Source organism: Tauraco erythrolophus, chromosome 1, assembly GCF_009769465.1.
Source record: "Tauraco erythrolophus isolate bTauEry1 chromosome 1, bTauEry1.pri, whole genome shotgun sequence".
NCBI classification, from domain to species: Eukaryota; Metazoa; Chordata; class Aves; order Musophagiformes; family Musophagidae; genus Tauraco; species Tauraco erythrolophus.
In genome coordinates this window covers 133,796,137-133,933,027 of record NC_141465.1, presented here as the reverse complement: position 1 = coordinate 133,933,027, position 136,891 = coordinate 133,796,137, and the positions used below count along the sequence as shown (strand labels likewise).

The 136,891-nt window shown below is 46.8% G+C and overlaps 2 protein-coding genes across 4 annotated transcripts; one reads left to right on the top strand and one right to left on the bottom strand.

Annotated features, from left to right (window-relative positions):
• The first annotated feature begins 30,372 nt into the window (after positions 1-30,372).
• Positions 30,373-97,527, top strand: MYO7A (myosin VIIA). Of its 3 annotated transcripts, XM_086614971.1 has the most exons (50): positions 30,373-30,504; positions 33,448-33,561; positions 34,482-34,634; positions 38,270-38,287; positions 41,564-41,748; positions 42,719-42,840; positions 45,001-45,143; positions 45,242-45,355; positions 46,211-46,364; positions 46,992-47,068; positions 48,092-48,211; positions 49,461-49,603; positions 50,019-50,229; positions 50,722-50,857; positions 51,262-51,368; positions 54,167-54,223; positions 59,287-59,424; positions 63,096-63,254; positions 63,580-63,672; positions 65,039-65,133; positions 66,277-66,361; positions 67,255-67,473; positions 67,649-67,756; positions 68,323-68,532; positions 68,869-69,072; positions 69,973-70,149; positions 71,891-71,980; positions 73,256-73,383; positions 75,361-75,487; positions 79,862-79,981; positions 80,672-80,845; positions 82,057-82,284; positions 83,634-83,804; positions 84,747-84,864; positions 85,147-85,273; positions 85,388-85,557; positions 85,664-85,854; positions 86,389-86,513; positions 87,337-87,494; positions 88,713-88,866; positions 88,982-89,137; positions 89,521-89,626; positions 91,544-91,657; positions 92,244-92,331; positions 92,944-93,050; positions 93,932-94,117; positions 94,825-94,941; positions 96,065-96,148; positions 96,582-96,701; positions 97,438-97,527. In XM_086614971.1, the coding sequence occupies exons 1-50, from the start codon at positions 30,373-30,375 to the stop codon at positions 97,525-97,527; spliced, it is 6,723 nt and encodes a 2,240-aa protein (XP_086471097.1). The 3 variants fall into 3 exon arrangements, with proteins under 3 accessions (XP_086471097.1, XP_086471112.1, XP_086471105.1); XM_086614986.1 differs by lacking the exons at positions 30,373-30,504; positions 38,270-38,287; positions 54,167-54,223 and having other exon boundaries at positions 33,451-33,561; positions 94,825-94,935; XM_086614979.1 differs by lacking the exons at positions 30,373-30,504; positions 38,270-38,287; positions 54,167-54,223 and having other exon boundaries at positions 33,451-33,561.
• Positions 97,528-102,023: 4,496 nt separating this feature from the next.
• On the bottom strand, positions 102,024-126,181 carry GDPD4 (glycerophosphodiester phosphodiesterase domain containing 4). The gene is made up of 15 exons (XM_086614965.1): positions 125,999-126,181; positions 125,283-125,386; positions 124,017-124,110; positions 117,730-117,789; positions 115,785-115,883; positions 113,377-113,470; positions 110,238-110,383; positions 109,777-109,859; positions 108,782-108,932; positions 107,864-108,088; positions 106,907-107,064; positions 105,299-105,446; positions 104,694-104,776; positions 102,903-102,985; positions 102,024-102,055 (listed from the first exon to the last, which is right to left on the bottom strand). The coding sequence occupies exons 1-15, from the start codon at positions 126,179-126,181 to the stop codon at positions 102,024-102,026; spliced, it is 1,743 nt and encodes a 580-aa protein (XP_086471091.1).
• Positions 126,182-136,891: the final 10,710 nt, after the last annotated feature.

Genomic DNA, 136,891 nt, shown 5'->3' with positions numbered 1-136,891 from the left:
AGAGACATGTAATAGTGAACTCCCATTGTAGGAGGCTTCTGTCTTACTCCATGATCCCCAGGCTTGTGAATAAACACCCATGACACTGACACTAACTCACAGCTCTCTTCTGATCTGCGCACATGGCCAGGAGGAGGCAAGGAAATGCTCAGGCGTTGCTTTGGACCATCCTAGGTAGTAAGCGCATCACATAATGGGCTCTTGACTTTGTGGAAGTTTTAGCTTGAGTCTTAACTCTGTTTAAAATCACATCCTGATGTCTGCGGTGTTTCAGGGTTATTTTTGTTTCCTTTAGTACTGTGAGCCATGTCCTGTGAAGACATGGTGTCAACTCAGCATGTTGCACTCTTGCACCCTCAGTATAGCTAAACACACATGTGGTGTCAGACTCACTGGAGAATTGCCTATTTTATCCTAATCTGAAATACAAAGGAGTTTGGGTAACACTGTTAGGAGATTGGTGCTGGCATGCAGAGGACTAAACAAGCTCTGAGATCCTGCAGCTGGAGCTGAGTCTCCACGGTCCTTTCACCCACCGACGTGGTGCTTAGCAAAGGCGAACAGGATGACACAGCCCAGAGCTGTCGTTGCCTGCTGTGATTAATGCTGGCAGTTCCTGGCGGAGGGAGGCACAGGCAATCACATTCCTTCCACTTGCTGTCTTTCAAAACCCTTTGCACCCATTCTGCGGAGACATCACCGCCTCGGTATTTCGTGGCTTGTGGAAACCAGCACCGTTGCACTAAAGTCAGTTGTATCCCAATCATTTCATGCTGCTGGGGGTCTGGCCAGTGAGTTGTTTTAGCTGGGTCAAAAGGAGCAACAGTGTTCACAGTTTTAGCTGGTCCATAGTCAATCTGACCAATGAGAGGAGCTCAGGACATGATTTAAGTGCTTGATTTTTAGAGAGAAGACAGATTTTCCAGAAGCTTTCAGTTCTACTTGAGGTCTGCTGAAAATCAGGCTCTGATTTTGGGTACTGAATTTTTTGGCTGGAAACTCTACCTGCTGCACAACCTGTGACACCTCTCTGTCACTCATGTTGAGTAGATTACACCCTATTTGTTGGTGATTTCAGTTACGAGCATCATTATCCTGGGTTTCGGTTGCACTTGCAGAATGATGGACTGCAGCGTGCATTAACACTGCATTGTCTTCCTTGAGCTACTTGAATTAAAAAAAAAAAATAATGTACAGAAATGTAAATTATCTGTGTACCTAATGCATCAAGACTACTCCCATCCTGGGCTGTTCTACTGCAGTAAGCCACCTTGGTGCCTGCAGTCTTTTCTCTCTGTAGCTATTTGTCTAATTGATTAGCATGTTGACTGTGTTGTTCTGTGTAGGAAAGGTGGTTTTATTTTGAGTAGCTGGAATTTTCCGGGTTTGGACATCCCAGATCTGCAGGATGACTGGAACTTCCCTTCTTGTGAAAAACAAACAAACAAACAACACAAACAACAACAACAATCTACCAGGTCTTGCCTGGGAACAACATCCGCCCACCAGAAGGAGAAGCCCGACAGGAGTACCCTCAAATCTAATTAGCACCTAATCCTGTGGCTCCATCACCGTAAGGCTGAACGCTGCAGGAATAGCTAGAGAAAAATCTCCATGTTCCCCAAAACAGCCCTTGCAGGCTGTTGTTTCGCTGCACGGAGTTGCACCCATGACTAGACACCAAGGAGCCTTTCTGAGGACCCAGGGCTTCACGATGTGTCTCTACCCACCACTGTCACCTCTACCTTTATGTGTCAGCTTGCAGCTCCGCTTGAATCTCTTTTTCCCTCAGTTGTCCAGGCAGCTGACGGGGAGGTCGTTCTTTACACCAAAACGCACCTCTTACTCACAGCAGCTATTCCTCTGCCTCCTGATTCCACCATTCGCTGGAAATCTGATGGTCCCTCAAGGTCTGATCTGAAGGATGTAGGAAAGGCTTTTCTTGACTTTCAGTGAACTTGGATCAGAGTTTCTTCAGGAAAACCTGCTCTGTGCTGGTCACCTCCCAGGGCACGCAGAGCCTGCAGGCAGGCTGCGTCACGGATGCCCTGGTCACGAGAGAAATGGTAATTCTCATGTTTTCTGCAGCTTAATGCTGCTGTGACCGGCCTTGCTGAGGTGAGAGCTTCCTCACATTCCTCACGTCACCTGTCAGCATGACCTCAAGTTGATCTGGCCGTGCGGAGGTGGCAATTAAGACCTAAAGAAGGGAACTTTCTCAGCACGGTGGCAGGCAATGTGCTGGCCGGGTGCTGCTCGCCGTGTCCCCATGTCTCCATCACGAGAGTCTCATACTTGTAAAAACTCTGGGAGTGCCGTCGCGTGTGTGGAAAAACCAGCAAAAATTCTGGGTAGAATTCCTGTTGCCGTTGCATTCAGGGCCATACTGTTGCTTTTAATGGGAATTCGTCTTTTCCTGGTATTAAAAGAGATGATGGGTAGAAAAATCAGGAGACTGGATTTTACTCTCCATGTAATCTGCACTGGAGGAGTTAGAAATGATTATTTCTTCTTGCAAGGATGAAGATATTTGTGCCACGGGAAGGGAAGGTGAAAGTGAATGGCCATTGCCATGCACGATTCAGTCCAAAGCTCAGACGGGAAAAACGGGGGAGATGCTCATGTTTTAAGCAACACCCCAGTAGCTAAAGCATGCACCTCAACATCTGGGCTCTCCTCCACCAGGGTGAGAGTTTACCTTCAGTTACCTGCCACTCAGCAAGTCCTGGACAACCAGCCTTCACATAGGCTTTGAGCAGATAGGAGAACTCACCTTTTGTGCAGAAAAGAAAGCAAAATAGGAGGCTACACCCCAAGGATGTCCTAGGCAGCACTGGATGGCAGGAGATCAGAAGTATCTAAGATTTATGCAAGATGGGCTCAGAAACCATGGCAGGTGTTCTGAAATTCTTACTGTAAGAGCCTGAGTGTTCAGTTCATTGGAAAGAAGAGTGAGAACTGATGGGAGCAGGCTGTAAGTGCCTCCACAGGGAGCAGACATGAAGCCCTGAAGCTCTGACAAACCAATAGACTCAGGTCATACCACAGGGAGGGCCCAGCATGATTTCAAAACAAGGGTACATACCTCTTGGGAAGAGTTTCATAGACACGGTGTATTGTCCTGGCCTCCCTCCGCTCCATGCCCCGGTCACCACTCCAAGCCAAGTAATGCATGAGGGCACAAAGGAAGTGGAGGTGCAGCGGTGGGGCAAATCCCTGCCATGTGGGCCCATCTGTGGGGTCTGCCATGGTTGGTAAGGTATGACTGACGTCAGTCAGGAAGCTGAAGGCAAATACATATGAGAAGAAGATACTTCATTTTAAACACTAAGGATGATTCGACCTTTGGAGTTAATTACCTAGAGTAGTGGATTGCCTCTGTTCAGAGCTTGCTTGTTGATCAAGCTAGCAGGAAAGACACTTGTTAGCCAAGAAGAAGATGGATGGCTGCCATACTCAGACTAATATCTTCTGACCTCAGAGCCCTGGTTCTGATTCGGGGCTATAGGAAGAAAGCAAAAATACGAACTGTCATAGCTTCCCAAGCATGCCAACTTCCAGCAGGACGAAGAGTAGAAGGAGTGGTATGTAGTGACATCACCTTCTTCCTCTCTGCTCAGTCGTGCACATTCAATGGCTGGAGATCCCAAAGACTGAGGGGATTGTTAGTTTAACCTCATTCAAGAGCCATTGTTTTTCTTGCTGATCTGAATCCTGCTTTTGGTAAGGACAAAGGCAATTGTCTCCAAGGGTATAGGTCTGACCTTTTTATTCACCATTTCTCAGATGAACAGTAAAATACATTGCAAAATCTTTAATCCTTCTCAGATCCCTTGCTGGAGGGCAGGAGCTGAAAGCAGCAGTGTGCAGAGAGCACCGATGTGTTAAATCTCTTTGCTCAGCTAAGGTGATACATGACGTTTCTGCCAGCCAAGTGAAGTAGACATAAGGCAGTGAATGAGCAGCCACCTCTCTTGGTTTTTCACACTGTTCAGTGTCCAGGGTTGTCTCCAAAAGACAGGCTCTACACCAAACTGGGTGCAGAGGGGCACAGGCTGTCATTGAACGTCAATGCACACACCTCGTAAATTAATTATTCATTTTCTTTGCTGCATTTGCAGACAGGAAAATCACGTGGGACGCGGAATTTCAGGAGAAAGGGACAGAATTTGCATTTAGAATGAAATACCTGAATTTCTCCTAACCAATGCTTAATGAGCATGAGCTCTGGAGGATTAGCACTGCGGAGCGATCCCCCAGGCAGTATGGCCAGTCATGTGGTTGGACTCGGGTCCTGAGGTGCCAACAAGGAGCACAGAAATGCCAGTTCAACAGATTAGAGTAGCAACCTCCTTCTTTGCAATTGCAGGATAATGGCTTCATCCAGGTTCCTCAGGCTTTCTCCTTTCAGAGTCAAGCTCTGTCAGGTTCCTCTTCCTCTTGCATTTGGGATCTCTTCAGAACTGACAAGAAAGCCATGACGGAGGTCACCATGGTGGAAACCTTGTACTGAAGCATTTCTTGGCTTCTGTTGACCTCTGCCTGCAAGCAAGGAGCATGCATAGTTCCATGTCACACATCACTCTGCATCCAGAAGTCGTTTAAAGCCCCTTCGAGCCTCACCCCATCGCCTCCCTCAGATGCTTAACTAGTGATGCCCAGAAAGCTGCAAAAGGAACCAAATTTACAAAAAAATAGGCTTTCCAGAGGGGCGTCTTTGCACTCTTTTGTCAGATGCGAGTGATTTGGGAGAGGTGGTGGGTACATTTTGTTTAGCCCAGCTCATTTAGCTCATTTCCCGTAGCACAAGCACCTGTAGAGATTCACAGAGGTGATGAAGGTGGGAATGAAGTCCCCTACGCTCACCTGCCAGCAAAGGCTGGAGGGTCCAGATGGTCATTTCGTTCCACTGGGGCTCCCGTGAATTAGTGGGCAGCTGGTCTCCCTGGTGCTCAGACAAGCCCAATCCTTCTTACTGATCCCTGTGGGAAGAACAGGGAGAGCAATCTGTGGCTCCCCCTGCCCTTCCCTCTTAGGTTTTTCCCTGCTGAGCAAGCCATGGGGAAAACTGGCTGCACGCTGTGTACAAACTCCTTTGCAATGGCATCGCCAGGGGAGTTACAGAGCATTGAACAAGAGCAAGACTGTTGGCTTGGGCTGAAGGACAGACCTTCAGAAAATCAGAAAAAACCCAGACAAACCACAACAGGCTCTGGATACCAAAGTGCTGTTCAAAAGCAGAATGTGTTGGGTATGTAAATACTCTTCCAAACTTGGCACCACACCTATTCAGCATCACCACAGGCTGGGCCAAGCAGGATGCCCACATACAAAGTAGTTTTTATGCTGGGAGTCAGGGCAACCACAGGACAGTGCTTTGTTTCAGCAGAAGGATGAACGGCTAAATCATAGAATCATAGAATCATAGAATCATAGAATGGTTTGGGTTGGAAGGGACCTTAAAGATCATCTAGTTCCAACCCCCCTGCCATGGGCAGAGACACCTTCCACTAGATCAGTTTGCTCAAAGCCTCATCCAACCTGGTGTTGCATATCTCCAGGGATAGGGCAGCCACAACTCCTCTGGGCACAGCAGTTCTGAACTCTGAACCTGTGGCTCTAGCCCAGCCTGTGGGAAGAGTTCCCCCATGCACGGCTTTTGCAACATGGACTTTCAATGGGACAAGCTCACCTAGGCTGTTTGGCTGATGAACATACAAATCAATAATGGCTGGAATACTTAGGAGCTACACTGTTGGGTGGGATCACTGTTTTTCAGAGAGGGAAAATGAGACAAGGAACTGTAAGATGACTTGTCCATAGCAGATAGAATCATAGAATCATAGAATGGTTTGGGTTGGAAGGGACTTCAAAGATCATCTAGTTCCAACCCCCCTGCCATGGGCAGGGAAACCCTCCACTACACCAGGTTGCCCAAAGCCTCATCCAACCTGACCTTGAACACTTCCAGGGATGGGGCAGCCACAACTTCTCTGGGCAACCTGTTCCTTCAACCAAGGAACTCAAACTGTTACCCAAAACAATGTTCAACACTGCCCCTACAATCATCATGTTACAAACCCAGGAAGGATCTCTGGAGAACCTGACTCAGTGCCTGCTCTGAGCCGAGCCAAGCCAAGATTTCACTGACTATTCCCAGTGGAGGAGACTTATCAGCATCCCTAGGCAGTCTGTCTCAGGGCTCACTGCTTGGCAGGGTTAGAAAGTTATTTTCAAGCCATGTGAATTAAGGAGAAGCAGAATAATTTAATGTGCTACAGAGAAGACTCAAACTGGGAATTAGGAAAATTGCCTCACAGCCATTCAGATATTAAAGTGGGTGCACGATTTTCCACCAGTCATCTATCTTCTAGAAAGAGCAAAATCAATTCATTAAATATGGTCTGCAGCCAAAAGTTGTCTAGTGAGTATTTCCTAATGAACAGTGATGCCTTGGCTGCTCTTAGGACATCAGTTCCTTTTCCAGGCAATGCAGGAGGATCGTGTAGATGGTCTCAACAGCTGGATGTTCTCATTAAGGTGGTGAAGGCACTTAGATGGCAAACTCCTACGACTTTCAAGGGGGTAGTTATCTGCCTTCACATAGGTGGTTGATAAAAATGTAGAGGCGGTGCCGGCAGCGTGGTGAGGAAAAGGGGAATAATTGAAAATGTTGTTGAGCCATTCCAGTCCCTGCAGGAGCTAATAGAGATAAATCCTGACTTTCTAGCTAGTATGGGAACATCCATGTTTCCCACTGCAGCTGAGAAGCCACAGAAAATTCAGCCAGCAGGATCAGCACCAAAGACTAAGTCCTATCCTACATTACTGAATGGGATGGGTGCAATTGCTGCTGGTGGGGAAGAGAGATTGCTCTCCTTGCCATGGGGAAAGTGTGTTGGGACACTGGCACAGGGCATTATCACTCTTTTTTTTTTTTTTTTTTTTTTCCAAGACTGAGTCTGTCCCGTATTGTGTCTTTTTGGGACATCTCACCTGGAGATGGTTGGGGTGGTGGTGGAAAGACTTTACTATTCCCTCCTGACCCCCCAAGAAATGTTCTCCTTTTAGTGGGGGAAGCACAGAAATAAAAATTGTGGCTAAAACCTGAAACAAAATATTTAAGTTTATATAACAATTCTGGACCGCTTTGTCACTGTGAAGGGAAGTGTCCTTCAAGATCATCTTTAATGAGCCTTCACATCCCCAGTGTCTCATGGGGGTTATATCTCTCAGAGTCCTTTTCACCTGCTTTTTAAGGCATGAGAGTTTTTACGTTACAGGAAAGTGTTCTACATCATGAATGTAGCAATTACTGACTGCCAAGGATGACTTGGAGATTAAAAGCTGCAGAAATTCAATTCTTTGGAAGTGTTTTTCACTCATACAGACCAAACCCATTGTGATGGTTTGATGTAAAGGGGTTCTGGTGGCAGGAGAGGGGATTTGCTCCCTGTGGCTTCCCTGGTTTTGGAACCAGGTCAGACCCAGTTCTGGCCACCAGATCGGACTCCCATCCCCTTCGGGGTTGAGCCAGTTGGCGCCTCTGCGAATTGCCCTATTTAAGTTGGGACAAAGGAACCGGAAAAGGCACTTTGCCTGGCAGTAAGGAGAGAAGGGAGGAGGGCGCTGCCCCCGCTCCCAGCTCCTGGCCGGGGGCTGCCCATGCCGGGCTGGCGCCACCCGCTAAGGATGACGGTGGAAGAGCCGCTGGGGGAACTTGGGGAGCGCCCCGCTCCTGAGGTGCCCGCTGGGCCAAGTTCACCCAGACAGGACTGAGATCTGAGAGAAACAACCACACAGACACCAGGTCAGTGAAGATGGAGCGGGACGAGGTGCCGGAGCTGAGTTCCCCCTGCAGCTGGTGGCGAGATGGCAGCAGCCCCCCCTGCAGCCAGGATGGACTCGATGGGGCAGAGACCCACTTGCAGCCTGTGGAGAAGCTACATTGGAGAAGAGATGCCTGAGCCTGAGAGATGTCATGGAGCATGGGTGTCGTGGGTTAGTCCGATCCGGCAACTAAACCCTACGCAGCTCTCCCACTCCAGTAAAGTGGAGAGGAGAAAAATATAATAAAAGAGCTGAGGGTCGAGACAGGAACAGAGGAGCACCCACCAACCACGGTCCTGGGCAAAAGAGGCTTAGTTTCCTTAAAGCAAAACTATTTATTAACAGCTACCTAAAAAGACAAAAGCAAACAAAAATGGTTACTTGAGAGGATAACAAGAAAACAAGGCCAGAACTTAAAAACAACACCACTCCCCCCCTTTGCCTTTTCTTCCTGCCTCTACCTCCTCCCCCCAGTGGCGCAGGGTGCAGGGAATGGGGGAGTGCAGGTCAGTTCATTCCATGTTGTTACTGCCACTTCTCTTAAAGAAGAAGGAGTCCTTACACCATTGTCCCTTGATCCAGTGAATCCCCCACTCACGGGGAAAGCGTGAATCCTACCCACAGGATGCAATCCTTACCCCATCGGATTGCTCCAATGCGGGCTTTACCACAGTCTCGGATTCTTAGGGAGTTGTAGCCACTCGCTCTGGCGTGGGTCATCATATCGACCTCAAATGCGTCTCCGTACAGACTTTAAATGCGCAAATGCGCCTCGACCTGTGCCCGTGATTCACAATAGTCTCAGGCTCAGGCATCTCCTTTAATAAAACACCTCCCCATCGGCGGGGGCATCCCACGGACTCTAGATGCACCGTGCTCAGGCTCAGGCATCTCTTCTCGACATGGATCCTCCACGGGCTGCGAGTGGGTCTCTGCTTGCCCCACCGAGGGCTGGCTGCAAAGGGGCTGCTGGCAAGGGGGACTCAGCCGCGGCACACGTTGTTCCGTTCCATCTTCACTGACCTGGTGTCTGCATGGCCGTTTCTCTCAGATCTCAGTCTTTTCTGGGTGAACTCGGCCCGGTGGGCGCCCCGGCAGCGGGGCTCTCCCCGAGTTCCCCAAGTGGCTCCGCCGCCGCCATCCTCGACGGGGCGGGCACCAGCCCAGCCCGGGCCGCCACCTGGCCGGGTGCTGGGGAGCAGGGGCCATGCCCCCCTCCCGTCTCCTTGCTCCTGGGAAAAGGGCACCCCTTTCCGGTTCCTTTGTCCCAACGTAAATATGGCAATTCGTAGAGGCGACGATTGGCTCAAGCCCCGAGGGGGATGGGAGTCCGGTCTGATGGGCAGCTTCTGCCACCAGAACCTCCCCCCCACATCAAACCATGACAATGGGACACACGACAAGGTAGAGATGCATCTAGAGTCCGTGGGACGACCCATGCTGGGGCGAGTGGCAACAACTCCCTAAGAATCCGAGACTGTGGTAAAGCCCACACTGGAGCAATCCGATGGGGAAGGATTGCATCCTGTGGGTAGGACTCACACTGGAGAAGTCTGTGGATTTTTCCTTATGAGTAGGGGATCCACTGGAGCAAGGGAAAAGGGTGTAAGGACTCCTCTTCCTTTAAGAAAAGGAGTGGCAGGAACTACATGGGATGAACTGACCTGCACTCCCCCATTCCCTGTCCCCCTGCACTGCTGGGGGGGAAGTAGAGCCGGGAAGAAAAGGAAAGGGGTGGGGGGAAGGTGTTGTTTTTAAGATCTGGCTTTGTTTCTTTTTATCCTCTCAAGTAACTGGTTTTGTTTCCCTTTGTCCTTTTAAGAAACCATTAATAAATTGCTTCGCTTTAAGAAAGCTGAGTCTGTTTTGCCCGGGACCATGGTTGGTGGGTGCTCCCTCTGTTCTTGTCTCGACCCTCAGTCATTTTATTATATTTTTCTCCTCTCCACTTTACTGGAGAAGGAGTGAGAGAGCGGTTGTGTGGAGTTTAGTTGCCGGATCAGCCTAAACCACAACACCCATGCAATGCTGGGAGCACCACACACCAGCAAGCAGGAACCCAGGAGCAGCACGGGACTTTCCCATGTAAAATACATCTGTAATTCACACAAAGGTACTATTTGCACAACAAGAAGGAGCAGAGTCGGGAGATGCTCAGCCCAGCCCAGGTACTAGTAGCAGCCTATGGTGGAGAGCTTGGTATTTTCTTTCCTCTCCTGAAAGCAGTTTTGATAGAAAGATGATAATCCATCCAGTCTTGTGGCCTGTAAGGACAGGGCTCCCCTTCTCCATGTGCTTTAATTCCTACCACGGGACCTGATGACACATGTAATAAATCAGCATCAGTCTGTTTGCTAGGTTAATCCTTGGATAACTTTCTAGGACTCAGTTTACAACATATTACTTGCATAAGCAACCTCCAGTCCCAGTCTCATTCACCACAGTGCAGGCGTTAATCTGGCTGTATTAGAGGATTGCCTCTCACTGTCTGGAATTAATATTATGAAAGTGTTGGGAGTTTAAGTGCTCCTAGCCCTCTGCCACACCTAAGGGCTGCATCCGTCCCTTTAGGGTTGGGACAGTCCATGAGCTGGGGTCTATGAGTCAGGGTGTCAGGTCTTTAATTGCTGATTTCTTCTGGTTTAGGTCCCTTCCTGGTGATTGCTGATGTGTTTATACAGGAACCATGGTCATTCTACGACAGGTAAGTGAAGCTTCCTCCATTCAGCATTTCAAATTTTACTCCGTCACCCCAAGAACTAATAAAAGTCTTTTTTTTTGGGGGGGGAAGGGTCAAGTCAGGCTATTTTTATCCTATTCTATTTCCCTAAAAGGACTGTTACAAGATGCAGAGATACTCATTAACCTCAATCCTTGATTGGCTTAAAGGAAATCGTTGCTCTGTGTGTGTAGTCCAGATTAACCTCGTGCAATGTTCCACTTGTTTTCTCATCTGGGATGGCCCAGAAGCTTCACGTGAGTCTTGGATGTGCAGAAGAATAAAACAGCTTATTGCCTGCCTTGAAGAATGATCTAGTCAATAACTAGTTTTTGACTTCCTAGAACAGTGCTGCTTTGGTTGTGTAAAAACGGAGTTTCTTTAAAAAGAAATTGAGTCGAAGAACTAAGTAGTATGGCAGGTCTCGTGTAGATTCTGAAGTAATTTAGGTCTTCCAATCATAGTGTTTTCCCTGTGTCTAGGCATAACATGCCTCTCTCAGGTTTCTGGGTTGTCTCATTGCCATGTCTCACCTGGGGAGGACTGACAGTACTGCCACATGTCCCGGGTTGGGGCTGCAGGTTGAGACTCAAATATGTCAACACAGTCAAGCATTGAGGCGATGGAACAAATCCACCCAACAGTTTTGATTCAACTCTGTGTCTATCTTGGCAAATATGCTTTTGGCTGCAGCTGGGCAGAGAGCTCTGGACCTTTGATGCTGCATGCAGGAACTCATGTGGTACCAGGTTATACCAGTGACAAGAAGAGCTGAGGATAGCTTTGGGGGTGGAAAGAATGCCAAAAATCTCATGGAGCAACTGAAATGCTCTTTACAGTGTTGTCCTGACCTATCGGGAGCTGTGGCCCAACAAAACCGGGCTTCAGTTGGGGATAAAGAGATCGGTCCTCCTTCCAAAAGGCTCAGAGACGTTGGCCACAAGCTCTGACTGATGCATTTTGTGATGTCAAGGCAAATAAGTGTGGAAATTTAAAACAAAGTAAGTTCATATGATGATCTGAAAGCTCAGTGCAGCAATTGTCTCTCTAGGAAATACCCTGTAACATCTCTGTCCAGGATGGTATCACTCCAGGCTGCCTGTAATGTCTCTCTGCTGGAGGTTACCCCTCTGTGGTTCAGAGTCTTGTCATAGTCATAGTCATAGTCATAATCATAGTCATAGTCTTCTGTTTTGATCTGAATTCACCCTTTGCAGAGCTTTAGTCATATAGATCATCTTCCTAGTTATCTAAAAACAATTTATCTCATCTAGGCAGGGAAGCAGGGCGTTTCTAAAGTCATTTCCTTCCCACCTCTCTTAGGGTAGGATGGATCTCCTTCCTGGAGATGTCTCTCTCCCTTGTCTACCTAAGCCCCAAGCAAGACTAGCTTAGGCACTTGGCATTTAGATAGACCCAGCTGAGAACGGAGAGCTGTGTTGCAAGGACATCATTCTTTTCTTCTGTCACCTCTGCTATCATGAAAGCAATTTATAGCAAAGGGGACAAACCAGATGGCTCCTTATGCCATCCATCTAGACACTAGCTAGCCAGTTCCAGGATCAAGTCTGGGATTTGGGTCCTTATTAAAACCTCAGGACGTGGCTGGTCTGGTGTGGAAATGGGGCTGAATTCTTGGGCTTTTGCATCTCGTGTCTGCAGTGTTGCAGCAGTAAAGCTGGAGCAGAGCAGGAGTGATGCTGCCCTTCTGTTAGCAGGTGAGGGGTAATTTCTAGGATGTTACAATGGTAGGAAAAATGTAGTGGTATTTCTGTACTGAAAGCTGGATGCTGGGAAATAAACCTGGAGCCACTTGTGATGGATGTGTATCACTTGAGTGTTCAAAGCCCGTCACCTCCAGCCAGATATTACAAGAACTCTTCACAGGAAAGCCTCAATGTTCGGTGTGCGTGTTCAGTCTCCTATAGGATTTTTTAGAAAAGATACTCCATTGTTTTCTATACAAACTTCTTTTGGTTCATAAGGACTGGGTGTCGAAAGTGTATGAGGAATCTCCAAGAACGGCCTCCCAGAACGATGTTTGATACATTACTTTGGGATTAAAGCTTCTATTATTAAACAAGAAAAACCCTAATCCCCTAAAACAACCTGCGGTTTTCAAAAAGCTCTTCCATTTCTTGCTGTTCTTGATAGTTTTAGAACTAACTCTCCCTTTGAGTTCAGATGGTGAGCAGGTGCTGACAAGCACCAGGGAAACAGGTTTGTGTAGAACTTGTTCCTTGCTGCAAACATCTCTCTGCAGCACGGATAGGGTGAGCAAGGACCCCTCCATAACGAAATGAGAGAGGTTGCCCAGGCTCTTCCTGAGGTCACTTTATAACCAGTTTACCCCGTCTAAAGATCCAATCTGAGTCACACTTCAACCACGTTGCTCTCTGTGGTCCAAAGAGTTGCTGGTTATGGTGGTGCTTAATTGCAAGTAGCAGCAATATATGCATTTTACCTGCTTCAGTTTTACTGAAAGATTTTAGAGGTATGTCTGTGCTGTTTCTGATAGGTATGAATTTCCAGAGAGCTTTCCCTCTGTCTTTTCTGTGGTTTTTTTTTTTTTATTATTCTTGAATGTGCACAATATGCTTACAGTCCTCTCCTCCCATCCCTTTTCCCCTGAAAACTTTCTCCAACAAGATCAACCAACAGAGCAAACCACCACTCAGACTAGATCAGCGCAGAGCTTTTGGCCCCTACAGCTTGTTTTTTCTGTCTTTACCCAGCTATAAATCCAGGAATTTTGAAGATGAGCCCGTGGCATTTGCACCTCTTCCAACTCTCCCATCAAAACGGTTCCCACTAGGATCCCCCTTAGACGTTGGCTCTGGGCAGTTGAGCGTGGAGGGCAGTGCATGGCTCCCGGCTCCCGGCAAGGAGGAGAAAACACACAGAGCTTCTTCCCTGTGTCTTCCACCCAGTAATCCAGAAGAAAAGCCAATATTGTTCCCCGACAGGGGCCTGCAGGGAGCCAAGCTTATCAGCTTTAGTCGCTAGCAAATTACTCATGGCAAGTCCATTTCCATGCACAAAGAAAGGGAAGGAGAAAAAGGAGGGCTTCCTAAATTCCTGCCTTGGCAGCCTGACAAGTTCGTTTGGCTCCACAGCACAGCAGCAGCTCGCTTCTGTGTGTTTTGTCTTTTATTTAAAGCGGAGATGTTTTCAGAGATGGAGTGGAGACCAGGACGGTGTGGTGGCCCCAGCCGCAGATGACCACGCAGCCTGACGAGGGGGCACATTGTGGCTCCAGGGAGAGGTTTGCCCAGGCCACCGCTGCCCTGTTGGCAAATAACAAATGTTTGCTGTTTGCCACATGACTGTTTTTGCCAACTGTGTCTTCTCGTTCATGTAGGCAACCCTCATAAAACCTGAACCTAAAGCCAGGGTTTCCCAATGCTGCGAATTTCCTGCTGCTGGGCCAGATCGACAGAATTCAAAACTACTTATCTGCTAGGGAATAAAGCATGCTCACAAAATTTAAGTATTTCATATAGGACCAAGTTCAGCATCGCATGAAGCTCATCCACTAAATAGACTTGGCAGTAGATTGTATCTGTATTGCTGTGGTCTTCTGACCATGTCCAGACCATGCGAGGAGCATTGCTGCTGTTATGGGTTTCTCATAGTCTTAGTGGCCCTCCAGCCTCCTCCTGGGCTTATAGGGAGAGAAGTAGAAATAGGAGTGAAAAGAAACAGTGGAGAACTAAGATAAGCAGATAAAGGAAACCAAAGCTCAGCCAGAAATTGAGGTCCTGAGGGATCAAGCACTCTGGATGTCTCATGCCATAAAACCCTTTGCAGTTCAACACCAAAGCAAGGAAAATGTCTCCAACCAGTCTGAAGCTTTGCAGGAGCCAAGGCTTGGTCAGAGACTTCAGCTCTGCTCTTCTGGCTTGGCAGTGCTTCTGGTGGGGTGACTCTTGGGGGCAGTGCCAAAACCTCACAGTTTCTCTGCAGCCATCCATTCTGCAATGTCTGTGCCAGCTCTGGCACTTCTTTGAGTGTAAACCTCTAATACAGCTTCAGCTTTAAATCCCACCAAAGGAGTCCTACATGAATGAGCCTGTCTTTGATATGTTCACATCTGTGTTTTCTGAGGGCATTTGTGGCTTTCTGTTCTTGTCCCAGGAGTGGCTTTTAGCTAAAATTGTCCTTTCCCCTTCTTGCCTTTTCTCAGGTCTTTGTATAGAAAGCAATCACATTCCTCCCTAGCCTTGGAACTGACTAAAATCCTACAGCCCCTCTTTTTCTTCCCCTTGTAAAACAAGCTCTGCAGCCCTCTCATGATGGTGGAAGCCCTTCCTGCACCTGCTCCAGCTTCATTTCTTCTCGCTAAGACCAGAATTGCACATTGCACTGCAGGTGAAAGGGATTTGTGCCGTTCATTAACGAGCAGAAATAGATTTTGTGACTGCTGGTGTTTACAGAGATTCAATTTGATGCTCCAGGAGATGTTTTTTTTCGGTGGGAGCAAGAATAACAGAGACCAGAAATCTTTCCATCCCTTCACAGCCATCTCCCAGCTGGGCTCCTCCAGCACCAGTTTTCCTGGAGCTGATATACACTGTTTTGAGTGTTATTGAATAATATGCATTCAGCTTTGCTAAGTAATTCATTGTGCTATATATTTTGTTCGCAAGGAGGAAGAGGTGGGGCAGAAAACCAAAATTATTGTAGGTCTTCTCAGGGCTGATCTGTAATCATGTTATTAGAAGAAGCAAAGTGTAAGTCCACAGTTTGGATTCTTTTTCTCATAAACAATGAATAATTTAAGTCTTCTCCCATTTATGCCTTGTATCTGTCTGATCTGTGAGTCTGAGGCTTCCCTGGATAGCTGTAATGCAGCAATGAAAAGTCCAGCACGAGCCAACCAAAGGGCACATTTGCATATAGATTGGAACATGAATCGTTGGGAGCCATTCATTAGTTGCAGTGCTCAAGATATTTGGCATTTTAACAGCTCTCTGCATCAAATCCTTTCCATCAAATTTATGGGACAATTAAAGTGCCGGGGTAGCTGTGTGCAGAAAATGAAGCTGCAGGCTAGGGAGATGTTCTTGCAGTGCTATGGCTGCAGAATATAAATTGCATGATGCCAAGTAAAGGTAGAGAGAGCAATCTCAGCCCTGGTGTGGAGATACCTTCTCTCTTAGAGAGCAGGTCTGAAACGTGCTCATTCCTGCTTTCTGATACCTTAGACAAGCTCTCAGGATCTATCTTCCCCAAAGTATATGCACTGAAACCTTGATCTGTTTGATCTCAAGATAGAAAGGCTTGGAGTGAGAGTTGTTACATGTGTGGGTGAGTTTAGTTTTGCTTTTTTAAGAGGCAGGAGCAAAACACTCAGCCAATGGGTCACTCATTTGAGAGTATGGGAAACTTAAAAGGACTCAATAACGAAGTTTACCTCGAATTAATCTTGGAACCTTAGATTTCCCCAGGGAAAATCTACGTCCTCGGGGACAATTCTTGTGCAGCAGTCCATATATCATCTTGTCTTCTTGATGGTAACTTCTCCATGTCTGTCAGAGCCCTTAAAGATGGGATTTAACTTGCTGAGACCTGAAGTCTGGAGGAAGAAGAGAGAAATTCAGCGGCTCAAACTGCATCTTTCTAATAAGCCCTCCAACTCATTATGGCCTCAAGTGGCACCAAGGGAGGTTTAGATGGAATATTAGGAAAAATTTATTCACCGAAAGGGTTGCCAAGCATTGGAACAGGCTGCCCAGGGAAGTGGTTGAGTCATCATCCCTGGAGGTGTTTAAAAGACGTGTAGATGTGGGGTTTAGGGACACTGTTTAGTGGTGGACTTCGCAGTGTTAGGTTTATGGTTGGACTCAATGATCTTAAGGGTCCTTTCCAACCTAAATGGTTCTATGATTCTATGATTCTACAACCTGACTGATGAAGTCAGAGTTTGTATATGCTTTCTGTAAAGAAAAAACTCGTAACGAATCTTGAACCTTGCATGGCCATTGTGCGCCAGCTGGTGGAGCTGGGGGCTGCTGGCTTTTCTAGCAACCCCTTTGCAAGAGTGAGGTTTGGGGAGGGAACCTCCTTCCCCAAAAGTCCTTCAGAAAATGAAGGAACCTCTCTCCCTAAAATCCTTCATTCCCACCTACCCCCATCCCACTCCACATCTTATCCTGCTGCTACAGATCAACACAAGGGTTGATTTCCCTTGGTCCTCACTCCAGCCATTGAGCCTCTGATTACTGTTCATAATGGGAGGAAGCATCTTCATCCCAGCTGTGCAAACAGAGCAGAGCAAAGGATCTGCTTCCATCCGATCCCATCCCCATCCCCACACACCCACCTCCCTCTATCTGCCCTCTACTCCCTCCCAGATGTGTGACATAGCTGTTGTCTGGACCACGTTGTCCGTAATTTCACCAAAGTCGTATGACTTACAAATGCTTTAAAAACCTTGAACGTAATTTATTATTTCTTACTTAGTGCTGTTATTTTTACTCAGATCAGTTCTTAAATGAGATATAGGGAATGACAACTGGAAGAATTTGGGTAAAAAGTATATATTTAAGCCAACGTGGCTGCTGTAAGAAATGTGTGTGATATGACATCCTTAATGGAGTGTGGGACCACGCTTTTAATCCGCTCCTTGTACGAATGGCTGTGCAGCAGGCAGGTGGCTTTCCCTGTTCAAGGCGACCTCCCTCTTCGTCAAATTTCTCTTGCAGAATTGGAAAACATTCAACAGCAAGGCATGAAAAAGGAAGCCCTCAACATTTCATGGACTTGGGGTCACAGGCACATCTGTGGAATGACCCTGATGTACACTAGTGAAAGATTTGGCCCTTATGGTGTAAAATTAATTCCTTTTTCAAGCCACAGCGTCATTTGTTAACACAGAGTACATTTGACACCTGTTTTCCTAAAAAAAAAAAAAAAAAAAAAATCTTAGTTCTGGCTTTCTGCAATCAGGTTCAAGGAGCTGTGGGCAGCTGCTGGGACCCAGGGGAATTAAAGCAATAACAGACCTTTCCAATAGCACAAATTGAAAAATGGCATTTCTTTCTCAGTAGAAAGTTGAGCTGGGAGTACAGAGAATATCTGCTGAGATGTCATTGCCCGGTCAATAAATATAACAATTTTATTGGAATGAAAAGCTGACTTTGAAGACAGAATTCCAATGAGAACTTCAAAGTGGTACGCTCCATGTCAATCTTTAGCCAAACTCAAGTGTTTTCATGAGAAGCTTTGTTTATATGTTTTTCCTGTTGCTTTTTAGGTTTCGGTGAAATGGCATTGTCCGTTTCACCGAAGGAATATTTTCAGTAATATTCTCTGAGGAATATTCTCCAAGGAATATTTCTAGTAAGAATTTTGGAGGACTAAATTTATTTTTAGTTGTTTCATAAATGTAGCCAAAACAGAAGGAGGATTTGGGTGTTTGCTAGAATGCACATAAGGAGATTGTTCTGGGAAAAAAAAAAAAAACAAAACTCTATTTAAGAGCAGAGAAAATTCAATAGTATGGGTGAAATGGCCCAAGACACGCTGGTAAGACAGTTGGCACTTTAGACACCTCTACTGGGGCTTTCAGCAGTGGGGCAATGAGATGAATAAGTGTGGACTGGAACTTGGGAATTTGTATCCTGATGCTTTTGCATTTGTTTTTTGCCACTCCTGGGTGTATTTACAGATATTGCTCTAGTGGTCAGCAGGACTGAGCGGCTCACGCAGGGGTTGTGCATTAGACTGTTGCAAGGTAAGGGAGTTGTCTTTTCCCTGTTGACCACATCTGTGGGGATCTGAGCTTTGCAAACATGAGAAGGTGATACGGTGGATCAGTCTCTCCTCTCCGTCCCAAATTGTTTATCTGCACAAGGGAGGTGGCATTGGCTCAGGAACGCAGCTGATTTCTTGCACTGAGGAAAGGTCAATCTTAAAAGTTTGCAAGGATTTTGTCCTCTGTTGGGCAATTTTGTGAAAGGAGGAAATTCAACAGCTATAAATTATAGTACGTTATTTTCTGTTCCTGAACAGAAATGGCTACAAAATTCTGAACAGAGTTACAGTGTGCTGAAGTTAGGAAAATACATAAAAGGACCATATTTGTTCAGACTCGAGTCTGTCCCATCTGATGTTCTGTACGCAAACTGACTGTTGGTGAGCACCAAGGGATGAGTGAGCGTGCAGTGCAATTTCTCCACAATTTTTCCTATCCTTCAACTAGTTTCCTGGTGTCCACCTATGAACTTTCAGCTTGGTGACTTCCCAAGCCTGCTGTGTTTTACTTGGTTAGTAGCCCCTAATGCATCTCTCTTCCAAGCACTTGTCCAGCTTCCTTACTTATCCAAGTGTCCTATCCACATCCATTGCTTTTTGCTGAACCCAGTCTCGACTGACTGCTATTGGTGTTCCCTTATTTTTGATCTAGACCTATTTCAGACCTATAATTTAAAGAATTAACTGTACAGTACTGTCCCCTCTGCCCTAGGCATCCACATGGCCCACAGGTGAAGATAGGATGCTACCCTAGATGGTCCTTTGGTGTGCCATAACCTTGCACACCCATTTTCATGTCCTACCTGAGACAGTTCCACTTACATCCTGATGGTACTGCTCCCTCCCAGCTTTTTTACCAAGAAGCAGATGCCCTTCATTCTTTCCCCAGAGTCACTTCAACAGAACCCAGAAGAAAAAGAGGTTGGCTTATTTGGCATGTTGAAGAAGAAAGACCCGAATGCCATTTGTTTGTAAGATTGGGAAAAACTCCTATTTAGGACAGAGCTGTGACAATGATTTCCACACCACAACTCAGAAGCATTTTGTGTAGCCAGTGTGAACACAACGTGAGCAATTTATGTGCATCTCCTACTACCCAGCCAGACATTTTATTGCCAGCACCACTGCTGGCAAATGACTCTTAAGGTCACACATTGCATTTTCATGATCTGCAAATCACTTTGTAAAGGCATTTTACTGCCCCTTAACCCCATAAAATTGCTAGATTTGGTGCAAGGCAGACAGGCAGCCCTTTCCCATTAAGTAGATGCTTGAAGTTAAACAGCATTTGCATCCAGCAAAATGCAATGGAGGCATTAACCACATTTCCATGCTGATGCACTGTCAGCCCATTCCTTTCAGAAACATAGGCATAATTAATATATCTATCCGATAATAATCTTGCAGTCTCCAAATCAAGGCTATATGGCAATTACTGAGTTTCTCAAAACAAGTGTAAAATCGTTGAGTGTTCTTCACATGAATTAATTTCCCTTTACATGATTTAGGTTTTCACCTGAGCACCAACCAGCTACCATTTGCTGGACTAGGATCTCTGCCATACTAGGCACCTTGCAAACCCACAGCAAAACCAAAAGTTTGGTTCCAGGAGTGACATTTATCAAAACCCATTTGTAATGCAACCCTTTTCGTCGTAAAGTGGATAAAATGTGAGACAAAACCCCTTTGGAGGCCACAAATGTCTGAGCAGCGTATGTGGAATGGACTGTCCATGTAGTAAAACACCCACGAGGAAAATAAGAAGAGCCAAGAATACAGGAATTAGTTTCTGTGCCAAAATCATGCAGAGTTTATTTCTTTTATGGTTTTATTTTTCTAGCTGCTAGAGTTCAGAACGTCTATATGAAAGTCTAATCCCACTGACAATCTTACCAGCCACCATTCCGTGATAATTTAGTGTAAGAAATAGGTCCAACTTGCTTTTCAAGCCGTGGCTATTGCTTTGTTTGCAATAGTCAGTGATTATTTGGTGGGACTTGGATTTTGAAGCACGTTTGTAGGTTTGTGTGTGTAAAAAGGACTGATGTTCAGGGTTTGGCTTCTGGTCACTTTCTGAAAGCTATATGCACCCAACAAGCTATAAACCATTAGCTGTAAAGCTGTTCCATGCTCACAGTTTGAAGGGATCCACAGTGCACACCTGTACATGACCTGATCCAATAAAGCAACCGTCTTGGCTGGTTCTGCCAGCTACAACTGTGCTTCGAACAGTGATGGTTGTCCCTATCTCTATCATCTCGTGCCAACCTAAAAACTCTACTCTTTCTCTGTTTGCAACCTCCAGGTTAGGGTTTGTCTAGCTGGACTTGCTGACTGGTTCCTTCAGACCCTCCTTGTCCTCTAGAGTCTCCACCTTCTTCCAGAGCCTTCTGGAATTTTACACCTTTCACAGTCCAGCTGTGATGGTGTGAAATTTGGGATTGAAATGCACACTCTGTCATTCCTCATTCTGCTTAGGGTACTGTTTACATGAAAGTTTAATCAAAGCCCATGGAGAAATCATCAGAAGTGAACCTCCTGATGCACTTGGTAATTCCAGAGAGTTACAGCAGATGGGGCTGGTATTGTGCTGCTGGGAGCCCAGGGTCTGGTCCGCCACCTCCCTCGAAGGGACCCACCACCGGCAATTTGGGAAGTATTCCAAACTGGGTAGGCAAAGGGGCTTGAAGAATCCAGGCAAGTGGCTGCAATTACCAGCCTGCTCTGAGTTTCCATTTTTCAAGGGTGGCCTTGCATGGAGCCAATCCTGGAGTCTCCAAACCCATGACGCAAGCAATGAAATATAGATGATTTTGCCGGGTTTTAGTAAATATTAGTAGGATTCTTTTTGTTATGTGTTTCCTGATGACTAAAAAATCCAGATGCTTTGTGTCCTCAAGATTTTCTTGACATCTGGGAGTACCTTTTCTCCTTTCAGAAGGACTCTACTTGTATCACAGCATCTCTGCATCCTTGTGACTGGCACCTAAGGAACAAAAACCAGTATCAAGATGTTTGGGATTGCATCACAAGCATTGCTGGCATGATTTTTTTGTTTTCCCTTGTGCTTTCTCCTGCCATCCGTTCCTTGCAGGAACTGGCTTTTCAAACACATCCCTGGAGGAGTCCACTGCTCCCTTAAGCAGTCATATCACAAACTCCCTCAAGATGCTGTTGACCGAGTCAAGTCGCAAACTAGCCTTCCTCCATGTCGTGGTTTTAGGCTGATCCAGCAACTAAAACTCACACAGTCTCTCCTTCTCCAATAAAGTAGAGAGGAGAGAAAAAAAAAACAAAAGGACTGAGGGTTGAGGCAAGAACAGAGGGAGCACCCACCAACCATGGTCCTGGGCAAAACAGGCAGCGCTTTTCTCAAAGCAAAACAGTTTATTAATGATTACTTAGAAGGACAAAGGGAAATAAAAACCGATTACTTGAGAGGACAGAAAGAAACAAAACCAGATCTTAAAACCGACACCTTCCCCCCCCCCACCTTCCTTTTCCTCCCGGCTCTACCTCCTCCCCCCAGCAGCACAGGGGGCAGGGACTGGGGGAGTGCAGGTCAGTTCATTCCGTGCTGTTACTGCTGCTTCTTTCTTAAAGGAGAAGGAGTCCTTACACCCTTTTCCCCTGCTCCAATGGATCCCCTACCCACGAGGAAAAATCCACAAATTTCTCCAACGTGAGTCCAGCCCACTGGAAACAATCCTTCCCCACAGATTGCTCCGGTGTGGGCTATACCACAGTCTCGGGTACTTAGGGAGCTGTAGCCACTCGCTCCGGCGTGGGTCGTCACGAAGACTCCAGATGCCTTTCTGCCTTGCCGTGCCCCCAACACGACCATCCTCGGGCTCAGGCATCTTCTCCCCACGGGCTGCGAGTGGGTCGCTGCTCCACCGAGGCCGTCCTGGTTGCAGGGGGGCCGCCTGCTATCTCACCATCAGCCGCAGGGGAAACTCGGCTCCGGCACACCTCCTCCCGCTCCATCCTCACTGACCTGCTGTCAATGCAGCTGTTTCTCTCAGATCTCAGTCCTCTCCAGGTGAACTCAGCCCAGTGGGCACCCCGGGAGTGGGGTGCCCCCGAGTTCCCCAGCTGGCTCCGCCGCCGCCATCCTCCGTGGGCAGCGCCGGCCCGACGCAGGCAGCCGCCCGGCCGGGAGCCAGGGAGCGGGGGCAGTGCCCTCCTCCCTTCTCTGGTCGATCCTGGGCGAAGCACCTTTTCCGGTTCCTTTGTCCCGACTTAAATAGGGCAATTCGCAGAGGCGCCCTATTGGCTCAACCCCGAGGGGGATGGCAGTCTGATCCGGTGGCCAGAACTAAGCCTAACCCGGATCCAAAACCGGGGAGGTCGCAGGGAGCAAAATCCCTCTCCTGCCATCAGAACCACCCCCCCCTCCACATCAAACCATGACACTCCAGAACCCCTCACTCTCCTCGGTAACCAAGACAACCTTCAGTGGATAAGCAAAGGCCATGTGTTTAAAGGGCAGCGCTGCTCGGATCTGGTGTGGCAGTGAAGGAAAAGCAGCATTACTCCCCCTTTCCTTTGGTATTTCCAAAGATGAGACATGATATTTTAACTGATAGGGCTTGTCTAGACATATCAGTGCCACTTTGGCTAACACAGACCCTTAGCACAGACATGTTTCTGCTGGGAAAACTCCATTTGCAAGAGTATATATTACTCCTATGTGGGAAAAGAGTACATTTTTACTAGGATTAAACACTTCTTTGCACTATGTTTATGTTTCTGTTTACACAGGAATAGCTGTACAAATTATGATAGTACCTCGTGTATTTGGCACATGGGAACTGATTGCAGACTACATCTCAGTAAGGTTGTGAAAAGGCAGGGAGGAGGGAAAGAGGACCCTGAAGTAAAGAAATGAAGGAAAAAGGATCTTCTCAGAGCACGAAAGGTGAAGCTGCCTCTATTAGCGGAAACTCTGTAAGGGAATTTGACAGGTTGTGTATGAAAAGTAACAGAGATTTTTTATCACAGATGGTGGAAAAATCTTGGTTTGCTTCCCCAGGAAAAAAATAATCAGATAAAACAATTAAAATCACGTGGTTGCTTTTAGGCTTCTTTGAACATCTTTTTTTGAGCCAGAATGAATAGCATTCCTTCCAATTTACATTTCTATGTATGATCTTTTTTTTTTATTTTTCCCTTTCATCATTACTGTATGTCAGAGTTCAAACAGCATCCTTTCTGTGAATCATTGTGATCTTGAAAAGGCTATATGCCTCAGAGGCAGAAAAATGTTGGGTGGAAATACCTGATTACCTCCATCTGTCGCATAGTTCTGCAGCTCTCATGCTCATCACCTGGGACTCTTCTTTCATGAGTCAAATCAAACAGCTCTCTGCCTTAACACAGGGAATAAAGCTCATCAGTGAGCGAGGCAGAGCCTCCATCAGTGCCACTCAGTGATGCCACAGCAGGTACCTGCACAGGCAGCAGCTCTGTCCCCCTGACTGTGCTGCAGGCTGCACATTCCTGCTGCTATCCCTGCTCCTTCACTGAGCCTTTACTGATTACCTGCTGAGCCAGTTCAGGAGCTAAACCAGCAAAACACTTTTCAAAAACACATGAAAATGTTGATGCTGGGTTAAATCTCTGAGCCAGTTCACTGTGGGATCAAATTACAGGATCATAGAATGGTTTGGACTGGAATGGACCTTCAAGATCATCTGATTCCACCCACCCCCCGGACATGGACAGAGAGACCTGCCACTAGATCAAGTTGCTCAAAGCCTCATCCAATCTGGCCTTGAACACTTTCAGGGATGGGGCAGCCACAACTTCCCTGGGCAACCTGTCCCAGTGCCTCACCACCTTCAGAGGGAAGAATTTCTTCCTTAGGTCCAGTCAAAATCTCCCCTCTTTCAGTTTAAATCCATTGCCTCATGTCCTATCACTACACACCTTTGTCCAAAGCCCCTCTCCAGCTTTCTTGTAGCCCCTTTAGGTACTGGAAGGTGCTGGAAGGTCTCCCCGGAGCCTTCTCTTCTCCAGGCTGAACAGCCCCAACTCTCTCAGCCTGTCTCCATAGCAGAGGTGCTCCAGCCCTCACATCATCTCCATGGCCTCCTCTGGCCCCACTCCAGCAGCTCCGTGTCCTTCTGATGTTGGGGACCCCAGAGCTGAAGGCAGCACTGCAGGGGGGTCTCAGGAGAGCAGAGCAGAGGGGCAGAATCCCCTCCCTCGCCCTGCTGCCCACACTGCTTTGGATGCAGCCCAGGACACGGTTGGCTTTCTGGGCTGCCAGCGCACATTGCCAGCTCATGTTGAGCTTCTCGTCAGCCAGTACTCCCAAGTTGTTCTCCTCAGGACTCTGAGGGAGAAAGATAGGGATGAGAGCACATAGTTTAGCTGTATTGTCCAGCCATAGGGATATGCTGGAACCAGCATCCCTCCCAAATTGTGCTCAGAGTAGGAGATAGCATTCCCTGAATCCCATCTTCCTGAAGCTTGACATACAGAACAACATGCATTTAAAGGAAAATGTCCAAAATCTTTGCTTCTGGGTAGCTAAGGACAAGCAGTTCCCATTGTGCCTCCTATTGCGAACTAGGGAGCTCTTAGCAGTACCCATGGTTTTCTGTGGGACAGGAATGACTGTTGTTGACAGATTTAGAGTGAATCTCAGAGTTCCCAGTGTGGTATCAGTGCAACCTCTCCACTCCTAGGACCTGAAGGAATATGTCTCTGTAAGTTCTGTAAGTTCTAGTTACATGCTCCCATCCTAAAGTGCTCCCCCTCTGATTCCTCCTGGTTTTATTTTTGCCTTCTCCAGTTTTCCAGATTTATACATCTTAAGATTGCCCTGTCGTCTTCCTTTGGATTTCTTCCATGTGCATTTAGGACAGGACCCAGCCATGGGGCTAAAAGGCTCAGTCTTCATTTCCTGTTCCACTTCTGTGTCTTAGCAGATTTTTTCAATCACATCCCAAGCGGTGGCCATCAGCTTTTTGTGTGAGACCTGATAGGCAGTGCTCTGGCACGGCGTTTGGGTGGGTGATGCCCTGGGTCAGCCTAATCTGCTTCTAACGTCAACGGATTGCTGGATTCTCCGCTTCGTCCGCAACACTAATGCCGTAGGACTCACGGATTAAATCTTCTATCTCCGTGTTTGTCTGCACACTTAAAACCCACTCTTGAGCCAAGAGGTCCCAAACCGTCAACAACAAGCTGTTTGCCAAAAGCCAGGGATGAGGTCAGACATCACTGGGAGCTGAGCCTTGTTGCACCACTCTGGATTTTGCCCTGCAAACCTGATTAAATCCATCATTTTTGCTCCCAGAGTCTTTGACTATTTCTCCACACTAAATGGGAGAATGTTGGGATGGCTGTCACGTTTGTGGGTTGTTTTTTCCCTCCTATCAGTATCGAAGTTACAGGATGAGCGAGCGGTGCTTTGCTTATTGAATTATTTAACGATTCCTCTTGCATTTCTGCCTTTGCTTCAGAAAGCCTTTGTGTGTAGCACGTTACCTTGGCTGACAGCTGGTGCTTGATGTGTTATGAGAAATTGGGAAAAGAATCTTATTTATTTACTAAACAAGAAAATTATTAGGATTACTGACCACCGACGTGTGTATTTCTTACACTACAGTTTGTTTTTAAGTAGAAATCCAAACCTTTTCTTCCTTTCCCACCTTTTCTTGATGCCGGTGGCAACTGCACGGCTAAAGATGAGTGCAAGGAATAGAGATGAGCCGTCGTAATTCTCCCCTGGGTTGCACAGCTGTGGATCCAGGAGAAGCTCCATTAAACTGAGCAGGGTACACCCATGTAATCGAGAGCTGAATTGAATCAGGCAGGTGACATCTAGAGCTGATGATCTGTGTTTTTAGTAGAGCACAGACACCATACTGCCCAAAGGATTCAAGCAGCGGTTGGAAGTCTGCACCGGAATAATATGCTGCAACACACCCATACGTTTAGATTTCAGCCTGCTCTCCAAATGACATTGAAATTTGGAGCTGGGGGAATGCGTATGTTTGCACTCATGTCTGGGTGCACTAAGGACTTTCTTCTTCAAAGATGAGCTGTAAAGTAAAGGACTCAGCTGGGATTTTGCTCTCCAAAGACCTGGGTATGTGATTGTGCCTGTTTCTAAAAAAAACCCAAATCAACAAACAAACAAACAAAAAACCAGTCAAAACTGCGTAAACAGGTTATTTTACAGCAATTGTCGGAGATATGGCCCTCAAATCACATTTGGCCCACACGGTGCATTGACAGTCATTCTGCAGGGTATAGTCTTTCCTATTTTAGAAAAGTAAGTGTCAAGATGCAGGAGTGGTGCACTGCTGACCTAAGTCCACAAACAGACTCTGACAACCAGATATTCAGCATTTACCTGAATATCAGCCTTTAGGATCCCCCTCATTGTGGGTAGGAGCCACCTTAGCTTGCTTTGGACACCTGTACTGTAGATTTCTACCTTCAAACTGTCCTCTTCATACGCCCCTTTAGGTGAGTGTGTGACTGAGCTAGTTTAAATACCTGCTTTTCGCAGAAGTGGCCGTAGAAGTGTCTCTTTCTTTCCCTTAAATATAGAATAGAATAGAGTATTTCAGCTGGAAGGTACCTGCAGTGATCACCTAGCAAAGATTTGGATGTCTTGCTCAGAGGTGGACATTTTCTCTGGGTTAGTTGAGTCCCACCTGACCTGTTTCACTAAATAACTCAGCTTTTCAGTGATACCTGCAAAAAAAAAAACAGCTCCAGAACAACTCCCCAGCCCTGGCAGTATCTGGTGTGTTTTCTGTGGATTTGAAAAACTGGCTGGGGCCAAGAAACCCAAGCTTTCATTAAATTAGGTGGTTCACCTGCTGTGACAGTGGTTCCTACAGGCGGTATTTCCCTTTTTTCTCCAGCAGTGAGGTCCGCACCACCATGGTAGCACTTAATTGGAGCTCAGGTCTCATCAGCAGCATAAACCTATTGCCTGGGTCACATCAGTTCCTTAGGATAAGCATTTGCCCCTTACGCATGTACACAAAGTGTGTCACAGCAGGACCTTGACCACAGCTGCGCCTGCTGCTGCAGAAGCGTTGTAAATCATCAGATCAGGGTCCAACATGGCCCTTTGGGCTCATACTTCTATCTCTGCAGTGAAGAGTCTAATGTTACCCCGGGGAGCTGTAATCTAAACCGGATGGTATTGCTGACGGGCTGCCAGCCAGCTGAAGGTTTGTTTTCCTCCATCATGTCCCTCCCCTTATTGTCCTAAGTGTGTTTATTTGTTTCCCACATAAGGCACAGCACGTTCCCTTAGAAAAAGCATGCCGATAGGAGGCTTAATGCTGTTGCTCTGCCCCTTGATGCGTACAGCAGGGAGGTTGATTTCCAAGCCGGGGCATCCCTTCGGAGGGATGGGATTTCCCGTTTCCAGGAGGCAGCATGCTCGGGCCATTCAGGCAGCCAGCCCTGCAAAGGCCAAGTGCCTCTGGCTGTCACACGTGACTCCGTCTAACGAGTCCCCAGAAAATCTCCTGCTAGCAGAGGGGCAGTGCAGAAAATACGCAATGGAAATGTGTGAAATTACAGACCTTCAGCAGCCCCAGTGTCAGGGAAAAAATAAGCACGCTCATGTAATAGGACTGCAGAGACTGGATTCAGCCCTCTGGGCTTCCATCTCTACTTTGCCCCAAGGATAACCCAGGGCAAATCATTCCACTCCTCTGCTCCTCTGTTTACCCTTCGGCAGCACACGGAGGTACCCAGAAATATGGCACGGAGTGTAGCTGAGCAGCGATCGTGATGCCTGCTCCACTGCAAAGTGAGATAAATACGCCGGCTGCTCTTTCTCCGATCTGCTGCTCCCACACTGCTCCAGTTACAGCGGCTCAGCAGTGAGGAAGGGTGTGCTGGTGAGCAAAGAGCACCTGTAGGACCCAGCTCAAACCCAAAGAGCCCATCCTATGTGTCGCTGTATATACATTTATTCAGACCTTCCTCTCGTTGGTTATTAGCTTTGATGGGACATCTATCTTGTACTTTCTAGGCAAGCAAAAATGCAGTCACTTACAGCACTGTGTGCTCAGGTCATGCTCGAGGTAGACATCTCCTATGGGATTGCTCCATTCAGTCTATGTCTATTTCTCCTTGCGTTACTGTTGCATCTCATGTACATTTTTGCTGGCTCCTTTGGTAGACATCCATCTCATTAATCCCTCACCTGGCTTTTTATCCATGAGACTCAACCTCTTCCTTACTTCACCTGCACAGCTACAAGAATTAGACACCTTATTGTTTCAGGGCTTTGTGATATAGCTTAAGCCTACAAAATTATCTGCCCTTTGGGCGAGGGTTGCCCCACTGTTGTCACTGCAGTTCACTGATGAGCAGAAGTGGCTCAGTTTGAGCATGTCCCATCAAGGGGACCTATAAAATCTTTGTTCTTCTAGATAACTTTCCACCAAGAATATGTCCTCTGTATCATAGAGAAATGGATTCAGAACCCTGTGGAATCAAGGCATGAGTAGAGTTTTGCATTGAAATAGAACGCTCTTTTTAGAGGCTTTTAGAGGCTAGATTTAGAAACTTAGAAGGCTTCAGGGAGATCTTATAGCAGTCTTCCACTGCCTAAAGGGGACCTACAAGAAAGCTGGAGAGGCACTTCTTACAAGGGCATGTAGTGATAGGACAAGGGGCAATGGCTTTAGACGGAAAGAGGGGAGATTTCAATTAGATATAAGGAAGAAATTTTTTACAAGGAGAGTGGTGAGGCACTGGAACAGGTTGCCCAGAGAAGTTGTGGCTGCCCCATCCCTGGAAGTGTTCAAGGCCAGGTTGGATGAGGCTTTGAGCAACCTGGTCTAGTAGAAGATGTCCCTGCCCATGGCTGGGGGGTTAGAACGAGATGATCTTTAAGGTCTTTTCCAACCTGAACCATTCTATGATTCTCTGAAAATAGTGATAGATGAGAATGGCATGGAAAGCTTAGCAGCTGCACTGCTATCTAGTCATGCATTGCTCTAGTGTAGAAATGGTACCAAGTGAGATTCAAAATTTCCATGGAAGAGGCTGGGACCCAGCTAGAGTGGCCTTAAATTCTCTAAATGAGCAGAAAATCCTTTCCTAGATGAAAACGAGAAATCTCAACTATATCTAAGATAGGACAAGCAAAAGTAAATCTGGAGTGACTGTAAAATGCCTTGTGCTCTTCTGGTTACCCCAGGAGTCCTGATTAGCCCTTACAAGAACAGTCCTCCCTACATAGAAGAAGAGATTGCAGAATTGGGTCTGTAGAGCAGTCAGTGTGACCTCATTATCTCCACGGTCCTCATGTTCAGCACATTTTCGTCCATAGCCCAGGCGCTCCTCTCATCTATAGGCACAGAGACTGTGCTGCTCAGAACACCTTCCACTCAATTATTTAAAATTCAGTTGCTATGGATCTACTCAAGGCGATCAGTTTAAAGAAAATGCAGATGGCCTCTGGTTTTGAGTTCCCGCCGCGCTTTGGTTAATTTGGTATGTGAAGGTATTAGGTTAATTAAATGCCATGTGTTGCACGGGGACTCGGCTGCATTTGTGGATTAATAAGTACCCGAGTGTGTTCTGTGCTGAAAGTCCTCAAGCTGGCAGATGGTTATTTCACTAAGAAAGGAAGGTAACGGAGAGAAGACACAGAGAAATGAAGAAGTTTCCTGTTAATCCTGCAGTCGTTTTTCCAGAACGGGTGGTTGCAGTGTCCTTCAGGTCTCTGCCCAAGTATCACCCCTTACTGGAGAGACTTGAAGAGTTCAAGTGAAGAGAAGCAAAGTTGTTGAGTTCTCCTTGAGGCTGCTGCAGCACCAGTTCTATGGGGCACACGTGCTAGCTGGCCAGTGGAGGACCATGGCTGGGGCATGGAAATTTTTCTGCTAGGAGAAGATCTTTACCAAGAGTCATATTGTGAATCTGGTCAGAGGGTGTCCTGCAAGGAGTAGGCATGGTCACACTGGAGGTCTGAAGCAAACCGGCCACAGTTTTCTGGCATTCATGGTGGAATACATGTTCAAAGCAGAGAGAGGGGCAAATACCAATACTGCAAGGTTTTGGAGATGTTGAAGAGGAAGAAAGTTGTTTTCATGCAGCCATGCCCTGAGGTGGTGGAAGATCAGGAGAGAGACCAGGGCAAATGGACGCTACTCCGCAACGTCAACCAGGCCCTGAAGCCCACAACCATTCTAGCGGTAAGACAGGGGGTCCCAAGCTCTGAGCATGGCTGGCAGCTTTCAGCCTACTTTGAAATCGGTGTCTCTGTTTGATGGGATCCTCATACTGCTCGTGCCAGCTTCTCCCACCTTCCTTCTGAGTCTTTGTTCCCCCCAAGCACTGCAGCTCCCCGGTGGTGCAGCCTTCTTGCTCTTTGCATTTGAAAGCTCCTACTAAAGACCCTCTACATGAATTGTGTTGATCTGTGTGTGCACCCATCGTGGTGTTTCCTCCTCTTGCACCGCTGTTTAGTTGTCACTGCCCATAGCTTGTGAAGTCCCAAGAATCTGCCCCAGAGAGTTTGGAAGGACACTAGCACCTCTCAGCTGAGTTGAGGAGGAAGAGTTGGACCGTGTTGATGCTGTAAAATGACTGGTGGTATTCTCACTTCTCCAGTACTCTGTCGTGTGTGTTGGAAAATACACTGCATCAGTCCAAGCATGAGGTGGGTTATGCAACTTATAAGCCAGTCTGCCCAAGCTGGTAAATGCATGAATCACCCCGATTTGCCCTGAAATCTCCAATATATCTGCCGTTTTATGGGCTGATCCAAAGGTGATTGCATCAGCGGAAAGAGTGTAACGAACTTCCATGGGGTTTATATCAAATTCATTAAAGTCAGGGAAGGAAATAGGTCAGCACTCTTAGTAAGTGATGTTATTTTTTAACCCCCCAGACCTTTCTGAGCTTACCAGCTTAGCCCATCCCATAAGACTTGCTTTTTTTTTCACCAGTATTAAGAACTGCATTTCTTTAATGTGTTTAGAAAGAGCATTTTGAGGGGACGAGCACTCCGTGCATTAGGCAGGCAAAGTGCAGGAGTTGTCTTAGTGGTGGGAGAGCATCAATTTACCTTGGGAAGAGCAGACTGCCTTTTTATCTCAGCTGTGTGGTAACAGAACATACGAAACAGGCTGCTTTTACAGCCATTCAGAATTAGAGATTTTAAAAATAACAGCGTTTCAATTCTTGTTTTGTTGATTGAGAGCAAGTTTTACGCAGCTGCTGAGGTGTCAGAAGGGCTTTCTGCAGAGCAGGGACTGAGCAACCTGGCTCTTCTCTTGCTGACACCTTGATCAAGTTACCCACCCCGTGCATGAATTTGCTCAGCTCTGCAGGGAGGATAACAGTGTTGAACACCTGAAATGCTTTGAGTGTCTTGGATCAAAGGAACTGAGGAATAAATATTAATATAAGTGGATCTGTAGTGCATCTGTGTATGACTTACTGCATTCATTAGGTTTTTGGGTTGTTCTTTTCTTGCTTTTTAACTGAGTTATGGGATGTGAGAGTAAGACAGTTAATGAGAAAAAGATCTGAATATTATATTTTTTATGAGCTGTGTAAAGATACTTCTAAGAGTGCTGTAGCACAACCCTCTGAGGAAAAAACAAAACAAAACAAAACAAAGGGCTGGATCCTCAGCTCCATGTAAGCAGGATGACTACAAGAAAGCTGGAGAGGGACTTTTTACAAGGGTGGTGAAACACTGGAACAGATTGCCCAGAGGAGTTGTGGATGACCCATCCCTGGAGATGTTCAAGGCCAGGTTGGATGAGGCTTTGAGCAACCTGGTGTAGTCAACCCAAACCTATAAATACTCTGTCCACAGAAATGGTCGATAGTGGATGCTCAGGAAATGGTTATATCAGAGCACATGCAAAATGATCACTCCCATTTTTCACTTTCCCTTCTCCCAGCAGTATTTCAGGACTTCAAAAGGTAGATATTACATTTGCATCATGCTTAATAGGTACCAGTGGAGCTGGCCCCAGGAATGTGGCATTAGGTGGGGTTAAAAGTTCACAATATTAAACTCAAATGCATGAAAAAGTACATGTGCTTGCTTGATGAAAACATGCCTGAAAATACTTTAACTGGGCAGCTCCCACCTATCTCTTCAACTTGAGGTTAAGGGTGGGAAATAAGTCTGACATTTCAAAAAGTGTGGGTCCTGCTTGGAAGTTTGGTTTTGGGTTATTTTGGGGTTTGCTTTTGTATCGGGGAAAATAGCTTCTTTAAAAGCCTTTTTGCCTTTTCGAGTAATTTAATATCCACAGAGCTGATAAGCAGATAGTCCCTGCCCAGCAGGACTGAGAGGTCTGTAGGATCACCAGTGTCATGGAGCGAGTGGATAGGGGTCAACTGCTTGCTGTGTCTTCCAAAACGAAAACAAAGAGGGCTCAAATGAAAGAGGTGACACAGCTGAAGCGTGCAGAAGGACGCAGCTTTCCACACGGTTTGTAGCTAAACTCTTCCTTTGAGATTATGGATGCTGAAACTTTGCACAGCTTCGGGGTGCAACTGAGAAGGCTCACAGTAGATAAAATCGACTGAGAAGTATTAAATGCAAAGAATCCACCTACAGATCATTGTAGCTGGGAGATCTCCAGAAGAAGTATATATATCTACCTCTCTGGTAGGTTCTTAACCCTTCTTTAGTCATCCTCTTTTCACCAATCTCCAAGATAGGAGAATGTATATTTGATAGTGGTTATCTGCAAAGAAAAAATGTACCACAAGCCTCCAGACAAGGCTTTCCAGAGCTTGAAACGATCTCCTAAGTGTGACTTTTTAGGCTTTTACATTGCATAGAGGAAAGATCTACCTCGGTGGATCTTTCTGTGTGTATCTCTGCTCTGTAACCTGCTTGCTGGATGCAGTCTGTGACAAACAACCACTCACAAGCTCATGGAATGGAGAGATAGTGCAGTGGGTGTATCCTGTGTGGAGCATGTCCTACTGCTATTACCTTGCAGGGGATTTCCTGAGCATCGGTGAAAAAGGGGTGGTTTGTGGTTTGCAAAGGAGATCGTTTGACTTGAACCAACGATTTGGGTGCAAAATATCAGCAACTTGTATCCCAAGTGACGATGAACTTTCTGCAGCCCCAAGTGTAAATGCCTTCTCTTTGATTCCAGGGGGATTATGTGTGGATGGACCTCAAAACCGGACGGGAATTCGACGTCCCCATTGGAGCGGTGGTTAAACTGTGTGACTCTGGACAGATCCAGGTTGTGGATGATGAAGGCAATGTACGTACAAAAGGTTGTGATGATCCTTCTTCAGCTCTATGGGCCTGGTTAGGCCAAGGGTCGTAGGATCATGACTGACTTTGTCACAGGCTTCTTATATGTCCTTGGGAATCAACTGTGCCACAGTTTTCTATTTGTAAGGACAAGATAATATTGTGTCCCCACTTTTGTGGCAGTACTGGGAGTGAAAGGGTGAGAAGCTTCTTGAGCACAATGATAACACATCTCCTACCAATACAAAATGTGCCCAAACACTGGTTCTCCTTCAATTTCCCACCTCTACTTCTGTGCAGTGGTGGCTATTTTAGAGGAACATCTATTATCGCAAGCAGAGGGTGGCCAGAGGAGGTTCTCTGTCCTTTTCAAATATTTTTTCCTTCAAGGATTGAAGAAAGAGATTTGGTTCAGCAGGGTCCTTGTATCCAATTTGTAGTGGCTTTTGAAGCCCTTTAGAAGTGATCAGTCTGGATGACACTTTACCAATAAAAGTGTGATTTTGCCACCCCTATGCATCCTTCTCTTCTCTTCTATCTTTTCTGTGATCACCAGTATTTTGTGGCAGAGGATTAACTAGCAATGTGAAAATGTAGTTGTGTGAAGGGAAGAACAAATCTGCTCTCTGTTCAAAACACTCTTGATGTGCTGGATGTCCATGCTGTCATGGATGATGCTTCTGCCAGGATGGCTTGTGTCTCCTGTCTCTTCCTGCTCCAGTAAACCAGATGTTTTCCTTCTTCAGCTAGGAATCTTCCAAATTAGTCACTGCCATGTCCCAGGAATAGAAGCTGTGGTCTGTGTGCTAATGCCCTCTCATGTATGTTCTTCCATCTGGTCCTTCTGTCTGGGGAGGGCTTTTTCTGTCTCTTATCCCAGTGGTATCTCATTTGACTTATCTTTCTCTGTCCTCACTTTCTTTCCAGGAGCACTGGATTTCCCCACAGAATGCCAGCCACATCAAACCCATGCATCCTACCTCCATCCATGGAGTGGAGGACATGATCCGTTTAGGGGACCTGAACGAGGCGGGAATCCTCAGGAACCTGCTGATCCGCTATCGGGAGCACCTCATCTATGTGAGTGTCCTCCCCACCTCCAACTCCACCTCCACTGCACCCCCTGCTCTCCTTAGTTCTAGGGAACCCACATGGGGGAAACTCTGATTGAGCTGAGCATCTGGGTTTCTACCTTCACCTGCAGCCAGGTGGTAGAGGGCTTTTGCACTGTAGAGGACACACCACAGAGTTTATGGATGCCCCAGTGCAAGACTTAATGAGTTAGGTAGTAAGTACAGTTCGTGAGTAGCCCCTATAGAAGTTTTGGGGATGTGCATTAACTTTCTGCACACACAATAACCAGCCCAACCCAGGGCATGTGCATACTGTAGTAATCCTAAAGCAAAAGCCTTTGGCAACTGCGTGCTGGATGTGGCCCTTCTACCTTCTCCATCTGAACCATCAACTCATTCAACCCAGGTGGGTAAAGACAGCAATTGCTGGAGGTGCAAAGGGTGGAAGAAGGATGAGGAGGTGCATGCATGAAATAACCAAGAACAGTGACGTGAGCAACTCCCAGAACAGCTCTAAAGTATCTCTTCCATTTGTGTTTATGACTCATTAGCTCTGGGTTGCCCAAGATCCTGACAGCTGATGTCTGGGGACCGCAGTGTCCTTCCCTAGGTCAGCTCAGTCATGTCAGTGGATTCAGTGCAGCCTTGCCAACCCAACCAGACATTCAGAAATCGAGGGTTTTACAGGGAGCCAGCCAGAACTGCATCTCTTTCCTGCAATAACATCACAAAGGCCACCTCCCCAGCAGGACAAGAGTCAGCATTCAAGTCTCTGTTTTGTTTTTATCAGCATGCTGTATGCTGTGAGTCTGGTGCACGTTGTTGGGGCAGAAGTGTGGCGTGTGTGTGTGTTTGCCACTAGCTAATGCACCCAAACAGCTTATGCAAATGTGGAAAGTTTGGTATTGCTCTCAAATCCTACAGCTTTCAGGTACTCAGGTCAGTGTCTGCTGTGCCTTTGAAGGCCTTTTCAAAGCCACTTGGGAATCTGATTTTTAAAAGGTTCTAGAGACTACTAGATTTTCAGGCCAGAGGGTATTAGAGTACAGCCTGATTTCCCAGATAGCATAAGCTAGCAGACCATGTCCAGGATTGTATCTATCAAGTCTGCTTGTTCTGCTTGATGTCCAGTGCCTTTTGAAAAGGTGGGTTCAGATTAGAGCTGGGTAATGATGGAGAGCACACCACTCTGTTACACAGGCTGTTTATACAGCCCCCTGCCCCCAACTCTGGAAGATATCCATCTCTTCTTTCAGAGGGGGATTTCAATCCTAGACGAAAGGGATATGGCTGCTGAAAAGGCAGCCTCTAATTCCTCAAAGCTTGGAGGAGAACAGAGACCCCTGATTCATCTCTCACTGAGGCACCTTATTTGTGGCGCATAATGCCTAGGTCCCCTGTGTTGTCAGTTTGGAGAAAAATCAATGACCATAAAATGGTTCAGGTGTTGGATGAACCGAGTTGCTCCCTGGAGCTGTCTTTAGGGAACCTCAGCTGTTTATAAACTAGCAAAAATTAGAAAGGCTGAATTCGTACCTGAGGTGGTGTCTCCCTGCGCGCTAAGCACCTATAGCAGTCCCCACAATAGTGCCAACAGAGCCAAAACTGACTTCTAGCTGTGCAAAAATAGGTGCCTGTCAGAGGACATGATTGCTTTAGAGCTGGCTGCAGCTTGACTATTGTAGAAGAGTTTATACTGGAAGGGAAGTTTGTTTGGGAGGTCTACAGCCTCCTCCTCCTCAGAGCATGTCCATCTTCAAAGTAAGATGTAGTGCTCATGTGAGTAACTAAATTCAAGCAACCTGAATGCAACCCAAGAATTACAGGTAGCCAATAATTTGTAGCTGATTGGGTCATTTCAGGAACATTTATCCATTGAGCAACTCCCATTTTTCTTCTGTTTGTGGGCACCCTGCAGTGGTACTGAGTGGGTTCCTGCAGCTCTCCCTTGCTCTCTGAGAAAGTTGGTATCATGTTTTTTCAGTGATGTCCACGTGTCTCTCCCAGGGTTCCTACGTCATGAGGCAAATGCCTGTTGCCTCACTAAGTGAACAAGGGTCCTCAGATAGGATTCCATGTGTGCAACATCAGATTGCCTTTGAATAAAACCAGCCACTTCAGTAAAGCTCTGCCTCTGGGTTCCCTCACCGAGCTATTCACAGGCATCGCTGGGCAGAGAATGGATTGAGAGCAGCCCTGAGGAGAAGGACTTGGGAGTGCTGATCGATGAGCTGGCACCGTGCGCTGGCAGCCAAGAAAGCCAACCGTGTCCTGGGCTGCATCCAAAGCAGCGCGGGCAGCAGGGCGAGGGAGGGGATTCTGCCCCTCTACTCAACTCTTGTGAGACCCCCCTGCAGTGCTGCGTTCAGCTCTGGGGTCCCCAACACAAGAAGGACATGGAGCTGCTGGAGCGGGTCCAGAGGAGGCTACAAAAATGATCCGAGGGCTGAGAGAGTTGGGGCTGTTCAGCCTGGAGAAGAGAAGGCTCCGGAGTGATCTTATAGCAGCTTTCCAGTACCTAAAGGGGGCTACAGGAAAGCTGGAGAGGGACTTTTTACAAGGGTGTGTGGTGACAGGACAAGAGACAGTGGCTTTAAACTGAAAGAGGGGAGATTTAGATGAGATATAAGGAAAAAATTTTTTACATTGAGGGTGGTGAGGCAGTGGAACAGGTTGCCCAGATAAGCTGTGGCTGCCCCATCCCTGGAAGTGTTCAAGGCCAGGTTGGATGAGGCTTTGGGCAACCTGGTGTAGTGGAGGGTGTCCCTGCCCATGGCAGGGGGGTTGGAACTAGGTGATCTTTGAGGTCCCTTCCAACCCAAACCATTCTGTGATTCTATGATCCAGGGAGATTACGAACACACACGAGCAGTGGGCAGAGAGTTGTTTGACAGCATCACACTAATAAGGGCAAATGCAAAAGAGCAGCTGCTAACCTGGAGGTGAGTGTGGCCTAATCCACGACAGGGAGGAAGTGACTCAGTAATGTGTGGTTTCTCGACAAGTTCTGCATGTTTCGTGATGACAGTGTCATGTGTCCTACAGAGCTACTGCATAAGGTATGGCCACATCGCACAAAGGGATTTGTATCTCAGAGCTTCTGGGTTACTGTGCCTTGATTTCTCCACACCACTAATGGCTTTGGAGCACCATCCCACGATCTTAGGCATAACACAGCAATTAGTGCAATCTCAAAATTAGAATGACACTCTCAAAATGACACAACGAGCATAGCTTGATAGAGAGGTATGTAAACCCACCCTGTCTACACGTGTGCTGTTGGAGGCTCAGGAACTCAACTTTCAATCTCATCTTTTAAGAGTGGTGGTACTAGCAGGAGTAGATTTGTGCAAATGTGGTAAATATTTGTGGTAATTTTGCAAAGCCAAAGTACCATATGGATGCCATGTGGGTAGGGGATACCGAGTCCTCTGAGAGCATTGTGTTAAAGATGGTGAAGCTCAGTGTGACTTTACCTTCAATTCTTGAAAGAATTTCTGAGCCTGCTGAGTAAAGGGTGACTTTTCCAATGGGACTTCAGTCCTTCTTGTTTTCTCATCTCCTTGGCTTTGCGGAGGGTGTTATTCTGCTCTAATAAAATATAATTTTCCTTTTTCTCCTCCCTCACATTTTACTCGTAAGACAAACTGCGGCGGGAGGGTAAGTATGACTCTAACACTCTCATTTGCCATCACTGTCACCCCTTCCACCAGATCACTTGTTTCTGTTCACCATTGCGGCGTTCTCATTTACTTTGCACCACCATTGCTGCTGCTTCACAAATGCGTTGAGAGCATCGTCCTCTTTGCTGCAGAGCTTGACCCTCATGGTGAAGTTGCCAGAGCTGGAATGTCCTCAACCTGTGAATATGGTTAAAGCTGTAAGTGCTTCTCAGCAATGACCTCAACTTGAAGGAAAGGAACTTCTGCAGCAAAATGGGAAAAACTTCAACAAGGGCTTGTTGCCCATGATTTGGCTGGCATGCATTAGGAGAAACTATACTGAATAGCAAGAGCGTCTGGTGGGGAGTTTGGACTCCTGAGTAAGGTTAAATCTCTATCTGGAGAAAAGCATTGCCTACTTCTGCTCTCTAAGGGTTGCCAATGTGAAGTAATGTTTGGTAGAGCTTTAACCCTGCAAAAATCCAGATGAAGTCAGCCATGGTGTGCTGAGTAGGGAGGGAAGCAGGCTCGGAAAGGATTTGTTTGGGGCTAATTAAATTTGGGGCTAATTAAAATGTAGGTCATGCAAGCACTAATGAATTTGCACTGAGATGCGGTTCCTGTGGTCAGCTACGACAGAGTCCCTGCCTGTTGGTAAAGCTTTATTTTCCCAAGACAGGAGGGCTTTGCCTTCACCCAGCTCTAGGAACCAGAGAGATATTTCCTTGGAGGTGCTCTTTGGCCCCTCATCAGCAAAGTGGACAAAGTTTTGCATGCCGTCAGCTGTGAGAATTGGGCAAATTGTGAGTATTTATCAACTAGGAATGACCTACAAAACCAAACAATAGTACAAGAGTTCATGCTGACGAAGTATTTTGTGGATCACAAGGGTAGGGTCAGAGAGAGCATCCAGAAAGCATTCCTGCTACTAATGGTTAACTCCTTTAAAAGTCTTGCTGGCTGCATTTGGGGCAGGTCAGACCAGCGTGGCTGAAATGCAGGGATTTGAGACCTCTGCAAAGAGTCGTTCTTTTTGAGAAGAGGCTCAAGGAAGATTAGAAATATCCCTAAAACTAATCTGGTAATAAATTATGAAAAAAGTCTTCCAAGTATCTCACCCAGAACTGGAAGGAGTCTTGGGATTCATTAGGGATCTCGGTGACATAATCCCATTCAGAAACTGAGCTCACTCCTTCTCTGAGCTCTAAGCTTACCTGCCCTGTCCCTGGGGAAGGCTGCTCTGGGACTTTTCTACTCATTTATTTCAGTGCCTTCTTCTTCTAACATCCAGTCTACATGATTTCACAGCCAGTTTCTACCTTTTGGACTTGTGACAACTTTGTTCTTGAGCTTAAAGAGCTTTTTTTCCTTTACTGGCACGTAACCCCCTGTTATAGGGAAGATTATTGTAGCCTTTCTCAGTTACCACTGTAAATTCAAACCTCACCTGGGACTGGGCAGAAAGTTGCTCTCTGGTGTTGGCCATGAGGCTAGAAACTGATAAGCCTCTAAGGGCTTTCAGCATCCCTACTACAGGACACAATTGCCACCTACTGGCTGCCTTTCAGGAAGCCTGAGCTGGTTGGAAGTGTGACGTAGATGTTGGGAAATGAATTATCATCTGACTGCACTCAAGCCCATCATGATTGAGGGATACTGGGCCTGATGGGAGAAACTCAACCTGGGGCTTTTGTCTCCAAGTCTCTGTTTCCACTCCTCTCACCAGCAGTGGAAGGTTTTTTGCTGCCTTCAGAAATAAGGAACAGTTCAGACATTTTTTACTCATTTTTTACTACATTTTAAATCAGCTGGTTTGCAATGTGCACAAAAAGAGGAGCAGAGCACAGAGAGATTTTCTTCTCCGTTTACAGCCATCCTTGCCTGTGCCACTTTGCTGCTTTGTGCCGAAGACTTATTGTTGGTTTTAGGCCACACAGATAAAAACCTGTAAGGATTATTTTGATGTTGAAATTATATTTTTTTTCCCTGGGAAGAATACATGCAGCAGTGGGGCACATTCACAGCTGGTCTCACCAGGTAAGAAAGGTGAGATTAATCTTGTAACCATAATTGCCAAAAGCTAACCTAGAGAAGGCAGAAAACACTGGAACAGGTTGCTCAGAGAACTTGTGGCTGCCCCATCCCTGGAGGTGTTCAAGGCCAGGTTGGATGAGGCTTTGAACAACCTGATCTAGTAGAAGGTGTCCCTGCCCATGGCAGGGGGGTTGGAAGTAGATGAACTTTAAGATGTCCTTCCAACCCAAACCATTCTATGATTCTATGATAAGGCGACTTGGCTCCCTTGAAGTTCTAGAGTGAAACCAGCCTTTGTGTCATGCTCCTTGGTTAGCCTGAGATGGAATCCCGTTGACTCACTTACTCTAGACACTAACTTTTAGGCAGCTGAAGCAAGGGAAGAAGATCCTTATTCTCTGCCTTGAGCTTGGTATGTGGCCAAACCTCCTAACCTCAGAGCTGCACCTGAGCAAGATGACAAAGGTCATGAGTCCGTTGGTGAGAGGCTTGAGAGAAATGGCTCCTGGAAGGGCAGAAATGAAAGAGTAAGACGCTACAAAGTGGTTTGCTGCCCAAGGCCCAGGACAGATTTGCTCGTTCGAGTGCCACGGAGAACATAGGATGGACCAAAGACCATTTCCAAAAAACTGAGAAGGGGTATGTCAGGCCTTTGTGGGCCATACCCATGTGCACAGGATAAGGTTTAAACTGCTGCATGGAGAGCTTTGTTTAGGCAGAGGTGGTAGAGAAGAAGGTATTGCAGAGGGAAGCTTAGCAGCTCTGTTGTGGATTTATAAAAACAGGTTAGACAAACATCTGTCAAGAATGGTTTGGATCCAGCTGGTCCTGCTTTGAGATGTGGTAATAGTCCTCAGGTTTCTTTCATCTCTGGTTTCTTGTAACTTGTGCAATGCAATAGGTATGTTTGGATATGTGCTGGCTGTAGCGATATTTTTTGCGAATACGAGCTTGACTTGAAACTCTGAATCTTAACTGAGGAGCATTCAAAATATGAATTAAGGCTTGAATCCATGCTGTGCATGAGCAGGGCTGAGTATGAATTGATTTAGATAGTTTGGGACTTTTGTTCCAGTTTTGCTCCAGACTCCACCCTGCAAGCATCTTTGTCTTGAACATCATCATTCATTCAGCTTTTGAAAAGCCTTGATTTTTCTGGCCTCCACGCTCCATCTAAGCTGCCAAAGCCTCTCAGCTGCATCTCATTGTCCCCATAAACCTTCCTGTGCTTCTCCTCCAGACATACACCGGTTCAATACTGGTGGCAGTAAACCCCTACCAGCTCCTACCCATCTACTCACCTGAGCAGATACGCCTGTACACCAACAAAAAGATTGGTGAGATGCCACCACACATCTTCGCAATTGCTGACAACTGCTACTTCAACATGCAGCGCAACAACAAGGACCAGTGTTGTATCATAAGGTGAGTCAGTGGATTTCCAAATGGGCCACATCCTGAAAATGGATGCTGAGCACTTGCAGCGTGGTGAATAGGGAGCAGCTTAACAAAAAGAATTAGAAATTTGAACAACCTATTAGATCTTCCATGCATATATTCCCAGTGCAGAGGTCTCTGTTTGCAGTCACTGTTCCTAGTAAAAGTGCTTTATCGATCCTTTGGTACTTACCCTACCACCCAATAGGTCTCATATTCATCTTTAACTCCTCTTTTAAATTTAAACTCAATACTCCTACAGACATCAAAGATGCAGAGATCTATACGTTCTGCATATGTCTCCATATATCAGACAGGCCATAGAATCACACCAAGGGATTTCTGCTCAGCCCTTCCTCTTGTACCATTGCCAGATAACAGAAGTTATCTTTCAGTGAAGAGAAAGTTTTGTGGAGTAACTCTTTCTTCCTGCCCCATGATCTTCTCCTCTCCTACCTGCCCCTTGGCAGGAGATGCATAAGGTACATATGAAAGTGCCTGCCACTAAAAGTGTTTCACAGTCTGCTTTCTAGTGCATTTTGGCAGCTCAATACTGATGATGAAGATGCCCCGTGGGATCAGCCAGCCCCTGGACCACAGGCTCATGGTCTGGTGATCATACCTGGAAAAGGACTGTCTGAAAGTGTTTCCTGACCTTGTTAGTGCTGGTTGAATGATTGTATTTGCTGGAGAAACCCAAAGCCAAGCCAGGATAAGCTTTGGCTGGGTCTCTCTGGTTTGGGCCAAACGGACTGTAAAGCAAATGTGGATTTTGGCTGGAAGCTGTCCAGTACTGTATCTTACCATTTCTCCTACAACCAGTCCATGGGATGCTGGAAACCCATCCTTAGTGGCCTCATCCTACGTGTGCTAACGGAAGAGGCACAAAGGCAGCAGAGGGACATTGGCAGGGATGCAGTAGGGCTTTCGCTGACCTCCATTCCTCTTGTCTTTGCAGCGGTGAATCCGGAGCAGGGAAGACAGAAAGCACAAAACTGATTCTGCAGTTCCTGGCAGCCATCAGCGGTCAGCACTCCTGGATCGAGCAGCAGGTCCTGGAGGCAAATCCCATCTTGGAAGGTGAGGCCTCAGACGAAGGAGGCATTTTTTTTCTGACAAAAAAAAATCAGATTCAGGAACCTCAAAATGTGGCCAAATGTATGTCACTTTGTTGTATTCTGAGTTTCAAAAAGTGACAAAATTAAAAAAAAAAAAAAAAGCAATTATGTAAATGTTTGTTAAACAGCATATTTGGTTTCTTTCCATCTGAATTTATTTTTCACAAGGCAAATATTCTCTGATTTGCGCTCTCAAATTTTCCATTAATATTTTTGACAACTATTGTTGAAAGTGACATATTTCAGCTGACCTGAAATTTTTCTCAATTCTTTTATTCACTTAAAATTGAAAAATGTGTGTTTTTTCCACTTAAATCAGTACTTTTTTCCCCAAAATTTCAAAATGGAAACCTGAATTTTACCTAATTTTCTGTGTGGTCTGGGATTTTGTAGATTCCCTATCCCTGGAAGTGTTCAAGGCCAGGTTGGATGAGGCTTTGGGCAACCTGGTGTAGTGGAGGGTGTCCCTGCCCATGGCAGGGGGGTTGGAACTGGATGATATTTGAGGTCCCTTCCAACCCAAACCATTCTGTGATTCTATGATTCTATTTAAAGAATGCTGATCACCAAATACACAAAGCTCTTCTCAAAAACCTTACCACCTTTTCCATTGCTGGAATTACAACTGTATGCAGAGCACCAATGTCCTGTAAATGCTACATTCAACTAACTTTTTGGTTTATTTGACCGTAGTTGCAGAAATCCAATTCCTGTTCTTTGCTGGTTCAGCAGAACATGAGATTGATTTGCCCAGAGCTTCTCAGACTAAACACCTTGTGCTGGCAATACGCAATAGCACAGCCCACCTTTTCCTTCCAAGACCAGCGAATGGCAGCAGAATGCAGAAAAAGAAAGAAAGGCAGTTCAGGAGAGAACCAGATAATGAGAATCAGCTCGTGGACTTAATAGGTACACTGGCAAGCTGTTCCTGTGATCAGCCTCACTGTTTTAATTGGATGTCTGTAAATTAAATAGATGATCTGACCCTCTGGCCCTAGCGTGATGCCAGATGGACCTTTTACACTTAGGCAGAAAAACAGCATTCTAATGAATATTAAAGAAATTTAAAAATAACATTATTTTTACCTCTCTTGCTACTGACAGAGAGCAGTGTTTTGCTTGGTAAATAGCCCCCTAGGAACCAACGGAAATTTGAATATCCTAACTGCTTCCCATGCATAATGTTAGCAGAGGAGACAAGAAAGTCACTGGCTGAGCTTTCCTTCTCTGTGCTCTGTTGGAGCTTCCTTCAGTTGTGGCATGAAGATAGAATCATAGAATCATAGAATCATAGAATGGTTTGGGTTGCAAGGGACCTTCAAGATCATCTAGTTCCAACTCTCCTGCCATGACCAAGGACATCTTCCACTAGATCAGGAAGATGCAACGAGGCTCTCGGGGCATCACAGGGCTGCCTGACCACTGGCGTTGTAAAGCATCATGGTGCAGTGCACATGCACACGGAGTGTTTTTGAATGTGATTTTCGTCACTGCTAGGATTGAGGGGAAGAGAAGTTCTGTGTTGCAAACAAGTCTCCATCACCTGCCTGCAATCCTGGAGCCAGGGCACGCTGGCCAAGGCACTCAAGGCAGCGGTCCACACCCACACAAAGGGTGGACGTGGGTACCTTTCTCTGCACGCTGTTTGCAGGGCCAAGTCTCTTTCTGGATGTTGGCTTAGTCCTCTGTACTTCCCTAGAGGATGAGCTCTTTCTTTTCCCTCTCAGTCACCAAATCACTTATCAGCAGCTCTAGCGTTTCCCGCACAGCGTCACCGCGCACACCACAGCATCCTCCTGCCAGCCTGGCTCAACCCTCTTGTATTTCACCAGCTGCTGTCAAAATCCTGCCATCCCAGCCCTGCTTCCTGGATGAGGTCATCCTGTTCCCGTGCTTCCTTCTCTGTGCTCCTCTCTTTATTTCCAAGGACAGTCATCTGCAGTGTATCCTGTTTCCCCACACTGGGATGAAATTGAGCCAGCTGAACTTAAGGGAAAGACTTTGGGGCTGATTTTACCCTCTCAGCCTCCCTCTTTTGGTTATTTTTTTTTGCCCATGAGATCAGAGACATGATTGTCCCTGCATCAGGTCCTCTCTAACCCACTGCAATTCTTCCTCACAGCTTTCGGGAATGCAAAGACCATCCGTAACGACAACTCCAGCCGATTTGGGAAGTACATCGACATCCACTTCAACAAAAGGGGAGCCATCGAGGGAGCGAAGATTGAGCAGTACCTGCTGGAGAAGTCTCGGGTCTGCAGGCAGGTAAGGTGATACACCTGCAAGGTGTGGGAGAGGGCACTCGATCTGTTGACCTTTGCAGTGGTGTTCTCACAGAACTAAGACTTGTTCTTCTACTGCAGGCCCAGGACGAGAGGAATTACCACGTGTTTTACTGCATGCTGAGGGGAATGACGATGGAGCAGAAGAAGAAACTGGGTCTTGGGAAAGCCACGGACTACAACTACCTTGCCATGGTGAGAGCACAGCGAAGCAGAGGTTTGGTGGGGTGATGTTGGTGAGAGCTTCTTAGCAAGGGAGAGAGAAGTGAGAGGTGCTTCTTCTCCAGTCAAGAGCTGCTTTGCTGGTTATGACCTTCCTGAGTCTTAGCCACAGGGTTTGTGGGACTTCTTTGTCCCATCACTGCAAGTCACGGTCTTAGTGCAAACCCGTAACGTCTGGGTATAAGACAGGTTATTTCCATTCTTCCTGTGGAGCAGGACACACACGTGGATGGTTTTGGTGTTTGGTGCCCAGACCACTTGTTTGGAAATAACCAGGGTGTTAGATACGACCCGATGCTCTTGCAGCAGTGACGGATGGGGAGGAGTGCGTGGCTGGTTGGTGCATTCTCAGCAGCATACGGTGCTGAGCTGTGCTCCACATGCCTGACAGAGCCAGCAGCCTCCAGCCCCAGTGCCTATGTACCAGTGTAGCAATTTGGAAGAGCTGGTAGAAGCAGATGTAGTTAAGACTGACCCACCACCAGCAAGGCTGGCACACAGTTTTCTAGCTGGATTAGTGGGAGCCTCTGGCACATTTCCTGCTTGCTCTTTGTCCCCATCTCAGGGAGCTTTTTCTTCTCTGCTGATTGCAGCCAGAGACAGTGTAGTTGGGGACAGCAGGGTAAGTGCAGATCACAAGGCTGAGTACCAAATCATAGTATACACCAAAGGGCAGAGCCAGATCCACAGGTTCAACATTGTCTTTTGCTTATACATCCCTTGAACAAAATGGTTACTGATTTAAGAGGAAGCCCTGAATAGCTCAGGGTTACCCTCACATGATCTCTGCTTCACCCTATGCACTGTGCCACCTCTTCGCCTCCCCAGGGCAACTGCACGACCTGCGATGGCAGAGATGACAGCAAGGAGTACGCCAACATTCGCTCCGCAATGAAGGTCCTTATGTTCACCGACACGGAGAACTGGGAGATCTCCAAGCTGCTGGCTGCCATCCTGCACATGGGGAACCTGCAATATGAAGGTAAAAGGACAAAACACAGGGACGTGGTCCAGCGCACTTCTGCTCCTTATTCTGCACGGTGAGAGGGGGCCAAGCTTAGGGATGGAAGGCTGTATCCAGACCACCTGGCATGGTGCCATGCCAGGGACTCAGGTGCTTATTGTTGTCTGTAAGGACAAGAAAGGAGGAATAAGTCCACCTGCCCACTCTGCAGAGCTGCCAGACTCCAGTATGTTCAGTGACATCCACCTTCTCCGAATGCAGAGGCCATTTGGTAGACTCAGGTTTTACAAGGAGAGACTAATGGAGTGTTTGTGTGGTTGGAAGTGCCTTCGTAAAGGTACCAAACCGCCCTGCTGTCAGAAATGACACGGTGATTTACAAAGCCTCTTTGGAAGACATAAAGCCTAAAGCACTTACAGGCTAGAAACATTTTCAGTCAGTAAGTCATTTAGGGTGGCTGGCAGAGCAGAGTACAGGTCCCTCTCAGCCAGCAGCAGGACTCCAGCAGCCATATGAACTTTTCTCTCCTTTCTGATGGCCAGATTTTTCCTGTCCATCACACGGAGGCAGTGGAGAAAGACCCATCTAACTTCTGCAGAGTGGTGTCCCCTGCTGACTTCTTTCCTTCTGCCTTTCTTCCCCCAGCTCGGACCTATGACAACCTGGATGCCTGCGAGGTTGTTCAGTCGGCGTCGCTAATCACTGCGGCATCGTTGCTGGAGGTCAGTGGCTCTGCGGTGCTGCTGTCCCCTTTTTGGCTGGTTCCCATATTCCTAGTGTTGTGGCAAAGCCTCATCTGAGCCAGTGTCTCCTTACACCACCAGCTCTAGGAGACGCTTTTGTGGCACGTCATCCTAAAAAGGATGTCCAAAATAGATCAGTCCCTAAAATAGAGTGTTTCCATCATTGATGTAGAGAGAGTGCATTACAGTAGCTGAGACCGAGATGTCCCTTATGCTGTGTGTATCTGAAATGAGGTAAGAGGATCCTCACCCAAATCATCCATGCAGTGGCTGGAGCATTCTTCAGAGGCCTCTCCAGCAGATAACAGGGCTCCCTGAGGGACACCATCTCATCTCCATAGGCACCACTGGTCCCAGAGTGCCATCCACAGCTGTCTGCAGGCTGTTTTCATCTACTTTAGGGAGTGAACATTTCCCTGGCTTGATTTCAGAAGTATGAAAAGAGGTCAAGGGGATGCAAAGCTACATTTACACTGGTAGAGTACAGCTTCACAGGCTTTGCTTTTTCATCTTCTCTCCCCACACCTCATTAACATCTCACACTAAGTCACAAGAACACTTTCCACAGTAAAACACTGTATAAAAGTATTAATTACTCTTTCTGAAAATGCCTGTGACATCATTTGAGATATCTGACCTGTACAGCTAAGAAAAGTCGTTTATCTCTTTTACCATGAGAGTTGTAGAACACTGGAACAGGTTGCCCAGAGAGGTGGTGGATGCTCCATCCCTGGAGACGTTCAAGGCCAGGTTGGACAAGGCCCTGAGCAACCTGATCTAGTTGGAGATATCCCTGTTCCTTGCAGGGGGGTTGGACTAGATGACCTTTGAAGGTCCCTTCCAGCCCTAACCATTCTGTGATTCTATGATTCTATGATCTCCAGCTATGGGGAGCTGCACTGTTCCTCTCTGGCCATGCACATTCAGGCCAGTGGCCCAGGCCATTGTAAAGACTCCTCGTGTTGTAAAGTCAACAGCTGTATTTGGTGGTATCTTTGCCAGGTTGACTCTCAGGACGTGATGAACTGCCTCACCAGCCGGACTATAATCACAAGGGGTGAGACCGTTTCCACCCCTCTCAGCATGGAACAAGCGCTGGATGTGAGGGATGCTTTTGTAAAGGTAAAGCTGAGGGCATTCCTTGCTGCTTTTGTTGATATACTGAAAAAATCTGCTGGTTTTGAGACCAGAGCATCCACTGCACAGGAAAAGTGTCTTGCTTGGTGCCCATGTGAGCTCAGATCAGCAGATGACCTTGAAACTATGTTCTTACTGGGATACACAAAGAGTTGAGATGGAAAGAATCTAGACATCCTGGTTTTAAGGTGGTTTACAATCTGTGCTTGAGACTGCCTGTGCTCAAGGGTGAGCTGTAGAAGGAGCCAGCATTCTGAAATTATTTCACCTCAATTTCAGGAAAACATCCCAGCTTGAGCCCCCAGGTTAGATCCTCAGCTGCTATAAATTAGAACAGCTCCATCAACACCTGTAACACTCACACCTGAATTTCAGGATTTGGGCATGTCTGCAGCAGTAAATAAAGCTGAATGTCACAGGAGTAGGGATAGGGCAATTCAGCAGCCACCAGAGCACTTAGCATCACCTGAGGCTTTGGGGTGATGAAGGTTGATGAGGTGGGTGTGCATTACTGACATGCTGTTTGCAGCCCTATGTAAAGTTGCAGAGCAAACGTTGGTGGCCTGCTGCAAATGTGGCTCTGATCTTTGGTGGGCACCATGGCCAACTTGGGCTCCTCCATCTATGCGGGACTGGTAGATAAGGCTAGCTGACTTGACACGTAACTGGTCTGCAAATCCAGATGGTGACTTCTGTATTGGTGATGGGCCTTTGGATCAGGTGGTACTCCTGGTGGTACTGCAGTAGGTCATGCAAAAGAAATTAATAACACTTTAAAACATGCAGTTGTGGAATTACTGAAGCAGCAACAGCTGCTTTGTTGAATCAGAAATTGTTCAACTGGTGCTGCAACATTTAAGTCAGCACCTTGTCCAGGCAAGATGTCCTTGGCTTGTTTAACAGTGTAGCATGGCTCTGCTGATGTATGGAGAGAGATGTTTAAAAACAAAGATAAGGACTGTCTGGCTTAAGAGCAAGCTCATAGATCCAAAATTTAGGTGGTTTGCTTTCAGTTGTCTTTCATCTAAGCTTTCAGATCTATTCTCCTTGATCTACATAACAGCTCTTGAAGGTTCAAACCATTCCAAGAGTCTGGCATAAATATAGGTGTCCTCAAGGACTGCCCAGTTGCTGGCCATGCTTTGGGTAAGCCCGTGTCATCTGAATGGTGCTACAGACTAGCAGGGTGAACTGCTAACCTGTCTCAGTGAGCTCCATCTTTGGGACGTTGCAGGGAATCTATGGGCGGCTTTTCGTGTGGATCGTGGAGAAGATCAACGCTGCAATTTACAGACCTCCTTCCCAGGAACTCAAAAGTGTCAGGAGATCCATCGGCCTCCTTGACATCTTTGGCTTTGAGAACTTCACTGTGAACAGGTATGGAGCCTACAAAAGGAGAAGCAGGTTTTGAGCCTCCTTCACCACCCTAAGGTCTTGCAGTCCTTTCATGTCTCCTGAGATGAACAGGACTGGACTGGGCAAAGCTTTTTTCTGTATGAGAGATTATCAGAACTAATCACTCTTCTATTGGAACAAGCAAGACATTTCCTTTAGTTGTTCAAGCATTGGCCACCCAGTAGCCATAGGAGATAACCTCCAACTGATTGATTTAGCCTACATACATATAATGGCTATAACATTGTTTTTGGGGAGATTCTCAGCCAGCAGCAACCTTACTGAATGGTTGATGAGGGTCTGAGAGTACTGCTTCAAGCATGGAGAGAGATGGATGTTCTATCTTTATAGAGCATGGTGGATCTGAAGTGGCCTTTCCTTGCCCTTCCCTCCACAGTTTTGAGCAGCTTTGCATTAACTTTGCGAATGAGAACCTGCAGCAGTTCTTCGTGCGCCACGTCTTCAAACTAGAGCAGGAGGAGTACAACTTGGAGAACATCAACTGGCAGCACATTGAGTTCACTGATAACCAGGATGCCTTGGACATGATTGCCATCAAACCCATGAACATCATCTCCCTCATTGACGAGGAGAGCAAGTTCCCCAAGGTGTGTTTTGGGCTCAGCCCTGCTGCCAATGACTTTCCTGGTTTTAACCCCTTTGCACTTTGTGTGCTGGCACCATATGAGGCGGCTGATCAGCCTCAAGCACACATTCACCAGTGGGTTACATATTCCTTGCTTTTATTGCTTTGTCACATTTTCTTCCATGAGTACCACAACCATGCTTAAAAACAGTTACCATTTCTGGTGAAAGAATAAGTCTGCAAGGGGCTCAAGAATAGCCTTTGACAAAGTTTAAGAGGAAATATTAAATATACTTCCTTTAGAGCACTATCTTGACTATAGCACAACATGCCAGTGATGTTTATTTCATTTCTTCAATTTCTGCATTTGAGATACCCCTTCCAACACATCTCTTCTCAAAATAAATACACATTCTCACCTGAGACAAAAAAAAAAAAAATGCACTACTGATTGGAAAATTATTTTAATGGGACAAACCCGAGTTAAATGTCAGATCTTTTCCTGTGTGCACAGGGTACAGACGCCACCATGTTACACAAGCTGAACTCCCAGCACAAGCTCAACACCAACTATATTCCTCCGAAGAATAACTATGAAACCCAATTTGGCATTAACCACTTTGCTGGAATTGTTTACTATGAAACAAAAGGTAAGGGGCAGCTTCTGGGGCACTGCAGGTGTGAGGGGATGTTCAGGGGAAGGTGAGCTGCTGCCGCAATGGAGCAGAGCAGGATGGTAGCCCCTAGTAGTATCAAGTGTACTCTTTTTCTGGCTGCAATGACTTGGCCCTTCAGTGGTGCCCATGAGCTGCAGAGTTTGGTGCTGCTTCATTCATGTGACAGCATTGCAGTGCTTTACACCACGTGTCTTTGATCCAGTCTCAAGATGGGCCTCTGTTTTCCTTCTCTTGATCTCCCTTTCTCTGCCCACTCATTACCCCCTCCCCGATAACAGCCAGTAGTTCAGCAGCTCAGAGGCTGCTTGCATGGCACATCCTGGCTATGTTGCACTATGTCATCTGTCTGTCTATGTATTGTCCCCTTATTCCTCTAGGTTTCTTGGAGAAAAACAGGGACACACTGCATGGAGACATCATTCAACTGGTGCATTCCTCAAAAAACAAGTTCATCAAGCAGATCTTCCAAGCAGATGTGGCAATGGTAATACAGGCAGGAGAAGGTCTTTATTGACAAGGAGGGGTGTTCCTGGAAGGGGTGGAAGATTTGCAGAGAGTCCTATTGCTCCGATGCTGTTTGGGGTGTTTCAAACCTGTCAGTGTGAGCCAACCATCAGAAAGTGTTAATGCAGTGTCACGGGTACATCCACACTCACACCCCCAGTTCACTGCATTTGGTTCATCAAATATTATTTTGGGCAGTGATTGTTCCTCTCCTAATTGTGCAGGGATGGGAGCAATAAGGCTGTAGAAATCTGAGAGAGAAAGAGCTAGCCCGTCCAGTAGACTAGTCCAAATCTGTGTGTAATAGAGTGAGAAGTGAAAACCAAATACTTGTAGACCAGAATGAAGGGACAATCTGGTTGGCCCTTCAGCACTGCAGCAGGACTGGGAAGGACCAGCCAACAGTTATGTTTCACTGTTACGATAGCAGAGAGAGGACAGACCATTATGAAAGCTGGACTTTGAAGCTCCCCTTTCCATATCCCAGTCCTCCAGGAGGATATGTGCTTACTCCATGCCCAGTGCAGGAGAAGACCATGTGTGCTGAAGTTCTGGAGAAGGGCATAGTTATTGCTTTAACTCTTCCCACCCCATTTGAGCATTTATTACTAGGATACCAGCTTCAATGCTGAGATTAGTGACTATTTCACCATTAATAACACAAATGTATGATGTTTCTTGAGTGAGTCGAACATCTACATCTCCCTACCAAGACATCATCAGCCTTGCTCCCAAAATTAAGGTAGAAACTGTTTTAAAATATCAGTCTTGCAGAACCTGAAAGTCTACACAGACAGGTCACTATGGCCAAATGCCCCAGTCTTTCCCTATGCAAAGCCATGGGACTGCAGAGGGTGTGGGATAAAATATTGCAAAGCAACCAAGTTTTTTAGAAGTTGAGGTCCTGTTTCCAAATGCCAGCTAATGCCACTGATGGTCCAAGGGACTTAGGGGGTTTCAGGAGTGCCAAGCAGATATAAGCACTGAATTCCTTTGCCTGCCTGATAAGGGAAAGAAATGTTTAAATTCCCAAGAAATTTCTTTAAATAGGCTATAGACGTTTCTACAAGTCTTTTTCATTACCTTTAGCCACTCAGTTGAGCTCCTGCTGAAATGAATGATCAACATCTTTTTGACTTCATTAGGAACATGATAACATTTATCAGCCCCAATTAAGCTACCAATTGGCATGACACTCCCTGTGGGTTCAGAGCTATGCCCAGATGTGGATGCTCCTGCTGAACTAGGCGCTAACTCCCTTAACATCAGTGATGCCCTTTACTTTGCTTTTTATTGCTTGTTCCTCACCGCTTTTTTTTTTTTTTTATTTTTGGTGCAAGCTTTGCAGTTCACCTTGGGAATGATTTCTTGCTTCTTTGGGCAGAGCAGAGATGCACTTTGGGGAATCAGTGAGAAGGAGCTCTCAGGTTCACACAGTTGTGCAGACTTCTTCAGAAGAATGCCTACCAAGCATCTTTAAAAGATGCTGGAAGTACATGAGGGCAAAATTGAGATTTTTCACCTAGAACCTGAGAACAGAGAACTTTTAAAGTATCAGAGCACTTTTTTTAAAATAATTCTTTTCTCTTATGGTTCCATTAAACATCTTCAGAATCTCTCCAGAGTGGTGGTCCCTGTGCTTTGATACTTTAATGACCTTTGCTCTTCTTTCTTGAATGAGAGATTTGTAACCTGACTGGCATGGAACTGGAAGAGGAGCAAACATTGTGTATCACCTCCCCTAGTCATGCACAACGTTAATGTCAATTGGGAGAGCACAAATCCTCTAAACACCACACAAACAAAACCGCTCAGACAGGCAGGATCCAAAACAGGGCTGAGATGATTTTGCCATTGCTTCCCATCAAAAGTCAATAATCTTTGCAGCCCCATTCTTGAAAAACATTCCTCAAAAGAAGGAGGAGGTGAGCATGGGTCATGGGTATTGACTGCACGGAGCAAAGAGCTGAGGCAAAAGCTCTTCTTGGAACTGCACGTGCCTTCCCCTAGCATGAGTGAGACAATCCATGGAGAAACCTTTCAGAGACACCCAGGCCAAGTCAATCAAATCTAATATCTTCCCTTAAAAAGGGGTATTTGCTGAATCAGAACTTTGCTTTGAGCAGTGCCAGGTGAAATGATGGACTCAGTGGGAATTGTACAATGTTCCTCTGAGAAATTAGCCAGTACAGTCTGACAGCACTGCGTGCTTGAGGAACAGGTAGAAGGAGCAATGGGCGATAGAAAACAGCGAAGGGAAAAACTAATAGGGGGATTTCCCCTTGGCAAAAATTTCAATTCTGTAGAAACTATCTGATTAGTTGAATAAAATTAGGGAGAAATTTATTTAGAACGTGTGCAAAAATTTGTTTTTCTTGACATCTTCCCAACTGCTGTCTATTGAGAGCACCGGTCACAAGAGAGCTGGGGTGTGTGATGGAGAGGAGTTGGGGTGGCTCAAACTGGATGGGTAACAATTGAGGTTAAAAGATGTAGAAGAGTGGCTTCCAAGAGGCAAGTGCTGGACAGTGGCAGTTCCCTCAGCTCCAGGGATGTCAATGTAGAGACAAAGGGGAAAAGCCAGGAGCGAGATAGACAAAAGTCTAAGAATTAACACATTTTGTTCGTGAGATATTTTAACAGCTGGACCTCCAAGACTAATAATGGCAGGCTCCCATTTCGGTTATTCCTTCTTTTCACTATTTGCTCTTCTCTGTCTCTGTTTGTTGTTTGTTTTTTGTTTTGTTTTGTTTTGTTTTTCACCTGCGCTTCACGTAGTTTCTCTGTGGCTATGCATCCAGCACATTTGGCCAGTCGCCCACACCCACACCAAAGGTAAACTGAATACATGAGTTCCTCTGTTGTATATTCACCTCTCCTCGGCAACGATTGTGCTTTACTTTTGTCAGTTTCTTCCTCTTCCTGCACTACCTATAGAGGGTCCATTTCAAGTGACCGATGTGACGGAGAGCGTTTTTACAGCTTGTTGAATAGATGCAGATGTATGACTGTGTCATTTATTTCCAGGATTCAACTCAGGAGAGCTTTGTGATGATGGGAATCCGGTTTGGATAAAATCAGAACCAGCCCGAGCCAAAGTTTTGGGGATTTTTTTTCTGATGTTTTAATTGTTTTAATTAACTTTGATGGATCATCTGTGGGATTTGGCTGTTTTTTTATCGTGGTGCCTCCATTGGCTTCAGTGGGACATTATTCCTCCATGCAACTGCAAATCTGGCCTTGTTTTTCCCTTTTTGGAACAGGAAGCTGATAGTTCCCGTGCAAAGAGAGACTCCTGGACTGCATTTCTGGGTCACTTGGAAATGCCATCAATCTCGAGGGGGGTTAGGTTGTGTACAGGGGAGAGCTCAAATCCAAGCCTTTAAAGACACAGTTAATTTTGAATTTTGCCATGATCATCAAAACAGGCTCTTGGCACCTTTTTTAGGTCTTTTCTGTTGCATCTCATCTCCTGACTGGTTCTGATGGCTTCCCAAACCTTTCTTGCTAGGTATTTGGCCATAGGGTATCATATTGTGTGCTAAAGGTTTTGTGACATTAGCTTTGTGACTCTGCTTGCACTTCCACGACAATCTTTTGATAGCCAAAGGATTATGCTAGACATGGACCTGACTTCCAACATTCAGATCCTTGCATGGGGCTGAATTTCAACCTTCTTACCTCTGAAGTGTCTCAGGGTGTTCGGACTTGGAATTCCAATGAGTGGGATCTGACCCAAAATGACCCAAAGCTATTCATTCCAGAGCTGAACTCCTTCCCCATCATATCACGATTGAAAATTGTTTGGATAGCATCATCTCATTGGGCCCCGCTCTAGAGTTGTAGCAATGCCACATGGCAAAAAGTGCGTTAGGGTATGGTGAGATTAAGCCCAGGAGATACAGGGAAATGGGAGAAATAGCACTGATGATTTCTATTGGGTTTGTTCTTGTGATAGTTGTTCTTATAATATAACTTCATGTTTGTAGGTTTTCTAATGAATAATAATTGATGATATTTGTTAGGCACTGAGGCAAGGGTCACACCACCAAGCTAAAAAAGGTTTTCCAGATATATTGATATCATATTGACATTCAGGCAGTCTCAACTTTCAGTGGTCACCTGAGGCCACCCCAGTGACACGTCATACAACAAAATTACAAGCAACAAACATCATTTTTCCCAGACTTCAGAAAAAAAAGACTCAGAAACAGCATGTCATGTTGGCGTGGCCCAGTTTAATGACCTTATAATCCTAAAGAGATGGGACGACGGTCCTTTGTCCAGAACTTTTCCCCAAAGTAGTGCTGGTGGTACATGCTTCTCTCTCCTTCCCTAACTCACCTTAAGTAATTGATCTTTCTGCATTTCCACTGAAACAGGTTGCCATCTCCCCGGCAGACCTAGTGCTGAGCATGGAGACCCTGTTGCACCATGTGGCCTTCTCCTTAAAGTGGGAGGAGAAGGTGCAGAGGGATAGCAGGAGTAGCTCTTACCATTTGTGGCTCAGTGACATTTCTTCTTGTACTTGTTTTTCTCTTGGCTTCTGTTTACTTGATTTGACTGTTATAAAGAAAAAAAAAAAATAGTGATTGTCCTAGCTGGAACTCTGGGTCTGTATTAAGACCACCCTACTTAACATGACTTTGTGTCCACCTCATCCCACTGAATCCACAGGGTGCATATAGGCTGAAATGGTTATTGCTTCCTCAGCCCTGGACACGTGACACATACCTAAATGCATCCAAGGCACCAAGGGAAGGAGTCTGAATAAGTTCCTAGAGACTTCACAGCTTCACAGAGATGCTGAGAAGTGTCCTGATGCTCCAGTTGTGCCATTGGGAATCTTGAGCACCCCATGCTGGCGGAACATCCCCTTGCATTCTGATGACGATATTCTGCCTTGACTCTTGTCTTGATGATATTCTTCCCTGACTCTTGGTCAGGCAACCACACGCATCTCTGCACCTCTAAAGCCAGACTGGCTTGAGGTGACAGAAGGAGGTGGCATTGAAGCATGTCTGAATGTCGTGCTGGCCTGTGCATCTTTCTGAACTTATCTTTCGAGATGCTGCTTCTCTGTGAATCGTGTAATTCTTTTCTTTTTCTTATTTTTCTCTTCTGCTTTTTTCCCTTTGACACTGAGCACAGGCTGAGTGACTACTAAGTGCCCCAATCTAGGCTACAGCACCTGTGAATCCTGCTCGTTCTTCCCCATGACACACAGGTCATGTCCTCCTCCTGTGTGGTAGACCCTGTATGGACACCAGTGAAGAGATAGTCTGTGTCCCCAAAGGTGCTACAGAGTTTGAAAGCTAGGGCATGTCTGGCCAGGAGAAAAGCAGAACGTATTCAGCTCTTTCCCCTTCAGACTATGGGGACTGGGTCTGTTTTGAGGTTAAAAAATGTTCTTCATCTGCAGTGAAACCTGTATCCTCAGTGCCTCGCTAGGCTGTGTTGGCCAGCTGCCCCACTCATTTTTTAGGCCGTTTTGGTGGAATAAGGGAAGAGGTTTGGTTCTCCCCATGCTGACATTGAGGTGAGGCATGAGGAACCACAATGACTTCAGTGGTGTCACCCTCTCCCTGCATGAGGAAGCTGATGCAAAACACTCGCCTGAGGTTTCGTTGTGTATCTGAGAGCCCAGTTAGTGCCCGTAGGGCTGGTGCCCACCATCCAGAGGGGTCTGTGCACAAACGTCAGGACCAGGAAGCACAAGAATGGATGGGATTATTGTGCAGTCTTGACAGAAGTGGTCAGACTGCTCTGACAATTTGGATAGGAAGACAAGCTGCTCTCTGGCTGCTTTCCCCTCCCTCCAGCCTCTCCCAGCAAAAAGCTCTCAGGTGTAAGGATGGAGATGGCACCACTGCTTTTTATGAGAGCTGGATGCCTACAAGGAAGAAAGGCAAGGTATCAGCAACCTAGAGAGAGACAGGTCTTGCTGTCTGGGAGTAAACCACTCATGCATTCCCTTGTAGACCCTTCTACAAAGTCTTGCACCCTTCCTACCACCACAGCTGAAAAATGACCTCTCCCAGGCAAGCTCAAATTGGCAAACCTGGCTAACATGCAGTTGCTTCCAACTTCCAGTCCTGCTCCTGCATCTGCTGCTGCTTCTAACCCCTGTGGCTATCCTTCCACATTGCTCAGAGGTGACCCCTTGCACATGATTAGCACAGTGATAAGAATACATGAATCAAAGCTATCCAAAGCAGGATTCTTGCTGAAACAGCCTATTCCTCATCAAATCTGTGACAGAATGTGAGCATCAGACTCAACAGTGCTCTACAGGTGGCAGCTACATCCATTAGTTACTCTAGATTTGTTAACAGTTTGTCCTTTGAGGGAGGATTTTGCTGGGAGAGATCACCGATAGCCCCTCACTGAGCTCTCCTGGACAAGCAGACCAGGTTTTTCTGGTGTGTGCATGTGCTGGGTTTTCTCTTGTTGGAATTCCATGATGATTTTCTGTTTGTGTGGATTGGGTTTTTTCCATCATCTCATCCAACCTGAGCTGTGCAAATTGCCTGCCCACAGCAGGGGGGTCGGACTAGATGATCTTTAACATTCCTTCCAACCCAAACCGTTCTGTGATTCTATGAAATTCCTCAGTTTTCAGGGGTGGGAATGTTCTGACAGGTTTTGAGCGCTATAAGATGAAGGGCATGTAAAGATTTTAGCAAAAGTAGAAATAAAACTCACCACTTTGCAAGATATAACAGCAAGGCCAGTGCCAATGGGGACTTTATGACTCCACGCATGGCATGAACACCCACAAAGAGGATGTTTGGAGGAAACATGCATTAAAATCCTGCTGGAATCCTTCCTTTGGGAAATCCCTGGCCATCAGGTCATGTCACAGTTTGCCTTATTTTTAATTTGGAGGGAGCTGCATCCCGGTGCCCAACTCTTCCTCCAACCCACCATCAGTACTCGCTGCCCCACAAAGGCTCCCTGAACACCAGACCCTACAAGACACATAGCACCACTATGGCTGATGTGTAATGAGCTTAGGTAATAGTGATTGACACATAAAATGAGCTGGGGGCTTCATTTCATTTAGAACTGGTTTAACAAATTTCTCTCAGGACAGAAAGAGGGGTCTATTGAGGGAAACCTCTCCATTCTGCTTTAGGAACGCTTGCTCCAAACTGGAGATTGGATTATTATTTTAACCAAGTGAGCTAAACCAAGCAAAATATTCAAAATCATCCTGATTCACCCTAAATACACACCTTATTTGGTCTAGTTCATATTTTTTTCCAAACATAGCTTCAATCTTCCCTGTAGTACAGGCTGAGGAGTATAGACCAGCAGTTTCCAGAGCTGTTGCAGACTGAAAGTGCCCCTGGCTTATATTTCACCTTATATGACATTACACCTGGTCTTATGCCCTATGGAGCAGGAGAGGCTCAGTCTGACATGAGGAATCACCTCAGCAGGGTTGGCATGACCTGCTGTGATGCGTGGGAACAGGGAAGCCCAAGCCAAGCTGTTCCTGAGGAACATCCCTGGGCAAATGCATCACCCCAAGCTGCAATGCAGAGATTTTTGATGGCCTGGAAGGGGTTGTTTGCTCTCACGGGCAGATCTTCCTCACGGCTCTGCGTAGGGCAGGTGGGATTGCCGGTCACACAGGGAGGCTTGAGCAGGAGAAATGAAATGACGACACTTTTCCTCCCCGGGTAGAGGTGTCTGGAGCAGTTTGCCAAAGTTTGGCCATTGCAAGCCCATCAACTCTGCCCTGCCCCTCTCCTGCTGCAACACTCAACCACCTCTGGCCCAGCTCCCCTCTCCAGCCCCGGCTGTCGCGGGAGGTTCCCGGGGACGTGACTGGAGGGGAAAGGCACTGTTATCCTTTCATTTCCTGAGCCCGCTCCGCTGTGGTTTTGCAGGGAGCGGAGACGAGGAAGCGCTCGCCGACGCTCAGCAGCCAGTTCAAGCGGTCCCTGGAGCTGTTGATGAGGACTCTCAGCGTGTGCCAGCCCTTTTTTGTCCGCTGCATCAAGCCTAATGAATACAAGAAGCCCATGGTAAGTCCTGCTTTTTTGTCCTGGTTGCTTTTTGTATGGGAACGCCTGCAGGACCGCTGTGCCCTGAGGCCAACGGCACAACTTAGGAGTCGATGGAGCTAGGATTGACCCTGGCTGCTCAGAAAACCAACCCACAGCTCTTTCTGCAAGCAACAGTCACCAGAGGGTTGGCAAAATCGGGCACTTTCTTTGCGATCCAACAGCACCCCAAAGCTTTTTGCAGAGGGCAGCTCCTGCCCTGCCTTTCTTCCCAAGGACGACCTCGAGGAATTCACCCTGCAGGCCTTTCTCCTATAGGAAATTCCTCTGAGTTTCTATAGGGAGTAGGCACCTCCCTGCCAGAGACTTAGGCTGAGTTCGGTCCTATTGCAGTGTTCAATGTTTCCTAAAAGTGATTCCTCTTCCCCAAATCTTTGCTTCTGAGGGATCTCACTCAGTGTCACTCCCTTTAGATCCTTTCAACTGCTTTTTTCCATGCCAATTGTGAAAGCACAGTTAAAAAAGCAGAGGGAAAAAAAAAAAAAAAAAAAGAGGCAAAATAGCACAGAGGAAAGATAAGAGGAATTATTTTGCTCTGGTTCCCAGTGAGTCGCTTCAAAAGCAGCGAACGCTCTGGGGACAAACTTTCAGAATCAAATGAAAGGGAAGGAGATGGTTGTAAATCCCCTTGACCACGAACAGAGGGGACTCCAAATTTTGCAGCGAAAGGTAGATGATAAGGAGGGTGCTGAACGCCCCCATCCCACTGTCAGCACCTTGCAGGATTGGAGCCTGGTGCTGTCAGCAACCACTGTTAGCTGCTCACCACTCCTAATAGTGATACTTCTTGGGGAAGAAGAGCTTTATTTAATCATAATTTCGGTTATTTGTTTCTGTGAGTCATTTTGCCCATGCCTTTGCACTTCAGCAGTGGCTAATCTAGCCAGAGCAAAACTGGAGCTTTATCTGAAGTCAGTGTCTGTTAGCAGAGCTCAACTGAGTGCAAAAAGTATAAAATACTGAATTTCAGAGCTGTTACATACAAGCAGTGTTTGAAACTTATTTTTGCTCTTCAGTGAACCTAATATGCAGGGTGAAAGGCTTGGTGGCTCTCTCAGAGCAATTTATTGTGCCTTTATCATGATTTTGGTGAAAGTAAAAAGGTGCCTAATCTCATGTTAATGGAATATTTTGGATTCGATTGCAACAATATGTCTGATCTGAGATTATCACCTGAGCTGAGCTCAAAACAAAAACTTCTTTAAGAATATGGGTGATGTTGAGAAATAGATGCATATCCTGAACTGATGTTAACAAATTATCCCCAGTGCCCTGACTTTGAGCTGCTTTTACACCTGGATGTCTGGGATTCGATCTGGCATTTTATCCCCTGCATAGCAAATCTGTATTTCATCAGCTCTTGCAAGCTCTAAGCTAGAAGTCTCTGTCCACCCCATATATCTACAAAACTAATGGTGGGACATAAAAACAGCTGTAAGTTTGAAAGAATCAGGCAAAGAGAAGTTAATCTCCCTGTTAAAGTAGTGAGTGGATGAGCTAACACTGAATAAGAGACTGTAGAGCTTTAAAAGATGAAATGTGATTTCTTGCTAAATATATTTTTGGCCTTGGTTTAATAATACAAAAGAGGAAAAAAAAAATCTCAGATAATGGGACGCAGAGCTGTGCAGGGTGAATGCAAAAGAGAACGTTTTCTGGGAGTTCATTTTCTGTCCCTGGCTTTAAAGGAAAGTGTACTGATAGTGATAGGAAACGGGATAGTGGGAAGTGAAAGGTCAGTGGAAAGTCCTGACTCTTTGTTACTTTATGTTATTTTAAAGCTTTTGCTTCCTTCTAAAATGTGCTTTGGGGGGGAAAAAATTGTTTGTTTCGGGATGCTGGCTGGAGTTCTCTGGGTCTGTACATCGACCCACGCTGCTGTTTCTGAGCATTACTCTGTTGTTCTGAGTACGAGAGAAATCCATGGGGTGAATTAGGTAACAAACCATGCAAAGAAAGTCAAAACTGTCTTCAGCAGCCTGTGTAACATGGGTGCCTCATCAGGCCCTGACACCAGGAAGCTCACAGTTGCTCCTATGTGCAGTGAACTAGCCCCAGAAACTCTGGAGGGTTATTTGCAAGCTCACAACTGCTCATATACCATTCTGCTTCTTGGCATGGGGAGACAGAGGAACACACACCTCTTTCCTCTGCACCTTTCTTGTCCCCACTCCACACTTTAGATAGAGACAAACTGAGACCAACTCTGGATGATGTGAGTTTTTACCTTTTCCTCACTGATCCACTGTCTTCTCCTGGGATCAGGATCTGTCCCATTTCGCTCCAGACCTTTCATGGCTCAGTGGCTGTTACCAGCTGGTCAAAAAGTTCCCTCCAGGGATGGGGAGATGGGTGCATCCATAAGGCAGATCCTCCTGTTCCAGGAGATACAGGGATATCTGAGATACAGGTACATGCCCATCTCACCTCCCTGACTTCAGGGAGAGCCTAGGTGACTCACATTTTAGATGCTCACATCTGTACGAGCACAGATACTCACATTTTAGGCTGCTGAAGGGAGGGGAGATGCCTAACGCCGTGGCAGTAACTCTTTGGCCCAGGCTGGGATTTACCATCTCAACTTTCTGTGGTGTGCCAGCACCACACCACATCTGCCTTTTGTTTTACACTTGGATTGAACATCATTCAGATGCTCCCAGCAGACATCAGGCTGCAAAAGGATGCTCTTAGGGGCTCCAGGATCCTCCTCAATCCACTAAAGCACCAAGCTGATGGCAGAGATTTTCCTCAACCTTCTTTGGCTGCAGTAGATCTGCCCATCTAGGAACATCACTCATTATCCACCCAGAGGTGCTCAAAGCATGAGTGAGCAGCCAGGTTTATCAGCAGACATCTGCAGGGTTACCTATGCCTGCTCTCTGGCCTTAAAACTGTCCGTTGCTTGTCAGGAGCAGCCATGGATACTGGTCTGAGATTTGTCCTTACCCTAAAACCCTCAGCTGGTCTCAGTTCTGACCTGTTCATTTTAAGCTTCTTAGACGTTCTCCTGGGTACGGAGTGGTTTGATGGTAACAAGCTTATCTCAGAGCCTCGGCATCTGCAAGGCTGCACTTTTCCTTTGTGTCACTTCAGAGTGTCGCTTACCCTAAGATCAACTGGTGTAGGCACACTAAGACCTTTGGGTGTCTGAGCCTCCACTGGTATGGTCCTCCACTTCCTCTGCCTGTAAAACGGTGCTGCCCTGCCCGTACAGGAGTGCTGTGATCATGCCAGTAAAGCTCAGAGCATCAGTTGATGACTGTGAGTGGTCATTGCAAGGATGACCATATGGTTTGACCTTTGTAGATGCGGCTTCACTGCCCATTTTCCCAAGGTAATGCTCACCTTTGCACCATGTTCTCCAGTTCTTGTCTCAGTCATTTGTGCAATGAGTAGGACACATCCAGTCTTGCAAGCAGGAATTAAAGAAATGGAGTGAGTCAAACGCTCTCGGCAATTCCTAGGATCAGGCCCATGACAGCCAACAGTCCTGTGGCCTTGGGTCCACCAAGTGAAGGGCTTGGATGGAGGCCTGACTTGGTTGCCCCACACATCTTCAGAATCACCACTCTCTTATGGCCAATCAAGGCCAAGATGTGCAATCAAACCACCATGTCCTGTAACCTCCCCAGCTGTTTGACCGGGAGCTGTGCGTCCGTCAGCTGAGGTACTCAGGGATGATGGAGACCATCCGGATCCGCCGAGCCGGCTACCCTATCCGCTACACGTTTGTGGAGTTCGTGGACCGGTACCGGGTGCTCATGCCTGGGGTGAAGCCAGCATACAAGCAGGTGAGCATCTTCTTCCACAGGTAATGATTGCTCTCTGCTGGGATCTCCAGAGATATTTATAGGGTGTGCATCCTGTCTAAAAGCAATTATGCAACATTTGATCCCCAGATGTTAGTGATACTCTGGGCTTTCCAAGTGAATGGCAGGGACAGGTAGCCATATCTAGCCTGTCCGTCTCACTGACCTTGAATGTGGTGACAGTAAAGCCCTGGGAACCTCATTAGCAGAACACTGCTGGAAATGGGACCAGAAAAGGTTCCCACTGGGCTTGGGAGGAGTGATGGGTGAGGCTGGTCCTGGTGAATCCTGCTCCCTCTCCTGCCAGGGTGACCTGCGTGGGACGTGCCAGCGCATTGCTGAAGCAGTGCTTGGGAAGGACGATGACTGGCAGATTGGCAAGACAAAGATATTCCTGAAGGTAGGCGGCTCTCTGTGTCCCCCCTGCCATCTGGGACCCTTGCCTGTGACGGGATCTCCTACCATCCCCTTTTCATCTCCAGATATGACCCTTTCCCATGGTCTCTGGGCTGGCGTGGCAGTGGGTAGAACCTGGGCCAAGGCAGGATATTTGGGGCCGGTTTAGGAAGCAGCAGACAGGAAGAAGTCCTGACGCTCTGCCAGCACTGATGCATGCACGTACCCAATACGGACGCAGAAATATTCACATACAGCACACGGCTTTTTCCCTCTGGGGCTGAGCCGCTCAACCTCATCTCCTGCCTTCACCCAAAAGGCACAGCACCTGGAGGGATGTCCACACAGAGACCTGCAGAGAGAGGGACCAAGAGCACAGCGGGCTCGCTTTACTTTCAGCACATCCTTACATCACCCAAAATGTGCCTCCAGCCTCCCTCTCTGCATTGATATGGAGCAGCCCGACGTTGCAGGCTGCCTCCAGCCCCATTTGCACGCATCTCACCTTACAAACCCATTCCTGGGTTGCTCTGGGAAGATGAGGCTGAGCTGGCCAGGAACCAGGCTGGTAGCAAAGACTTCTCTCAAGCAAAAATCTCGGTAGTAAACCCTGACTGCATACCCACCCCCAACCCCATCGCCAGCACGAGCACCCCCATCTCTTCTCTAGAAGCTATTCCCACTAGTTGCTCTTTCCAGAGCCTGTTATCAAGATCTTGCAGCTGTCAGGGCAGGAAATGGAGAAATCGGGAGGCCCCGAGGGGCTGCGTGAGGTCGAGCAGAGCAGGAAGCGTGTGGAGCTGCCTCCACGGCACCCAGCACGGCAGGGCTCGGCGTGCCACCGCCGGGAAAGCACGGCGAGTTACGAACGGCGTGGGAGGAATCAATGGGAAACTTAGACTGATACGTCTGAAAGCCTCAGGGCGAGGAAATCCAGTGTTTTGGGGAGCTGTTTTGTCCTTAGAGTGTCGAGGCATCGCAGCCTTGGCTGGAGGGAGCGATGGGACCCAGGCAGCCCGGGATGTGTTCCCAAACCTCTCCAGTGCTCCCAGAAACTGCTCCCATGGCTGATGGCACTAGCAGAGAGCTTTGTGTGGAAGGAAAACGTAATGTGTTTGTTTTCAGACTATGAAGTACTGCATGTGCAGCTTCTGGATGCTCTGGTTTGTTTGGGAATGAAGGCAGTAGATCACTAGGGTTTATGTTAGGATTTCCCCAGTGAGTAGGTGGGGTGGTACTTGGGATGTAAAATGTCCCAGGAGTTTATTTTGGACAGCTCCTCTGGGGAAGGGCCTTGTACCACCCCTCCTGCCACATGTCAGGCATATGGAGAGCTTCAGACATGGGCGCTGTGTCGTTTCCTCCCACAGGACCACCACGACATGCTGCTGGAGATTGAGAGAGACAAGGCCATCACGGACAAAGTCATCCTCATCCAGAAGGTGGTCCGTGGGTTTAAAGACAGGTAGGTATGAGCCTCACTGCCAAATGGGAGGTGGGCTAATGGGATGCTTCACCTAGCAAGCAGCTCCTGGAAGATGTATCACCTAGTGTTTATATGACCTGTCCTGCCTGCATCTGGGGAGAGGGGAGCCCTGATGTGTTGGCACTCGGGTGCAGCAAGTATCGGAGGAAAACAGTAGAGGAAACAAGAGGAAAACTGTGTTATCTGCCTCAAACACGGACAGAATAGGAGCTTCCATCCCTGTTCAGTGCTGTCTTCAGAGGAGCTGATGTTTGTTATGGCAATGCAGCAGTAGGACTCTGAGCCTGCTGAAGGCAACACTAAACCTCCAGCCTATGAGGAACCCCACAAGACTGCAATAGGACCATTGGGGTGTCTACTCAAAGTTACTGTCCTCAAAATCAAACTCAGGTTCAGGACTCCCTCCTTTGCAACCCAGTTACCAGACTCAGGAGGAGGGTAGGTAGTCCATAGGGAGATTATGGCATAGTTGTGGAAGAAGAGGGGGAGCCACAGGTAAGGACGAGCTTCACCAATGGAGGACAGACAGTTCTTGGGGCTCAGTGCTCTTCAACTGTCCGAGCCATGGCTGTGACTCAGGTTGTGCCTTGGGTTTCGCAGGAAGGGCACTCAGTAACCCTTCCCACAGTAATTCTCGTGAGTCCCTGAAGTCCTTCCAACACAATAGTCCCCAAGGTGTCTACAGGTAGGATCAGGCCAGGCTGAGAGGGATGGGAGGAGCAGTTTGGGGTAACAGGGTGATGTTGCTGAAGTTTCCTCTTGATCATTTGAGTGAGATTGAATCTGTTCTCAGGTGCTGGGATTGAAGCAGGGGGAGCTGGATGGGAAGAGATTTCAGATGAGAGAGAAGGGTGCAGTGGTGGGGAGGAGGGGACTATTCTCAGCATCTCCTGCTCTGCCCGTTCCTATAATCCGGCAGAATCTGCCTGCAGAGATCTATCAGAGAGAAACCCTACAGATCTTTTCATGAAAGCAAGGACAGCTGCGGGGAGATGTTTTCAGGCCAAAAATGCAGTGTGTACTCCACCTGGCTGCTCAGCTTCGAATCTCCAAAGAATGAGGACCAGGACATGATAACTTGTAGCCAAACTGCAGAGGCAAGTGACTGAAATGCCTTTGCAGGTCCAATTTCCTGAAAGTGAGAAATTCAGTCCTGATGATTCAGAGATACTGGCGTGGACATAACTGCAGGAAGAACTACGGTGCTGTAAGTATGAGGGTGCTTCCTCACACCTCTGCCTTCCTACCTCTTTCAGCTGGGACCTATGTAAGAATTTCCTGGCTCAAAATGCCCTTCCTGAGTGTAGGAGGGGTTGGGGTTGACTTTTACCAGCTGGAGTGATAAATGAAGGTTTGCTTTTGTGGCTTTGACTTCTCATTGAGGAGAGCACCTGACCACCTTTTAGCTGTCCTTTTCCCCACCATGAGTTAGATGTCCATTGCATCAACTGGTCACTTGGGGTTTTAAAAGTCTTCCCCTAATTTCCCCATGACTGAAGACTCAAGAGCAGCTTCTTCTGAAAAACAGACTCCATCTCTAGATGGGACCATATCTGAGTTTCTCCTTAACATGGCCCTCTTCTCTACCTGTCCCAGCTGGCTCTGACCTAACAGTGGGTCATCTGGGAAGTGTGCTGAGGTCTAAAGCGTCTTAGTATCATCCTCCTAGACTGCAACTTGATAGAAATAGCCACTTCCAGGCTGGTCAGGATGCCGCCTCCTGCTGCAAAACAGCCACTTGGCTGCCAGGCAGGAGGTGGGAAGGTACTGGAGCTCCATGGGAGCAACCCTCATGACTTGTGGCTACCTTGAGGTGACCAACTGGACTTTCTGAGGCCTCTCAAGGGCAACAACTCTGTAGGACTCAGTGAGGGAAAAACTGCCATTATCCTTCCCGGACTTTGAATCAGTGCAGCAGCCGGAGGGCTACATTTCTCCACCTTCTTGGATAACCTCCCTCCTGAAGGCTTGTTCTGGTGGGGACTGATTTTGGTAGCTCTTAGTTACAGCCGTTCAAGGAGGAGATTAGCGATGGAAAATCTGCTTAGGCTGGGCAAGTCCCTGGGCAGCGAGGTGGTTTCATCCTGCTCCCTCTTGCAGATGCGGATCGGCTTCCTGAGACTGCAGGCCCTCTACCGATCCCGCAAACTCCACAAGCAGTACCACATGGCTCGCCGGCGGATCATCGAGTTTCAGGCACGATGCCGGGGCTACCTGGTCCGTAGGGCTTTCCGCCACCGCCTCTGGGCTGTCCTCACCGTCCAGGCATACGCCCGGGGCATGATCGCCCGAAGGCTGTATAAGCGTCTCCGGGGGGAAGTAAGTACCATGGAGGAGAGGTTGGTCGTGGGAAACAGAGGTGGGAAGAGGGGAAATAAACATGCATCTGCATCATGGGATCGGTTTTTAAAGAGGAAAAGAGTAGATTAAAAAAAAAAGTATTCAAAAATAAGTAGAAGCCTGTTCAAAAGGGCTCTTGTGTTTATTCCACCAGTATCATCGACGCCTGGAAGCAGAGAAACTTCGGCTGGCGGAGGAGGAACGACTCCGAAAGGAGATGAGTGCCAAGAAAGCCAAAGAGGAAGCAGAAAAGAAGCACCAAGTACGCAGGGACTGATCTCTTTCTGGGATTCTGTCTCTGTTTTCCGAGGACTGGTTTGGCTCCTTTGAGGGGGAATGCCAAAAATATCTGAGGGATTTCTGCCTTGCTGGAGCGGTTTGTGTTTGATTCACTAAAGTAGTCTGTGCTCTAACTAGTTTGAAGCTGCTCCAGAATTTCTGATCTGCTGCACAGGAATGCCAGAGATTACGGTTGTTTTTCACTTGCTTTTGCTATTGTATAAAGGCTGGAGAGGAACTGGGACACTCTGTGTGTGTGTGTGCACATACGTGGTTGTTGTACAAAAGAAAAAAATACGGTCTGTGAGAGTCTCTGTGCATGGACCAGACTCCCTAAACAGGCACTAAGGAAGGAGAAAACGCTACTGCTTTGACCTTCTGCAGCTATAGGAAACTGAGGCATGGACAGGTTATTGATGTGCTCCAAGTCACGTTCCTGGGATAGTGCTCCAAGTATGGAGCAGTCTGCCTTTCTAAAGCCAGACCCTGCAGAATTTAGTGCCAGCTCCTTGGAGGGAGGAGTTCAATCATTGTACTTGTCCTCTTCAGGTACGTCTGGCCCAGCTGGCGCGGGAAGACGCAGAGAGAGAAGTAAAGGAGAAGGAAGAAGCACGTCGGAAGAAAGAGCTCTTAGAAAAAATGGAGAAAGCTCGCAACGAGCCAGTGAACGACTCGGAAATGGTGGACAAAATGTTTGGATTCCTGGGGACGACCTCCTCCCTGCCTGGCCAGGAAGGACAGGCACCCAATGGCTTTGAGGTACTGGAGACATAACATAAGCCTGGCTGTCACATGAAAGGCTTGAGTGACATATTAATGAATCAGGGCAGAGTGGGACAATCCAAAAAGGGGTGTCTGAAGGCTTCCTTCAAGACGAGGCTCTTTTGCATGGCCCCAAAGGGTTTCCATGCTGTGGCTGGGGACAGTCAGGCAGTCTTCAGGCTTTGTCTGGGGCTACCACATGGAGGGGAGCAGTGTCACTATAACATCATCGAGGATTTGTGACCTTTGAGATCCTCTCCTTTGTGGTTCAAGGAGAAAGAGGAGTTCAGTATCAAGGCCTTACTGAATGCCTGACGTGTCCTTCTCCACCAGGATCTTGAGCGAGCTCAGAAGGAGCTGGAGGAAGAGGACCTTGATGCAGCATTACCTCTCCCTGAGGAAGAGGAGGAAGACCTGTCAGAGTACAAATTTGCCAAGTTCGCCGCCACGTATTTCCAGGGCACAACAACACACACCTACATTCGCCGGCCTCTCAAGCAGCCTCTCTTGTACCATGAAGACGAAGGAGACCAGTTGGTGAGGCAGGGGATGAAAACCCTCGAGCAGGGCAGGGTGGGTTGGAGCAACCTGGGGGAACCATTCGCCCGAAGGGCACCAGTAGTTTCCCTTTGGGATACACTGATGTGGACGTGCTCGTGGTTCAGTGGAGAGCACAGCCCTCAACTGCTGGATGTGTGTCAGCAGACACTGTCCCATCAGCACTCTTTGAGCACCGGCAAGACAACAAGCATTAGAGGAATGTAGTGGTGAGTCCATCTCTGTACCCTGATATTTGTGTTAAGACAATTAATTAATTAACTAATTGCTTGTCCTACAGCCAGCAGTACAAGAGCGGACTCATACTTAGGCTGCCCAGGGAGGTGGTTGAGTCCCCATCCCTGGATGTGTTTAAGAATAGGGTGGATGATCTACTTAGTGATATCGTTTAATGGGGATTAGGGATGGTTGGACTCTGTGATCTCTAAGGTCTTTTCCAACCTAGAAATCTATGAATCTATGAATCTATGAATCATACTGAACCTGTATGGCTGTGATGAACGTTACATTGGCCATGCACTTGCCTTCACTGTGAATCTCCTTCCCCTCTGCAGTGGGTTAGGAGCTGCCAGTCACTGCCTCTCCATAAGGATGGCATCTCCTAGGCAAGAAACAAACCCCTCGTAGGGTGCGCAGATACGTTCATGATGAAATGAACACAGAGCCTGAGTTTGTGGTCCCAGCCACCAGCCTGCCGGGCTTGCTCAGATGGGATGTACGTTGCAAGCAAAACTGTTATGTGTGACACAGGGAAGTGTTTTATCTCCTGCAGATGCAGAGAAAGACCACAGTGGTGATCCTGATGGATGCAGCATGGCTTGACCACCCCCTCCATTGCCCTGGAGCGAGCTAATGGAGTTTAACTTTCCTTTCAAATAGGCAGCACTTGCTGTATGGATCACTATCCTCCGTTTCATGGGAGACCTCCCTGAGCCGAAATATCACACAGCCATGAGTGATGGCGGCGAGAAGATACCAGTGATGACGAAAATCTATGAAACTCTTGGGAAGAAGACCTATAAGAAAGAACTGCAGGCTCTGCAGGGAGAAGGAGAGGTAACTGCTGCGGCTGTAAAATAGATGCTATTATTAGCATTGGATATTGAAATGTGTTGGAAAGAAACGACTTGTGGGATTTGCTGCAGGCAATCAGTTTGTTAATTTTATTTGCAATTATGCTACCGAGGGAGAATTGCCTGTGTGCCAGGTGTTGATCCTGTCCCTTCTTCTTCACAGGGATAACTGAATGTCCCCCAGCAATACAGTAAGGAAAATGCCCTGATATCTCTCATGGGGCTTTGATCTCTCTCTTCCTTGTAGGGCAGAAATACATGGGGAGAATGCAGTGTCCTGTGTCATCAGTCTCTCATTTGGAGATTTCTTTTTGATCTGCCCTGGGTCAGAAGAGACTAAATTAAAAATGTGCCCTTAATCTTGGAGCAGGAAGTAAAGAGTTACCAGGAGATTAAGCTGTGGAAATCCAAAAAAAAAATCCCTATTGCATCCTCAGTGCATTCTGGGATGTCACTGGAGGACTTGGTCTTAGGATCCTTCCCAGACAAGACATTGCTCTAGATAAATCACTGTCCATAGCACTGATATGGTTTCGTCTTTGGCAACTGCTTTATTCAATAGGACAAGCTATTACCTGGTAGTGATGTTTTCTAATGGCAATGTTGCATTTTCAAGAAGTTTTTTTGTAGTATCATCTGGACAAGCCCCTCCAGAATTTTCAAATGTAAAGTAATAAACCTCTTAGTTTTTAGAGACAGTGATATCGTACAGCACTTTCACGATTACCCAAGAAGGAGAGTAGCCTCATCTGCATTGTAATTCTGTAAAAATATACACCAAAAATCAACTTTCGTTCCTTCTACCCATCATTTCTTGCTTATTATAGAAAGGCATATTTTGGCCATTGAGACACCAGGTAGTACAGAAGAGAAGGAAAATTTAAGCTGTCATTTTTCTCTACAGCTATATCTGCTCTGCAGAGTGCACAACAGGGCAGAGAGATGTCTGAGCTGACCCTGGGCACGATGATAGGAAAATTCAGGTTTACAGTACCAACTTGGCTTTATAATGGATATAAACCATCACAGCTGCAGGATCCAAAGTGTTGAGATGGTGTAAAATCACAGTATTTTCAAAGCTGTTTAAATGGGGAGAGTTTAACTGGGTCAAAAAGTGATTATCCATGCCATTTTAATCTCACAGCTGGCAAAATTTGGTATAAAAGTAGAATGCAAACAGTAACTTGATGATATGTAGTCTATCCTACATCAAATTTATTCTTCTGGGAAACCTGATAGAGCACAGAGCAGGTTCACAGTGATGAAACCACAACAGGTAACCACCTGTCCGTGAATCCCTGGCTAGATGACTTCCAGGTCACAAACCTGCTGTGCAAATGGCTCATCTCAGAGATTGGTCTTGCTCATCTCGTTTGCAATGTAGAAACAAACCTGAATGGCATACAGCAGAACCTGGCAGACCTAGGTTGACTAGGAGTCATCCATGCGTTCAACATAACTTGTATCAGATGTCTCCAATATGTAATTTTGATCTGGGGAGGCTCATTTGTTAGAGAGCATCTGCAAAATTCAGAGCCAGACGTGGGTTATTGAGGTGCCCAGGAATATGAAACCACACTTCTGGTTCCCACCAGCCTCTGAAATATCTCACTCTCTGCCCAGGATTAATGGCCTTTTGCAGAAGCCCGGGGGAGGCAGGGCGAGCACGTACTCGGCAGGGCTCTGCATCTCACTGCGTTGCATCCACGCCTCTTGCTTTGCAGAGTACTCACATTGATGGGCACAAGAAGAACAGTGTGCGGCACAAACTGGTCTCCTTAACGCTCAAGAAGAAATCCAAACTGACGGAGGAGGTGAGAGGAGACGCTTGGCCGCCTGGCAGCACAAGTGCCGTTGGATTGTCTGCAGCCCTCTCTGACTCTCTTCTGCTTTTCCCTAGACAACATAGAACCAGCCCTCCTCTGGGTTTGGCGCTACCTGTCTCTCTGCCTGAAAGATTTAAGGAGTGTTTAAGGGGAAAGGTTGGCTTCCCGTGTCTCCTTGAGTCATTCTGCACCTCGCGCCGGCCTCCCCTCGGCTCCCGATCTCCATCCATCCAGCATCTTCCCTCCCCTCTTTCACAGCCCTCCATCCAGCTGCTGATATCTCCCACCACTCTGTGATGGTCTGAATGTTGTCCCTGCTTTTAGCTTCCTGCCCTCCACCGTGGTGTAGGCAGCAGAGGTGGAGTCCCCAAATGCACACACCCATCCTCTGCTCCTCTCCGGTGCCAGGGCCAAAACTCCCCACCAGAGCAGTTAGCCAAGCTAAGAGCTTTCGAAAATCCCATCTCAAAAGAGTGAGGAGCAATAAATTTTTTGGGTGGGGGGGATAGAAGCAATGCAAAGACATGGATTCAGTCTTATTTTACACTTTGCCATGTCCACTTCCAGAGCAAGCACCATCCCACCTGGCTGTAGCTGCTTGAGAGCATGAAGATTGCTCTCTGAGATGATTACCCTCCTTGCCCTTAGGGTCAGTGGGGAGAAATAGGGCTCAATCCAGCTTACCCTATTGTGGCTCTGAACGCACTCTAGAAATGTCCATCCCTCTCCAGTGGCTCTAAATGGAGACTGGGTTGACCAGTTGAGACAGGGAGGTGGTAGGTAGATGAGTGGCATCCCTGTTTTCACAAACAGCACCATGCTTGTGCATGTTTGGCTGCATCATTAGCATGGGGAGCAGGTCCGTTCTGTCAGTGTTGGAACAATTTGGTTAATATAACTAAGTTAAAGAGACAGGCCTTCCTTGACAATAAGCTGGGATTATTCCAAAAATCCTTGGTGGCCCTTTCCCAGTTGCAGGATTGGCTCAGAGCTGGGATGCAAGGATGACACTGTAGAAACCCTGGGCAAAGACCAAGCAGGTGTGAGTGTGGACAGGACCATTTTCAGCTTCACCCATCTGTGATTCAGGCCAACAAAGTCACACCTTCCCATTGCTGATAAAGTGCTAGACTGAAGAACTTCTGAGACCCCTCCTGGCTGGTGGAGGAGTCCTCCTGGGGGAGCACCACACATTTGGGATGGGGGTGGGGGGTGACATAGTAACTGGCTGTACTGAAAGAGAGCAATGTGTCTGGTTGGCAGGTGACAAAGAGACTTCACGATGGTGAGTCCACACTCCAGGGTAATAGCATGCTTGAAGACCGACCCACCTCCAACCTGGAGAAGCTCCATTTCATTATTGGTAATGGCATCCTCAGGCCAGCCTTAAGGTTAGAAACCAAGACAAAGACATAAACATGCCATTCTTTTCATTCCTTTTTCCTTGTTCAAAATTCCTTCTTCCTGTTCAAATTATTTCACTATTGTGTGCAGCTTTACAAAACTCTCATTACATCATTTTTCTGGTTGTGTTGTATAATATGGGCTGGATCTTATTCCTTACTGTCCATATCAGGCCTGGAGGAAAGACCACGCAGAGGGACTCGAACATTTCTAAATGTTCTTCTAAAAGTGCTAGTGGCTACTGGGTTGTTTTTTGAACACTCTCTCTTGCCCTTTGTTTTCTACTTGACCATTTAGATCTCTTTTGTTTGTGTGAACATTTTTAATGATATTCTAATGAAAAACTCAAACTCATTTCAGCTGCTAAATTAAGCATTCAAAAGTGAGAAAGTGCCAAATTAAGGCAAACTGTACATCTTTGGTTTAGCCCATTTATGTGTGCGTGTGTTATAATAGAGTCCTCGTTTATGTAGTCTCACCGTTTTCACTCACACCTATCTGCTTACTCCAGGAACAAAGTGGGCATCCTCACCTGATGACCAACTTCTCCAATTTCTATTTTATCCTCCCAGCTCACCATGAAGCCCTTAGCCTTATTTTTCTGCACAAAGTCTGCTCTGAAGGCAGACCTGGTAGCATCCCGTGGGCTTTCCCATGGGGATTGTCAGTGTAACAGGTTGACTATTGAGTTTTTCTGCCTCCCACGTAGATAAGGAAGTGCTGTTATCCCTCATTTTGCATGTGAAGAACTAAGGTTAAAGTAGAAGTGGACATTAATTCCCAAATTGAGATACCTGTTAAAGTACATGCCTGTTTGTGTGTAAAAGCTGGACAAACCTTGACCTCTGCTGGAGCTGATAGTTCCCAACACTTCCAGAAAGCAAGTTCAGGTGTCCCAAGAGGAACAGCCAGGAAATGATGTTCCTCCATGAGAATTAGTTTAGGAGATTAGATTCTCTTGGTATTGCTGAGAAATCTTTGTGATAAACCAGGGTAGACTCCATCATCTATGGAGATCTATACATCTCCCATGTATCCTGGGCTGTATCAAAAGGAGCGTGGGCAGCAGGTCGAGGGAAGTGATTCTGCCCCTCTACTCAACTCTTGTGAGACCCCACCTGGAATACTGTGTTCAGCTCTGGGGTCCCCAACACAAGAAGGACATAGAGCTACTGGAAGGAGTCCAGAGGAGGGCCACAAAGATGGTCAGAGGGCTGGAGCACCTCTGCTATGAAGACAGGCTGAGAGAGTTGGGGCTGTTCAGCCTGGAGAAGGCTCCGGGGTGATCTTATAGCAGCCTTCCAGTACCTAAAGGGGGCCTACAGGAAAGCTGGAGAGGGACTTTTTACAAGGGTATGTAGTGACAGGACAAGGGGCAATGGATTTAAACTGAAAGAGGGCAGATTTAGGTTAGATCTAAGGAAGAAATTCTTTACATTGAGGGTGGTGAGGCACTGGAACAGGTTGCCCAGGGAAGTTGTGGCTGCCCCATCCCTGGAAGTGTTCAAGGCCAGGTTGGATGAGGCTTTGGGCAACCTGATATAGTGGAGGGTGTCCCTGCCCATGGCAGGGGGGTTGGAACTAGATGATCTTTGAGGTCCCTTCCAACCCAAACCATTCTATGATTCTATGATTCTATCTAGAGGTGACATTCAGCTGCCTGAACCGTGGGACTCCCTTTTATTTCCCTCTTTCTCTAAGCGGTGTCAGTCAGCTGAGGGAAATCTCAGCTGAAGCATAGGGAAGACTCAGCAGACGTTACAGGGGTGGTGATGGATGGCATTTTAGAGACAGTGCAACCATCAGGGTGACCATCATTAGGGCAGTTAAATTAATACCCTTGCAATTCTAAAATGAACTTTTAACTATCAATCACATCCGGACGCAGTCTGGCTCTATCTCTGTTCATGTTGAAAAACACCACCTCGTTAACTCTTATGGGTTTTTTTTAATCCCCGTTGCAGGGATGAAATCTATTGTCAAATCTGCAAGCAGCTGACTCAGAACCCATCCAAAAGCAGCCACGCCAGGGGCTGGATCCTGATGTCCCTCTGCGTGGGATGTTTTGCTCCTTCTGAGAAGTTTGTGAAGGTAAATTGTAGATGATGTTTGTGTCATGAATTATCTGCCAATACATTTTCTTTCCGTCTATGAGACCAGCTTTTCTCTTGGGTTTTGCAGCAGAGGGAATCCTGGTCTTTATGTTTGCCAGGAATGACAATGATATAAATTCATAATCAGAAAGAAAAGCGTGTGTGATCCCAAGCTCAGTGTCTAAAGTACATCAGATGAGTCTCTCCTAGGAAACATCTCTCTTTCCTGTGACTCTAAAGGGAGTCTAGACAATTAAGTCATATGATGCCTCCTGCACTGTAGACGTGTGAAGAAGTAATTAAGTGATTTCTGGCAGGAAACTTGATTGTGGGGGGCTGGAAGTGGAATTTAGACACCTGGAATGTCCCACATTTCTCCCCTATTTCCCACATGCAAAGGTCTAAGCATTCATTCAAGCACCTCTTGGCTTTGTCAGTATGACCTCATGCATGTACTCTAACAATTTTGGCAAGGAATAGTACTACATAGCTATATAAGTTCATACAAAAAATTGCACATAGAAAGGGAGAGGTTTAGTTTACCTGGAAGTATGTTTGCATAGTTCTCTGCATGCTACAACTTGCTCTACCACGTGTCATACTGAAGACGTCCAACTCTAAATAGCCACACGAGAGATGATATGTAATGTATGTTCAGAAACACTGTGGATCAGTAGGACAGAAGTCAGTGGGAGATGCTAAGTGGCTGACACTCTTGAAAATGAGGTTGCTCTTAAGAGTTTTCTTTTTTTCCTGGGTCAAGTCTACATTTTGTTGTCTAGATTTGAACAGCCTGCTTTCTGAACGAGTTACATACCTGAAGTCTGACTAACAACACTGGGCTTCTCATGTTAATCCCACACCTAAGAGTTTGGCTGGCACAGGGCAGAAGGCTCAGCACTGTGTCTTTGCTTTGCTGCAACACAACAAGATCTCCTTTGTCCCTCTCAGATCTTTGAATGTTGGAGGCTGGACCTGCTCCCAAGCCTGCTGGAGATAAAGATATTCCATTAATTTCCACAGATATCAGATCAAGTACTTGTTCCTCAGCAATGAAGGAGCTTAAGCCAAGAATAGAAATCACTCCTTCATCCCCAGGCCTTGCCAGTATGAAATCTAATAAAGCAGATAGATCACTGGCAAAGTGGCAGAAAATTAAATTATGTCTGGAAATGAGATCTGAGAAGTTATGCCATGGGAGGTTGTGTGGGTTTAAACCTTTAATAGCGGAAGATTATTTTACGTGAGTGAAGCACTTCTCAGAAAAAAATGTGTGAGTCACTCTGGAGACTCAAACATAGAATCATAGAATTGTAGAATAGTTTGGGTTGGAAGGGAGCTTTAAAGGCCATCTAATCCAACCTCCCTGCCATGGGCAGGGACATCTTTAACTACAGCTCAGAGCACCGTCCAACATAACCTTGAATGTTTCCAGCGATGGGGCAGCCACCACTTCTGTGGGCAACCTGTTCTGGTGTTTCACATGTACCTCTGCTCAAAGTTATGGTCCACGCTGAAACAGCGGCGATATTCCCAACAGCTTCAGAGAGAGTTTATACTAATTCTGCCTTTATTCATCACCCTTCTGCACCTTGGGCTGTTAGGGATGATAGGCAGCCTGTGGTGAATGAAGTTGCTTGAGTGCAAGTGCAAACAACACTTGCAGCAGCCCACACTGTGGTTGCCTTTCAAGGCCCCAGTCATGCAAACAGCAAAACACAGGCAGCCACTTGGGATGTCTTGGAGCTCCTCTGAAGCCACTGTAGTTATCCATGGGGACATCACTGACACCTTCCAGCTTAAAATGTTATAGAATCATAGAATCATAGAATGGTTTGGGTTGGAAGGAACCTCAAAGATCATCTAATTCCAACCCCCCTGCCATGGGCAGGGACACCTTCTACTACACCAGGTTGCCCAAAGCCTCTTCCAACCTGGCCTGGAACACTTCCAGGGATGGAGCATCCACAACTTTTCTGGGCAACCTGTTCCAGTGCCTCACCACCCTCAGAGTGAAGAATTTCTTCCTTAGATCTAATCTAAATCTCCCCTCTTTCAGTTTAAATCCATTGCCCCTTGTCCTATCACTACATGCCCTTGTCAAAAGTCCCTCTCCAATGTTTTGAGATACGTTTTGAGATAAAGGATTCTCATAACAAAATGTTAACTCTGCCCTCAAAACACATATGTTCCCATCCAGACTCACTCTCTTGTTTTGTGAAAAGCAGAGGAATAGTCAAAGTTTTTTGGAGTTCAGTGAACGCTTCTGTTTTGAAGTTACATTAAGCCAGACCACCTAGTCCAGTCTGTTTTGGGTTGGGAGACAAACTCGAAGTCGATGCCAGACCTCACTCTCAGACTCTTAATCTGTCAGTACCATGTTTTCAGGAGTTAGTAGTCAGCCAAAATTTGATTTACCACACGTTCACTGACTGCTGCTTTAACCATGCAGCAGCTACCATTGAATGTACGACAGCCACGCGTTGGCTATCAGCCAGTTAGCTAGATGACTAATTTTTAACCTCATGTCTTTTTGAATTGGTGCCCTAGCTCCTCATTTAGCAGTAATTGTCCACCATCTTAACAGAAGGAAAAGCATATAAGGGTAAATATCTCTTAGCATTGATTTCCTATACTCTTCCATGCAGTGAATGTTCTATCAGTCTCCCGGTTATTTTTCTCCTGAAACCTCTAGGCTCTAATTTCAATAGCAGCAATATTATGGAAAAAAAAAAAAAAAAAAAAAAGACAAATTTCAGGAAACTGTTGTGCCTGGAAGTTGTTCCACAACCTTAAAAACTGTCCATTAGGTCTGAACATTTTGGGAAGGATTTAGCTGATAATGAGGCAGTCTTTCATTTGTTTTCCGGCTCCCAAATATGAAGGTCACGCTTTGGATCCCATTAGACACCTTTATGACATCATATGCTAAGCACGGGCCAAGACGCAGTAGTGCCTCTGTTCTTTGTACCTTTCTTTCAACTAATAACGGACTTCAGTGGGAAGGTTAATTAAACTTATTAAACAGCATCATTAAACCTACACTTTTACATGGCATTAACTGCTTGCAATCATGTGCAACATCTCCCATCCATATAACCCAGCTGTATTCCAGAGTATTTCTGTAAGTTACAGTTGACAGAGATGTCTGTCTCTACCCATGTTATTTATGGACTGAAAAATATGATTTATAAAACTGTTAGCCTTAGCTACCTTTTTGACCAAGATATTTATGTAGTATTTTTAAGCGTATTACCTTTCATACTGTGGAAGTCACTGGATTTAATTTTCTCTACAATAATGTGTTGTATTTTTAACACACGGCGAAGTCCTTCAAATTCTGGTTTAGGATCCTCTAAAATGCAATTTAAAATCTGACTAAGGAAACATCTGTTTAATGTAACTGTGAAAGATCTTTTGTACTGGCAGCTAAGTATTCTGAGTGACATTTGCCTACAGTTCCCCTGGATCATTGCTTATAGATCTTTTTCATTCACTCCCATCTTTCTGGCCTGTGCTCAATAACATTTTATAAAATATCTTTAAAATACAGAGATAGAAAACAGTGGCAGCAATAGCAGGAACAGAGAAGCTGCCACACTGACTTTGATGTCTGGGCCCTCAACACAAGAAGGACATGGAGGTGTTGGAGCAAATCCAGAGGAGGGCCACGAAGGTGATCTGAGGGCTGGAGCACCTCTGCTATGGAGATAGGCTGAGAGAGTTGGGGCTGTTCAGCCTGGAGAAGAGAAGGTTCCAGGAAGACCTTCTTACAGCCTTCTGACACTTAAAAGGATCCTACAGGAAAGCTGGAGAGGGACTTTTTACAAGGGCATGTAGTGACAGAACAAGGGGAAATGGCTTTAAACTGAAAGAGGGGAGATTCAGATTAGATCTAAGAAAGAAATTCTTTACGTTGGAGGTGGTGAGGCACTGGCACAGGTTGCCCAGAGAAGCTGTGGCTGCCTCGTCCCTGGAAGTGTTCAAGGCCAGGTTGGATGAGGCTTTGGGCAACCTGGTGTAGTGGAGGGTGTCCCTGCCCATGGCAGGGGGGTTGGAACTGGATGATCTTTGAGGTCCCTTCCAAGCCAAACCATTCTATGATTCTATGATCAAAAGTCTTGTCTAGGTTGTTGTCTTATCTTCACTGAGACCAGAAATGCACAGTGTAAGAATAAGACAGGGGTGCAGACTGTCCTACTCTCTCTCAGCTTCCAGAAATGTGGTGTAGAAACATCCAGAACCTGAGCAGTATCACTGCCACTGACTGTCTCAGAGGGCTTTTCTCTAATAAATCATCTCTTTGTAACCTTTGGAAATACCTGATCTCTAGAGCCAATGGTCTAACCAATGTGTTCCCTGCTGCCAACAGTATTTAAGGAACTTTATCAACGGAGGTCCCCCAGGTTATGCTCCCTATTGTGAAGAGAGGCTGAGGAGGACGTTTGCCAATGGGACAAGGACGCAGCCACCCAGCTGGCTAGAGCTGCAGGTACGAGCCCCTCCATCCCCTCCCCAGGCAGCTGCGGCTCAGCATTTGAGCCTTTCACTATCAGGGGAACCACATCTCTGGCAAGGCAGAAAGCAGCATGACAAAAACGCCTAACCCTCTCAAGAATTTTCAGGTATTTCCAAGATATTGCATTCCTCATGCACCTTGGCTTTGCTCCAGAGTATGTTGAAGAGCAATCCCTTTGGCTGCATCAGTACTTGTAAATTAAATAAGTTCGAGAGTGCTCTCTGGCATTGCAGCCAGCTGGCACAGAGCAAGCCCCCATGTATGCTAGGAAACTGTGTTCCAGATGAAGGTGGCTGCAGGCAAATTGCCTCCTGAGAATGGTCTCTGGGACTTCTTCAGGGATAGAAGAAGGAACAGGACATAGCTGGAACAGGCACAGTTTGTGCAATGGTTGCTCATTTTCTATGCCAGTTTGCTAGCATAGACAGCTGTGCTCCCATCCCCAAGAGCATTTCTGGGCATGCCTGGATATGACTGAATGTATTAAATAAAAAACGTGGGACTTCCAAGTGCTTCCAGTGACTGACCATCCGTTATGCTGTTGAGAAGTATGTTAGGGTGGTATTGAAAATCAGCTGGTCAGGGTGGAAGACTATGTAGGTAAATAGTCTCGATGGGGATGAAATACACACACCTCTATAAAGTTTGACTTTAATCCATTAGGCAACCAAATCCAAGAAACCGATCATGCTGCCTGTCACGTTTATGGATGGAACAACAAAAACCCTATTGACTGACTCCGCAACAACCGCCAAAGAGCTCTGCAATTCTTTGGCCGACAAAATCAGCCTGAAGGACCGATTTGGCTTTTCACTTTACATCGCGCTTTTCGACAAGGTATGTCTGACATGGTGTTCCTGACTAGCCCTGAAAAAGAAGAGGGAGGTTCTCCTTGCTGTCATGTATCTTCCAGAGGGCAGAATGACCCTGTGCTCTCAGCAAACAACCAAAGTCAGGAAGCAACATCTCTACAGTGCAGATGCCAACATGGTTTTCACAGTAAGAGTAGTCAAACATTGGAGTAGGGCTGCAGAGACACTACGAAATCTCTCCCCTTGGAGATATTCAGAATTTAACAGCAGAAGGCACAGGGCAACTTGATCAAAGATGGACCTTCTCTGAGCAGTGGGCTGGACCAGATACCTCCAGAAGTGCCTTTCCACTTACATTATTCTGTGATGCTATGCTCTTACTCTCAGTCAAGCTACTTTGAGTTGAATTCCTAGTAAACAAACAAAAAACAGCCTGGATTTTTAAGCAAGGGAGAAAGTACATTTAATTGGAAAGCTGATAGTTGAAATTAAGTTTCCAAAATAAGCTAAAATCAGAACTGCCATACCTACATTGGCATTTGACCAGATTTATTTAACCTAAAAAACTAGCTTTTTTCAGCAATACCATAAAAATAAAGGTAAGCATAAATAAGAAGGGAAAACAGGCTTAGAGTAAAACTTCACCAGGTGAGACAACAGCTGCAAGCCAATAAAACAATTACTCTCACAGCTGCTGGGTAAGGGGATGAAGTATATCCTCACCTCCACATGTGGCCACCTCCATCTTTGGCTGGAGGAGAAGAAAATGGTTTATGCTCTGTGTTGGTCTGTTTTGAGGAGATGTTCGTTCAGGGATGTTCACTCTGAGGAGATGGAGTGCTTTAGGGCCTTGTGCCAGACCACAGTGAGAAGACAGAAGTGCTACATCTTGTGCTACAGGACAGGTTGTTTATTCTGGGTTTGTCTGTGGTTTAGCACGATTGGATCCAAGTCCATGATGTTTCAAAGTACAGTATGAATAAACAATACTTTATAATGGGACCGTTGGCTTTGCTTCTTGACTTTAACACTCTCTTTCCATTCTGGATGGGGAACTGGGGCTCAAAACAAAACAGCTCACCCAGCTAGACTGTAGACCTATTCACTCTTGGCTGGCTAGTAGAGAGAGATACTTTGATTTATTTTGATTAGAAAGGAAGCCTGGATGAGCGACTCATAGGTAGATGAGGTGATGAGAGACCTAGAGAGGTCACCATTTGCCTCTGCCCTGACTAGGTCTCCTCGCTGGGGAGCGGCAATGACCATGTGATGGACGCTGTGTCCCAGTGCGAGCAGTACGCCAAAGAGCAGGGAGCGCAGGAGCGCAACGCGCCGTGGCGGCTCTTCTTCAGGAAGGAAATCTTCACTCCTTGGCACAACCCGAATGAGGACAATGTGGCCACCAATCTCATTTACCAACAGATCGTGCGAGGGGTGAAGTTTGGCGAGTACCGGTGTGACAAGGTAAGTGTCCTCAGCAACTCTTGGTCTCTCCACGTTTCCTCAAAGGGGATGAGAAATCTTCCTCCCTAAACACCTGCTAGTTTGAGGATTATGGTATTCACCTGGGAAACAGGAGCTACAGGAATCAGATCCTCTTGGCTAGGGAGAGACCGGACACTGTCACATGCTGCATGACCATGCTGTCCTGGTGAACTTTGGATGTGAGAGTAAACAGCCATTTCATCCATCAGGCTCCGTTTGGAGGGCCACAAGCACACTGTAACTACATCACCAGGAGTACACAGCAGGATCCTGTTTGGTGAATCCTGCCATGCCTTAGACATGAGAGATGCTTTTCAAAATACCTCGACCTCTGCCATGCAATACAAACCCAATAATGCTGCCGTATGCTGAGGGGACATTGGCAGCAGAAGTCTATGCCTCTAGAGTCTCTGGGAGCTTACAGGATTATTCCAGTGTCACTGAAATGAGCATCTCAAGAGACATCAAAATCTCTGACAATGTCCATCATGTTTTGTTTTGCTTGTGTTTAAAATCATTCAGGTGTCAAATTGAAGACAACTCTTCTCCAACACCTAACCATTCTCCTGTGGTCCAGTAGAGTCTAGTCACTTCGGGATCTAAATCATCTTTTCCCATCTATATTGCATTCACTGCAGCTCTTTTATCCAGAAGTCCTGCCCTTTCTTCCTCCTTTTCTCTTGCTCTTTTTCTCCTTCTGCTATTATCATCTCAGTAGGTCTGTTATTTCTCCCTAAAGTGCTTGGAATGTAGCTGCACCAAAGGACATTTTACAGTTCTGCATTATGCACAGGTGCTTCAGTTGCTCAGCTTCTAAAATATGAAAAATGATGGATACATGGAGATTTCAACCATTAAACTCTGTCTACCGTAGCAAAACCACCCACTGCTGACTGCCAGCATCAGAAGCAGACGGAACTGCAAGGAGAGACTGCAGTTCACACGCAATACAGGGTTGCATGGTGCTGGTCACTGAACACGTTAAGAGTTAATCATAGATTTTAGTGGTCAACCTCCCAAACTTTGGGTGTGCAAAAAGCACTGGTGAGGTTCTGCTGAAAGGAACTTCAAGGCCAGGTTGGATGAGGCTTTGGGCAACCTGGTGTAGTGGACGGTTTCCCTGCCCATGGCAGGGGGGTTGGAACTAGATGATCTTTGAGGTCCCTTCCAACCCAAACCATTCTCTGATTCTATGATTCTATGATCCCCACATCATTCTGAAGTAGCAGTACATTAAGCCTCCACAAAGAGCTCCTTGAGTGATGGAGGATGGATGTTGAGGTGACAGCCTGGTAGCAGCATTAACTTGACTTATTTGGCTCCCACAGGAAGAAGATCTGGCAGAACTGGCTTCCCAGCAGTACTATGTGGACTACGGGTCAGAGATGGTACTGGAAAGGCTGCTAAATCTAATTCCATCCTACATCCCGGACAGAGAGATCACAGCTTCGAAAACTGTGGAAAAATGGGCTCAGCTCATTATAGCCGCTCATAAAAAGGTGGGGACAACAGAAGACCTGGCAAGGACCAAGGCATGCTTTGGTAGCTTCGTGTGCCTTTTAAACATGTCAGACATCATAGCTCAGCTCTTAGCCCAGCCTGAAGCTAAATCAAAGAGAAAGGTCAGATTTTGTACTAGCCATATTCGCCTTTCCCACTGGTTTTGAGGCAAGATCTGATAGAAGGAGATAACCTGCAAAGATTCACTATGAGAAGCAAAATGCCATCTCTGGGGTTTCATTCCTGGTACTCAGGACTGTGATATTATTGTTTGCATTACAATGGTGATTCATGTCTCCAGGAAATATCAGGACCTTATCATGCCAGGCATTGTATAAAACCTTTCTGACTTCCATCCAAGCATGAGAACTGGCATCCATTTAACAGCAAGACCCAGCTCTAGATTAAGACCCCTAAAATGTAAGCATCTCCATGTGTGTTAGGAGTGTCACCTCCCACTACTGTCAGTGGAAACCCAAAGATGCAGTTCAGTTGTATCTTGTAGGTCCTCCATCAGCCTGTCAGCTACCTACAGAAGTCTCAGGTATCTGAGGATGTCTTAAATGAAGCTAAATGCCTGTAATTAAGGGCTATCGAGTGTCTGTTTCCAGCTAAAGAACCGTCAAGCTGAAAGGTAGACACCTACCTACCTTAGGGAAACTGCAAATTAGCTGAGATGAATCCTACCCAGACTGGTCACTCTAAACACTTGCCCAGCCTTCTCAGAGTCCAGTTATTCCCTGAATTGGGAACCAAAATTTTGCCAGGACTTTGTCCAACCTCTCCCATGTTCCTGTAAGACTTTGGCCCTTAGCCTCATTAAGACCTACATTAATATTATTTCCAGGAGCTTCAGGTAACATTATTTGGTTTTGTTTCCTCTCTTCCTGGCTATGTCTGGGTTTGTGCTTCATGTTGGTTGCAATTTGCTTTGTCTGTAGGGAATTTATACTCAGAAGAGGACAGACCCCAAGAAAGTCAAGGAAGAGGTAGTGGATTTTGCACGTTTCAAGTGGCCTTTGCTGTTTTCTCGGTTTTATGAAGCCTTCAAATTCTCAGGTGAGTCAGCAGAGCACATCCCTGGAGCACAAGATGCTCCAAAGCAAAAAGAAGGAGAGATAGAGGCTCCACAGACAAGACTTAATGAACCGTCTAGGTGGTCTTTATTAGATACATTATTTTGGGTGCATCCTGATTAACTCAAGCTATGAGACAGCCACTGTTTCTCTTACTAAAACTAACACTGAGTTTTTGGATCATCGCATCCTTTTTTGAAATGCACACATTTTCTACAGCCTAATTCCCTTCATGAACTGATTGTATGTCTTGTCTTCAACCCAGGGCCAAGCCTGCCTAAAAACGATGTGATCGTAGCCGTCAACTGGACAGGGGTGTACTTTGTAGATGAGCAGGAGCAGGTTCTCTTAGAGCTCTCTTTCCCAGAGATCACGGCTGTGTCAAGTAGTAGGTAAGGAGGAACAGACTTAGCTAGTGATCTTACCCTAAACCAGTCTTTTTCCAGGCTTTGCCTTTTGATGCCATTATCTTTCCTGTTTATGTCTCCTATGAAAATATATCCCAGAGGGGGAAAGCTGCAAGGGCAGAGTTTCACCTTGGCCACCATTAAAGGCGATGAATACACTTTCACCTCCAACAATGCAGAGGATATCCGGGACCTGGTGGTGACTTTCCTTGAAGGACTAAGGAAAAGATCCAAGTATGTGGTCACTCTCCAAGATAACCCAAACCCTGGTAAGTAAATGCCCTAGCTCGATGGTAAACATATAGATAGATTAATTACTCCCATGGGATTTGGAAAAAAAAAAAATAATCAATCTAATGGTTGTTTTTCTTGCAGTGGGAGAAGAATCTGGGTTTCTCAGCTTCCTCAAAGGAGACCTCATAGTTCTGGACCAGGACACGGGAGAAAATGTGATGAACTCGGGGTGGGCTAACGGGTTCAATGAACGAACCAAGCAGAGAGGAGATTTCCCAACGGATTCTGTCTATGTCTTGCCTACAGTCACCATGCCTCCACTGGAGATCGTGGTAAGCTTCTTACAGAATAGCACAACTTGATACACAGCCCAAGGAGATCAAGGCCTTTCTGAAGATCTGGCCAGAACCTCCTTGACAATAAGGTGGATACCAGAGTGGCTGAAAGAAGTGACAAATTGCCTGAGGCAGAAGTGATCTCAGCATTTTCTCTGGTCTTTGAATACCCCAAGCTCAGGACATGGAATTTCCATGAATCCTGCTACCTCTCTCCAACTGGCCTGATTACTTGCAGGTGTATTTGGGGTTGATAGGTACATTCACATATGGAGTTGTAGGACCAAAAGCCCATTCTCTTCATTAGGAAATGATTCTCATTATGGAAACATTTGTTATTCCTCTCATTAGTGACTGAGAATGGCACAGAGAAACAACAATTGCACGGTTCATACTGACTGTTAACTGGAACAAATGGATTATTCTTACTCACTGTTCGTCTTTTCATTTTGTATCTGCTTCATCTTTCTGAATACATCAAATATATGTTATATCAAATATACCAGGTGACAGAGAATTTTCATCCCACAGGCACTGGTCACGATGACCCCAGATCAACGACAAGATGTTATCAGAACCTCTCAGCTGGCAATCTCTGACAGTGAAGAGAGGGTGAAGCCATACACCTTGGAGGAATTCTCCTATGATTATTTTAGGTGATTTTTAAAAGCATCTTCAAAAGTTATAGAAGTAGGAATCAATCTCCAGGTAGCTTGGGAATCAGGGATTTTTTTGCTACTGGAAAAGACTCTGAATATCTCCTTGTGTCACTTTGTACAACTGCAACCTCCACTTTAAGTCATGGCATTTGAGCTGTAGATCTTCTACAAAGTTTTACGAAGGATTTCTTCAGATTGACTTAGCACAGGTGTTATAGTGAGAAATTTAGTATTATGTGGGAGGCCGTGCTTAGTGATCTGATATTCCTTCATTATGATCCCATACATAGTCTCAGACTGTAGAGGCAGCAGCTGAATTAGGTGTGGGCATTTTCATCTCAGCTCCAAAGATTTAAATATGCATCACTGATGAATGCAGCTGACCAGACTGACCCTAAAATTCCCACTCTTGTTCAGATGGACTGGCAACCCAAACAGGCAGACCAGATCCTCTGGGATGTCTTCACCCTGGTAGGCTTGTTCTGCTAGGCAATATGCTTTCAGTGTTGCAGCCCTGATCATCCATTGCCGACATCCTTCCTCTTGTGGTTAGAAGCTCTTTGGGGTAGGGAAGGTTGTTTTGGTGTCAGTACTTGGGTAGGGTCCTTAAGGGACTTTTCTGAGCCCTAAGAAAGTACAAATAGTTATCTCGGGGCAGAACTGGAGCTGAATATTTGCTAAACAGTGAAGCCCATTTTGGTGTAAGAGTTCACTAGCCAGGTGCTGTTAACAAACTTCTGAGGTGAAGCATTGGCCACAAGCTGCTCCTTTTATCCCTGTAACCTCTCCACCATTCCTCTTGCTTTGCCTTTGCCACCAGGCCACCTCCCAAGCACACCCTCAGCCGAGTCATGATCACTAAGAGCCGTGGGAAGGACAAACTGTGGTGTTACACCCGTGAGCCCATCAAACAGCCATTGCTGAAGAAGATCCTTGGCAGCGAGGAGCTCTCCCAAGAAGCCTGCATGGCCTTCATTGATATCCTTCCACTGCCTGGGGGAGCCCTTGGGCAACAGGTCTGACACGCAAAGGGCTGAGCAGGCTCTTTAGGCACCAGATAAAGCCCGTGGAAAGGTTTGTGGGCACTCTTAAGGGCTTTGGGACCATGTCAAAGGCTTGGAGATGGGTCTGATCCTGAAATCTGTACTCAAGCATCCTTGAGATCTAAGGGCTGTCTAGTTCTTAATAAATGAGGGCCGGGGAACAAGTTATTGAGTCCTGCTGGTCTGCACTGCTTGGTGGTTAACTCACCGGTGCTGTTCTGGCTTGCTTCAGCTGCGTCTCTCCAAAATGGATCTGCTGTGGGAGGCTGTAGCCCTAATCAGTGTGGACGCAAACCAGTCCACATGGCCCTGCGGACAGGGTTTGATGCCTGAATATCCCTTACTGGGCAGAATGTACACAGCATGGGAGAGATGAGCTGAGTGCAGACACAGGTCCAATCTGATGAAGCAGCCTTTATTTTATGGTGAGGCTTTGCTCTAGGATCCAAACTTCATGGTTTGAACAGTTCTGTTGGTATAAGCCTGTTACTGATTAATATTACACTGTTGCTGCTACTACTGGATTCCTCTTACTGGCAAATAATAACAGGAGGAGGAATTAAAAGAACTGGAAAAAAAATACAAGGAGGACATTCGCAATTGTATCTTCGTCCTTTTGCTGTGTCATACGTGTTAATTCAGAAAACAGGCCTGTTCTCACGCAGAATAGTTGCAATATAGCATGATGGTGAAGGTCGTCATTGGGTTTATGTTACTGCAGCTCCACTGGTGTCTGACACCAGGTGAAACTCTGGTCTTTTATGGTGGTAACACATGATTGCGCTCAGCTTTCTTAGGTCTACATATCCTGATCCCAGAGCAATTCTTTCAACCTGAGATAGAATCATAGAATCATAGAATCATAGAATGGTTTGGGTTGGAAGGGACCTCAAAGATCATCTAGTTCAACCCCACTGCCATGGGCAGGGACACCCTCCATTGCACCAGGTTGCTCAAAGCAATGATGCATAGTAAAGGAAGAGAGCTTGCTGGACATCTCCTAAAGCAATTTAAAGCCTTTACCGTATACTATGCCTCCTCCACCAAGCTGAAGCCACTTCTGTAGTCATGTGTAGGTTGTCTTTAATCACATCGTCAACAGAAGGACTTCCCAAACATCCAGTTTAGCTGATCCTTGACTCCTGCCTCCCACCAGTGCTGAAGTATATGGGTGACTACCCATCCAAAAGGACTCGCTCAGTCAATGAGCTGACGGACCAAATATTTGAAGGTGCCTTGAAAGCCGAACCCCTGAAGGATGAAATCTACTGCCAGACCCTCAAGCAGCTCACGGACAACCACATCAAGTAAGAGTCGTTCATTCTCCTTGGCCCAAATGTACTAGCCTGTGTTGGGCAAAGCAGATCTGGAGTGTCCATGCCATGAGTGATTTTTTTTCCTCCTGGGTCTTTCCTCTTGTAGGTACAGTGAAGAGAAAGGCTGGGAGCTGTTGTGGTTGTGTACAGGCCTTTTCCCTCCTAGTAACATCCTCCTGCCCCATGTCCAGAGGTTCCTGCAGTCCCGGAAACATCACCCCTTGGCGACAGACTGCATCCAGAGACTCCAGAAAGCCCTGAGGTATGGCACCAAAAGACCTCCTAGTCCTGACTGTGCCACACATCAATGTATGCATGAAAAAACATGAGTAGGAGACATTGGGGTGGTGGGGGGGGGCTGAACAAAAGGGACATTGGGTGGAACATATCTCTGGTAAATTGTGTGAGGAAAAATAGAGATTAATTAACTTGACTTTCTCATGCCAGCTCCGTTCAAGTCACCTACAACGTAAGCAAATACACATTTCCCATTCCAATTTTAATTCCTTCTTTTCAGGGAGGGAAAAAAACTGATATTAAGAAATTAGCCAAAATTACTAAAAAAAAAGAGTATTTGTTAAAACGGAAGATTTAAACAGAGGTAAATGTTTAATGCTGTGGCACTTGCCACCTCCTCTTTTGCAGGAATGGATCCAGGAAGTACCCGCCCCATCTGGTAGAAGTGGAAGCCATTCAACACAAAACCACCCAAATTTTCCACAAAGTTTACTTCCCTGATGACACCGATGAGGTAAACAGGAGAGAAGGAAATTCTTCTTTTCTGTCAAGATGGCTGTCAATCTTCTTATTAAAATCTCAGAAAGGGCTAATATTGGTTCTGATTTAGAAAAACACAGCCTTCCCAGGAAACTCCGGACCAGAGCAGTGTAAAGAAAATCATAGAATCATAGAATTGTTAGGGCTGGAAGGGACCTCAAAGACCATCTAGTTCCAACCCCCCTGCCATGAGCAGGGACATCCTCCACTACACCAGGCTGCTCAAAGCCTCATCCAACCTGGCCTTGAACACTTCCAGGGATGGGGCATCCACAGTTTCTCTGGGCAACCTGTTCCAGTGCCTCACCACCCTCAGATTCATCCTCATCTACCCTGACCAGCTCAGGGGTTTGATTTACTTCAATTCATCTTTTTCAAGACGTGAGTGATTTGCTTGCATTCACTTGAGGCTTTGTAGTATGGCTCCAGAAAGAGGGAATTTGGGTGGGTTCATCTCCATCCTCTCTCTCAGTGGTTCACAAGCCTTGGCAATCAGTTATTTGTATCCTAGACTGACAGATATTGTCCACCCAACTGCACCCTGCAGAGTACCATGATAGATCTCCTCAGGGACTGGGCAGGGAGCTGGTTCTGACAGTTGCAAGTAGGCAACTGAAATTATTCCTTTTGACCTGAGATGACACAGAAATCATGATAACTGCACTCAGGAACCTCTCATTAAGCATCTTACATGCTAATAAGGCAGCTAGTCGTATTGATGCGATATACATGTCCCTGCAGATACTGCTGTCTCATGCTACTGATTATTCTTCCTGTGAGGCTCCCATCTCTCTCTCCCCTCATGTCCTTGGGCACAAATAAATTTTTGGATTTCCAAGTGAGTTTACCTGTAAAGCAGTGCAGACCCATGGAAGGAAAAGGATGATTCCTCTCTAGCAGCTGTGCGTGACCTTGTGTATCTGCGATGGAGAGTTCAGAGAACTGGTGGGGTTTCTCATCACTTTGAGTATTTTTTTCTACATAACCAGCAATAATCATGGCACTGCTTTATGGAAATGTACCTGTGTGAGAGCCAGCAGAAGGAGGCAGTGGGGTCTTCTGCACTTGGATGGCTCTGCTGTGATCCTTTTCACCATGGCAGTCACACAGGTAGACTAGCATCACCCTGGTACAACATCTATCTGCACCAAAGGGCTGCTGAACACCAGCAGCACTGAGCTCCAGGCCAGTCTGTGGTGGGATATGGAACAGAGGTCCTGGTGGTTTGGTGATTCAGGCTAACACATGTGGTGCTCAGAAGCTTAAATTTCTTAAACTGCCATGAACTGAATCTCTTTAAGTGGGCAGAGCAAAACTATAAAAAAAATAAAAAAAGTAAATGCTGAGCACAGCTCAAAAGGCAAAACAGGGGCTGAGACCTGCATGCAGGTGGGGCAGGCCTTTAGATATCCCATCCACACGTAAAGCAGGAGTCATCTCCCCTCTCTTGAGCTACCCAGAAGTCAGGCATTTGGTCTAAGCCAGGTATTTGGTCTAAGCCAGGCATGTGACTTCCTCATCGTCAGTGGAGACAGTTGGAACAAATCAGCCTAAAGGTATCTCTCTCTCTCTCTCTCCCCCCACCCTAGACAAATAGCTCTGAGATCTAACTATTAGATCAGAAAAATCTCTTGTGTTGCCTGGGGAGCCCTGGATAAGCCACACAGGATATGGATAGAGCATCACTAAGCACATCGGTACAGCAGTATCTTGGCTGAGCTTCTGCAAACGTCCCTTCCCATGCCCAGAGCCACAATCCACAATGTCACTGATTTCATCTGTGGTGGGCACCTAAATCCCTTCATGTGTCTGAGCCTAGAGTGCCTCAAAGAGAGCATAAAGTAGAAATTAACTTGAGGTAGCAGTGGTGAGGATCTTCCTTTCTTTGTAGGCGTTTGAGGTGGAGTCCAGCACGAAAGCCAAGGACTTCTGCCAGAACATCTCCAACAGGCTTCTCCTAAAGTCCTCTGAGGGCTTCAGCCTCTTCGTCAAAATCTCTGACAAGGTGAGTGACCCACCCAGAGGCTGGGGTAGTCAGTGGCACTCTGGGTAACCCACTAGCCAGTGGGTACACAGTGGTGGAGCCAGAGCTATCTGCACCTTCACAGGTGAGACGCATTTTTCCGTGAGCATTGTGGTGTTTCTAAGTCAGATCCAACCTGCTGCAGGTGAGATTCACAGTCCCACAGCCCTGACCTACAGCCATCATCCCAAAGGGCTTCAAACACAGAGAGGCAAAGCTCTTCCAGCCTGTCACTGCGTCAGGTTTATAAGAAAGGATAAGTAAGAAAAAAGTGCAGCTCAGAGCTGCCTCAGGCAACTGGGATGAATCTATGGAGATAGTCATCATGAAGGGAAATGAATCGCTCCGGGGAAACGGGATCCTGCAATAAGGAGTAATGGGTGAAATTAGAGACAGAGCCTGCAGCAAGGTGCTGGCAGTGGCTTCCTCACATCAGCAGTTTGTAACACATCAGTGAAACCAGGACAAAGCAGTGAGCAACAACTACAGGAGATGGGGCAATGACCAACCCTGCCTGTGGCCTCTTGCCGCTTGCTCTGCCTTTATAACCATGTGCTGTGTCCTCCAGGTCATCAGTGTGCCCGAGGGAGACTTCTTCTTTGACTTTGTGAGACACCTGACGGACTGGATAAAGAAAGCAAGACCAGCAAAAGATGGTAATAGTGACTTTTCTTCATTGTGGGTCACACAGGGCCCTCCTAGAGCCCTTCAGCCCTTTCAAACAAGATTGACCAGACAGTCTGCCACATCTGTTGGACCACACTACTGTGGGTTTGCTGTCTGCACCAGTCTCGGGGCCATCACCTGGGAGATGATCTGTCCAGGAGCAGCAGGGGGGGACCTGACCCCTACCAAAAGCACCTGCTGGTAGGCAGGTGGGCCAGCTCGTGGGCAGGTTGCAGTGGTGGGATTCATCTCATCTTGCTGCCCCTATCCCCAGTGGAGCTGGCTGCAACTCTGCTGAATGTATCAGTAGCTGCAAGACACAGGTGCCTCCAGGGTGCAATTCCTCTGTCCTGCATTAGACGTGAGCACTGTCATCAAAGCACAGCCGTGCAAATGAATCCAAACGCTCTTCCCATTTTACTAAAGCTTTGCAAGGGAAAGATGTGGTTTTCTCTGCAAGGTCTCAGTGGAGCTCTTGGCAGGGCCCTTTTCTCTGCAGGTTGCAATGGCACATGGGCACGACTGGCTTGCGGGGACACTGATTGCCAGCTGGTGCTTGCAGCATTGCTTTTATATATCCACTCCTTGCTTCCTTTGAACAGGTATAGTGCCTTCCCTCACCTACCAAGTGTTCTTCATGAAGAAGCTGTGGACCAACACAACGCCTGGAAAGGATTCGATGGCAGACTCAATCTTCCACTACTACCAGGTACTCCATGAGCCTGCAATAACAGTGGAGACTTGGGAGGAATTAGGAATGGGTTACAAAGACTTTGTCTGTCTGCAGATGGATGAAGTCTTGCATTAAATACAAAGAAGTTCTACTTTATAGAGCACTATAAAGAGAGCTGTTGGATTGCATGGCAAGGAGCAGCCTTCATGCACTTTAGGGTAACCAGCTCAGCTGGGATTTGGGCTAGTTGTTCTTGGATGAGCAGCAAGAAATGGGAGAGGCTGAATTCAGAAGCATCCTAAAGGTTTACAGCCACCTCCATCCATGGAGATGAGCTATGATGATCCCAGCAGTTAGGTAAGAAGTTACAAGTCTTCTGCTCTTCTTTCTTCTAGGATGGAAGAGATCTGCTCATGTCTCAAAGCTCTAGCTCACGCACACATACACTCCCTGTTTTCTTGCCTGGATAAAATGGTTATCCCAATATGTCTGTATCCCCTAATGCTTGAGTTAGTCTCTTGATGTGTTTTCAGACACTTTTGGAAATAGATTTTTTAAATTAAAAAAAAAAAGCAGAAAACCTATTCAATTTCAAGTGACCATTACTAGAGGCAGAGTTCCTGGGATAAGGAAGGGTGAACAAGACGGTAGGTTCATGCACTTGATAGCTAACACATGGATCTCCCTGTTCCACATAACAGGAGACTGTTTTAGATCAGAGAGGATCTTTAAACATGTAGTGTGGTCTCAGCTGAGCAGCTGCCTCTCCACCAGAGTCAACACAACTGCTACGAGTGTTAACCAGGGCACAGCCTCTTAACCAGGGGCTGGACAACTCCACAAACTCCATTTAGCATCTGACAAACAAGGCCCATTGTCATCCCCTCTAACTCTAAATCATTCTTTCCTCCATGCAGGAGTTACCAAAGTACCTGCGTGGCTACCACAAGTGCACACGGGAAGAGGTCCTGCAGTTGGCAGCTCTCATCTACCGGGTGAAGTTTGAGGACGACAAGTCCTATTTCCCCAGCATCCCTAAGCTCCTGAAGGAGCTGGTGCCTCAGGACCTCATCCGGCAGCTCTCTCCAGACGACTGGAAAAGGGTAAAACCAGCAGCTTGAGTCATATGCCAGGCCTGGCTGGGGCAAGCCCAACTTCTCGAGTGACTTCTCTTGACATTCAGCACCAAGTGGGGCTGCCAGAATGAGTGACCCATGGTCCCTCTCAAGCCTTAGCAGAGGAGAGAATTGTACATGCGTATTCATACATGCATACCTTGCCGTGGGTTTTTGTGCTGCTCATGGCTGTGGCTGTAGTGGTGGATGCAGCATCATAAGGACAGATGCTGGGAGATGGTCTCATGTGAAGATCTATTGTTTAAGGCAGACAGGGTGAGCTGTGGCACAGGTACAGACAGGCCTAAAGCCATAAAATAACATACATATCTCACTGCCAAGAGATAGTTTTGTAAGTCCTTGCTGTTTCCTGGGACTTAAACTCAGCCATGTGCCTAACCAGTGAGCTATCAGCTTCTCCGGGCTGAAGGTCTCTCAGTCTCCTCTGCTGCATAAATTGGAGGACCAAAACTTATAATCCCTTTAATGGAGTCACCAGCACCAAACATCTAAAGAAAGGAGGACCTGCCTTGGTTCCAGGCCCTGCTCCAGTGACCAGCCAGCATTTTTATGAAGTGTTCATTGGAGCAGAGACTAGAACCAACCATCTTTGTGGGACCGATGCTCCTTCCCTGAAAACATCCTTAGTGCTAGGTAGTGCAAACCCTCCAGCTCTGTTGTGTTCTCTCTTGCAGTCCATCGTGGCATACTACAATAAGCACGCGGGCAAAACAAGAGAAGAAGCCAAGCTTGCCTTCCTAAAGATTGTCTTCAAGTGGCCTACGTTTGGATCAGCATTCTTTGAAGTGAAGGTACCTTCCCTGCTTGGGGTGTCTCTGGCAGCTTTGAGCCAAGGTCAGGAGCCCCATATCACAGAGGGGTTCCAGGTATGCAGGGTTGTCCCAGTATGTGGGCCAGACTGGGACAATCTTGATGAAGCAGGGAAAGAGTGTGAGACTCTCCATCAGTAAAGGACCGATACACTCATTTAGGGGTGCCCTGCCTCTTTACCCAGACAGAGGCATTGCAGAGCTTCAGCATATCTCAGCCATTGGGTCTGTACTCATAGCTGTGCTGCTGAAGAGCCAAGAGCCATTCTCTGTTTTGCCAAGGCAAAGGGGAATGTGCAGTTTTCCAAGGAATGTGTCTACACGCACCACGAACCAAATCCAGACCACCCACCATGGCACCAGGCTCCCATCAAAGACAGCCGAGTCATAAAGTCCGTCCAAGTACTCTGCACATGTTATTGCAACTCCCTCTTCTCAATGACCACACAGTGAGCCTGGACTGAAAACACATTGGTGAAATTACTCATCAACTCCTTGAAATTGGGCACCTTATTTTCTCTCATGTCCATCTTAGATGGCATAAGAGATCTGATCATAGCCTGTGATTTTTCCACCAAAATTGACTTGAGAGCCAAGAAATCTGTGGCAGGGCCAGGAGTCGAGCCCCATTCCCTCTGCCCTATCTCATCAATGGAAGAAATTGAGGTCCTCATGGCACAGGGCAGGGAGAAAGGTTCTCCAGCAGGAATAAAATTGAATGTAAAGGTCAAAAGGGGACAGAGCAGTGTCGTCTTGGCCTGGAGGTCCACAGCAGCAGGCATGAGGAGGAGCAGAGGGCCTGGAGGGGAAATGAGATGTCTGGGGTTTGCAACCTGTCACAGCTCTTCCTTGCCAATGGCAAAGAACTGAATGCTGTCAGCAACTCATCCACTGGTTATCATGCATTTGGGAGACCTGGACTTCACTAGACAGCCCTGACTATTGCTGATACCTTAATGAACTCTATGTTTATCTTTAAAGGATAAACTGGATAGCAGTTAATGGGCCACCAAATGGTGGCAGGAGAAGACAGGGAGAGAGGAAATAAGAAGGGATCTGATTTTGCATGATGCATACCCTAACCAGTTCATCTCATTTCCAATAGCAAACTACAGAGCCAAATTATCCAGAAATCCTTCTAATTGCCATCAACAAGCATGGAGTCAGCCTCATTGATCCCAAAACCAAGGTAAGTAAAACTGAAGTCTTCACCAGATGCTCCTGAGCCCACTCCTCAACCCCTCATAGAGGTCATCCCAAAGGATACGTTCTTCAGAACTTCAGGAGTACTTATTAAGCCTAGTTAGAAAGACTGGATAGCCGGAAAAGTTTCCGGAGGCAGAAATTCACTGTTGCACAGAGCTAGTCCAGCCTTTTTCAACAGGAGATGGATTGGCAGCAGCTGTTAGGGGCCTGTAACTGGAGGGTTCAAACTCCTTCCTTGATCCTTTCACAGACATTAGGTCAGGAGCTGGAGTAAATGAGTTCCTACTAGTTACTTCCACCAGCCACATGGTCTTTCTTGTATAGCAGTCTTCCACAAGCACTGGAGGATCCAGAGTCTTGCATCTCACTGCTATTCCCATGAGGCCATGGTACAGTCATTCTTGTGTTCCCACCAGGATATTCTCATCACTCACCCCTTCACCAAGATCTCCAACTGGAGCAGTGGCAACACATACTTCCACATAACCATTGGCAACCTGGTGAGAGGAAGCAAGCTGCTCTGTGAGACCTCCCTGGTAAGGAGTGTTAAAGATTATTGGGCACAGTTAGACCAAGTCCTGACTTTGGCAGGAAAAATTAAGTGCTTCCAGCAAATTGTGTCTCCGGGATTGTCTGGGCTGAAATGGTCTCTTAGAAGAGCCCTCGATATGTTTTTTCCTTCTGGATTTCCTGTGGCTCTGCTCAATGGATCTGGGTGCTCACTTGGTCCATCATCCAACTTACGAGCAAGCCTGAGGTGCTTGGGACGTTGCCATCTCAGGAGCATGAGGCATTGCTCCCTGTTGCTGGACTGAGAAGCATATTAAGGCAGATGTGGGCTCAGGAGGTACCCTTGAGCCCTTTTACCAAGATCCTTTGCCCAGCTTGACCCTAGTAACAGTATCAGCAACAAACCTCCTCCTACACTAACTTAAACCCAAAGCATGAAGGATGAAAATTCCTGCTGGATTGTTATGTTTGAGTCATTCAGGATGTTGTTGGCCATTTGAAAATCCAGGTCCCACCCAAAGCTCCCTACATCCTTAGCTTCAACAGCATCCTGGGACAACAAGTTCCTCCATCTCAGCACTGCATTGTGTTCGGACTGTGTTCCTTGTGGTGGTGTCATTTCACCCAAGGAGAATGGTGGAATAGGTCAAAATGTACCTGAAAACTTGAAAGTCAACAACTAGTAGCCAGTGTGTTCAGGAAGCAGAAGCCAAATACTGTAAACTGTGCTCTGAAGTGAAGTAACATCTCTCTCCTCCTCAGGGCTACAAGATGGATGATCTTTTGACCTCGTACATCAGCCAGATGCTAACAGCCATGAGCAAACAGAGGAGTGCAAAGGGTAGCAAGTGAACTGCAAGAAGCCACTGGCAGGTGGCCATGAGGCTAATTCACCAGCTGAGGCCTGTGGGCTACCCGTGCAGCTGGGGGAGAACCTTCGCCTCCCAGATGTGGAAGATGAGCCGAACGCCATCAGGGAGTTCGCTGGACTCTGACCTTGAGGGCTCAAATCCCACCACCCCTTCCAGCGAAGACGACTATCTCTGACCTCCCGTTCTCCTTCCCCACCCTGCCCCTCGACTCCATCTTACACCTCAAAGATTTCCAGGGGACACCACCGCTCTCAGTGACTGAGCAAAGACACTCTGGCAGGAGGTTTGCCTGAACCCAACGGTTGGCATCGCAAAGGCTCTTGGAAGAGGATTTGTGTGTGTGTGTGTGCGTGTGTGGCTTGGTTTGGTTTGGTTTGTTTTTTTCTTAAGTAAGAGAGAGCTATCAGGATGCCAACAGCTTTTTGGTGAGGTTATGAGCATTTCAGGTTTGCAGAGGAATAACAGAGCCCTGACTCATGCTGGAAAAGTATCCAATGAACACTGCAGGGCTTGTTATTTGACAATACAGAAGAATATGTTGTGTTCTTACGGAGGACAGAAAGAAAAAGCAGACTGGGAGGAGCACATTTTAACCAGTAATCAGAATAAGCAAACTACTGATCGAACAGGCTAGAGTACTAAAGTGCTGTCTGTGCAATGCTGGAAATATTTAAAGAACAAATTTTAAAGTTTTGTTTCTTCTTCTATTTATTTTTTAAAATATTAAAAAGGAAAAAAACAAACAAACAAACAAACAAAAAACAACCTGCATTTTGTGCCGGTATCTGGATGTGGACTCGGGGCTGAGGGCGACCTGCAGGACAATCCCTCGCCCAGGGATTCCCCCAGAGCCACAATTGCCGGAGGCTGAGCAAGGTGTATCTTTTGCAAGTTATGGGCACAGCTGGAAGTGAAGCTTGGAAGATGAATTATCTCCTTCTGCTCCCTGTGCCCAGACAAATTAACCCTGGGAGGATCTTTCCTGCAAACTTCAACATGGATGTAGGTGTTCCGAAGTCCCCATGCTTGGAAGACTGAGGCCAAACCTGTGTTGAGCTGTAATTCAAATATGGACTTGGCCATCAGGGTTGGAAACGTCTCATGATTTTATTGTGCTTTTGTGTGTGTTGCTGTATAAAATGGCTCTTCACGAGTCCCAGCTGGACCTGAACCACTCACAGCGAGGCCAGTGATTTCAGTGGGCTTTTCTTCATCCTCGTTAGGCTGTACTAATCTTCTGGTTGATTGTCCCATCTTCCCCCCGATGCCACGCAATATGGACTAGCCTGCTTTGGAGCACAGATGGGACCTGCCAGCAGAGAGGAGGTTAAAGCCATGTTGTGTCTGGTGGGGTGCAGGGGAAGGACCCTGGTGTGCCTTTCCAAAACCCAGGCTTCAAAGGAGCACATGCCTGGGTGCGTGGCAACAGGAAGGGTGAGAATTGTCCACCAAGACCTGGTGCTGACGTCACTAATGTCGAGTGGATCTCAGTAGATGTGGGAGATCACTCTTGGTCCTGTGCATTGAGCTGAGTTTGGCTGCTTTCATAAAAGTCCATATTGCAGGGTGTTGTGTGTTGTTCTGTTAAGCTCAGCTGGGCTTAGTCCCCCCCCCCAACACCATGCTGTGCCAGGCAGAGTCACCAGCACTGCCTACTGGACCTCAAGGACTGTGACATCTGACTGGGATGCAGCAGTGACTTTAGACCTCAGTTGCTCCACCAAAGCAAATAAGATGCTACATGGAGACATCCACTAGCCAGACAGGGCTGCTAGGAGATCCCCTTCCTGCACCGTCCCCTACCCAAGGCCCTCTGGTAACGGGAGCATGGTTACACCAGCCAAGGCTGCACTGGGAGCCAAGCTGCCTTCTCATCATCCGTCTCTGATGCTTCTCTCCCCTCCCTAGCTGCCATGATCCATCTGTCCCAGGGATTTTGCCCATCCCTAGACACATGGCCCTCAACCCCACCATCACTACTGCTTTTCCTGAGTCTCCACCCATCCCTGCCTCCCACAGCACACTCAGTAGATGATGCAGCATAGCAAGGTTTTCCAGTACTGTTCTGGGCCAGCTTTCCCCTGCCACCACTCTCGTCCCTCCACTCACAGCTCTGTCAGCCTCCTCCCATGCACCCCAGCGTTTTGGGGGGTGCCGGGACTCTGTGTGCGTGTGCCTGTGTGTCATATGTATTAGCATCTACTGGCCTCTTTGTATCCACACCAAGTGATGTAACACAAAAAACGTATGTCTGAGCAAAATACTCCAATTAAAAAGCACCAAGTGGTTTGCGGGAGGCTGTTCTGCGTTGCGTGGTTGTGGTGGTGTCTCTGCGGGGAAGGATGGGCTCAGGGCTCCCAGGTCTTCACTGGGGACAAGGCTTCTTCTTATAGAGTGGGACTGCTGCTGAGAGTATCCAGCAATGGGGAGCAAATCATCAGTGTGCCCAGATGGGAAATTAAGTGAAGTCTTTTCTTTTGGGGTAAAAAACACTGGAGCTCAGGGAGTCTCCATTACTCATCCTCTAAGACAAGGGCTGGATCCTTCACAAAGGCCAGCTTTGAGCTGAATCACTGGATGTAGGAAGTACTGGGTGAAAAGTTTGTGTGTGGGAGTCAGACTACCAGCCACGTGCTTAACGGCATTGTCAGACCCTGCTAGGTGGGAAGCAACAAAAATAGTAGCTGAGATGCCACAGGGCATAAGGCGTTACAGGAGACCACAGGTCTGATTGGCCAGGCTCTGCCTGGACAAGGCTGCTGAGGATGGGAAAGGTAAGTATGAGCACGACATCACTGCATAATAGCCAAGCAGCAGCTAGATACATGGATGAAGGTGCATTGAGGTGGCTTTTCCTAATACATATTAAAAGCCGTGATCAGGGGACCACAGCTTGTCCCAGCCAAGTCCCTCACCTGGATACCAGGGGACAGGCTGAGGACCTCATGGTGCACACCACTCCTCAACCCACACACTCTCCACCTCCTATTTTAGTTCTTCACATACCTCCACATGGGCGTTACCCACAGAACATTATGAACCAGCTATGGATGTGGGGCATGGGGAGGGAGTTTAACACCATTGGTGGCATTCTCTCCTCACGCTTCATAGATCTGGTGCTGCTCTACACCAATTCACTAGCCCTTTTTCAAAGGAGGATGCTGCCTTTTTTGCATTTCTAGCCCCAAAACACTTCAAAATTGCAACTTGGAAAGGTTTGAGGGCCTCTCAGCACAGCTAACTCTGAAACCTAATGCTTGCCTGTCACGATTCACTTGTGATAGCTTTGTGGTAGCAAAACACCAAGCTGCGTGAGGCTGATGTATGAGAAAATGTCTATAGCCTGGTAAAGACTACTATTTTCTTCGCCTTTCCCAGTTTGCCAAAATAATAAGGACAAAACAGGATGGGAGAGCTAAAATGTATTTAAAACATCACTTGTGATTTACAAAAAATGCATTGTTATTAGCTCTTCAAGTAGAAATTTATGGCTTAAACCTGGGAGGTGCTCATATCTCCCTTGCAGAACAGAACACAGATCCTCTTCCCTTCAAGTGCCAGCAGCCACTGGGAGAAAAGAAAACCTGAATAAATCCTAGGGTGCGGAGCAGGTATACAGACCTTCCCAATGGAAAAGCAAACAGGACACTTGGTGGGGACAATTCATACGCAGCTCAGTCCTTCTGAAGAAAAGTGTTGCGCTCCTGGTCATAGTCCATGCTACATGGCCAAAGCATCAAAAGGTCCTTCAGCACCCATAGGAAGATATGCCCTTGCCCACAGCCAAGGGGGAGAGACTGTCCTGTTAGGGTCTACGGCAGGGCAAGAGTTGGGAAAAGTAAAACCTAAGCTGCCTCCACCTGTGTTATAGAAAAGTACGGACCTTAGTGACCCAGCCATTAGCACTTGACCATCGTGGTGGGGCTGGTGTGCTCTCGGGGATGGAGGAGACCTGCAAGGAGGGAAGGAGGGAGGGAATGTGTGGAGACGAGGCTGGTCTGATGGGAGAACCATGGGCAGCTGAGAACAAGGAGGACTGGAGGATGCTCAGACGTTTGCAGCACGTGTAAAATTCAGCAGTGGAATCAGAGGGCTTACGCACGGCAGGAGGGAGCACAGGATGATTGCCCAGTGGGGTGCCAGTGGTCTCAGAGGGAAATGGTGGCTCCCAAGTAGTTTCTGCAGGTCATCATGGTGCACAGCTTCTTCGTGGCTGCAACTCCATCTGTGCTTCCCTACACCCCAGGGATCTCTGCCAGGCATGGGATTGTGAGGAAAACTGTAGGAGAGGAAGCTCGGTGCTCATCTCCAGCAGGGTCATGGAGGCAAATGGCTCCTCCTCAGCTGGTGGGTCTGAGCCCCCCCAGCAGTCTCCCTTGGCAGGTTGGTGTCTGCCTTGCAGGAAGGGGCAGCAGGGGAGGGTCTGCTCTCCAGTCCTCATCGAGATGGCAGGTCCGTGTCCCCTCCCTGCCCGTGTCAGGCCATGACGGCAGGCATGTCGCTGAGCTCTGGAAAAGGGGACACACAGTGAGCTACTGAAACATCTGTGGTGGTTCTGCCAGCCATCATGAGTAGACAGAACCTGGCTGAAAATGCTTGCAGCTCAGGCTGGGTCCTTTCTTCTGGATGATAGAGCTCCATGGGCACAGAAACCTGGTGCATGTGAGGGTCCCCAGCTGACCCCCTCTGCCTTGCAGACCCAAGAGGGCTCAGCACCTCTGGGCTCTCTTTTCGCAGCATTGCAGAGCAATACATATTAGAAGGGACATCTGGAGGTCTTTGCCCCAGCCTCTGCTTGAAGCAGTGCCAATTAGATTGTGCTCTTCAGGGCTTTGAATACCTCTGAGAGTGGATATCTCCCACCTCTCTGGGACCCTGTTCCAGTATCTGATTACTCTCACTGGGAAGATTTATTATTTTTCTCTTTCTATCTAGCCAAAATGTCCAAGGTTGCAGCTTGCCCTGTTGTCACTGTGCATCCAAGAAGCATCTTGCCTCACCTTCTCTACACCCTCCCATTAGATGGTTGCAGACAGTAATAAGATGCCTCTCGACCTTCTCTCCCACTGTGCAAACACAGATCTCAAATGCCCTGTCCTCCAGCTTAGTGGTCCCACTGAGCTCATTCCCATCTGTCACCATCTGTTTTGTACTGGGGAGCCTGAACTGGACCCAGTGCCTAGACACAACCTCACCAGGAATGTGCCACCAGCATCCTTACTGAGACAACCCTGGGTGCCTCCATCCTTCACCACAGCATGGGCACCCATGACCAACCCATCCATCAGGACCCTGCTGCCCCCACGGAGACAGCCTGAGCAGGATGTGGCTCCCAGCTCTCCTTGCCCTACTCACCTGTCCTGAACTTGTTGTAGGTGCCGCTCTCCAGCATCGGGCCACTGTCATGGGCACAGCAGGAGAAACTCCGCTCACGCCACCTGCATGGGACAAAGCACTTGGGTCAGGTCACCACTTGCTGTGGTTCCTCTTGCAGCTCCCTGGTGCCATGGTCACCTTTTTTCTACTTTGTCAGGGCAGGAACTGCCCTGGTGTTTTGGGATTTGCTCAGGTCCTTACCAAGAAGGGACTCCAGTGCATGATTGTTATGTCTAAGCCACCACACTTCATGTGTGCAACAGCATTTTGAAGGCAACTTTGTGACTAAGCCCTGTTTTTGAAGAAAGAGTGAAGAGCTCAAAAGCACCAGACGTGTTTGCAGCAGCTGGTTCCTAAGCAGCTGGAGGAATTTAAAAATTGTGATTTTGGTGCGTTCATAAACCTGACAAAGACCACGCAGAGCTCTCAGACCCTGCTGGTGGCCCTTCGCTCCCAGAAGGGCTGGGTATGCCCTTGCTACGATGCCAGCCCAGAAGAGATTGATTTTTGGATGGATCAGAAGCATTGCAGGTCCCTGGGAAACGCACAAATGACATGAACATCAGCCTGGAGGAGACAGGCATGGGAAGGTCTGACGGTGATGGTGGTGGTGGTGCATTACAAGGGTGATAGTGAACCACCCTGAAACCTGCAGCCTTGAAAGTGAGGTGAAAACCCCTAAAGCAGGACCCGAGGAAGGGCAGCTAAGAGCAGGGCAGGGTGAGAGGGGAAGGAGCCGCTTTGCCTTGGGGAGAGGAAAGCTTGGATGCCCAAAATAGAATCATGGAATGGTTCGGGTTGGAAGGGACCTTAAAGATCATCTGGTTCCAACCCCCCTGCCTGAGCAGAGACATGTCTGTACAGCTGCTAGTTCATCACCTGGCCGAACTGCTACTCATTCATTTTTCCAAAATCTCAGAGCAAAATTAGAGTTGCCATGCCAAAGGAAGTCCCAGTTACAAGCAATCCAGACTGCTCAACCAGGAGCTTCCTGAACTTTCCCCTTGCTGTCACCTGCAGCACAGTTGTGCTGCCAGCACCCCTGGAGAAAATACTCCTGGGCTGGCTGGTCTGGTCCTTCCACTCATCCACAGCCAGCTAGCTGAAAAGCTGAGCCCAGCACCTCCTGTTTTCCTTGGTCACCACTGGGATAAGAGCACAGGCAAGTTCCTCATCCAACCATGGCAGAGCAGAGCATCCAGCAGCCCAACCCGACCTGCTGGAGTGAGCCTGTCCTGTGAACCCCAGATTTGCCAATCATTAAACAGAGGCAACGTCTTTGACAGCATGGGAGGAAACAAAATGTGGTGTCTGTGACACACTCGGGCATTTTCATCTGGGAGGATGGATTTCCTCAGAGGCTCTGGGATATGCAGCAAGAGAGACACATGGTGCTCAAATATTGAGAGTTTTCCTCCTGAGTCAGTCTCACGCAACAGTGTCTTAACTATAATAAAAAAAAAAATCGTTCCTTTCTCAGCCCATCAGCTTTGATAACTGGTTTATATTGCTACAGTAAATCCACCATGTCTCCACTGAATCCTGAGGGCAGATGATGCCTGAGCTGCCAAAATGAAAGGGAAAATGAGAGTGAGCAGGAGCAGCAGACAGGGTTTTGGAGACTTTCAGGGCTTTCTTCTAGTTCCTGAAGGGAAAGGAAATGTTCTCAAGAGTAGTTTTAATCCTTCACATCACCCGAAAGCATCCATCCTTCCCTCCACCTGGCACAAAAGATGAGGTTAGCATAGCCATTAGCAAGTCGGCAGTTACCAGTGCAGAGCAAAGATGAGTGAGATGAGGAGCACAGAGGTCAGATCTGTCAGGATCCACATGATGTTGTACTGCTGCGGAGTCTGGAAGAGAATAACAAGAGAATGTGTCTACCACCAAGGACCCCAAGACATGCAAAAAAGGCTGCTCAAGCTCGCTCTTGCTGTTTGACCATGGCAATTCAGCTGCCTGGTGTGCATGTGCAGCAACATCTCTTGAGTGCCTAAAGCATTTGATGTCATTTCAAAGTGGCCACCCATCGGTAGAGGTTGGCGCCAAATCATCATCCTTCATAAAAGCAGGTCTGCTGGGTGGCCAAGAAGATTGGACTGCACCACAGTGGATATAACAGGGACTTGTTGTTTGTACGGGCAGGTAGTTCTCTCTGCTTCCCTCCAACATTGACATCAACTGGTGGCATCTCATTTCCCCTGGCAAAATTGTCCTTTAGTGTACACCACAGTCAAGTTTCAACTCAGTCCTTCAACTCAGGGCAAAGGGTCTTCTCCCTTATCCATGCATGAACTAGCCTATGGTCTCCAAAGGTAACCATGAACATCCCAACCCTACTTCCTATCCCTAGGAGCAGGAGGATTTTTGCTTACCATGAGGAAGAGTGGCTGGCTGAGATTCTTCAGCTTGTGGACGGCATTGGTGGTCACAGAGTGTGCCCCAGAGCACCATGCTAAGGAGAAAAGCCATGGCTCGTCGATCACATAGAGGTTGGTGGTGATGTTTGCCTCAGCGTATTTCCTTTAAAAGACCAAAAGGAAATAGTCTTCCTTAAGAAAAGCAAGGAGGTTAGTACTTCCTTTGAACTGAATCAAGGAGAAACAACAATTCTCTGTAGGAAAGGCCTAGTTTAGGACCTAAATAAAGAATAGAAAGGAAGGGCAACCAGTCAATAATCCATCATTCTCAACTGGCCAATACAAAATACTTGATCTGCGGGAGGCAAATGTAATTAAAATGTCCAAAAGGTCAAAACTTTGCTTGCTCCTCTGCCATATGGATAGAAATAATGATGCATTTCTAATCTCCCAGTAGTGTGTTTGCAACCACCTTGAAGCTGGCTACTCATGTTTGTTACGTTTGCAGCACCAGCTGGTCACTTGTCACGTTCTTATAAGCTATTAAAACTTAATATGATGTGAGACTATTCTCTGTACGATGCTAAATATTACATCTGTATGATGTAATTCTACCTAGGATCTACTCAGGATTTACCCAAATGGATCTACTTAAGATATTAAATTCTGTGAAAATTATCATTGAGAAAACATGAACATTACTCTCATTCAAAGGATTAAACTTTAAAAAAAAAAAAAGATGTCAATGTTTTTGCACAAAGAGAAAAAATATCCTATTTACAAAACGAGAGCTGAACAGGTAAGATTGGGTTTTCTTTTTCTTTTCTTTTCTTTTCTTTTCTTTTCTTTTCTTTTCTTTTCTTTTCTTTTCTTTTCTTTTCTTTTCTTTTCTTTTCTTTTCTTTTCTTTTCTTTTCTTTTCTTTTCTTTTCTTTTCTTTTCTTTTCTTTTCTTTTCTTTTTTCTTTTCTTTTCTTTTCTTTTCTTCTCTTCTCTTTCCTTTTCTTTTCTTCTCTTTTCTTCTCTTTTCTTCTCTTTTCTTCTCTTTTCGAAACTCCTGCAATGAGTGGGGAGCCTTCCATTGGAGAGATGCCATTTTCAGCGTGCCACGAGCAATAGAGTACTGGTAGCAATAGAGACAAGAAACAAAGACTCCAAAACACCAGCTACAAGATGGTGATGGCCTCTCACCTCAGCATTACACACTCACACTGATGTTTGTGGAAGAACCACGGGAGGTTAAATAGTTATTTATTCTCCATGATTCAGTGTTGGTGGGACCAGGGATGGCATGAGGAGAAAGACAAGAAATCGTGAGACAGCTGTGTTATTCTACACAGAAGATCCTCAGATCCTGGTCAAGTAGATACGGACTTGGGAGCAGAGAGGTGCAATTGCACATGTCACCTCTGGGCCACACAAAGGGTCAATAACAGGTAGGGAACTGCCTGCAGTCCTTCACTCTCAAAATGCAACAGGGATGGCCACTTGATCTAAAAGAGCTCTTCCTGAAATGTTATAGATCCTGGAGCTGGTCACTGGAGGGAGTCATTGCCACACGCATGAGGGAAATGTACACCAGAAACAGTCTACTGACCACACTTGGGGCTGAAACTGCAACCTACCGGATATCTTCACTGGACATTTCGGTGTAGGCAAGATTGAGTTTGACAATATTGTCCATCAATAGGTCGTCCACTGGGGCCTTACTGCCCATTGTCTGCTGAAACCCAGGAGCAACAGACTGAACAAAGGACCTCATGTCGTCCTCCAGCCATAGGACCTGCAGGCAACAAAAGGACCCAGTGAATTCCCAAAGGACTTACTAATTGCCCTGCCCTTCGAACAGACCCAGTAAAGATAAAGTCTTGAGGAGCTTAACTCGGCCTGTCAAATGACGTATTTTTTACAGTGATCAAAGAACATTTGGAGGCAGGGTTAAAAGTTGCAAGCCACTTTCATCAAGAAGTAAGTAGTCACTGTTCCTTGCTTATTCACTTGAAATCAGTGAGTAGGCTTCACGCAGCCCAACAAAAGATGTGGTGTTTGAAACGGATGAAAAGACGGCTTTGGTTTATGGGAAAGGCAACAGAAAATATACTGTTCTCTGATTCTCCCAGCATGGGAGAAGATATCTTCAGCAGACACAGATCAGGATGAAGTCCTTGGACATCGATGGGTACATAACCCAATCCACAAGAATTTAGCATTCACCCACTGCCTGGGAAAGGAGGAAGGCAATGATGGCTCCCAATGCCATGTACTTTAAGCCAGGAATTTCTTTGCAATATATAAAATAAGCGTAGATGGCAAGGAGCAGGCTGCCAATGACTACAACAGTGAAAGGACACCATCTGGGGGCTAAGGAACCAGCTGGTACATACAATGGCTTATTCCCCTGTGTAGGGTTACACCATTTTGTACCTCCTGCGGATAGTAGGAATTCACTCCAAACGATACCTCTTAAAACAAGTGAAATGCAAAGGGCTGGACTTTGTGCAGGTGAAATCATGCAGGGTATGACCCCAAAGCTCCAATTCAGAGAGCAAGAAAAGGGATACGGGGGAGTGAGGCCACCCTACCAGATGCGGTCTAATCCCCGACTCGTTGAGGATGACTTCCAGGGTTCTGTTGATCCATGAGTTCCTGTAAGGATGTTTCTCTGGAGGGCGGTAGAGATCAAATATCACAAGTTTATTCTGACTGTCTGCGAGGCGCAAGAAATTACTTAGCTTGTAAATTGACTGATTCATTGCCTGGTTTCGCTCTGCCCTTGACAGCGAGCCCATGCATGCAAATGGTTTGTTCTGGAAATAAACAGATACAAAAAGGGAAATCAATCAGGCAGTCGCCTCTGGGAGTAAGTTGCATGAAAAAAATCTCTAAGAGGGAAAAATTTGGCGCCAGTCCTCAGTAGGTAAGGGTATTTTATTTTGCTTAGCTCTTCTACCTGAGAAAGGGGAGATTCGTAGAATCACAGAATGGTTTGGGTTGGATCAATCTAGTTCCAACCCCCCTGCCATGGGCAGGGAAACCCTCCACTATACCAGGTTGCTCAAAGCCTCATCCAACCTGGCCTTGAACACTTCCAGGGATGGGGCATCCACCCCACAGATTAACCCAGGCTGTGATGACACTGCTTCTGGGAACTAAGTGGTGCGGTTCACAGCTAGCTCTGCTGTGCTTCTTGGTCCCACATCGTGTTAGCTGTGACTGTTCTACACAGCAGCTTCCATAAGTAGCTATCCTTCCTCTAGACCACGTGTTCTGCTGCTGCTATGATAAGGAGCCGCAAGAACACCTACCAGCCAACTGTTATAGGTGTCCTAAGCCTAAAGGTCAACTGGACAAAGCAAGGAGACCCCAATTGAAGTATTTCTGCTGACTTCTTTGAGTTTTGGCTCAACCAGTAGTTCCTCTCCTAACTTTCATGCTGTTAAGTAGTAGCCAGTTGATGCCTCTTCTACATCCAGTTGATGACAGTCCTTTATGGAACTTACCTTAAGGAACCATGTTCCAGCATTCAACTCCTTCAGGGTATGCCAGGAGAATAACGCTGCATTTTGAGTAGTTTCATTGGGGTAGACCTCCTCGATGTTAGTTGTCCTCCTCAAGGTGCTGTCATGCATGAGGAAAGGAACCCCATCATAGCTGTTGGAGAGCAAGAGTTCAGGTCACTTGGGGTGAGGGTTTGTTCACGGCATGAGTAGACTCACGCCAGGTCAGAACATGCAGGCCACTGTGAATGCAGCAGTACGGCCTCCCTCAGTGCAGAGAGTGGGATAAGGAGGAAGGCTGAGGCACAAGTCACCACATTATTTCCAGCTTAAATATTGCTGGGTGGCCTTGAAGAAATCATGCTTGTATGTGTCTCAGTTTCCTCAGGTGTAAAGTGGAGATGGTGGCATTTGTGCCTACCTGCCCCTCAAAAACCAGATAGTAACTCATGGTTGAAATATCTTTTTGCTGAAACCAAAGTGTTTCCATGGGTTTCAGAGGACTGAAGTCTAAATGGACAGTGATGGAAAGGCAAAATTTGAGGTCTACATTAGTGGAACATTTAAGCATTAGTGTTTTTCTCATTCAAAGCCTGGTAGCTGCTCATCCTGCACAGCATGTTAGCAATTCATGGCACTGGGTCTCCCAAACAAAGGACAACGGCGTCACAAGTCTGAATGCAATCTTCTTTCTGTTGGTTTGTAGGCCTGATACAACCCTCACCGTGGTCTGGAAGTCAGACTAGGGTAGGGACTTGTCTTTACACTCTGCAAAGCATTTAAAATAGACTGCACACATAATGACTGTTGAATCAATAGCTACAGCTTATTGACTTGCCTGAGAACAACCATGCCCTACAGGCCCTGTCATCACGCGCCAACTGAGGGACCCTGTCCCAGCCATCAGTAAAACCAAGTTGCCTTGAGTTGTGTGTCTTCAAAGGCAACCCTTAGAACAAGAAGTGTACATTCTGTGAGACGAGATGTTTTCCCCTTACCTAATGGTAACATCTGTTTCAAGACCATCTCCACCATGTTCAATTGTCTTCTGAAATGACATTTCAGTGTTTTCCGGGGCCAGCTGAAGAAACACAAGCGCATAAGCAGATCATTCTCAAATACACTCTGGAAGACTCTGTACTTTCTGTCTCTTTCTAACACCTCTTTTTTATTACAAGACCATCATTATCTTGCAAAGTGTACTGGTTTTTTTTCTTCCACTTAGTCACCAAACCTATCTTGTCCCTCAAGAACAGTGTTATCCTTGTTAGCAAACCTATGCAGTGATGCCTTTGACATGCAATTCCAAATGGAAATGTCCCCCCTTCGACCCTCCACAGATTTCATGGGGAAAAAAAACCCACCACAAAACAAAACAAAACAAAAAAACAGAAGACAGTGATGAAGGTAGCAAGACACAGGATGAAGAAATGATGTAAAAGAACTTCTCCAGACCTACCATTGGTGCTCCACGGTGTCCAATGAGAGCTGGTTTTGGTCCAAGCGTGCCCATCTCTCTGATGCAAGGAGAGTACATCCCCAGAGGTATCAAGAAAAGAAAGAGAAGGATAGCCAGGTATGGACCAACAATTACCACCTGAACAACTGAAAGAATTTGAAGGAGGAAGGCTGGAGTTAATCCATGTGGTAACGTATGGGTTTGCCTTGCGGCTTGACTTTTAATACAGCCCTCCAGCTAAGTAGCTGTTGGACTTTGTCCCACCCCTTTTTCCATCCCTTCATCCCCTAATTTTCACTTTTTCTCCAAACAATGCAACCCAGCAAACAAACTGGTCAAAGCAAGAACATGAGCTGTCTAAGTCAGGACTGCAAGTTTTGTGTTTTAATTCCATCTCACTATGCCTTACAGCAAGACATGGCCTTCATTTCTTTTTCTTTAGAGGTGGTGAAATGAGACATCCCCCATCTGCAGAAAAACAATCCTCAACAGAAGGATGCTAACGTTCTTCTTACTCAGATCATAGAATCATAGAATCATAGAATGGCATAGGCTGGAAGGGACCTCAGAGATCATCTAATCCAACCTCCCTGTCATGGGCAGGGACACCTCTCAACTAGATCAGGCTACTCAAGGCTCCGTCCAACCTGGCCTTGAACACCTCCAGAGAGGGGGCATCCACAACTTCTCTGGGCAATTTATTCCAAAGTCTTACCACCCTCGTACTGAAGAATTTCTTCCTAAGATCTAATCTAAATCTGTTCTCCTTCAACTTAAACCCATTTCCCCTTGTCCTATCAGTGGACACTCTTGTAAAAAGTCCCTCCCCAGCCTTCCTGTAGGTTCCCTTCAGGTATTGGAAGGCAGCTATTAGGTCCCCCCGAAGTCTTCTCTTTTCAAGGCTGAACAATCCCAGCTCCTGCAACCTGTCCTTGTAGCAGAGGTGCTCCAGCCCCTGGATCATCTTTGTGGCCCTCCTCTGAACACGCTCCAACAGATCTATGTCTCTCTTATGGTGGGGACGCCAGAACTGGACACAGTATTCGAGGTGGGGTATAAGATAAGAACAAGCAACATGTTGAAGTTTCATTCACAGTGTAAAAGAGGAGAAACCTTTTTCCTTCAACTATTTACATCTCCTTAACGTGAATACTTCCCTGGTTCGTTCAGATTGCTGTCAGTGACCTTCTGTTGTGGCCTACAGAATCCCACAGACTCTGACTGCACAGGTATTGCATCATAGAAGGCCACGAAATTAGTCAAGCAGGATTTGCCCTTAGTGAAGCCATGTTGGCTGTCACCAATCACCTCCTTATTTTCTATGTGCCTTAGCATAGTCGCCAGGAGGATCTGCTCCATGATCTTGCTGGGCACAGGTAAGACTGACTGGCCTATAGTTCTCTGGGTCTTCTTTTTTTCCCTTTTTAAAGATGGGGGCTATGTTTCCCTTTTTCCAGTCAGTGGGAACTTCACTGGACTGCCATGTCTTCTGAAATATGATGGATAATGGCTTAGCAACTTCATCTGCCAATTCCCTCAGGACCCGCGGATGCACCTCATCAGGTCCCATGGACTTGTCCACCTTCAGGTTCTTTAGATGGTCTCAAACCTGATCTTCTCGTACAGTGTGCGGTTCTTCATTCTCCCAGTCCTTGCCTTTGCCTTCTGTGACTTGGGCTGTGCAGCTGGAGCTCTTGTCAGTGAAGACTGAGGCAAAGAAGTCATTAAGAACCTCAGCCTTCTACATATCCCGGGTAGCCAGGTCCCCTGTTTCCTTCCAGAGAGAGCCTGCATTTTCCCTAGTTCTCCTTTTATCACTGGCATACCTATAGAAGCCTTTCTTGTTGCTCTTGATGTCCCTGGTCAGATTTAATTGTTGATGAGAACAAGATTCAGCATAGCACCTCTCCTCTTTGGTTCCTCTATCACTTGGAGGAGGAAGTTATCATTAATGCATTCCAGGAACCTCCTGGATTGCCTATGCCCTGCTGTGTTGTCCCTCCAACAGATATTGAAGTGGTTGAAGTCCCATATGAGCATCAGGGCTTGCGAAACGTGAGGCAGCTCCTATCTGTCTATAGAGGGCCTCATCCATTTGGTTTTCCTGGTCAGGTGGCCTGTTGCAACCCCTCACTACTATGTCCCCTGTCCCTGCCCTCCCTTTAATCCTGACCCATAAGCTTTCCGTCAGCTCCTCATCCATCCCCAGGTGGAGCTCCATGCACTCCAGATGGTCATTGGCATAGAGAGTGACACCTCCTGCTCGTCTCCCCTGCCAGTCCTTCCTAAAGAGCCTGTATCCTTCCATTGCAACACTCCAGTCATAGGATTCATCCCACCACATCTCCTTGATGCCAATAAGATCACAGCCCTGCAGGTGTGCACTCATCTCTAACTCCTCTTGTTTATTTCCCATGCTACGTGTGTTCGCATAGAGGCATTCAAGTTGGGTCGCCGATGAAGCTGACCTACTGGCTGGAGTGACTGGAATTTCTTTCTGCTGCTCTTCAAGTGCTCTCAGCTTGTCACAGGCAAACCTGATATTATCCCCCTCCCACTTCAAGTCTAGTTTAAAGCCTGTCAATAAGCCCTGCTAGCTCATGAGCAAAGACCCTCTTGACCCTTTAAGAAAGGTGAATACCATCTGACACCAGCAAGCCTGGTGCCATGGACACCATCCCATTATTGAAAAACCCAAAATTGTGGTGGTGACACCAGCCACGGAGCCACGTATTAATAGCCTGGGCATGTCTGTTTCTTCCAGTGTCACTGCCTGCAACTGGAAGGAAAGAGGAAAAAATAGGTCCCTTCTGAGACAACGAAGCTGAGTACAGCAAGGAAAGGTCAGACTAGAGAGGGCTGACCAAATTTCCATGTATGACTCAGAACATGGGTAGTTCTCCTAATCTATTCCATCTCAAGGCAGGTCACTGCCTTGGTATGGGCCAAAATTGTGCAAGGGAGCATGCAAACCATTCACACATCTGGACAGCCACAGGACAGTGCACCGCCCAAGCCCCGATCTCCTAATTTCCCTGGGATACACAGATGGAGTGCAGGTGTGGGAGGAAAGGGCTTGTTTTCCCACACTGATATTTGTCTTTTGTCATATAGGGAGCAGGAAACAGAGCTACTGTACCTTTCTTATCTGCTCTGATGGCATGAAGAGCCACGGGCCAGGACAGGAGGACCATGACAGTTATTGCCCCTATGTGGAGATAGGGAGCTGTGATCTGGCAAGGAGAGAAAAGAATTTTAATCAAAGGACGAAGTGTGGAATCAGATGGAAACAAACCCCAAGATGGCTACAGTTTTCCACCTGGATGGGTTCCTGCTGCAGATACCAGCAGTTCAACCTCTCTCCAGCACCTGTGTTGGATCCACCAAACACCTCTGGAGTTGGAGGAGAGATATGTCCCCCCAGCCAGGCCAGCTACCCCGAAGTGCTCCTCACTGCACTACACAGCTCTCCTTTCTCCTGAGTCAGCTGAAGCGGACATGGTCGTCCTTGTCCACGAGGACATTGCCATTACTGCAATGCCATAAACCGTGAGCATCTTCCAGGGAGCAGCCAGTTTAATCCAATCTAACCCAATCCCACCCAGGTAATAGTCATCTCCGTATCACGCTGCAGCTAAATCATTAAACTGATGTCAACAAGCCTGAGTGATAAGAAGTGGTGTTTACACCTGCACGGAACTGACTGTTGGGTATAAGAGAAGTAGTTAATGTGGTACATATCTGATCATGGACTTTATTAGACTCATAGAGACCCTGCAGCACCTCGTTTCACATATTATCAATATATTCCAGAAAAAGAATTCATTTTCTTTTATTTCAAAGCATTTAATTCACTTTCACTAAGGCTAATTGCATTTTTTCTCTTTTTTTTTTTTGCTTCTAACTCAATGTGTAGATATTTTTCTTGATTTACTAACAAAACCCAATAGATTCATTTAATGCTTATGATATATTAGACAGTATCTCTTGCTGGACAGATATAGTAATTGGACTTGATTTCTTTCATCCTAAAGATTAAACAAGGTCAGAAGCCAAGAATCACTTCTGTGCTTATCATGAATGAATGAGCAGAGCCCGAAGCCAAGCAGAAATAGTTTGTTGCTTGTACAGACACTGAATGGATGTTAGTATGACACAGTTTTCATAAAACGAGGCAACTCTGTCAAAGTCCATCATTTTCTCGTGCTTGTCAGACCCCCCTGGTTTCTGTTCCAGCTAGTACTGAGTTATTATGGTATGTGCCAGGAAAAAAAGCCATCCAGATGCAAGCCTTTCCTATTGCTTAGTCCATGCCTGATTCTCTAAGCTGGAGGGATTGAAGAAAGCAGCTGCCAATGAAAGATGTTACTGCCTGTGATACTGTCTGCCCCGGACACTTGATACCAACATCTTTTGATCAGAAGCAGGAGTCAGTTGCACGAACAGAGGTGCCATCTGAGATGTCCAGGATATTTGAGATAACTTTGCAGGGCCAATGGACATGATGTAGGATGTACAAAAGATTCGTGTCCTTTGGGAACAACAGCAGGAGGCCATATGAAGCAGCTCAAAGGGCATGAACACCCGAAATCATAGAATCATAGAATGGTTAGAGTTGGAAGAGACCTCAAAGACCATCTAGTTCCAACCCCCCTGCCATGGGCAGGGAAACCCTCCACTACACCAGGTTGTCCAAAGCCTCATCGAACCTGGCCTTGAATAAACAGCACTAGTGGGGAACCCAAAGGCTCTTGTGTCTCATCTCCTCATCCTCTTCCACTGGAGCCTGTAAGGAGGAGAAGAAGCTAATGGTTTCTCATTACCTTTGCCAGCTCATAGCCCAAGGGTTATCAAGCTCTGTGGAGCAGGAATGTGCAATTAACCACAACCTACAAACACCACATCACTGATTCCTCTTCCAGTCTATGTGCATCCCTCTCCCAACATTCACAGGCAGTAAGGCACATGAGGGAGGGTGATATGCCCAAATAACATCTGCAAGTCAGCTGTGTAGTCAAAGCCTACACACTTCCTTCCCAAGACATGTGGGGACCTGGATACTCTAACACTAAACAGCACTGGGCAGCTCTTGCCTCCATCTTCAGATCTGCTGAGAGTTGAGGAGGCCAGCAGACCATTCACTCTGACCTCCTGCATCCCACAGCTTGTCCTACCTGACACCAGCATTCGCCATCTGCTCCCCAAAAACTCATGTAGTCATCAGGAGATGAAGCTCTTCTGGGTAGCAGGAGACTGAAACTCTGCTAATGCTAAAGCTGCTGAACTAGTAGGTACTGAGTAGGGAGCAAGTTCTTGCTCGAGCAACTCTGCCAGCCAAAGGGACCTGATTTACCTGCCCTGGGCACCTGCAAATTAACAGTACACCAGTGACATTTTTGAAAAAAAAAAAAGAAAAAAGAAAGGATATTGAGATGTATTACATCAGATAGCTTGAACCTCAATCTCATGGAATATTTTCTACTGACTACCACAAAATATTCCTATTAAAAAGTTGTGGTTTCAAACAGACCTCCCAGCTCCTCCTACCTGGAACGACAGGCGGACGGTTTTCCATTGATCTCCCCAGAGCACCGATAATATGAAGAGAGCTGTGACAGAGAAGCCCAGGACAAGAAAAGTCCCAATCTGGGGAGACAATGAAGACATACATCAGCTTCAGCATTTCTGCACAGGGTGTGCCATCCATTTGCCTCCCAGGCTTAGCTGAACTCCGTAAGTTTGGGATGCGTGAGCTTGACTATGCCTGTTCAGAGACCAGGTGGGAGAGTGGGACTAAAACCAGACCAACAGTGCTATTGACTGGATTTCCTGCATGGCAAGACTAATTTTAAGAGTTGGGCACCCAATTAAGTCAACCCTCAAGGCTCCCTCTATAATCATTGGAGAAGAGAGGAATTTCCAGAGGTGATCCATTCCCACTTGCTTTATGATGGGAGATGTCTCTCTCAGTTGATGTAGATGGAGCCTAGATTATTAACTTACATCTGCTTAACCTGCTAAATTCAGAAGTATTTAATCCCACCCAAAAGAGACAGTAACACAGATTCCTTATGCTTTGAGTTGCTTTGCAACAGTCTACAGCAACAGCAAAGACTCCCGCAGTTAAGAGATGAGAGTTCATTTTTTAAACAAAAAAAAAAAAAGGGGGGAGGTAGCTCTATTTATTCTTCGGCTTCTTGCTCTGTTTGGTACCAGCACAGCTGTGATGGCAGGCTCTTCTTGGTACGCCAACTATTTGCTAAGTAAGTGCAAGTAGAAATTGGACCAAGGCCCTAACCATCTTCAGGGGCATCCCACAGATCAATGCCTTAATAATCCATCCCTAATCTCGTCCACCCAAGGATGCAGTCTCATGTGTTTTTTTACAAATTGTCCTATATCTTTCTGGTTCTTCTGGAAGTCAGTTTTCAACAGTAGAGGCTGTAAGTGTTTCCATTACTTAAATGAATCATAGAATCATAGAATGGTTTGGGTTGGAAGAGACCTTAAAGATCATCTAGTTCCAACCCCCCTGCCATGGGCAGGGACACCCTCCTCTACACCAGGTTGCCCAAAGCCTCATCCAACCTGGCCTTGAACACCTCCAGGGATGGGGCAGCCACAACTTCTCTGGGCAACCTGTTCCAGTACCTCACCACCCTCAATGTAAAGAATTTCTTTCTTATATCTAACCTAAATCTGCCCTCTTTCAGTTTAAATCCATTGCCCCGATCCATGAAGAAACACAGGATCGAGTATCTGCATATTCCACTACTCCCTTCCAGTGGAAGTTTTGTAGTCACGCTACCTTCTCCTCTAAACTGCATGGCTAGAGGCTTATTTTTTAAATGTCTCACATAGCCTCTAGAATTTCTTACGGAAGGTGATTCTAACGCACCATTTTCAGCAAGAACTCTGAGAATTTGTTTCTGCACCTTTAAAACTCCAGGTGGCATTTCCTAAAGCAACTGAAGATCAACAGGCATAAGGCACCAGGATGCCTTGGAAAAGACCAGTTTCTGTTCTATGGAGACAGCAGCCAGAGTTTTCACTGCTGCTGGAGTCTGCTACAGAAAATTATGCTGTGTTTCTCATAAAAATTTTGCTTTTGTCTTCATGCTAGCACATGTAGACATGTCAAACATAGACATATTCACCTGAATGAGTCACTGCAGGCTCCTTTTAGAGCCAGTGGGGAAAAAAAGTACTTTAGGGTGTGACTCATCTCATCTTAATGTAGATGTCTATGACCAGCTGGATGAACTGCATCCTCGGAGGGTTCATTTCCCTCCACCGACTGCAAAGGGAGTTTGGGTGATCAGCTCAGGTGGAGACATCATCCTCATGGGTATCTGAAGTCTCCTAAGATTAACCTCTTTCCTCTCTTCCTTCTCTCCCGTAATCCAAGATGTTTTTTATGCAGAGGAGCACCACAGACTCAATTGGTTTAAAGCATGGATGATAGTTACCAGAAAGCCTTGGCTCTCCCCACCTTGTGACTCCAGTGTAGGTACAGCTGCTGACCTTCTGCAAGCAAACACATCGCTAGGACCTGGGGAATCAAGAAGAGATTGTTTGCATCCAGGTAGAAGATGATGAAGTGTGTTCAGTAAGGTACTTCTGGAATTATTTTTGCATTGAGAAGTCACTTTACTCTAGGTCCTTCTGCACAATGCCAAGGCTGTTAGCAGGACAGGTCTATGGAGAGAAGTGTTTATTGCTACAGTAGAAGTGCTTCTGAAATGGCCAAGCACATACCACAGCTGCCCTGCAGGATCAAAGGCCTTTCATGGGTAACAGATAATTGGCCACTTTGGGGTACGTACTTTTAATTACTTTTCCTTGTGAGTACAAACTCTGAAAGAGACATGGTGGCCAAGATCAACTGCTATGGTATGAACTCATACAGCCTATTTTCTGTGCATTTGTTGTGTCAAAAGGCATATCAACTATGGCAGACAGGTCAGGGACTAAAAATGCCTCCAAAGCACCACAAAAATACGGAGCAGACAGCAAAGGATACAATGCTTCCACAGTAATCACAGGAAACATAAGAGACAGGTGCATTTCAAAACAGGGAAAACTGCCTTATAGATTAAAAAAGCTCTAGTTTTTAGTGGCTGGCACTTTCTTTCCCTGGATGGCAAGTAAAAGCCCTTGGGGAGAGTTCCGGTGAAGCACAGGGCAAACCCCAGCCAGGGCAGGGAACAACCTGAGAAGCCCTGAACATCAGGAAGAAAAGGGTGAGGAAAGCCATTCCACGGCTCTGATGGAGAATTTCTTCAAGTTGTCCCAGACCTAAGCAGCCAATGAACCTGGTGATGAATTTCACCAGGAGAAGTATCCTGCTGTCATGAAAATCCACGTGGCTGCCCCATCCCTGGAAGTGTTCAGGCCAGGTTGGATGAGGCTTTGAGCAACCTGGTGTAGTGGAGGGTGTTCCTGCCCATGGCAGGGGGTTGGAACTAGATGATCTTTGAGGTCCCTTCCAACCCAAACCATTCTGTGATTCTATGAAAACACACAGGTCTGTGGTCAGGAATCTGAGCATCTGGGAAAAGCTTCCCAACCACTGTAAGGGACAGTTTGTCAACCAGTATCACCAGATATCAAGGTTTAAAGAAAAGTATCTGTCAGTAGACATCAGTGCTCCACTGAGAAGGATCATTTATGATCCAGGTCTCTCCAGACTGTAACACAGTGGGATTGTGTAAAAGCAAGACACACAGATTTGGGGGAAGATGCTTTGCTCTCCCAAAACACAACTACAAAGGAACATAAGCTGTTTCCCATCCAGCTACAAAGACACTCTCTTTCCAGGATCACGCTGATTTGAAGCGAGATATAAGGTCAGCAGAGAATACAGATCAGCTTTCAAGTGCTTCTTGATGTGTTATCCTCCTTTAATCGAATCCTACACCCAGAACGTGATGAGTAACCACGGGGAAAGTTCAGAGAGAATTGAATTACTGCTGAGGGTGTTAAGCCAACCCCAATTAAATAAGCTATTTCAGAAAAAGGAAGGAAAAAGACAGTTTGCTCCTTTTCTGCAAGCAGTGTTACAAAGGCCTGGTCCTTGCCAAAGGTACTGCCAAACACTTATTCCACAGGCCGTGCTCAACCAGACTCTCCCCTGCTACTGCAGTACAAATTTTGTATGAATGATGCATCACTTTTGGGAATGCCATCGGAGGGTGAGCTCATTTTTATGGATGGAAACATCTCATTACCAGTTTACAAGAAGAACAACCACCAGGTGTCATACTCAAAGGGTGAAGAAGGAACTCTTGCAGTTGTACTGCTGGTCATGTAGGAGAACACATCTTGATGGGCCAGTGAGCTGATGTGATGTGGGCAAGGTCTATCCTCTATGTGCTCTGTCACAGTCATCTTGGGTTTTCTTTGCTTTCCATGTACCCCTGAAGCTTAACATTGTAAGCCACAATGACCTAGCTTCCTCCTGCTCCTCAAAAGCTTCCTCAGGATCTCTCCAATATGCTCTTCCATGGAAAGCAGCTGCCCTTAGTGATGTCCCACAGGTTTGCACCTTGAGCAGGACTTCCACAGGCAAAGGGACAACCAACAACAGCAAGTCTGGCTCTTCCCAACGCTTCTATACTTATCCAGGGAATCTCTGATACAGGTACACAGACCTGTGGGTTTAGGTGACCAGAATGTGTCTGACTATTACTGCTGAGGCTAGAGCTAAGGTCCCTCTTTCCAGCCCCATCATCTCCCTGAATCTTACAGCCTCCAACCCTTGCATTCTTCTCTTCTTCAGTAGAGATGTGGAAGTGTCTCCCCTCCTGCTGCAAAGTGGTAATTAAGGGATGCTTCCCAGTGGCAAGAGAGATGGATTCACTGCAAGGGGGATTGCACCTCTGTTTCCCTCTTTTTGAGTGGACTCAAACAGAGCACTGACCATAAGGTTATGCTGCAAAAGGATGGACAATCCCACTCTGCTTCAGCATGGGAACGACCTTGTGTGGATTTCAATACTGCCGGTGAGGCTTAGGCAGGCTCTGAACCTACCACCACAAGGACGTGGAGGCTTAGACACTCAGCTCACCTAAAACATCTGCTCACTTAGATGTTCACAACAGCAGAATTCAAGTCCCCAGATTCACTTTCTGGGAAAAATGCAGCAACTCAGAACCTCTCTGGTAGCCTGGTCTCTTAGGAATGGATGTTTGAGATCACTTTTTGAACTTCAGTGCCACTCTACTATTTTGTGTTCTTTCTTAGCCTACAAATGCAGAGACCACAACACACCTGAACCTCTTTATATTGCACAGTCACAAGTCACTCCCTCAAAAACCCTTGGAACCATGCAGTTCAAACGTGGTTGAACTGCAGAGAGGAAAATATTATGTTGGTGTTTAAAGACTGAACAAGAAAAGTGTTTTCTTCTCCACTGAGCATGAACTGCTCTGCAATTAGACCCCTCAGCTTAACCTTTGAGGTCTAATGGGGATGAGAAAATTGTCTTGCGGAGCGATAACAATTGAATTAATTGAAACTGATTGTCTGAAAAAATTACAATGATGCATGCGGATGGAGAGCGTCTTTGCACAGACAGCAAGTGCTTTGTGGTGCAGAGTTTTGTTCAGCTGCTGATGGCCGGTGGGCAGAAGTGTTTTTGCTTCAGTGGTTCACAATAAGGTCATGGAAGCAGGCTCACAGGCCCCAGTTGGGTGCCATCATTAAGGAAGAGGGTATGGTGCTCACAAACAAAACCAGACCAGCCACTGGTTGCTAGAAAATCTTTCTGGTCCAACAAGGGCACCAGTGTGCTCAGTTTTCTGACGTGATGGGCTGCTGATGCAAAACATCACAAGGAAACAGTGCCCGGGTGATGATCTCCAGTCCTTCCTGCAACACATGTAGGGGACAGTCTCCATCCAACACTGTTCAACCAGAACATGGGATGTGATTTTTCGTGGGGGCAACTTATTTGGCCATCAGTTGTCTGAAAGGCATTAGAGCAATCCAGCTATTGTATAGCACCCACAACGATTGATTTATTTAGATGTGGAAGGGCTGAGGTGCATTTATTAGCCTGTGAGGCTGTTGGTGTTTTGCTGGGTGGTTCATCAAAGCCTACAGGGGAAGGCCAGACACTGTGACAGGGATGCTCCACAAACGTTGATGGAGGGTTGATTCCCGGCAGAGTCCTTCTCTGAAAAGAGCCCTCCTGGGATGAGCATGGCCAAGCCACAGTTGTCATCATAAGACACTGCATGCCAGTGTGTGACTGTCGTATGGCCCTGCATCTTTTGAGATAGTGGGAGCATGAATGGTGGTGGTGATTACTTTCCTCACTCCCCTTTCCTTCCAGACCTAATCCTATTTAGGTAAAGCTCTGACAGTGTGGGGCCTCATGCCTCCCAACGACCACTGCTCAGCATAGATGCATACAGCAATCTTGCCAAATGAGACACGATGACACCGTGATGCAATCAAGCAGGGCAAGTGCCCTTAGAAATACCCAATAGCTTTGGGTGAGTCACTTAACAGCTTCATGGAAGCAAGGAGCAGATAGACCCTCATTGCAAGGGCTTTTCCCAGAGCAAAGGCACCTCTGAAGTGTTTCTCTTGTAGGACTTGTCTGATAGCATCCAAACTCCTCATATTCTTTCAGGTTTATCTGTGTTTCACACTCCTGAGGAAGGCAAGTGCTGTTAGCCTTGATAGAACTGAGATGCTGAGAGAAGGAGGATGTGTCTACACAATGAGGAGTAGGACCAAGACTGAACTGAACCATGCAGGACACCAATTTTGCTTTGTATTTTCCAAATACCTTTCTGGCTTCACTTTGACCACCACCTGCCCTGATAGCTTACAGCCATCATATCCATGCTGCCAAAGACATGAAACTCCTCTAAGAAAGTCCACTGCTTGGACACTGGCAGATGTTTGGATCCAGATAGGGCATGACTAAGATAACACACGAGCCCGAGGGGTCTTCAGGCTCCTCAAGTCCAGGAAATCATGTAAAGTCCATTTCTATCATCTGCTAGGATAGGTTAGTTTGATGCAGAGGTTGACTCCAACCTCTGGAGGATCTCAGAGGTATCCATGTCACATGGGCACATCTGGCAAAGCTCTGAGGTGCCCAAAGCGGCATTGTAACCACCAAACCATGGCCACAGGGAAAACCAGTTAGGCTTTGCTGAATAATAGACATTGAGCCCTGGAGCCACCAGGGTGTCACAAAATCCTTGTAATTAAATATTGCTATTTGTCCTGCTCAGAGCTCAGTTAGTCCACAGCATTTATGAAGCTATTGATCGCTGTGGGCACGTCCAAGCAGCTGTCCTGTTTATCATATTGGTATTTTATTGCTAGCACTAGAATAAAATCACCATTTGTTTGTACTTCAGCTGGGACAAAAGACCCCAGAAACCTATTTGTGTTAGGCACTGCATGAACAAAGCAAAAAGAGATTCCCTGCCATGAGCAATTTACAGACTGACTACAAGATGACACATCAGAGAATGGGCGAGAACAGTAGGAATTGATGATAAAAGCTGGTTGTCTTGGTCACAGAGGTGAGTCAAAGCCATAACCTCATCCTTAACACCTGGCATTTCACAATGAAAGCTGGAGCAGGCATGAGACTGAACGTGGACTCCAGTCCCTGGAGTTAAAATCAGTTCTTAGCCTGTAGCTCGGGATGCAGAGGGTGGAAACACAGATGCAGATCTGTCCATTGTGGGGGGGAGGGGGGGGGATGTCCCCATGAGAGAAAGGATGGAGAAAATGGATGATTACGTAGAAATTTTAGGAGACGCTTACTTTTGGTATGTTTCCAGTAACCAAAGCAGGCAGCAGATCATAAGTCTAGTGAAAATGTCACAGGATTTGGAAAAGCGAGGATTTCAGGAATATTGCCTCTTTGGGCATAAACTTCAGGAGCATTTTGTGACCACATCTGCAGTCTTCATCTGGAGAGAAACCCTCCAGTAAAGCAGAGAGAGTCAAGGCAGCTTCAGGGATAATATTTCCCTTCTTCTAATCAGCATTTTCTAATCTTCAAGATCAGAGGAATAACTCAGCTTTGGCACCACCACCACGCAACTCAGAGCCCCATGCTTCCCCACTGTCAGAACAACAATCTTTGGCTTCCCCTAAACCTATATCCAGCCACTGCTGGCACGTCTTCACTTGGGTTCAAGGAGACATTGGACAAATTCATAGAATCATAGAATGGTTTGGCTTGAAAGGGACCTCAAAGATCATCTAGTTCCAACCCTCCTGCCATGGGAAGGGACACCCTCCACTACACCAGGTTGCTCACAGCCTCATCCAACCTGGCCTTGAACACTTCCAGGGATGGGGCATCCACAACTTCTCTGGGCAACCCGTTGCAGTGCCTCACCACCCTCATTGTAAAAAAATTTCTTCCTTAGATCTAATCTAAATGTCCCCTCTTTCAGTTTAAAGCCATTGCCCCTTGTCCTGTCACTACATGTCCTTGTAAACAGTCCCTCTCCAGCTTTCAGCTTTTTCAACCCAGCTTTTATCAAAGGGAAATCATTGAGAATAGCCACAGAAACTGCATCTTGCTCAGAGACCCTCAAGCTGAAATTGGTCATCCGCTGGTGGACGTGGGGAGAAAGTACCATAACCACTCATGTTCCCAGTCTTCCCCAGGTATCAACTACCTAGGGATCACCCTCAAGGTTAGGCTGAGCTTTGGTCTAACATGTTAAAGCCATCCCTAGGTTTACTTTTTAGGACTACAAATCACAATCAGCTACAAGGAGCATTACTCACCAATAACAGCGTGATGTACATGAACAAAATTGCAGCCACGATCAGGAGAACAAGAGACCAGAGAAACCAGAAGCCCAGGTTCCCATAGTTATACCTAAAAAGCAATCAAATATTATAATAGTGTTTGTGTTTAGCACATGGACTGGATGGGGAACAACAGCCCTGGTCCTTCAAATTTTGAAATGTTCGAAGCAATAAAACAAAGAAGGAGGGAGGAATAACCTACCCTGTAACATGCAAAAGTGGTTACGAGCCTCCTTCCCCAAATCCATGATTGCATTAACCGCCAGACTATGTGCTGAGGTGGTAAAATACAGGACCAAATTGATGGCCTTGCTCCAGAGAGCTCCCAGTCTGACTACAAGAAGCTGCACCTTCCTGCAGAGAAGGTAGCTTGGGGAAACAGTAAGATGACACGACTCTGGCCAACAGCCCACCTTGTCTGCCTGGGGTTTTGTAGGGCTCTGCAGCAAAAAGGAGATCTAGTCAGGTTTGGAAGCAGAAAACACCAGAAATATGGAGGAGTTGTAGAGGGATTGCTCAAGGAGAGAGAGGGAAGATTTACTTTTCACCCAAAAGGCTCAATAAGGACAAATAACATTATTACACCTTTCCTCCCCTTAATATTTAAGCAGTTTTAATTTAATTTTAGGGGTCAGATTTGTATAACCATTGCCTACGTACTGCAAAAGGAAAGTATTTGCATAAATCCCTGCTGGTTATTTCTTACTTTCAAGCCTGGGAGCATGTGGAGGTCTAGGCTTTGGGCAACCTGATGTAGTGGAGGGTGTCCCTGCCCATGGCAGGGGGGTTGGAACTAGATGATCTGTGAGGTCCCTTCCAACCCTAACCATTCTGTGATTCTATGTGGTTCTTTTTCAGTGAGATAGCTGGTGCAACCCCTCTGGTGCCAGCTACTACATTTCTTCAGAGGGAACAGGGGAAAAAAGAAAGACTTAGAGAAAGAAAGGAAATAACTATTTAGTCCCCTTCATTCACAATTTTTGTCATAATGATTCTCCCCTTTCTCCTAAATTCACACTTACACCTAAAAATTGTAGCCAAGCAAAGGGCAGAGCCTGAGCACCTCTGAGGTCACTGGATGTTCAGCGTGGATGCTGTAACCAAGAGTTTGAGGAGTCAAATCATTGACTCGTGGCTTAAGTGTCCTTCTGCAGCACAGCTGCTGGGGACGGTGCTCACCTCTTCCCAGCCACCCTGGGGACCTGCCCGAGGAGCGGGAGAGGAGAAAAAGATGGTACTTACCAGTCAAAGTTATTGTAGTCATTTTTCGCTTCACCCCACATGTACAGAAAGACCAGAGAAAAGCAGAAGGCTCCAACAAGCAATGGGAAAAACACACATTCCCGCTAGAGAGGGAGAGGAAAGACAAGTGGTCAGAGCCTTATCTGCTCCAAAGCAATCACTACTTTTAGGCTGTCCATAAAACACGTGCTTGGTGCTGGACATCCAGAAGCAGAGATGGAGATAGCTTGTCCCCCGTCCTCTGTGACCAGGGGATGGCCTCAAAAGTGTACTCTACAGTATTTATTTTCAGGGAAAACTGATCTTATGACTTTGAGAACAAGCAGGATTTTAACCACCTTGTGCGAGAGGGAATTGTGCTATGCAGCAGCCCTCTTTACAATTTTTACTGTACACTCAGCCCAAATTTTCCTTCTTTAATTTGATCCTATGGCTCTGAGATGTTTCACTGGCTTGGAGGGTTTGGTGCAAGGTCCTTTCCTGGCACCACACACTTGTTAGCTGCGTGGTGGCACAGGCAAACTGAGCCTGCCATGGAAACCCAGCAATACATCAATCACTTAGAGCCAAAATCTACTAACCCAACATCTCAGGGGGCTCCAAATGATGTTGGGCAGGGATGCCTTTGGCCCATGACATCAACCACTTGTCAGCTTGGACCAACCTGTCCCTATATCTGTATAATCGATGTCTGTGCTGATTTTGAGCTAATTTACCGTCTTGCAGCAGCATTTCCCAGGCTCGGTCCTTCTGCGCTGGTACCGCTTCCACCGGCAGCTGTAGAAACCAGCCAGGCAGGAGATGAAGGGCTGATGCTCGTATCGCTGTAGCAAGCGCCGACGTACCACCTTCAGCTTCCCAAACTTGAGCCTCTTGAGGCTGGTGGAACTGGCCTCCATCTGAGTGGCTTTATCTCATCTTCCTCCTGAAACGAGACCACAAGTTTTATGGGGAGACTGTAACCCTCCTTTCCTTTTGGGTAAGCTTTTCCTATCAGAAGAAAGAGAGCAAGTTTTCTCAAGAGGATGCTGCAACTGAGGACATCCCACCTGATTTTACATACCTAAGTGAGATGTCTAACAGAAAAGCACGGTCTTTGCAAGTCCCCTCAGCAGTCAGTGGTGCTCCTGCTTGTAACTTCGGTGATCTGCATCACCTTTGAGAGAACCTCTGCCTCCTTGTGACTCTACAGGGAGCTCTGGGAAATGAAATCACTAACTTAAGCACTCTATGCAGATTCTCAAATTATGTCAGATGAACCTGAGCCTGAGCTTAGCCATGGGAATTAATTCAACATCTCTGTGACCTATTTAACTAGCTCTTGTAGGAAAGGGACTAAAACTCTGCAGGTACAAAAGTCTCTTGTCCTGCTAAAACTGCAGCACTGCAGAGACTGATCCCTTAAGAAAAAATTGTTTCCTGACTGAAATAGCTTTACTTGGCACAATTTTTCAAGAGTAGAAAGAGTAGCTGTAAAGACGCACGCATGGGAGATCTGTTCCTAACCAAGATTTTAAACAAAGAACTTGGTGGCAAATTGCAACCGATGTAGTTAACAGCAAAGTAAATAGCACAGGGGTTTGTGCCAGCAAAGAGTGGTTCACTCAGCAGGGCACTATCAAGATCACAACAAAAGAGTTGAAAAAAAAGTCCAGTGCTGGCATACAAAGAAGCACCAGAATCCAGCACTATTTTAGAGCACAGAGATAGCCAGAGATGGTTTTCTGTTGCACCAAAAAGTGCCATGTCCAAATCCAGACATGTCTGCTGCAGATTCTCAGCCTAGAACTCTGATTTCCCTGATTTATCTGATGCAATAACAGTCATTTAAGAACAAGAGTGAACAATTTGCTGCACTATACACCTGGATGAAATACACACATAAATCTTTTGTAAATAACTCAAAAGTCCAGTGCGTTTTTGCAGAAATCAGTGGATAAATCCTTGCAAAACAACACTTCCAAAAAACTTTCAGTTTGCAGAAGGCACAAATAACAGAGAGACACAAGACACGAGCTAAAACTGAAATGACACATCCCAGTCAATGTCCTATCCCAATGTTCCAGACTGTTAGCAGCTGGAGTGCAAGGAGGAAGGACAGAAATGAAACAAAAGGGGTTTCTGGTTGGACTACGACTAAGCGAGCAGTGCCCAAGCGTGCCATGCCCTGAATGCTTTCCTGAGACAGACGTGTCTGCCCATGCAGGACAGTCACAGGGAGTCACACACTCTTGGATGTGGTGGGGTCAAGCCATCCCTAGAAGCTCAACAGTATCGGATCTGGGCACCAGTAGGTCATCCTGTAGTAAAAAATTGATGCCAATCTCATGTGGCAAGACGATGATCCTGCTCTTGAATTACCCAGAGAACAGATGGGGGGATATGGATGTTATGCCACCGGCGAGTGGTGCAAACAGCAGCTGATCCTGCTGTCATCATCAGATGGTCTAAAGCACTCCTAGTATAAACCCAGCAATTACCAGGTTACCCCAGCCACGTCTTTTGAATATATTTGAACTTTTGGAGGTCTTACCAGAAGGGTGTCATGTGCCATGGGGTTGTAGTATTTGTTACCTCCTACGAGGATCTCTAAACCATGAGTTTCCCTATCACTGAACCATGGCATCAGCTCTTCTCTTTCAGCAAAAGGAATTCAGGACACTGGATCAAAATCAGCAGTTTTGCTGGCGGAGGCCATGAGGTTTGTTGCTCACATTCCCGGTGCGGGCACGAGGCTCCACATCAATATTTACCCATGAGCACACAGGATTTGACAAGAAAACGGATATAACAGAGGCCTCAAAACACTGTTCGCTCCATCTGACTGGCTACAGCAGCATGTCAGGTGTAAATACAGGTGTTAGCCTACCCCTGAGAAAAATTGCCAGTGATGGAGGTCCCACCAGTTCCCAAGACAGGCTAATCCAGTCCAAACCAGCTTTAACATTAAAAAGGATTTTTGGTGATTTGTTTTTGGGGTTTTCTTCCCAAAGTCTAGACTCCTGTGGTACAGTTTAAGCCCACTACCTCGTGCTCTGTTCATTTAACCTTTTCCTGTTACATATTTCACGACTGTTCCAGTATCTTTCCCGCACGCCCTCTCTAGACCGAACAACCCCAGCTTTTCTAGTCTTTCCTTGTAGTTCATGTTTTCTCTGCCTCAAAGTATCCTCATACGGCTTCTCCTTGCATTTCCCATGGGGTTTGGCACATGGTAGCCATAACAGGACGTGGTGAACAACCCACAGCCCCTCCAGAGCAGACCTGTGCCCCCATAGCACAGGCTACTCAACACTGGCAGCATCCAGTTTCTCTCATGTATTAAACACATCGTCTGGCCTCGGTCAGCTGAACGTTAGATAATTCACCCTGAACTCACCTCCAGTGGCAAGGGAAAGGTCTTTTCAGCTTTATGCACCAGAGCACTTCAGAACATCTCTGTAATTAAGAATGTAATGAACTCCTGCCTTAGTCTTCCCGTGTAAGTGATCTCTCCAAGTTCATGGGTTGTTGGGGAAGGGACCCTTCATTGCAGGGGAGGCTGAGGATAGAGGAAGAGAAGAACACAATCTCCTTTCCACAGCTACCTCCATCAATCCATAGCCCTTCTAAAAATATCGGGCTGATCAAAGTAGAACAAAAACCTTTATGTCTCACATCCCCTCAATCCCCATTGACCCCGTTGTCCGAGATGTTCAGCAGTACCGCTAAAGCAAGGCCACCTTTCAGTATCAAGAGATCCAAAGAGCTGAGCCCAGGCACTGCGAACAAGGTCCTCAGGGCATGGTGACACCCAGCCCTTGCCAAATTTGGGGAAGTAGCATCTGCAAGGCTTAAGTTTAGGCATCCGAGTTTGAAAATTCTGTGCCCAGGAAAACAATCCTCTGGAGCTGTTTATAAGAAAGACACCACCACTCTCCCATTCTTCGCTAACATCTGTTCTTACTAGGGGATGAAAGCTACTGTGGCTGAAATCCTCCCATGCTCAAAAGAAAAGTGGCCATGCTCAAAAGACCTTGGAGTCACCAGCCAGACCCACCCAGAAATAGAAGCAGAGACCAACAGAGGTAGAGACCAGGGAAGTTAATATCCCTGTTATGTCACATCTAGTGGGATCAGCAAGCTCTCATCCAAAGCAGAAACCACTCTGCCAAGCCCCAGGTCAAGCCTGGACCCAGGGCTGCTCCTGCTCCCTCTGAGCATATGGGACTTGCATAGGAAAAAACAAATGGGACACTTGGAGCCACTCTGCCTCACAGCTGTAGGGGACCGCTGGGTCCCCTGAGGAATAAAGGACAGGAGATGCTTGAGATACCGGACAGAGGGCAATGCTTGTGTGTAGATGCAAAGGAAAGAGTTGACAGGGATAAGGAAAACCAGAGACCACTCACCAAATATTTGGGCTACTTCACCCTGAAGGCAGTGACTCCTAACGAGAGCTCATCTCCCTCTGCAGCTCTGTGGGATGCAAGTATCTGCCATGTATTTACACTGTGCTGTTGCTGGTATCAGCAAACACTTCAGTGGTGACTCCAGGAGAAACCCCTCTTAGTGGTGACAAGATCCATATGAGGATGAGGAAGGCAAAGACAAACACAAGGGCAGCCAGAAAGGCCTTTCTCAGCTCGAAGTGTACTCAGATCTCCTGGCATCTCTTTCTTCTCTTTATCTGTGTCCTTCCAGACAAGCATCACTCCTTCCCTTTTACCTTCACACCTTCTCCCAGGTTCAGGTGCACTTCCATATGGTCATACATTGTGTTTAATTTAATGCAACCTCCCTCCTTACACCTCAGCTACTCTTCAGGTTCTCCATGACCATCCATCCCACAGTTTCCTCCTTGCTGACAAACTACCAGCCTGCTGTTACAGCTACAGTGAGGCATTCAGAAGCCATAAAAAAACATCTCTCCCAAGGTCTGGCTGAATCTGCCATGCCTCAGACCACATCAAGTGTCATTGCCAGGAGGTAGCAAGGGGTCTTACATCTTGCTTTGCATCTAGATTTGAAGCAGAGTGCTCCTAAAATTTAGGAGTTGTCTGCAATTTTTGCCAATCTCTGCCAGGCAAAAGTAAGTGGATAGAGGAGAGAAACAGCAAACCTGAATCCATTCACTGGGAAAGCCACGGGAGCAAAGAGCAAGGAGGAAAACATGCATCAGTCAGAGAGCAAAGTTTAGGACTCCTTGGCAAGTGAGCTGTGAAAGTGGTAACATATGTTTTTCAGCTCCATAAACCCAAGAGATCTCAGGTCTTTCCCTTGCAAACAGAGACTTTGCTCGCAGATATGAGCCTCCGTAATCGCAGGCAGCTGAACAAGGCTGCTCCTTTCCCACTGCTTGACAGAGAGCGAGGAGAAGCAGGAGAAGTAGCCCCTGGGCGATGATGGAGGAAGGAGTGGGGGAGAAAAAGCAGGAAACACATTCAGCTGCACAGGCTGAACGCAGACAGTTCTGCAAGCAAAGCTTGCTGGAGAGGCCAGAGCACAAGCAAGGAGAGAGTGTTCTTGTCTTTTTTGGTGCTGTAAAGCTGAGGCATTCATCTTTCTCGGGGCAAACACGGGCAGTGGCCAATGTTGGCATTGCCCTACAGCTTTTTCTTTATGTCTTTCAAGTCCGTGCTTTCTCCCTTTTCTTTCTCCTGCATCTACCCAGCTTTCTCCAACACAGTATCCTACAACATGTGGGCAGGTGGGTGCAGGGCTCTTTCCAGATATGACAAACACACTTCCCAGTTGGCTGCAAGTAGAGTGTTGGAAAAAAAATGAAATGAATACCAGCAGGCATTGAGGAACGTGGAGACGGTCATTTCTCAGCACCTGAGCATGGCCAGCTTGCCCTGAGCATTTTGATAGCGTAGGAAGACTGTAGATATGAGTGATGTCTGCTTTGCTCATACCACTGTCTCCAAGGAGTTTGGAGAGAAAATGAACCCCATGCTAGGTGGAAGAGGTGCCTTGAGCCTGAGCTGATCCTCCCCAGCACCTGGAGCTTCTTTGCATGGAGACTTCTGGTGCCATCCCACCACTCTCTGGGGCATCTTTTCCTGCTCTTCCAGCTAGGAGTCTTCCATAGCGTCACACCAACAGGTGCAAAAGAGTAAAATCAACATCCTGGCAATCTGCTGGTCAATCACTACCACCACAAGCTGCACACAGACCTTGCCACCAGCCAGAGAAGCTCAGCAAAGAGCATCTCTTAAACCTGTGTTTCTATCCTATGGGGTCTGCCCAAGGGTCTGGATCACAGCCTAGGATCCTTTTTATTTCACCGTCACCTGCTTTTAGATTCTTTTCAGGGAATTAATGAGGTTCAACACAGGAAAGGAAAAAGGATCAAATAAAATAAAGCTAATCATAATCTCCCTATGACAGGGAACATACTCTATATCCTTCCGTTTTCCTGACAGGTGATAATTATAATTTATCACTAAGACTTTCAGCCGTTTCTTTATAAGCCCTAATTATACCTTACTTCTGCGTGGGATCCCAGGGAGTATGTGCAGCCTGGGACAAACACATGCAAAGTAGGTCTCATTAATTGATTAGCTGTTGGCTTTGAGGTGGAAGATCACAGCCATTAGCACAAAGGAACTATAGGCCTTCTCTTCTCCAGGCTGAACAGCCCTAACTCTCTCAGCCTGTCTTCACAGCAGAGGTGCTCCAGCCCTCGGATCATCTTCGTGGCCTCCTCTGGACCTCATATCCCTGCATGGCAATGCAAGCCTCACTCCAAGGTGGCATCTATCCACCTTAAAACAAAACCAGACATTGGCCATGAGAATTGAGGGTAGGAAAGGCACCTTAATCCCTGGCTTTATTCCAGAACGATCACCATAGGAAACAAAGCTACAAAGTTGAACCACATTTTTGCACAGATCACTTTTTCCTCTCCCCCAACCCTCAGACAAAATCCTTCAGTGCCTCTCTACTCCTTCAAGGTACCTCTCTCAATAGTCTCTCATTCTTGGAGCATATTTGTCCCCAATGTCCAGTCCCCGGAGATGACTCATTATCCACAATCACTTGCAGAAACCTCGTTTAATCATTGTCCCCGTCATTAGAAATTACAGCTGGTTTTCTTCATCTTCAAAGCACTTTGCGGGTTACGTTAACAAATGTGTGTCCAGGAAATTATTGGCCAAGCCTCAGAGCATTTGCAATGGATTTCACAGCAATGCTTTCAGCTTCGTGTGGAAAGAGGCAACGGGAAATCATTGTGTTTGTAAAAGGGACTCACAGAGCTACAATAGATTTTCCATCTCGCGTGCTAGGAGCAAAATGAGTGTTTTGAATAAAGCTGATGAATAGTAGCTTTAAAAAAAAAAAAAAAAACGAAAAGAAAGAAAAACGAAGTAAAAGAAGGGATGGAGAAAGACTTTTCACAAATGTGTCAGCTTTGGCTGGACTCAAGCATATTCCTGTCCATTATTATTATTCAGAAACCTTCCAAAAGGGCTGCGTGGTTTCAGTTCTGCAGATGTTTGCGCACCACTGGCGCCCCTCCATTGCAAGGAGTGAGTCTGGCAAAGATGGGCAAGATTTTGGCTAGGGAAGCTCTCCTTCGAGGGGAAAGTGAGGTTATTCTCAGCACAGATGTTCAGTGGGGTCTAGGTTTAAATTATTTTTGACTGAGAGCTTACTTCTAGAGAGATCCACCTCACCTTCTTTCTAGAAAGGTCCTCCCAGCCCACTCTGCTTTTCTTCTGGAAGGTCTTGCCCATCCCAATCTTCCTTGTATAATGTTGCATGTCCCCCTCTTCCTTTTAAAAAGTCTCAACAGCCCTGACTGTCCTAGAAACTTCCACTGCACCACTCAAGAAAAGTTGGCCAGCCACAGCCACCAGCCCAGCATCAGGCCATGCCAGCCCTGCGTCTCCATGGTCCTGAGGACTAAAGCTGCAGCTGCTCCATCATGGTGGATCCAGATGATGAGTGGGCAGGAGGCTCATCAGCCCTCGCTGCTCTGGGGAGGGAATGCTCCAGTTCCAAGAGAAGGAAAGGGTGACCCATATCCAACCCAAGGTGCTCTCCTAGCCCTAAGTGGCAGCAATTGCTGTTGGCTTTATTGATGGTAATGGGAGAGAGAAGATTCTGGCTGAGGATAGCAAAGAAGCATCCAGCATCAAAAGCTGCCCAAAACACAGCAGAATTTTTTACTTTCACATCTATTTTCCGTATTTTCCTCTGTACTAAAATGTGGATAGAGCCTCATTTGGCCATGGAAGGGCCTGAAAAACTCTGGTACATCAGATATGTCATTTTAAAAAGTAGATATTCACCTGTGTGAAATGGCTCGGATGGTGTGTTTTTCAGGAATTGCTTTCTCAGGATGTATTCACATGGCTCCTGGTGTAAGAAAGCTCCAATCCAAGAACAAAGTCTACAGGCACTTTCCCAGCATCACAGAAATGAGCACAATGCACAAGTAGCTTTGGCCCTGTTGGTGCCAGACCCATCAGTGATGCCTTCCCTCTTTGACCCTGAGATCCTTCATACAGCTGATCCATAACTCATAAACCTTTCATAGCCCCCCCCTTAGCTCAGTCTTGGGGGTCCCTTGTGTAAGGACAGTCAGCCCTTTGGCGAAGCTGACATCCCTCCTCTGGGCTGTACAGACTGGAAGAGGCAAAAATTAGCCCCAAAACTGGTCAGGAACAGCTGTGACCACACAGAGACCTTCCACCACTCAGACAGATGTTTGTCCCAGATGGCAGCAGCAAGATGTCCGTGTCTAGGTGTCACTTTGCTCACTCAAAGAGGGAATCAGCATCTCATACTTCCAGGTCAAGCCTGAAAATGGAGTCTCAACACGACCAATTTGGGGTGAAATGCTGCTCCCCACATTTCAGCATGGTCAACAGGAGAAAGGAATAGTTGTGCCCTCACTGTGCTTGTGGCCATGCACCATCACCAGCAGCGATGCGTGCAGCCACGCTCAGCTCATCCCTGGGCAGCACGGGGTGGGGGCGGGCACAGCCCTGGGCTTTGCCCCTGGGTGGTCCGCAGCCTTCTAAGAAGTCGCTCTCCCACCATTGAAAAACCACCATGGGGAGGCAAAAAGTGCTTCCACAGCTCAAAGCCTGCCTGGAGGGGAGGAGGAGGAATAAATCCCTTGGGAGAAAAAAAAAAAAAAAAAAGGAGCTCAGAGAGGGGCGAAATATTTCTTTGAAGATAAATCCTACTTTGTGCAGTTCAGCATGCCCTGGCTCGGGTCTCTGCTCCTGGGAATGCCTGAGTGGTTCTTTGTGCCCTGCTGTTAACGGGAGGCGAAGAGATCGGGACGCAGCGTGGGGGACCCTCTGCGGCCCCACAGCCCCACCGAGGGCAACGCACCGCCGTGAGCATCGTCTCCGAGGGAAGACTTTGTCCGGCAGCCAAGAGGGGGGAAGAAAAGAGGTTTGCAGATCACATACCTCCGCCCTGCAGTCTCTGCAGAGCTCTATTCAGCCAGGACAAAGGATGGGAGCCCTAGACGGCAGCCACACCAAAGCCCCCAGCGCTGGCCCTCCCCCAGACTGCGGGTGTTAAAGTTCAGACCTTGAAGCAAAATATCCCTGCAAAGAGGGGAGGGAAAGGGAGAAAAGGATGCTTTCTGTGCCACAGGTCAGAGGTTTCACTGCTTAGTTATCTACAGCATCCAAATGCATCTGGGCTGGCGCATTTTTGCACCATAAGAACGTGGTTCCCAGAGGAAAATCCTTTCTAGCTAATCAGACACTGCCACAGCTCTGCATAAGCCATCTCAGAAAACTTTTGAACCCAGTTCAGAGTATAAGAATAGTCTGACATGCAAGATCCATGCTCAAATCCCCCGACTTAACACCAACCTATGGAAACCACAGAGCCACCACCCAGAGCCTCAGTTAATCAGCTCAGGGTTGTGCCAACAGTGCAACAAGAACAGCAGATGAGGACTGTACAGCTCATTCGATTTTCATCCATCTGCTGGTGTGAGCCACGGAGTCTGCTTCGTAAGGCAGGAAGATTAGTGGGTTTCTTTGTGTGGGCATCATCCCATGCAGACAACCCATGGGTAGAACCTTGATGGACCTCCTCAGGGCCCAGGATACCCAGCACAGTCAGCTCTGCTGCGTCAGCATGTAGAAGCACTCACATCCCAGCAGCCTGGAGGAAAGGAACAATTTATTTAGTTGCAGAGCTTGAGGTGGGTGTTTTCATTCCTCCCTTGGTCTTCTTGGAAGAGCAGTTGGACTCATCTCCTCTATGTTTGAGCCATCACCCTGAGCTCCTGATACAGCCAGTGAAAAGAAATGAGCACAACTCAACTCATCCAAGGGCAGATGTCTAAACAGGCCAAATAAACTGTCCTACACACGTCCAGAGTGCCAGCGCACGAACCCAGCCCAAGATGAAGAGGTGTTCATTATTCAAACCCAGTAAGCCCAGTTCAGCCCTGTGACCCTTCCAGCTCACCTTCAAAGAACTTCTGCATCCTAGGCTTCTCTAGCTGCCTTGGTATGGGCACCAAAGTCCATGGCTACCTGAAAACATTCCCATAGAAAAGCTCAGATCAGGCAGACATCGACTACTGGGATGAGGAACGTGTTTACCAGGATCTGGGAGAGCCAGGCACCGCCAAGGACATGATGGACCTTGCTCGGCTCTGTTTTACGCTGGTTGGTTTAGCTCCTCCGGTGCTGGGAGCCAGCCCTGGCCATCTGCACCCAGGTCACAACATAAGGGCTCTGTGGTTACATCTGGCAGTGACAAACATGCACTGGCTCGGTGCCAGGAGCCAGCAGGCAAGCCTCTGACATCCCATACCGGCTTTCCTGACAACAGCCCTGATGGCATTTCCAGATGATAACATTTTCTGGATCTTCATTAAAGCCCTTCTCACCTGTAAATCATCTTTCACTTCCTTCCAGCCCACAAAGCACCTCTTTCCAAACAGCAGTTTCTGTAACTTGCATCTTACCCCCCACTCCACAGGGACAGAGGCGGACGGGGCCACCTGGTGTCCCCCAGCCTTGGGCACAGAGAGCCCAAGGACACCTCAGTGACAGTGTGTTGTCTCTCCCCTGGCAGTGGGTCCCTGCTGCCGTACAAAGGGCAGCCACAGAAATTCTCCATGCGGGCTTACATGAAGCAGGCATGTGGACCACAGATGGTCCCATGGGTAGGACCACATGGAAGATACCAACAGGTTTATTGAGGGCAGTAGTTCCCTATAGTGCCTTGTTCTCACAGAAGGGCCAAAAAATCGTTCCCAAAACCAGCATTCACCATGAATTGCAGAGGAATATGGGGCGGGCTCAGCTCAGTAGCAAGTTGCCAACTGGCAGCAGGAAGCAGGAATCACTGAGATGGAGGCTGGATAATCTAGGGGATGGAGAAGGTAAAAGGGATGGTACAAACCCCAAAATTCTTAAAAGCTTTGCAGGGAAAGAGAGCACTTAGGAGAGAGCCACCATGACCCCACAGAACCTTTCTGACCACTTTAAGACATGAATCAATTAAAGCAATCACGGAGCGAAGGTTAATCAGTAGCAAGAACGTCTTCAGGAGTAAGTAGTCTTTTAAAAAGCAATTGCCCTTGCCAATTTCCCCCCTCCTCCCTTTTCTAAGATGTCTTTTATTTCTCCAAC

Coding starts and splice junctions, on each gene's coding strand:
- MYO7A (XM_086614971.1), top strand. CDS start 30,373: ATGTTGAAGAGGAAGAAAGTTGTTTTCATGCAGCCATGCCCTGAGGTG. Junction 50,858..51,261: donor TGTTTACTATGAAACAAAAG/GTAAGGGGCAGC, acceptor TTATTCCTCTAG/GTTTCTTGGAGAAAAACAGG. Junction 89,138..89,520: donor AGACTCCAGAAAGCCCTGAG/GTATGGCACCAA, acceptor CCTCTTTTGCAG/GAATGGATCCAGGAAGTACC.
- GDPD4 (XM_086614965.1), bottom strand. CDS start 126,181: ATGGAGGCCAGTTCCACCAGCCTCAAGAGGCTCAAGTTTGGGAAGCTG. Junction 117,790..124,016: donor TGTACATCACGCTGTTATTG/GTGAGTAATGCT, acceptor TTGATTCCCCAG/GTCCTAGCGATGTGTTTGCT. Junction 102,986..104,693: donor CTCATCTTTGCTCTGCACTG/GTAACTGCCGAC, acceptor TGTCCCATGCAG/GTGGCGTGAGCGGAGTTTCT.